This window comes from Acipenser ruthenus, chromosome 9 (genome assembly GCF_902713425.1).
Source record: "Acipenser ruthenus chromosome 9, fAciRut3.2 maternal haplotype, whole genome shotgun sequence".
Lineage (NCBI taxonomy): Eukaryota > Metazoa > Chordata > Actinopteri > Acipenseriformes > Acipenseridae > Acipenser > Acipenser ruthenus.
The window spans coordinates 39,309,928-39,454,106 of record NC_081197.1 but is presented as its reverse complement, the minus strand read 5'-3'; the positions used below and the strand labels follow the sequence as shown (position 1 = coordinate 39,454,106).

Genomic DNA, 144,179 nt, shown 5'->3' with positions numbered 1-144,179 from the left:
CAAACCCCATCAGGATATCTAATACATATATTTATGGAAAAAAAATGTATACCAGAATCTCGCTCTCATAATGGGGGGGTGGGGGTCGACTTTTACTTGAGCAAATACGTTAAACTAAGGCCTAAGCTTAGCTATCTCTCTAAACTGATAAAAGGAGAATCTATAGCAGTACAGAAGTAAGTTTTGTTTTATCTAAAATCTGATGATGTAAGCAAAGCAGAGACAGTATTAGGTATAACAGACAAAGAGAGTTTTTAATCTGTATCTAAGAAAGTTCACCACATGATGCCAGAAAATGCTACCCAAGGCTGACATGAATATAAAACAGCAAGGCATCCAAAATTGCAACAAAGAACTTTGATGATGAAGAATCTCCCATTGGTTCAACTACTGACCTGGAACAAAGCAGATTTTAATAGGGTCACTTCTCTCTTCACTCCTGAGGTTGCTGAAAATGCATGTGTACTCTATGTTATGGTTCTCTTCTTTTGAAAATGTCAGATTTTTTCCGTTAGTGGTCCCACGACACACCTGGTTCTCAAGGACTTCCCATCTGTATTGGTCACCCAGGCTCTCATCTCCCTCACAGAGTAGAGTGACATTAGAGTCGGTGACACTGCAGGTTACATTCGGTTTGGAAACAGGTCCTGTAGAGGAGTGGATTTTATATTATAATTATTTGTCAACAAATGACACTCAATCTTATATAACACTCTTTATTTTCATGAAATATATATATTTGATATGGGAACATAATTAAACTATTAAATAGATAATTGTGGCAATGTGCCCCGCCCCTGTGTGCATTTCTGTGTTATATGTTGCATGTGGTGTGTTAATGTTGGTGTATAGATATGGCTGTACGGGATATAAATGGGTGTGTGTAGCATGAGTTATTTAAAATGTATAATTGTATTTAGGTACGGGGATTGCACTTCACTTCACGTGCATTTAAAGTATTTAATAATATGCGAGCACGGGGTTGCGCAGAATTAGTTCACGTGCTGGGATTCAAGTGAATAATTAATTAGTAATTGAATCCCAGCACAACAGTATATATAGATGCACGTTTCACTCACTCAGGGTTGTGTGTTCATGGCGAAGGAACGGGAGAGAGTGAGGAGAGAATTAAAAAGAAGCAATTGCTACGTGGTACGTGTTTGTTTAGTGTTCGTCCCTGTTTGTTATTGTCTGTTCATTTTGTTTGTCTGTTTATTTTGGCCGCAAGTGCCGTGTCCTGTTTTCTGTTTAAACCTTTTATTTTACAATAAACTCACTGAGTGCAACAGCATCTCAGATTCACCACCAACTACCATCTGTCTGTGTACTCCTTTCTGGTCTGACGTAACCACTAAAGCCAGTTTGTCACACGTGTCATTACTCTCAGAAACCTCAGCCCTCAGCTACATCACCTCTCAGCTACATCACTTCTCAGCTACATTAGACAGACATTATACTGCAAGATTCAGATTCACTCAGTTTGTGCTAGATGGTCCTTCAGCTTCAACACAATTGGATAAGCAGTTTTCTAAAGTTTTTTTTACAGACAAACAGCCTCTATTTTACCCAATATACTGGTCCTTACAAAGCTGCATCACTGGAGGACTAATGCCCTTTCGGATATACAGCTATGGCCAATTATTCAATTAATCAGTATTCATGTAATCAAAGAAACTACCAAATGATATCGTAAAAGTCTACCGGAAGCCATAATAACAGCACAGTATTTCATGTTAGATTTTGAAATGTCAAATGTTTTAATTTGTCAGTTTTTCGTTAAGTATATGGAAATCTACAAAGCAGTATGTAATTCAATATGTTAACCCAACATTATTCAGCAGGTTTTATTTGACTTTATGAAGAAAAATGAGTTAATTCTACAGGGTGATGCAAAACATTTGGCCATAGCTGTATAACACTGGTGTTGATGTACAATATGTATTGGAAGGTTTACAACCAAGAGAAGATACCCACCTCCACTTTATTTACCTGTCTGAAAATGCATCCCAGGCAAGGGACAATAAGATGACTATGACCCCTGTGTAATAATAAGAGCCTGGGTGGAGGAATAATCAGTGAAAGCTTTGCATATAGTGTTCTATACCTCAAAACATGTTTCAAATATAAATGATATGTTGGTGCTATGGATCCTTATGCCCAAGACACCAGGGTACATTTATCATTTTACATTTAATTAAATAAACAAAACAAACAAATAAAAAAAAAAACTTACTGTACACTTTTAGTTTGAACTTATGGTCCTGCAGCTTGCCTCCAATCTGTAGTTCTGCTGTGTACAATCCATCCCGCCGATCTGTGATATTATTCATTTTCAGACACCCACTTATAATGTTTAATTCTGTTTCTTTCTTGAAACCACCATAATACGTTGTAACTTTAAATGAATCATATTCTGCAATTTTATTGTTGCCCAACTTCCATGTAATGTCTTCCAATTCACCACTGAAGGTTGGACATAAAACAATGTCTTCATTCTGTAAACCATCAATGTTTTTGGGTTCACCTAAAGCAAACAAAGAAATAAATAAATATATAAACAATCAAGCACGTGCTACATACAACCTGATGTGTTGTCTTGAACACCCTTTTGTAATGTGTTGATCAATTTAAATAAACTCATAATAAAGATTTTACCACCCAAGGAAATGCCACTTCTTTTCAGGGGTAATCGTGGATAACCACGGATACAATGCAGGCTGATTTGCCATTGATGTAAAATGCTCTAAAAAAAATACAGCTGTGGCTTATGACAGCAGGGTGTAGCTTGATCAATTCAACCTGTGAGGCGTTAACAGTTTCTCATATTTTATGATTATGAATACTTAAGCGCTCCGGGTAAAAGTAAGCATAGTGTGGAACCATTTAACTAATACAAATACCGTAAACTACGGACAGTAAAAAAGAAAAAAGAAAAAAAATGACATGATCCCAATAAAAGGAAATACACATTTTAGTGCATCAACAAACTTAAGTACAATTGTCCCAGGTTTGGAACTGCACTGGAATAAAACAAGCGATGAAATACACTTTCATACATTTAGAAAGAAAGTATGAAAGAAATCTCACTAATAGCTTATTGTAACATGGTCAACGGATGATTTTATGTTGTTTAAATTATTGAGAACAGACATTTTTGCTGCTTACTATTAAAATGTATTTGACCAAAAAATGTGTGTGTGAGTACCAGTATATGTGTATATATATGCTGGCTCTTTGAGCTAATATATATATATATATATATATATATATATATATATATATATATATATATATATATATATATATATATATATAAAACCTTCCACGCTCTAATTTCACTGCAAATGTGTTGTACACATGTCCCTCTCTCATATATAAAAGTATGATGTAATTTTACTGTAGCTTTTTTTACTTACACTAAGTCAAATATCAACCCTATGGTTGTTACATGCTATTTATGCAGAATTGCACCTACAGTAGTACAGAAACCTTCCATTAGACCTCAATAATTTCCCTGCAGACATGTCCACATGTCCATCTCTCATATATCACAGTATTATTTGCTATTGCTTCTTGAAAATAAATAAAAACAAACACACGATAATAATTTGCTCAAATAAGCCAACTTCCCTATATATACACTGCTGAGCAAAAGTCTTCGACACATTCAGGAGTTACAATGTATATCAATGTTGTGTTTTCTGCTGTTGTGGCAGCTTTGACTGTTGTTAATGCAGCTTGGTTTGGTGGGGGAGGCCAGGCTTGTTGTTTAGCAGTCTTTGGTTCGCGTTGATCAGGGTCTTCAAGAAACATGCAAAAATGTCTAAGACTTTTTCACAGCAGTATATATAGATAGATAGATACATAGATAGATAAGTACATACAGTTATAGTCTAAAGTTTACATACCCCAATGGATATTTATAATTTCTTGAAACTTCTCGAAAACAAAGAATATTAGTAAAATCTTGTGTAGCAAATGTTTTGTGTTTGTGGATGAAGAGAAAAAGTTACAAGAAATTCAAAAGTATTCATCCCCTTTGATGCTATGATAGTATTATCTACAAGGTGCTAGACATATCTCTAAGAAAGAAGGTTCTTTCACCAAGAACAAGTAGAGGAACTGTGAGGAAGGTTAATAACAATCAGAGATTGACTGCCAAAGATACTCAAAGTGAATTGGCTGCAAGTGTGACTGGGGTTTCCATTTCAACCATTGGTCGCGTATTGCATGGTGAAGGTCTCAATGGTCGCAGGCCAAGGAAAAAGCCACTATTAGGAAATCCGGACAGCCGAATCCGAATCCTACATCCGCCCAAAAAACACATCAATTTTGATACATCCCTCCAATGTCTGCAGTTCTTCTTTAAATAAGATACGAATCCGGTAATGAACGTAACTGTTGTATTTAATAACAAGAACACGTTTGATGAACTCTGTCGCAGCTCTCGACTCCCTAAATTAATGGTTGTGCACCCACTAAACACACAGAGCTGCTGAATGCAAAAATACCCCAGTATGTAACAGCACATTCCCATCACACATTTCATGGAGTAAAGTTATGCAGTGAACCTGTGATATATAGTAACGGCAAACTGTTGTAGACTTTTGTACTTTGTTGCTTTGTCTGTGAAACGTGTTCTGGAGATCATACTGAGATTAAAAAAGAAACAAAATCGCTGCACAGAAATATATATATATATATATATTTGTAACTTTACAACTATCAGATGTGCAAGACGTTGTTGAACAATACGCTTTAGTAAATTAAATTGTACGTTACTGTCATGTGCCAATACAAGCGGAACCATTTGGTAACTGCTGTGTTTTATTAAAATAATTTTTAAACAGTTTCGCAGCCTATTTGATATGTTACACACTCGGTGCATTTAAATCAACGTGGGTTTTATTTCGCAGGGCGATCATTCAGGTCTCTCATCGCGGTAATTCTTTTCCTCATAGCTCTCAGATAGGGTTGTCAACAGGCTCCAGAATCTCGGGACACTTTAAGGCAGATCAGTTTTTTTTTTTTTAAACTCACCTCTCTAAACTGCAATGTTTATGACATGTAAAGTGAGTGTGAAATGATTCAGCAGTTCAGTAAATGTATTTAATTGTTTAACTGTGGTGGCGATTCTATCCGGAGAGCCTCGTAACAACAATTAAGCATATTGCTTCAACTTGCGCTCACCTGCACTCTTTCGTTTAACCTTGTGGCAGCAGGTAAAATTTCTATTTGTTTAATATTTCTTGCTTCACACAGTCCCGCCCAGTCAGAGACTCAGAAATCCTCTGATTGATGGAAACGATCTTCGCAGGCAGGTGTGTGCTTTTGGTAACGATTAAGTAAAACAATTCAATTAATTTTGCGACAGTTTGCATAATTCACACTCACGTTACTGAATACATTACAGTTTAGAGAGGTGAGTTACAAAACCTGACCTGCCTTAAAGTGATCCGAGATTCTGAACCCTGTTGGCAACCCTAGTCTCAGATCAGGTGACACAGGTTGAAAGTCATTAAAGAAAATAGTGGGTTATGGCAAAGATGCAGCTCTCCTTTCTTGTAAAGGTAAAGTAAACGGTTCTGTATTTTGACGTTTCTTTTGGGGGAGGCGGTAAATTGTGTAAGTTTCAAACTGAAATCTTATTCGGGGATATTTCCATTCGGTAACAAAAGTACTACTAACTAAAAGGACCAAACCTATAGATTGTGCGCGTCCCTTGTTAGTAGCTGCCAGTCTGTTTTCCATTCCATTCCTTCAGTTTTCTTGACAGTTTTTGTAGATTCAGTATTCGGCCGAATCTTTTGAGATGGATTCGGTGCATCCCTAGCATAAACAGCAACCCCGGTGAAGTTAGGTTGATATTGAGCTTACTGTAAAAAAATTAAAAAATTTAAAAAAAACTGTGTAACAGGGTCAAGAATGCCCTGTTCAAATTTATTTTACACTTGTATGTCACTTTTTATCAAATGTATTTTATTGACTTGATTAGTGCACGTTTTGTGTTGTCTGACACTTTTTGATAATTGATTTGTATCACGTTATGTTGGCTTCTCCACCCACTTCCCTATGTTTGCCCTGTTGAGCACCTAGTAATTGAATTATTGATCAATTTACGCACCTGAATATAAACAGCACATGTTTTTACAAACGGGATGGTCATCCTGGGGTTTGTATGTCTGTGCAGGAACGCAGTGTTTGGCGCGGGGGACGACGAGAGATGGAAACTGACCGGTAGGCTAAATGGAGCATCCCGACAATAAGTATTGGGCTGATGGTATGCCGGTGTTGAATAATGAGAGCGAACGGCCCGAGTGTTTTAGCCTATTTGGTAGTCGATTGGAGTTTAAGAAGTGCACAGAATAGGCTATATTGCGATGCTGGTTTCTCTCTCGATCTCTCTCTCTGTGTCCCCTCCCCTGCACGGACATTGTGTGTCTGGTGTTGCTATCGGAAGTTTACAATAAACAAACGTCTGCTAAATGTATCGGTGTGACTTTCTTGGCGACCTTGTTCCTACATTTTTAAATCTGTTATCTGAATTAAAAGAACCTAAAGGATCTTTAATTTGTTAGGTGCCTTATCGCACTGAACTGGCATAGTCACTACATTAATATTTTTACATTCAACACTTGCTGCATCTTGTAATATTTTAGAATTAAAGGCAGGTTTGTGGTGCGTTTGTAGGCTTCCGTGACCTTGCAGGTGTTACATACGGTAAAATTATTTAACACTTTGATATGAGAGAGGGCCATGTGTACAACACATCTGCAGTTAAATTAGGGCGGTCCGATGGAAGTTTTATTATATGTATACTGGTACGCGCGCGCACACACGTTTTTGGTCAAATACATTTTAATAGTAAGCAGCAAAAATGTCTGATCTCAATAATTTAAACATAGAATCGTCCTTTGACGGTGTTTACAATATGCTATTAGTGAGATTTCTTTCACTTATTAAATATTATGATGTTCATTTCTTTTTGAAAATCTGTGTATTTCATCGCTCGTTTTATTCTAGTCAAGTTCTAAATCTCGAGTGAATAATTTCACTGCTTGAAACAGGGAAACTATACACGTTAAGGTCTGTTAAATTTGCAGACGACACAACCATAGGAGGAGCGGCAAACACTGTTGCAGCAGCAGCAAAGGTCATTCAAAATGATCTAGACAGCATTCAGAACTGGGCAGACACATGGCAAATGGCATTTAATAGAGAAAAGTGTAACGTATTGCACGCAGGCAATAAAAATGTGCGTTATAAATATCATATGGGAGATGTGGGGAAGCTATAAAAAAGGCCAACAAGATGCTTGGATATATTGTGAGAAGTGTTGAAATTAAATCAAGGGAAGTAATGTTAAAACTTTACAATGCATTAGTAAGACCTCACCTAGAATATTGTGTTCAGTTCTGGTCACCTCGTTACAAAAAGGATATTGCTGCTCTAGAAAGAGTGCAAAGAAGAGCGACCAGAATTATCCTGGGTTTAAAAGGCATGTCATATGCAGACAGGCTAAAAGAATTGAATCTATTCAGTCTTGAACAAAGAAGACTACGTGGTGATCTGATTAAAGCATTCAAAATCCTAAAAGGTATAGACAATGTCGTCCCAGGGGACTTTTTTGACCTGAAAAAAGAAACAAGGACCAGGGGTCACAAATGGAGATTAGATAAATGGGCATTCAGAACAGAAAATAGAAGGCACCTTTTTTACACAGAGAATTGTGAGGGTATGGAACCAACTCCCCAGTAATGTTGTTGAAGCTGACACCCTGGGATCCTTCAAGAAGCTGCTTGATGAGATTCTGGGATCAATAAGCTACTAACAACCAAATGAGCAAGATGGGCTCCTCTCGTTTGTAAACTTTCTTATGTTCTTATGATTGCGAGATAAGTGTCTGATAGCTTGACCAGCATTTCAGAACTGGCTGATGGCTTGACTGCAGTGTTTAGATTTATTTGCATGTGATTATTTTAAAAACAAAACTTTAGTGAAAACAAATCACAAAATGAGTTAAGGTCATTCGTTTACGTAATGATTGATATTTGGATTAAAAGGAACGAAGGTATTTTAAGTTTAATATATTTGGGATTCCTATTCTACACAACTACCAGGGATCTAGATTTTCAGGAAGTATGTAGGGGCCAGTGTGCAGCTCGCTGAACAACGCCCTGGTAATAGGAAATCAGGAACAAAGAAATAAGAATATATAAACGAGAATTGTGATAGTAAGCAGCAGGAATGTTTTCAGTTCTTTTAGAGTTGATATATTTCTGAAGAAAATAAATACAGTTATAATTGTTCTAGTTACCGTAATAAACATTTTTTGTTTCTTATCAACATTTATTAAAGTTCATTTCACCGCTCGCTATAGTGTAGTGTAGATCTCTGAGTGAAGGCTTTCCGCTTGAAACAGGAAAGCTATCCAATGGGCCTAGAGGTGTCTGATATAGTTTGAGCGTAGTTCAAAGTGCAAATCTACTGCCAGTTAAAGGCCCTAAAAAGACTGCTGCCACAGTAATTTAACATCAGAGCAGAAGAGAAATGTGCCGCTACTGCAGCTGCGAAATCGGCTGAAAAGAAAACTCCTTACACTGGTGCCTTATTGGAATTATTATGACATATTTTACGACTAGATATTACCATACTGTCACAACTAACCTATATTTATTCGTACATTTGCCAGTCGCTTTAAGAATAGTAGTAATTAATTGCGACTCCGGTTAACTTTATTGTAAATTAGGCCATGCCTAAAGCTTCCGTCTTCTTCCTCTCCAAAACACCCGTTTGAGGTCTATTTTAATGGCACGGTGAAGAAGAGTATAACTAGAGATTCGAATGTTTACGATTACACAAAAAGTGTAACAACAGGTTGTCTTAATTTGTAAACAGTAAAGATACGTCAGTACAGTAGAAAAATATCAACTTACCTGTTATGTGCTGCGACAGTAGCATGCAAAGGCTGACATGTAATACGGATCTTATTAGCATTTTTGTATTTTTATTCCTATAAACATTTATATTTTATGGCACTGTAGACGATTACTTATTGCTGTTCACTTTATCTGGCGAGGGCAGAAGGGGAGGAAGTGATATCAAAATGGTCGATAGAAAGTGAAAATGAAACTTAAAGCACTGTCTTTGCGTGTTATTGGTTGTTATTGTATATTAGTATATTTTAGTTTTAGACAATACATTCAAAATATAAAACCCAGATCTTATTTCCTAAATTAATACATTAAAAATAGCTACAATATCACATCCTACATAATAGACTGCCATCTACTGTTTTATTTATTTTATTTATTTTATTTTTAGTTATAGTGCCCACTTGCGACCAATAAATAAGAAGCATGTTTCTTTTATCAAACTCCTGCGTAGTATTTTTAAAGTGGGAGTACTGTGTGTGAGTTACTGTGTTTAGATCGTGGCTAATCATTAGTTTGTCCAATAAAAGCTATCACATATCCTTCTTTGTTTTTTGTTTTTTCATGTATTAATTGTAACAGAGCCGGCGCCGAAGAGCAGGGTGATAGAGGGGGCGTGGCCCTGCTGAACTCCTGTAAATAGTTGCCATTGGTTGTTTTGCGTGTCTGTGTATAACTGCATGAATGCATTACTGTACAGTACTTTGTTTATGATTTGGTGTCTGCCTATCTTCAACCAGGTCTGCAAAAGCAATGTAAAAATAGCGCTGTGGTCTGGTTGGTAGAGACATGTACTGAGTGACGTACTGAAAGGTCTTTCTCAATATCTTCAAGATATAAAAGTTAGTGTGTTTCTTTTAGTATTTCTAACACTAGTAAGTGTACAGTTATAGATGACATACTGACAGACTGCCTTTACGCTAAAAAAAAAAAAAAAGTCAGTACATTTATATGGGGATATAAGAAAGTAAGTCTTAAAATTAGTGAACTATCCTAATAGTGGAGGTATATTCCCAATCCCTAATGGTATTATTTATCTTATCAATTTAGGCCTCTTAGAGATTGGTTTGTAAAATCAAGCAATCCCCCAACTTGGGTTAAAATTGCTGAAAATATTGCCTCCCATATAGTTTACAAGACTTATTGTCACATGGCCTTCCCCTCCACCTGCTCTGAAGAATAACTTAATTTTTACATTTGCACACAACATTTTCAAAAGACCAGCCCTTCTTTTAAAGCACATTAAAATAATTTATTTCAGTTCAGGACTCTGGAATAACCCAAACATTTTGTACAATAAGAAACATTTTATTTAACCTCACTTGGATTAATGCACAAGTCAATAAGGTGGGCGATTTGTTTGAAGAAAGTGTATTCCCTGCTTTGAGATCTAAAGTATTGATGTTATATTCCTATTGGAGAAACTCAAATTTACAACCATATCAAAAAAATCTTTTGCCAACCTAATCCCTCAGCTTTGCTGTCCTAATCTGACTACACTGGAGATGTTTTATTAAATCCATTGAATTCCCATGGTTTTGTATCAAAGTTAAATTATGTAAAGAGAATTTGTCATACAGTAATTTTAGTTGAAAGTCAAAGTGGGAGATCGAGTTACAAACTCCAATAATTGCATCGTCCTGGAATAATATCAATAGCAATATTGCATTTTCTTCACCCAATTCCAAATTAAGATCCATTCAGTATGAAATTATAAATAGAATTTATTATACTCTGTTAGATTATTAAAATGCGTTTTGAAACAGGATGACAAGTGCTGGAGATGTGACTGTGGTAAAGGACATTATTTCCTTATGTTTTGGAGTTGTAGTAAGCTACATGATTACTGGACCACAATATTTAGGCATGTTTCTAATAGTTTACAAATACATACCCTCTGCAACCCTTTAGTTGCAATCTTAGGAGACATATTTACTCTTCAAGTTAGTAAACCACAGTCTAAATTACTAAGTTTACTCTACTCCTCATAGCTAATAGAAATGAGACTAACTTCCTGGAAGGATACTGAACCCCCAGTTTTGGCACTTCGGAAGAACTCTATACTGGACTGGACTCTATACTGGTTATTAACTTGGAAAAAGTGAGCTCTGGTTTTTTAGATCCGGACTCAGAATTTACTGAAATATCATTATTTGTTTATTTAGCAGACACCTTTATCCAAGGCAACTTACAGAGACTAGGGTGTGTGAACTATGCATCAGCTGGAGAGTCACTTACAACTACGTCTCACCCGAAAGACAGAGCACAAGGAGGTTAAGTGACTTGCTCAGGATCACACAATGAGACAGTGGCTGAGGGGGGATTTGAACCGGGGAACTAAATTATCAATATACTGTACCTATATGTATTTATATATGAGCTACACAAAGTTATTGTATCCTTTTACTGCGGCCACTTTTCCCTTGTTCCAACTTATTTTATACCAGGAGCATATTGGAGTTAAATATGCATCTGTTGACTGTGAGATTTGTGAAACATTGTAATATATTTTAATATGTATTGATTACATGCAGGCAGATGAACTGAAAAATGTATTATTAGATTGTATAGTAAAAAGCAATAAAATATGAATTATATAAAACAAAACAAAAAACCTCTGTACAGCGGCCTCCACTATATCACACACCAGTATATGCATGCCGGATGGGGGATATTAATCTTTGCTTTGGTAAACATATCCTTGTAACACCACTAAATTTTTTGGCTTTGTCAATGAACATCACCATTTCAATTTTCAACATTTTTATATCTGAATAATATTAACAAGAACCATTTTCAACATTTATCTTAGCTACAACCACTTTAATGACTTATAAGAATGTGGGTTATTAAGAATACTATACGTCCCAAATACATCTAATCCTAGTAGTCACATATATTAATTCCATTTATTATATAATAATATTGTATTGGCAGGGAGACAAATTAGCCCTGCATAAAAGTAGATTTTAAAGTGTATAGCTAAATTTTTTGTAGTTGTTGGTGTGGAAAAGTAATTTCCTCTTAAGCCACTAGAGAGAGTGCTGACTTTGTGAGTAAACATCACCATTACAAGGCTTGATATTATAACCATAAAGACAACTTTGAACAGCTTTTTGTCTGATAAACTGAAGTGACTCATAACTGTGCAGCAGATAAAAACTATATGCATCCATCGGCATGGGTTAGGAATCTTGCTTGACTGGCTGACAAAGTTGACGGGTGCTAGTAAGAAAACTGAAGTCCCAGTTCAAAGACGTAAAAAGGTAGCCTACCTGTTGAGCAATCTGTGAGAGACTTTGGAAACTACATTTCTATTCTACATCTGTTTTATCAGACAGGGCAGTTCTTTATGCAGTGAAGCTGTTTTTTAAAAGTAGTGAGAAGTTGTTTCTTGTTGAAAGAAATGCACAGTCCTTTTCTTCAGATATTAGCTTGGTTTATTCAATATATACAGGTTTAATTTCAGAAACAAAAAAGAGCGCTCAAAGCAAAACAGTACAGATCACACTTTCATATGCAAACTGCATGGTGCAAAACTTAAGTCAAGGAAAAAACTAAGACGGCTATCCAATCAAAAAGATAAAGATCCAGATGAAATTGAGGAGTCAATAAACCAAAATAATTTTTGGGAAACCTGGAACAACAACCTAAAATCAACAAAAACTGAAGCATTGGCCATCCAAAACATTTTGAAAACCTTTACAAAAAAATACAAAACTCAAAATTCCATTTCCGAAAAACTAAAACATTTAGAATCTAGTAGTAAGGACAATCAGAACCCCCTAGACACCCCAATCACGGCGGAATGATAAACTCAAGGCTCTCAAATCAAGAAAAGCAAGTGGCCCTGACAAATCAAAACAATGTTATAAAGATTATGGTTGTTCAAACAAAGGTTGAGCCACCTAATGACTTACCTGCAGCTTCCAGCGTTTTGATGCAGACCCTTTCGTTTCCCCAGGAACTCCCACTTCCAATACACAGATTTTCAGATACGGATCCATGGTAATTTTCGATGTAATTGTTCAGACACTTACAATGCTAAATATTTTACACATCCACATTCCGCTCGTAAATATACTATACAAAGTTTTATCAATTGTAACACAACTCATGTAGTATACATGCTTAACTGTCCTTGTGGCCTTATGGACTATGTGGACTATGTATAGTCCAAACTAAAATGAACTTGAAAATCCATATAGCAGAGCATAAAGCAGCTATACGGAAGGACTATGCAATCGCAAGACACTGTAAAGCTTTTAACCATGGTTCTGCATCAAGCTTCAGGTTTATAGGGCTCGAGAAAGTTTCTAAGCCAGTCGGTTTATTTACATGTATAAAAGATTGCTCAGCATACCTAGTAATCAGAGGAAACCCATGAAGCACAACCAACATACTAACCACATTTCAGATATCTAAAATATATGTTGGATCACTTAGGCTGCTTGAAATGTATGTCATTGTTTAAAGCGAGTTGAACTGTTCTTTATAATATAGTTAGTTATGCATCCTGAGCCAAGGGCGATAATGAAAGTCAAGGTCAACTACCACACAGTAGAGCCTTCATCGAGAGGCCACTATTGCTATTAGAAAACAATTTGTTCTCAATGGAACAGAGCAGGATCAGTTTCCTCATCAGATCAACATATGGTGTTCTCCCATCATCACAGAACGTAAACCTCTGGGTGGGTGAGGATCCCTCATGTCCTTTGTGTTCATCACCTGCAACATTAAGGCACATTTTGACATGATGTAACGTGGGTCTTAGCCAAGTACTGTTTACTTGGCGCCATGACCAGGTGCTGCGATGTTTGGCCTTAGCATTGGAAGACAAGCGTAACATGACCAATAAGTTGCCACCAGTTCCATCAAAGTATTACACACAAAAGACAATATTCCTCCATCCAGGAGAGCAACCACCAAGAAAAGGTGTTAAAACCAATCCTGGCCCAGGACAACTGGATACTGCTAGAGACTGGAAAATGCTGGCAGATGTTGGTCAACAGCTTATTTTTCCACCGGAGATTGCCACCACTAACCTTCGACCAGATATTGTCTTGTGGTCTGGATCAGCACGCCTTCTTCATCTGGTAGAGTTAACAGCGCCATGGGAGGATGCTGTAGATGAGGCGTATGAGAGGAAGAAACTGCGGTATGCTCAACTAGCCACTGAAGTGGAACAGCGAGGATGGAGAGTCCGGGTTTACCCAGTGGAAGTGGGTTGTCGAGGATTTGTGGCACAATTTACAACCCGGCTTCTCAGAGATGTCGGGTTCAGTGGTCAAGAGTTGCGTCGCACAGTGAAGAACTTATCTGAAGCAGCAGAAAGGAGCAGCAACTGGCTGTGGTTGAGACAGAAAGATTCTGGCTGGGGATCTCAAGCACAATAGAAAGAAAGCAATGCTGATGTACGGGTAAGTAAGCTGGGCTGAGTTGAGTGGGGGACAGAGGGTGTCGAGGGCTAGTTGACCAAACACACAGGATGGAAGGTGCCCACTTGAAGACCCCAGAGATGTACCTTACTTAGCTCAATCCAGACGGTTGTCATGCTGATGCACTGGGGAGACAGCACTGTGGTTGATCCCTGGTGCCAGCATCGCAGCCATTGTGTGTGCTGATGCACAGGGGAGGCAAAATAAGCTGATCCCTGGAGCCAGCATTACACTTCAGCCATCAACACCAGGCAGAAGGGTATTTACATCATCAGATGGAAAGAAACGCAAATGGATGGAGATGCAGATGGATCACATTAGTTTACTATAAAGCTATGTCTTAGTCTGTGCTTATCTTGGTGAGAGCCGAGTTCAAATCAGCATGAAGTTTTAACATCTACTCTCATGTAATGGAAATCATTTTTAAAGCAACACTTTAAAACCTACATTATCCTTGAATTTGTAGTGATTTCGTCAGGGTCCCCTTCCACTCAGGGGGTGCATACCATTACATAAATTCACATCTACTGTTCATTGAATTGCACCCTCTATATGTATTTATTGTTTTTACTTATAAGCATATACCACAAGATGTCGGTATAATGCAGGGAATAAATCAGATGACAAAACACTGAGTTCACAAAAAAGTGAATGCTCGGAGAACCAGTAACTGAAGTCTATTAGAAACTCAAGTCTGCATTAGTCACCCACAGTTATCATCTACAGCAAAATGCAATGGTTTCAGTTGTTAAAGACACTGAGGATTACACTGGTTTCATATCATAGTTCTTGCCAATGAATGACTGTATCTTTGCATAGCTTTCTTGGGATGTTACATTTAGGTAAGGTCCATTTTGAGACATTCTGTAAACGATTCTACATGAGTAGAATCTGCTCAATAAGTGGTGGATATTGTCATGAGTGGTATATGAACTCAATGGGAGTTGCCCAGATGTACCATTTTCACATATATAAACAATGTAACATGGATGAGCCAGATACAGATACAGAACTGGTTGGAAACTAACCAAATCCAGAAAGTGGTCATCTCATAAGTGGTCTGATTTTGAAATGGGGAGTTGTTAAATACTTGCTTTGTAATAGCACACAGTTTTATCATTTTAAATAGATGTACATAGAGGCTATCTGTCTTCTGTCCTACCATCTATCTGTATGACACACTTCTGTATATCTGGAGAACCTCCAGGTGATGAATGTCACACACTCTTACAGAAAAAAGATATCTTGTATAAAAAAGATTTCATATTTTCATAATTACTGAATTAGTTTGTTAGAATTCTACAAGAACCGGGCAAGAGATTTGAAAAATGTTAATGGATGCACGTGAGTCCAATAGGATTTTTGACATAGGTGCTAAATACTTTGGTGTGTATATTACATATTACATTCAAAGACTAAAACAGTGTTTTAACAGACAAGCATAATCTTAAAATGTAAAAATATCTACAGTGGCTCTCAAAAGTATTCACCCTCCTTGGACTTTTCCACATTTTTTTGTGTTACAACATGGAATCCAAATGGATTTAATTAGGAGTTTATGCCACTGATCAACACAAAAAAGTCCATCATGTCAAAGTGAAAAATAAAATCTACAAATTGTTCTAAATTAATTACAAATACAAAATAGAAAATAATTGAGTGCATAAGTATTCACCCCCTTGAGTCAATATTTGGTAGAGGCACCTTTGGCAGCAATTACAGCCATGAGTCTATTTGGATAAGTCTCTACCAGCTTTGCACATCTGGACACTGCAATTTGTAGTCTTTCCCGCCTAGACTACTGCAACTCCCTCCTGGCTGGCCTCCCTGCATCCGCCACCCGTCCGCTCCAGCTCATCCAGAACTCTGCTGCCCGCCTGGTGTTCTCTCTGCCTCGCTTCGCCACGCTACTCCACTACTCCGCTCGCTCCACTGGCTCCCGATCACCGCTCGCATCCAGTTCAAGACTCTTGTACTAGCCTACAGATGCCTTGACCAGACTGCACCCAGCTACCTCCAGACCCTCATCTTTCCCTACACCCCCACTCGACCTCTCCGCTCCGCCTGCACTAGAAGACTAGCTCTACCTCCCCTACGCTCCCCTGCCTCCAGAGCCCGCTCCTTCTCCACCCTTGCTCCGCAGTGGTGGAATGACCTTCCTACAGATGTCAGGACTGCCCAGTCCCTGACCACATTCCGGCGCCTCCTTAAGAATCACCTCTTCAAACAGCACCTGTAGAACTCCTCTGTTTGTATCCTGGGACACTATCACCCTTCATTTAAATGTGCTTTATTTTGCTCTTATCTGCCCCCTATTTTACTGCATTTAATCCTGTACTTCAGAATACTGTAATCTGCCAAGTGTTTAACCTGTAGTATTTTGTATTTAATCATATCCTGATGTAACTATCACTATTTAATCATATCCTGATGTAACTATCACTATTATCTGCTGTATTATTGAATTGTGGTTTGTCATACTTGAACAAAAGTTATTGTATTTCTTGCTCTTATTGTATTACTTGTATTGTAACACTTGAAATGTATTTGCTTACGATTGTAAGTCGCCCTGGATAAGGGCGTCTGCTAAGAAATAAATAATAATAATAATAATAATGTCCTGATGATGTAGCCTCTCAACTGAGCCGCATACAGAACTGATGTTTTTTTTTTTTTTCAGCATCAAAACAGTAGGAAATTGCAGTGAATTTAATGAACATGTTTTATGTTATGTGTTACTGGTTTACAGTGTAGAAAGTATGTATATATGTATACAGAACAGTTACTTTAAACCACCCTCCCCACTCCACCCCCAGGAAATGCATTCTCGTTTGCCACTTCTCTACTCAATACTGTTCTCTATTCGCTTCAAACAGATTCAGCAACAGTGTAATGCCAGAGCAATGGCTTTCAAAGAAACTACTTTTACTCTGCTTCTCGTTTTTGTTCAGTTTGTTTCCTATTCTGGTAAGTATTTAAACTTGTATTTGCTATTGAAATATGAAACTTCAAATGGCTGCTTTGTAAAGAAATATATAAACATTTGTATACAATCATTACATATGATTTGCAAAATATGAGCAAATTCGAGTAATATACATGATTTTTTAAAGTTGAAGTTTAATAGAATGTTAATTGGTTGTCTGAGAGTGATGGAGACGAATATAATATTAGTGGGTACACACTGTATAGGAAAGACAGGCAGGACAGAAGAGGTGAAGGGGTAGCGCTATACATAAATAGTCTTGAAGCCCAGGTGTTAAATCTGGACAAAGAAAACAACGCCGAATCAATATGGGTCAGAATAATGGACAAAAATTCAAAGGACATAATAATAGGAGCATGCTATAGACCGCCAAATTCAGATGCAGAGCAAAATAATCTGTTATACAATGACATTAGAAATGCGTGTAGAAAAGAAGAAGCCATACTGAGGGGGGATTTCAACTTCCCCCGTATAAAATGGGAGAAACCGGTGGGGAGCACGACGGACAAAATTGAAATGGTGGAAATGACAAATGACTGCTTCCTAACACAATTTGTCAAGGCACCAACTAGGGGGGAGGCATGCCTTGATTTAGTCTTTTCAAATAATGAAGATAGAATAACTAAAACAGAGGTCAGAGAGCCATTGGCAAACTCAGACCACAACATGGTCTCATTTGAAGTATTTTTTAAAACCCCAAAAGTAATGACTAAAGCTAAGGTATACACATTTTAGAAAAGCAAACTATGAAGGTATGAAACAGAGACTAACAGAAGTAGATTGGAGTTAAATAGAGAAAACATCCACAGAAAAAGGATGGCTGTTTTTTTAAAAATGTAGTACTAGAGGCACAAATCAATTACATCCCAAAAGTAGACACATCTAAATCTAAAACAAAATGGCCAAAATGGTTTAATAGATCAATTTAAAAAAATATTCAGTGAAAAAAGGCACTTTACAGAGCGTTTAAAAGGGACCAAAAACAAAGAACATAGAAAGAGTACTTGGAACTGAAAACACAAGTAAAAAAGGAAGTTAGAAAGGCCAAGAGAGAGATAGAAATCAATACTGCTAAGGGGGCTAAAACCAATTCCAAAATGTTTTTCCAATATTATAACAGCAAGAGAACATTCAAAGAGGAGGTTAAATGTCTAAGAGACACAAATGGCAAAATCATAGATGAAGAAAAAAAATTAGCAAATATATTAAATGATTACTTTTCACAGGTTTTTACAAAGGAGGACACGGACACATGCCCCACATGTCGACCTGTTCCTATCCAATTTTAAATAACTTTAGCATAACAGAGGCAGAATTGTTAAAGGGACTAGGAGCTTTTAAAATAAACAAATCCCCTGGGTCGGATGAGATGCTCCCAATAGTACTAAAAGAAATAAAATAAGTTATTTACAAACCGCTAACCAAGATCATGCAACAGTCTCTTGACACAGGGGTTGTACTGATAGACTGGAAAATAGCAAACGTATTACCGATCCACAAAAAAGGAGACAAAACCGAACCAGGTAACTACAGACCAATAAGCCTGACTTCTATTATATGTAAACTTATGGAAACTATAATAAGTTCTAAAATGGAAAATTACCTATATGGTAACAATATCCTGGGAGACAGTCAGCATGGTTTTAGGAAAGGGAGATCGTGTCTAACTAACCTGCTTGACTTTTTTTTGAGGATGCAACATTGACAATGGATAATTGCAAAGCATACGACATGGTTTATTTAGATTTCCAGAAAGCTTTTGACAAAGTCCCGCATAAAAGATTAATTCTCAAACTTAACGCAGTAGGGATTCAAGGAAATGCATGCACGTGGATTAGGGATTGGTTAACATGTAGAAAACAGAAAGTACTGATTAGAGGAGAAACCTCAAAATGGAGCACAGGGATCAGTATTAGGTCCTCTGCTATTCCAAATCTACATTAATGATTTAGATTCTGGTATAGTAAGCAAACTTGTTAAATTTGCAGACAACACAAAAATAGGAGGAGTGGCAAACACTGTTGCAGCAGCAAAGGTCATTCAAAATGATCTAGACAGCATTCAGAACTGGGCAGACACATGGCAAATGAAATTTAATAGAGAAAAGTATAAAGTATTGCATGCAGGCAATAAAAATGTGCATTATAAATATCATATGGGAGATACTGAAATTGAAGAAGGGAACTATGAAAAAGACCTAGGAGTTTATGTTGACTCAGAAATGTCTTCATCTAGACAATGTGGGGAAGCTATAGAAAAGGCCAACAAGATGCTCGGATATATTGTGAGAAGTGCTGAATTTAAATCAAGGGAAGTAATGTTAAAACTGTACAATGCATTAGTAAGACCTCACCTAGATTATTGTGTTCAGTTCTGGTCACCTCATTACAAAAAGGATATTGCTGCTCTAGAAAGAGTGCAAAGACTATGACTATGCAGCGATCTGATTCAAACATTCAAAATCTTAAGGTAGACGATGTCGACCCAGGGGACTTTTTTGACCTGAAAAAAGAAACAAGGACCAGGGGTCACAAATGGAGATTAGATAAAGGGGCATTCGGAACATATTTTAATTTTACACAGAGAATTGTGAGGGTTTGGAACCAACTCACCAGTAATGTTGTTGAAGCTGACACTCTGGGATCCTTCAAGAAGCTGCTTGATGAGATTCTGGGATCAATAAGCTACTAACAACCAAACGAGCAAGATGGGCTGAATGGCCCCCTCTCGTTTGTAAACTTTCTTATGTTCTTACGTTCATTAGATATGATTCCATTTTTTATCGCGTTTATTTTGTATTGTTTTTACCCTATACAGCTGGTTTCACAGACACTCATTACCACTAGCCTTGGATTATCTTTTTAATTATTTTAATTTTAATTCTTTTAATTCTCCAAATGTATTTTTTGTTTAATGTGGGCACAACACATGCACCAATTGTGGTGTAATAAATGTAGTGGGTAAAGCTTTATTTGATCAGATCATACAGTAATTCTAATATTTATAGTCATTTTGAATAATGTAACTATCATTCATAACTAGAAAATCTCAATTGTGCTGAATTAGAAAAATAAAAGAAACAAAGCAAGTTTAAAGACAAACTACATCGAAGACACTGAAATGTTTGTCATTGAATTTAGGAAGCTTCTTTTGGTATGTCTACAATGTATTTGGGTTATCCTGATTAATCTCCACGATCAGGTCCAGCTAAAAATTATTAAAAAATAGAATTATTACTGGGGGGTCTTTGACACACCCAACCTCACACTGAAACAAAAGCAACTCTCATTAATCTTCACATAAACAGAGATGCATTTTTTCCTAAATATTCACAGTTCGCATAAAAATGATATGAATATATGCGGAAAAGGTCTTGTGACAGATTGACGAGTGGTGACGTCGGGCCAGAAGCAGGAACAGAACAAACAAACGCAGTACTGCAGGGCAAAAAGACGCGCTGTGCGTCGTTTATTTAAATAACAAAACGCAATAAAATACTTAAACAAAAACACAGAGCAAAAACAAAAGGTTAAACAAAAACAAATCACAAACACAAAAAAACAGCCAATACAGGTCAGGCTGGGCAAATGCCTTCACTGATCCTGTATATTTTTTATTTCACTTTTACACTCCTCTCTCGCTCCCGTTCCTCCTCTCGAACACCCACCCGGAACCGAGAGCGCTGCAGGTTTATATGCAGGGGACCATCTCCCGATTTAGCAACAAATGAATCACTTAATTTGGGAGATGGCCACCTCCTGCATGAGGTTTTTAATTATTCCTGGCAGAGGACGAGCACCCAACCTCGCCTCTGCCAGAACACATTTAAAATAAAAACAAAACAATAACATACGCCGCTTAGCCGTCATATATGTGTGCATATATATATATATATATATATATATATATATATATATATATATATATATATATATATATATATATACACACAGATAATAAAATCACAAATAAACAATAATACACTATCATAAATACGATAAATAAATCATAATACACAAATACAGAATAACCCAGGGGCGGAGGGGGAGACCCAGTTCTATAAATAAATAAACAATATATTTAAACAGCAGGGCTTTGCCCTGCTCAATTTTCACGTGTAGGGTTTTCTACCGCCCTGCTACAGGTCTCTTTCCATATATATATATATATTTTTATTTAGTTGTTGCCAATTGTTTTGATTATTTTCTCCGAATTTGGAATGGCCAATTATTATTTATTTATTTATTTATTTATTATAAATGTAGTCGTTGCCAATTATTTTGTATTATTTTCTCCCCAATTTGAAATGGCCAATTATTTTTAGCTACCACCCCTGCGCTGACTCGGGAGGACGAAGACAAACATGCTGTCCTCCGAAGCGTGTGCCGTCAGCTGACCGCTTTTTTTCCACACTGTGGACTCACCATACAGCCACCCAAGAGCTACAGCGTCGGAGGACAACGCAGCTCTCTGGCAGCTTACAGGCAAGCCCGCAGGCACCCGGCCAGACTACAGGAGTCGCTGGTGTGTGGTGAGCCGAGGACACCCTGGCCGACCTAAACCGTCCCCCGCCGAATGACGTTCGGCCAATTGTGCGCCGCCCCCTGGGAGCTCCCGTCCACGGTCGGCTGTGGAATAGCCTGGACTCGAACCAGCGATGTCCAGGCTATAGAACTTATCCTGCACTCCATGCAGAGAGCCTTTACCGGATGCGCCACACGGGGGCGCACATATATATCCTATAGTTTAATATATATATATATATATATATATATACACACATATCCATATACATATACACACACATATATATATATATATATATATATATATATATATATATATATATATATATATATATATATATATATTAAACTTAGTATATTAAAATAAACTGGAAACTAATTTAGCAGGATAATAATAATAGTAGTGTAATTTCAGACTGAACACTCCGTCAGGAATCTTGAGAGTTAATTTCCAGATGCATCCTTTTATTTTTTAGTTTTCTTTAGTTTTAGTTCTTTATTTATGATTTGCTGAATTGCTGTAATATGGTATGGAACATCCCAGTCTCATTTCCTGTCAGCTGGCTCAGCGTTAGTTCAGATCATTATCAGCATAGAATATGTTTTTGACTATGTTGATGTGCTCAATGCAGAAAGGAACAATAAGTGAGCAAAAAGGGAATTGGGGGTGGTAGAAGCAAGAAACATTAAACCTACACATTAATTGTGCTCTTTCTGGTTCTGTTTATAATCATACTAATACACTAAGAGATGTGGTGTTTCTTTATTAGGCTAGACAAATAATTATAATCTAAAAGTTGAAATAGTGTCACACAATAAAGCCAACATTAACAGATGGATATTTGTGCACCATTTCATTTTTTACAAAATTCTCTAATTTAACTACCCAGTGATGTTCTACTGTTTTTCCTCTTGCATCTTATTTGAATATGTTAATTGGCAGTATATATGACACAACTAAACTGCTGCTCATTTCGTTTTTGAATAATCTCATAATACAGCATTGGGTATCAGTTTTTATACCTATACTATAGAGCAAGTTATGAACTTTAAAAACAACATTTACACATTTATTTAGAAATGTTGTCCTTTGTTTTTTTTAAGACAAAAAAAAAAAAAACACTATATTATTCACGAATATGACGTCCTGATGGATCTTTGGCCCACACAACCCACACTAAAACATGATTGATTGTGATTTCACTAAAGACACAGTTCAGAGTAAATGCATAGGGATATTGGAGGCAGTGTATTAATTGAACAATTTTTTTTTTATGCAAAAAACGTACTCAACATGAAAGTTAACATAGCCTCAAACTAATATAATTTTAAATTCTATAATTTAACGAATAACGTATTCAATTACAATATGTTAAACATGCAAGTAAAATACTCTTTAAAAATGACAAATTATCTCTCTAATTCTCTGTGATGCACACTGTGACTGCTCTGAACTCTACTTTTAACAGCCTCACAGTTTTAATTGTAGTCTTTCTTTTTGCACAATACATTTTTGCTGGGACAATTTCACTTTCCACATGTTCATGATGTGATTGAATGAGATTTTTTTGTTATGTCCCATTTATGATAAGGTATTACAATCCAGCAGTTCTAAACAGCTGCCCTATGGCTTTTTTTTTAAAATGCAATTGGGAGGTATCCAATTGCATCCATATAACATGGGAGCTATACAAAGAAGAGCCTTACTCTTTCATATTGCTCTTAGATGAGTTTTCTCAACAATTATGAAGGAATCCATGCCACATGTGTCTGACTGAAAACATATTTTCTCTTTTTCTTCCATACGATACAGTATCAAAAAAGGAAATAACTGCATACTTGGGAAGCGAAGTTTACCTTCATCTGCAAAACATGAGTCTACTAAACAGTTATGATATTATTGAGTGGAAAAAAGTAGATACAAATAAACGTATCTGTATAATGAAAAAAAAAGCTTCATGTGAACATGATGTAAGCAAAAGTCTCAGCCAAAATGGAACTCTGACATTGAAGACGGTGACAAAAGATGATGCAGGACTATATTCACTAGAACTCTTCAAAGATGGAATGTCTCTTATTGAAGAGGAAACAAAGCTAAACATAGAGGGTACGTTGTTTCAATTGAGTGATAACTATATGCTGCATTAAGTGTGAGAGAGAGAGAGAGAGAGATGAACAGAATCACCACCTTCCTACCTGTTATGTTGCTATCAGTAGAAACATACCATTCATGTTGCTTAATAAATGCGTGTGTGTGTGTTGTTTTTCTTTTCAGTATGGGTACCTAAACTAACGATCACAGAGAATTGTGACAATGGAATTGTCCTTACCTGCAATGTGGAGAACAGTTATGTTGAGAAGTTTGACTGGACACTGAATGGTAAATCTCTGAGTCCTACCCAGGCACAATTCAGTGGGAACAACGAAAAGGTGACATTGAAGATGACATTTAAAACCAGTGACACGTTTGTCTGCATTGCTAGATCTGCAACTAAGAGTGTAGAAAGTGCGCCTAAAACACTTACATGTAAAGGTAAGTTGTATTAAATAAATTAATTCAGAAAACTACATTTACATGCATGCATGCAGTTCTGTGCTCCAAACTACATCATCTTTCGAGATTGTTCATACATGAGGTTAAGAATAAACTAAGAAATCCTGCAAGTGAAGGAAACTATTTAATGAGAATGAAGCTTGGTAAATACATTTTAAAGAATTGCGATGTGAGAATCCTATATATTAATCCTGAAATTAATCCTAAAAACTGAGAAATCCCATTACTTGATTTCTAGTGAGCTGCGTTCTTATTCCTGGATCAAGTTCTACTGGTTCAGTTCAGCGGTCATCTGCTTGGGGTCACATGCAAAAAAAGACGCAATCATGGGATTTGTTTTTGAATAAGCATTCACTGAACAGATTTAAGCAATTGATACCCCTTCAGCTTGATTGGGTAGGATTTAGTCATGCTTAATCATGAATATTTGTACCATCAATGGTTATACAATGCCAATCACTGTTTCATTAGCTAACATTAAGAACATTTTTAAAAGGTCAAGAAAATACACCTTGGATCGAGAATAAATCATATGTAGTGTACATGTTCATTAACAAAGTGATGCAGACGGAACAACTGACATCATAGAAATAGCTTAGCCACATGTATTTCTCCTCCGCTGAGCAGTATTTGAGTTATTGGTTACTTCTATTGAGGTTAGAGGAAACATTTGACCCATTGTTCTTGCATCTTTGCTTCCTTCTGCTTTTGAAAGCTGCCAGACTGATCAGTGGCCTACGCTTCTTTACGGCATTATGCAGTTGAGAAAGAGGCCTGTTGCTTAAATTAGTTTACTTTAATAAAGTATTCATGTGTAAACCAGTTACACTTACCAGGGATCGCCCATTAGATCAGGTAAATGGTTTCACTTTCAATCATTAATGTAGGAAAGGTCTCCGAGACAACTAATTCAATTAAGTCTTGTTTAGAGAAAGAAAGGATTCAAGATTCTCACCCACGGTATCTGGGATGGCCAAGACAGCACCCCAACAGGCAACTTTGGAATTATCTCAACAAGCTCTCTAAATGAGCCTCTATTTATAGTGATGTAACATTTGCCAAAATGATGTCACTAGTTGCTAGGTAGGTTGCTCTGTCAACACAGAATAAACTCTGTCTCACTTCATAATGACAGATAGAAAAACAACTTACATTTGTCTTAAGTAAGAGGACGTTAGTCTTGAGCTAGAAGCTACATCTTAACATTTTTCTGCAAATGTTAAGTTGTCAGCAAATATTACATTTGAACAAATATCAAGACTGTCAGATTGTTCATCTCTCTGAGAGTCACTGTATATTAAAGCGTATTTTGAGTGCTACTGATTTGAAATGTAATTGTATTTGTGTTACTTTATACAGGCCTAGCAACAGCCCCTTAACAATTAAGTGTTTGTTTTAAAAAGGTTAGACATCAGGCCCAATTAAATTAGACAGTAAAGCATTACGCTTTTTTACATTTCTGATGGGAGTTCATATGTTCCTGGAAGCAATGGAGCACCTAAATGCTAGTACTGCCAATCAGAATTGAGGGATCATTACACGGTCTTGATCAGTCATTATATAACACAGTAGCACAAGAACTACCGGACCAGTCTTTTTGGCGCATCATGTTTTTTAAATGCATTTTCTCCACTGGTTTGGCAGCTAGGCACCTGTGCTTTTTTTTTTTTTTTTTTAACTTTTCCTAAATATATATATATATATATATATATATATATATATATATATATATATATATATATATATATATATATATATATATATAAACATCTCAATCATCAATAGATCCAAGGTTGCAGAAACTTAGGGAGATATAATACGTTATACCTAGAACTACCGCAGCTGTCATTTTGACATAGTAAAAACAGTGGGTTTGGCTTAGTGCTGCTTAACTTGAGAGCTTCGCCATTTTTTGGAATAGATATCATATAGGAGACATTTTCAGACGTGATTTATCTATCAACAGTTGTAAAATACTTATTTTCTACTTAAAATGAATAGACCAATACAACGCAGGACTGCACAGCAAGTCTTAGGCATGGTTATATTGGGGAAAGAAAGAAAGAAAGAAAGAAAGAAAGAAAGAAAAGTTACTTAATAATAGTGTAGCAGACCAGCTATTGCAAGACTGGAGACAGAAATTACCGTTGAATAGCTAAGAGTCAAACTCAGGCACAAAACAAAAGGGTAAACAGAAAACACTTGTATAAAACAAACAAATCTCGGGCACTATTCTCTATTGCTCCACAGTATCGTAAGCTGTATGTCAAAAGTCGTCTCTGAGCTGCTAAAACCACTGTTTTATAGCCCAGCATTTGCAATCATAAGTCCCCTTCCAACACCACCCCAGTCTCGTGTCAGTGCTCTTGTTGTAACAGGTTTCCCTCACGTGTAACAAGCAGCTGCAAAAACTGTGTCACAGACAGGTGTGGAAAAAGCATTCAAACGTGTTACTTGAGTAAAAGTACTGTAACTTGGAAAAAATGTAATGAAGTAAAAGTCAAAGTATCCTTCTAGAAAACGACTTGAGTAAAAGTACAAAAGTATCATATTGTAGCGTGCACGGGGGAAGGCAGCAGCAGGACTGGTAGGTGACCTTAGCACACAGAGAGACATAAGCCCTATATGCTCCTTCCAAAGGAGCCGGCACTTTTGTACAGCGGTATTGGCGCTATGCTTTTAGTGCGAGAGGTCCCGGGTTCGCGCCCGCCCTCCGCCTGTGTGTGGATTGCCTCGCCCTGTGTGATGCGCCTGCCTGCGTTAACCGAGATCTCTACAATATCTTAGAAGTACTCAAGTATCAGAATTAAAAACTAACCGTCCTTAAATTCTACCCATAAAGAAACGTCCTGCAGACCTATGTATGCGCTTTTGATGTTATTTACCTTTTCCTGCTTGAGGGAAGAAAATCTCGGTTGTTGTACACACAAGCTGGAAAAAAAAAAAGTTAGCTACTGTAGGTCTGTTTAACATTTATCATTTTAATTTTTAAGTACAATTAAATACAATAATAATAATTATCATTCGGTTTAAATGGAGCATACATTCTTACCGCAAAACCCACATATAAGGCTATGTGCGTATTCAAGTTATGTTTTTTGAAAAAAGGTAACTTCTGTAGGAACCACTAACCCCAGAACTTACACTCATTATTGAAAATGTGTTTAAAACTGAATTAATAAGCATTACACAGACCACTGGGGCATTTGTTTCTCATTTTAACCAACTGTGACCCGTTGCTTACTACATGTCATGGGTTCATTGAATTCATAATAATCCACTCTTGAAATATATACAAAAAAGATTTTAACAGGTAAGCCTTCTCACAAATATTGTATTGTTGTACAAATTACAAAAACACTACATTTTGTAATTACATTTTAAATAGGCCAACATTTTTCATTTTACAATTAGTGGTTCCACTCTATCAACACAATCATGGGTGTAATTGCTGTGTTATTACAGTGTTACCAAAATAACAATACAGCAGTGTGGAGTAGTGGTTAGGGCTCTGAACCCGGAGGGTTGTGGGTTCAATCCCAGGTGGGGGACACTGCTGCTGTACCCTTGAGCAAGGTACTTTACCTAGATTGTTTCAGTATAAACCAAACTGTATAAATGGGTAATTGTATGTAAAAAAAATAATGTGATTGTAGGTGATATCTTGTAACAATTGTAAGTCACCCTGGATAAGGGCGTCTGCTAAGAAATAAATAATAATAAAAATAATAATAATAATAATACAATCTTAAAATACTAACACGTCAACCTACTGTATGACATCAGTATAGACTTCATTATGTCAGCCTGTCTGGGGGTGACTTTAGAGTTTGGAATTTAAGAAAGGATTTAACTTTGCATTTTCAAAACGAATTAACAGCATTTATTTGAAGCAGACATCAATTGGTTCCTGATTGGAGGCATAGCGGTAGAAGGACTCCTGGTGCTGGTCTTGTTTGTGGTGATTTGCTGTATCTGCCAGAAAAATAGACAGGGACAACAAAGTCTGGGTAATAATCTATTGTCCTCAACAACACATGACACAAGTGTTATATCAGATAAATGTTGCTTGTCCTTAAGATCACAACCAATTAGCTAAGAGATCTAAATATTTTTTTTTAATGTCATTTGCTTATGGCAGAAAGCTATTTGTTTGCAAAGCAATGAATAACAATAAAATAAGTACACTTCCTTTTAAATGTGCTACATTTCAAGCAACAAAAAACGATAGTGAAAATAAATTTAATACTGGATGCACTTGTAAGTAATATATTGAAAATGAAATAAATTATATCAGAATATTGTCAAAGCTTAGACTTCTCAAGGGAATAAGTTTAAGTAAAACAGAATAATACAGGTGAATGCAAGAGAGCTAGAACAGACAGCGCTTTGACAGGCAGCTGTGGCAGAGTGGGAAGATTTTCTTTCCTGGTTTCAAGGCAAATGACAAGTGGTGTTTACTCTCTAAATGAATTGGTTGTGGTCTCATTTTTTTTAGTGTGCTCTAAAAATCAACTTCCAACCAGAACATTTAGGTTAGATTATTGGCTTTTGTGAGGTGTCCGGTTTCATTATTTCCAAGTCAAATTTAAAAAACCTAAATAAACAGTTATGTTTACTGCCTGCAGATCAGTTGTCGTTCAGTGTGATAAAGTGACACCTCTAAACACAGTGTAACAGATATGTACCAAATGGAATCAAATTCAGCAACAAAAAAAGTTTCAACTGCGTAAGGATTTGACCATTTATACCGACAAGAAACATATTGAATGCAACTTACTGGTGATGAATGTACAGCACCTAGAGCAACATAGTAATATTTTACACCTGTACATTTGAAAAAGTGCACTGTACTGTAAAAAAAGATAACTTTCCCTGATTATCAAGGCGCACACTGTATCAGCATTTGCAATGATCAATCTTTTCCATATTACACAAAACATTTCATTTATAGAACCTCCAAAAAACATCCAATTTCCCTAATGCTACCAAAAAGTAAAATTCAATTGATTATCAATCAATCAATCTTTATTTTGTATAGCTCCTTTCATAGTGGACCACCATCACAAAGCGCTTTACAAGATGCAGTAACAACAAGAAAATCCATAATACTTAAAATACAGAGAAATGCATAATACATGATATCCAGTAAAAAAAGCATAATACATTATTCTTAATATCAAAGTTTGCTATGTTTATTTATTTTTTTACAATAGAATTAAAATGTGTGTATAAATTACTGGAAATTTAAAATGGAAACCTCAGTAGTTAAGATGATGACGATAGCAGCATGCATGTGAAATAGCAGATTTTATTACAGGGATTGCTCACAATAAATGATGGTGATCAGGTTTTTGCCATAACATAATGTTAAATGATATTTTCCATATTTGATCACAGGATATATATATATATATATATATATATATATATATATATATATATATATATATATATTATAAGCATAATTAAGTTACCCATTGTGTTTGGGTGTGTGGAAGTTGGTGGAGGTACATGATTTATTAATAATTAATATTTTCATTTACAATGATTATATCTAAACAGTAGTTACAGGGTGGTGATAACAGTCTTGGGAGTGTTAAAATCAAGGTTGTTTTTTAACTAGTGAGAGAGATGATTGTCTGGGGCATTTTGCCTTATGGGGCTCTGAAAGGGAAGTGAAAGCAACTCATTTGAACTCTTGATCCTACAACATCATGCCAATGAGCAGGGACTCATTAGGAGCTGTACATCTGTTTACACAAGCTGAAAACTCACTGGTGTGCCAAGATTTAATTTATTTATTTATTTTTAGATGAGGAGCTTCCAACTATGTCAACTATTCAGACTGAAGGAGAGACAAGATTGTAGCCACCCCAAGGTCGTATTCACAGCCAAGATCCCAGCCTCCACCAAAATCCCAACTGCCTGGGGATCAGATAATGTTGATGGAACCCGAGGAGGAACAGCCACCAACCAGACCAAGACCAAGGCAGAAAGCTCCCGGTCCAAATGTGCAATATTAAAAGGCAGATTTGCTATTAGGCGCTAAACATGTATGTATGGAAATTTAGGGTATTAGCGAACATGTAATTTTTATCACATGAAATAACTTAACAAAGGAGTGTCCATATATGACACAAATTTGGTCCTACCTAAATGTAGTCGATTTATGTTCAGATAACCCTTGGTGATCAAGGCCGTAGCCAGGAATGTAAAATCACTGAGGCACTCATGTATAGTAAGTTACAGTGTCTATTGGTGGCAAGCCCCCAAACCCCTACCTAAAATTACATCATAATAATATTCACAACCTGGGTCCTCTAAACTATTGTTAGAATTGTTCAAACTTGCATAAAGTGGGTCTGCTAAACTGCAGTTTACAAGCCACTTCCACTAGCGGGTTAGAATTGGAATATTAATAAGATGGGTTCGCTAAACTAAGGGCTACCAAGGTAATTTATTATTCTGTATTATTAGGCTGATATATACTTATTTTTAATTAACATTATTACTTTGCCTCACCTAGTAAAAGAGTTGCTAATAATCCTTGGATGTTTCGAAGCCATTCAAACACGTTTAACTAGCTATGGTGGTATGAACTGGGCCGTACAGTGTCGCTGTAGTCTGCAATGACAGTAAAGGATTTTGAAGAGCACAGAGGCTATAGATATCGGTGAGACTTTTAATGTACGCACACAACGATTAGATATGTCATCTTCCAGTGGTAGGTCATTTTTCTTTTGACTTTACTTGTATACAGCATAACCCATGACTTTGTTACAACTTTGCCACAATCTTGTCAAGCAAATTAAATAACTTTTAATTAAATTAAATGAAATTAAATTAAATTAAATAACTCTGTGTAGGAAAAAACATACTGTCCATTTGTAAAGGCAATATAGCTTTTGTTTATTAATTACAAAAATAAAAAATGTAATGGTTGCTATAACAAGAAATGTAAGAAGCAATACATTTAGGTAGCTTCAAATCACAAAATATTGACACTTTGCCTGCATATTGATAATGGACAGCAAACAGCTGAGCTTGTCTGATACTGCCATTCAGAAACAATGCAAATATGCTGTTAATTCGTTTTGAATGGTATCTGTAAAATTCTCATCAATATGCTGTTACACTTGAAGGAAGAGTTGGACTGCATTTTAGAATTTGATTTAAATGATGTCATTATATATATAATGTATATATATATATATATATATATATATGAGTAGAAATGTAAGCTTGTATTTTTCTCTTTTTTAAATATATATATATATATATATATATATATATATATATATATATATATATTTTTTTTTTTTTATTGAAGTATCAGTGTTTTATTCATACTGTAGCTCTGGTAGTATACAGTATATAGACACCCTAAAGGTATAGTGCCTTGTGTGAGTTACATGCCTATTTCTTTGGAAAATAATATAGATAATGTTCTTGTTGTGTTTTTTTTTTTCAAAGATAAATCATTTATCATGGTAAAATTAAACTATATGAGCTTTAGAGATTTATTTTATCTTCTTTTTCAACTTTGATGAAGAAGAGGTTTCATGTTTGGTTTATATCAAATAAAACAGGTCTGTGGTCAGTTTTTTCTTTATTGATTGCAACATTGCATGGATCTTAATCCTGCCACTCTAAAAACCATAAACCTGCTCATGCACGGACCTCATTACACATTACTTCTGTTGTACTTATTGATATTCTTATTGAATCATGCTTAGTGGGAAAATACCAACAGATAAAAATTGGTCAAGTCCCGCCCCCCATTATCAAAAAATGCACAAATAATGCTTTATAAATATAGAAAGATACAATAAGATGCTTGGCATGACTTTATTGTATACAGTATACTGGACACAATGCAACACAGGGTTAATATGCATTGTGGTATTGTGCAGTATTTAGAGTGATTGAATTGTCTGTTGCTGTTACACCCTAAAGATATAGGTCCCCAGTTCAAATCCCACCTCAGCCACTGACTCATTGTGAGACCCTGAGCAAGTCACTTAACCTCCTTGTGTTTCGTCTTTCGGGTGAGACGTAGTTGTAAGTAACTCTGCAGCTGATGTATAGTTCACACACCCTAGTCTCTGTAAGTCGCCTTGGATAAAGGCATCTGTTAAATAAACAAATAATAATTATAGGGAGGCTTAGTGGTGGTTAAAGAAAATGGCTTGATACCAGAGGTTCCCAGTTCAAATCCCGGCCCAGCCACTGACTCACTGTGTGTGACCCTGAGCAAGTCACTTAACCTCCTTGTGCTCCGTCCATCAGATGAGAAGTCAAACCGAGGTCCTATTGTAAGTGACTCTGCAGTAGCAGTTGTGATGCATTGTTCAACCTGAGTCTCTGTAAGTCGCTTTGGAGAAAGGTGTCTGCTAAATGACTAATTATTAAAAAAAGAAGAGTAGTGTTCCCAAGCCTAGGACCTAAATATTAAAAGTCACCCATAGCACTCAACCTAGTGCAAGGGACCAAACAGTGCTTGATAAGGTGAAAGTTAAATGGGGTGGCTGAGAGTCCTGAACCAGATTAAAGAAACACTTTTCTAAAACTACAGTTACCCTATTCGTCCCATGTACAGTCTCACACATCTAAACTTCATTCCAGTTTTCAATATGTGAGTAAATGTATTGCATGTGATAAGTGATTTGTTAAGAATGTATTATTAAGTCAACTGCTGCAGCAGCTGTTTGCAGCTGTTTTAATGAGAAGAGAAAAGATCATCAAATTACACTATCTAGGTTTTCTGAAATTAGGTTTTCATTTTTAATTAGGTGGTTTTATACAATCCTAGAAATTCTGACTCAGAAGAGTACAGAATATCCACACCATTTGCATGTTAAAAAAAATTACAAAGCGTGCTTAATGTATTATATAAACATAAGAACATTTCTAATTTGACATGCTGATTTACCACAGTGAACATTTATGAGGGTCATTCTCTTGCCCCACAAAGGGATAGAGCTGTAATGTAATGATTTAAACAGCTGCAGTATTTCAATACATCACCATCACCCCTTAAATAGGACCCAATGTATTTATTTTCAACACTTCAATAAACTGATTATACATTATACAGTCAAGACAGATTAATATCCCTCTCGTTAATGTCACTCTGCTTATCAGCATTAAATGTACAGTTTAATGACAATTATTCTTTTTCGTATACTGATAACATTTTACAATAAACACCTATAAAGCTCATATTCATACAATATATTTGAAAACAATATGTTTTTTTTTTTTAAATTGGTTGGTACGCAGCACATTTAAATATGTAATAATTTTTCAGGAAACATTTATTTAGATATGTTACATCTATTTAGACATTATATTGTTGTTTTATTGCTTTTAAAATCCATTCTCTGCCTTTACCAAAACACAAATGAATATTGTCCAGTTTACATGTGAAAATAATATAGACACATTCTGAATTCTTGATAAACACATGCATGTATTGCTCATTTCATGCCAAGCAACCCAACATGTTTGAGATCTTTTTCAACTTGAAAACAAACTGGGTTGTGTATTGTCAACAATGTCAGTTTATTTTGTGAAAGCTCTTGTGAATTATCCTCTTTAACTGAACCAGTTGGTTATACAATATGAACATAAGAAATATTAATATATGCATAAAGGAGACTTTGACAGCAGCTTTGATTGATGGTGTGGCAGAACTAGTAACACACCCGAATGAAAAAAGATGAGAATTTTTTTGTAGCATTTTTTGCACTTGCATTCACACCTCGGACACTTTAGCTCCTCTACCAGTTAGTAGCCTTGTAATGCACTTCAAACATTTAACAGTTTGTCAATTGCAAAGGGCACACATATTTTTCCAACACTTAAATACAAGATTTATAAAGTAATTAAGAAATTATTACCTACAGTATAAATATATCTAGAGTACATCGATGCTGTCTTGCATAAAGTCCAATCGTTTTGTTAATGTTTATTTCAGCTTTGTTTGCAAAAGTATTTTTGAAACTTTAATTGTCATCAACTTATCAAATTTATTTCACAGTATACAGTGTGACAGTGCAGCAGCCTAAGAGAGTCCCTTCCATAGTGGATTCAAAGTGGAGCCGTTTCCTAATTTTTAACAGGAATGCATTCTATATATATATATATATATATATATATATATATATATATATATATATACTGTAATGGAAAATGTATACACTACACTTATTATTGACTTAGTTTCATTAGGTTCATTAGGAACAACTACAGTAGTCCATTATCGTTCATGAAGTACCCACTATATATAATGAGGTGCATTTTATGCTTTATTATTCTTTTGAAATCCATATCACTCTTCACTCTATTTGACATATTTGAACACACTGGTACCTTCGGATGAGACCGAGGTCCTATTGTAAGTGACTCTGCTGCAGCAGTTGTGAAGTCTCTGTAAGTCACTTTGGATAAAAGTGTCTGCTAAATGACTAAAGAAGAAGAAGAAGAAGGAGAAGAAGAAGAGTTTTGTTTTTAGCTACTAATAATTACCAACATTGTATGCATAATATGTAAAAGTTTCAGTGTGAGTAAGTGGCTTCTTTCAGATCAATTTACAACTGCACATTACCAAAGATTATTATCTTTTTTACTTCATGTGTCTTCTCTGTTCAGCTGCTAATAGTTATAATATCCAACTGGAAGTGATAAAGTGTTCCGATGAACGTTTACGAGTGACCTTGCACCACATTAAATGGTACAGGCCTCACAATTCTCTGGATGCCACACAATAAGGTGTGTCTTCATGTCCCCCCTCCCAAGAATGGATGTCTGCATGTGCTGTGCATGCTTCTGTGCACTGTTTTCACATGTTAACACCCCCTGTGCTATGTAGGGGCGTTTGCTTTTCCTGCACATTTGAATTATCCAGCAGAAGTCAAAAGGGCAGAAGAAACACAAAAGATAAACACAAACAACTAAATGTAAAATACATTTCTGACACGTGAAGTCTTTCACCCCTTTCCCTTGGACCTGGTTGGTACATGCCGACATTCGGCTTTGGATTTGGTTTAAACTGAAGTAACAGGTTTCTTGGACAAGTCCAGGAGTGGTGGGAATTTCGAAACGAGGTAACCATTTTTTTTCTCTTTTTTTGTTTTATTTAAACTAAAGCTTATTGCATTATTATGATGTAGTTTAAGTTGTATTTATACCACATTGTATTAATGCTATGCATTTTTTTTAATATAACATGCTAATGAAGCAATAGGGTCAACATTACACGAAACCTTGAAATAATGTTTATACTGTACTAAAAATATTTAAATGATTTGTATTCTTGTTGTACTGTGATAATGTGATGAGATTTGAAAGAGTTTGAATGCTTTAAATACACTTTGATGTGCTGAGTGTGACTGCTTAAAAACACAAAGTCCACATAATGAATGAGTCCCTCTCTGAAATGAGAGAAATTGGGTCCGTATTATTTGGGAAGATTTTTTAGCTGTTAAAAAAAGAGCAGGCATTACGCCTACAGGAAAAAAGGAACTTTCAAAAACCAAGATTGTTCTGTTGAATCTTTAAGCCCATGGATCTCTAACCTCCTGTTCAAAAGATTAGCCATTGAAATGGTCATGGTATAATTTAAAGCATGTGTTTGTGTTTGGACAGTGAATACCATGCCACAGTTACAACAGCATTCTTTTCAAAAAGAAAATCAAATGTCAAGTAAATTAAAAAAAAAACATGTGCAGCTTCCAAAGTAAAATGGTCTTTTTATTCCAAGGTTGTTACAGGCACATTGTGTTTTTTTCTAATTCACAAAGAGGGTTTGGTGGCATTTTAATTTCAGCATTGTGACTTCAGTGATGACAACACCTTTTTCTCATCTGCATACACTTTAGCTCATTCATATCACAATTTGAAGACAGTAAATGGTTTATATAGGCAAGACATTTGAACACATTGGTATTTGTGTTTGTACTGTTCTTTGACTTCTAATATGGGTTGTATGTGTGTTATGGTCACACTTCTGCATTTTTCTGTTTTGGGAATATTACATTTTCTGTTCACAGATTATGATTGCAGTAAAAAAAAAACATACAAACAATTTTCAATTTTTACATAGACATGTATTTTATTTTTAAGTTAGTGGCATGAAAGCAATAACACACAACAGGGTGTTCAAATATGGTCCAATAGTCTTAGGGTGCATGGACTTATTTTCAAGATAATACGGTATTACCAGGGCGATCTGGAAAATAATGCTGGTTTTTATACATAATACCACACCATTCAAACAAATGCCTGATGACACCAGAAGAGAGCGGACTGCACTTGACTGACCCCTAGTGGAGCTAAAATCCATAACACCTTATAACTCAACATGTATGTTAAAACTGCAAACAGTACTGGTGGAATTGAAATACTACCAGAATAACATGATTACGCTGTCCTTATTAAAGTTTGAAAAGGTTATAGTATTGTTTAATGGAGTCCCATTATAAACTGATGAAGAAATGTATAGCATAGTTAATCAAATGAAGAATATCAAATCTTACCACTATTGCTTTGAATAACAACAAAAATCAATTTCAGCAATTTTAAACAAAAGCGATGAACTGTGGGCTGACAAGAATATGACATTTTGAAGTTTTCACATGCCAAGAGTTAAACCTGGTTAAAAAAAACAAACAAACACACATTCCAGTAAAGTTAACAAAAAAAGACACTTTAAAACTATACAGATCAGGGGTCTCAAACTCAGTACCTGGAGGGCCACAGTGTCTTCTGGCTTTCGTTCCACCCGAGCTCCCAGTTACTTAATTGGTCTAATTATTTGATTAATTGGACACATTTAACACTTCTCTCCAGGCCTCAAAATGTTTTATAGGTCGTGTACCTTGAATCAAGTACATTTTTAAAATCATTAACGGTAAAAGACCTTGAGAACATATTAAACACGTCCAATTGAATAATTAGATCAATTAAGTTAATTGAGATGTTAAGTTGGGATGAAAACCAGAAGACCCTGCGGCCCTCGAGGTCTGGAGTTTGACACCCATGATGCTGATGAACTTCAAAGTCATTTAAGAGTTGTTTAAAAACATATAGACCTCAAGGTCTTTACTCTAAAATTAATAACAAACAAAACAGTTAGTTAACATAAATCTTAGTTTAAATTCTAAAGACTGTCAAAAAGCAAGGCCTGCAAACAGACATTTCTTTAACCTAGTGTAGGACCACAAACCATGTTTTAAAATGAAGATACATGTTGAGATGTGTAACCTGTGCAGTGAATAGATGTACATGACATGGGAAATGTATCACTGTAAGATGTTCATGAACAACTAACTTGATTTACAAGTCAAAATGGTGTTTAGAATTCTGTGAACTGGGCCCACAGAATTTAAACTAAGATTTATGTTAACTAACTATTGTTTGATATATATATATAATTTCTCATATCAAATTAAACCAGACTGAAACTGAAAGCAAGATAAAAAAGAGAACTGTTGTTGACCTGATATCTTATAAAGACTTCCAAGATGAAAGGGATCCTGATAACATTTCACAGTCAAATAAAAATGAAGCCTTTATCATGTCACCTTTTAGGTTACAGTCTAAGGTGGTTCCTTTTCAGATTCTGAATGCAGAGCAATGTTTGCCCACAATATCTAGTGCCCAGGTTTCTACTTGCCAGGACTTCAACCAGGATACTTTAATTCTACCCGGTTTCCTCTGTACTTGAAGTGAAGGAAACACAGCTTAAGTTGATGTGTACTGCAGCTGCCTCATCAATTAGAAATCTGAAGCTGGCTCTCTGTGTGACTTACTTTTAGGGACTGATTTTCAAAGCTTGGAAACAGAAAGTGAATATATTATCCTTTCTTAATTTGGAAACCATTCAAATGCCTGTAGTTTGCAAAACAATTGAACATGCATTTACTATATGAATCATAACAATACAGATAGTTCACATAATTTAGCAAAGACATGAAAGTACATGTGCATGGGGTAATCAAAACCGTGCAAATATGTAACTAAACAGCAGCCATATAACTAATGTTTCAAGTGTCAAATAAGGAATCAGATCCCTCTTTTCATTACTGATGATATAATGAAAAAGTTCAAACACAGAACTTACTGACTTAATTAACTCTCTTTGACCAGCAAATGAGGTCATTGTACCACAGTGAAACTAGGTTTGTCAAATCAGGACCGGATTAGCTATTACAAACAGCTTTAATCAAACTTTAAGCAACTTGTTGATACCTCCAATCATACAAGAAATCTTCTGTTCCTTGAGCTTATCTTTTTATTTGCAACAGGTATCATTGTCTTAATAGTACCCAACCCTGCAAAGCTCCAGCTTTATAAAGTGTGCTGTGTGTGGAGGAGATACAGCAAAGTATTGCTGATTTCGGAGACTACAGTATGAAGATGTACGGGAATAAGGTTGACCTGATGTTTGCAGGTATTTTCTTCATGACATTTTGTGGTAAGTTACTGCTATCAACACAATCAATTAGTTTGACCTTTATAAGTTGCATCACATGTATATATTAGTTTATTTGGTGAAAGGTATTGCTGGCAGTTTTGAGATGTCCATTTAATTGCTTAACAATGTACAGTAAACAACACAATGCATCAGTTTAGGGTGTTATTTTGTGCAAAGGCAAATGCATTTTCTTCTGATAACTGTATAAATTTTGTAAGAAACAGTTTAGTATGTTGCAGTGAGTTTTCTGAGTAGTTTCTTGCAGAACAACGCTGAAGAAATGTAACATGCAATATTTTGGAGCAGCATAGGAAAAAATTAAAATAATGCATTTGAAAGTAAAATCCAGGGAAAGAAACAAGTTCATGTAAAAGTTGTGTGGGGGATACATTCTTCCATTCTCTGTGCGAGGACTCAGTCAAAGAGAAGCTCAGTCAATTATCTGAGAGAGGGCTATACTTTGTTATAATACACATAATTTTGAACTGTAAACATTTTATTGAATTTAAGAAACAATATGGTGCAAACTGGACATAGTGAAGCAGATGTTAAAGAGTAAGTATCGGGGTTCTGAAAAATATAGCGTTGCACGTCCCCAACTGTTTAAATGACGTACCATAATTTTTCTTTGCACTGATAACACCCTGACAACTTTTTACACTTATAACTTTAAAGTCTGTTTTAAAGCTTTTTTTTTTTTTAAATGTCCGCTCTAGTGCACTAATAGTGTAAGGATTATTGCCTACATTGTCAAACAGGTAACACAGCAATAATGATCCGTGAAGTGGTACACTGTTCCTACAGTGATTTAGAGGACAGATCTCAAACCCCAGTGCACTAGAGCGCCCATTTTGAAAAAAACTTTGAAACTGATTTTAAGGTTGTGTGTAAAAAGTTCTCAATGAAAAGAAAAATTACAGGAATGTTATTTAAACAGTTGTAGCATCACGTGAGGATGTATAACATTATATTTTTCGGAACCCCACTAATTAATCTTTAATCTGCACCACTGGGTTTAGTTATTGCTAATAGGATTTCCCTATACCAGGTAGCTTTGATCCAAATTGGGAGGAGACTCCTGGAGCTATAGACTGGCATGAGTTAAAAGTCTAAGAATTGGCAAGTACAATACAAGCCCTCTTCACAGACACAGCACATATGATTCAATATTGTGTTTTTCAGGTGTGCACTTTGGGCAGCGGGTGGTAGAAACACAGAGAGGCCCTCTTTTCCGCGCACAAGGCTCTCATGTTACTCTGTCATGTAAAGTGAGAGGCTATGAAGGCACTCCAAAACAGAACTTCCATTGGTCCATTTATCGGCCTGCTTCCCCCAGCGTGGAGATCCATATTGTGAGCACAGCAGACCCTCACTTCACATACGCTCTCTATCGGCACAGAGTGAGAATGCAAGACATTTACATCGAGAGAACCAGCACAGACTCAGTGCTCTTGCACATAACCAAACTACAAGTGCACGACCAAGGAGAATACGAGTGCTACACTCCCAATACAGATTCTGTCTACTATGGAGCCTACAGTGACAAGACAATCCTCACAGGTACGCTGCTGAAATCAAGCCAGATTTTTCCTTGCATTGTTCCTTGTTTTCCATTGGATTTTGTTTATTTGTTTTAAAGCTGTAGTGTACTCCAGGAAGGTTCATTTTCACGCTTTGTTGGTGTCAGATGAATTGTTAAGAATGCTTGCGGCTACTACCCTTGCCACTCTGTCACTATGTGAATTGATTTGGCATGATTCTGTGACTACCTGCTAGAGGTCATAGTTCTGGTATTAGTTTAATACACACTGTCTGTTCTGTAATACTTTTACAGTATACATTTCACTGAACTATATGGTATTTTTCCATGCCATAAATAACATAGTATTTTCAGCTTGCTATGACAACATTGTAAATACTGTTCTGCTGTAGTCTGCATTCTGCTTTGGTATAAAATGAGCAATTTATAGTACAGTATAGCCAAGCAAGATAAATCACAGTGAAGTATGGAAAAACAACACGGTAAAGCACTGTAAACCAATACCAAAGTATGGGAAATGCATGGTGCATGTCAGCATTCCTGTGCATTTACCAAAGTGAGCTTTTTATATAGAGATGATCTTGTTTTCCATGCTGAATTTCCCATTGTTTGCCATAGTTATGCAGCAAACTGATCTAAACAAACTAACTTATGATCCTGCCATTTTTTATTCTGCTCACCAGCTTATGTGATGACAGAATACTGGGGCCATACACCAGCTGCCTGGCACATATTTCATCTACTGTAGCTCTGTCCCAACCCACATTCCAACAGACACAGGGATATGATCACTGACTGAGCCCAGAGATGAATATACATAAAAACCTAGTGTCTCAATAGCAGCCATAACCTCTTAGGATGACAGACAGTCAAGCTAAAGAATAATGAGATCATAAACTTCCAGTGATCCGGGTGCCTCAGTTTAAACAGCCTGACACAGCTGCCATACAGCTGTTCAACATAGAAACAGAGCATAATTGTGATTAAGAATGTATGGGATATTAAATCTCAGTACTCTTAGTTGGCATCTTAAATATTTGAAAACATATGAACAAACATGAAGAAATAAATGCAGTAGTAAAGGCCCTCTTTGATGCAGAAGTCCTCTTCCTGTTTCTGTGTTGGCTTTACAGTGCAATATGTCTGTAGACGAGACATTTATTTTCAACTCAGCAAATACATTGTAGCCTTCTTCCCCCCTTTAACCTCAGCGATCGACTGCAGCCAATGTATGAGATCCAAGTCCCAGCATCAATGTAAGAGGCCCATTGCAAACAAGCACCTTTACCACTATGCAAAAGAACCAGGCTGGTCTGCATTCGTGGTTACAGAGCTTTTAACCTCATCTCATCTCATCGACACGGGGCACTGGCCATTACAGCAGCACCTCTAATGGTGTTGCCTTCCTTACATTATAGGGTAATAACTATGTATTATGTTCCGTATTATGAACGTTTAAATACTGCACACAAATACACACATTTAGATTGGTAATCAGATGGCTCTGTCTGTTTATTTAGTCATTCCAGATACACTTCAGGCCCGAATCTCAGCTCTATCAATTCGGAGAGTTGAGGGAGAGTCCCTCAGTCTGTCCTGTGATGTGTCCAAGCGAACCTCCCAGCACACGCACCTGTCCATCTCCTGGTTCCTGCAGACAGGAGGGGAGACCCTGGAGATCGTCACTCTCACAAGAGAATTCATCCTGCAGGCTGGAACGGCTTTTCACCACAGACTTGAATCAGGGCACCTCCGCCTGGACAGAAGTGGTCTGACAACATACCTGCTGACCATCTTCCAGCTGCAACATTCAGACCAGGGCGAGATTTACTGTGAGGCAACTGAGTGGATCCAGGATCCGGATGAGTCCTGGTATCCCCTGCTAATAAAACGGACAGAAAGCACAAAGGTCACTGTGGAGCAGAGACCGCCAACAGCAGATGTCCGAGAGTCAGGTAAATGTATAGTATTGCATTTTCTTTGATTTAATTGCCTACTTCTCTGCATGTTATTAAAATAAAAAAGTGTATAAATGACTGTGATAGTTGGCGCACAAATAAAGAAATACTGTAGCACCGGCCAAAAACACTATAGTTTTCTAAAATATTCTATAGTATGTATTGCAGTATGTTATAGGAAGCTATAGTGTTTTTCGATGGCGTATAATATTCTTAATTATTATTTTCTTTTTCCAAACCACATTACCAAAACAGTTACTATTGATATGAAATATAACACATTTTACAATAAACATCTGTCATGTCAGTTAGCCTATTAGTATTAAGTGTCTATACTGTTTTTTTTGTTGTTGTTCTAATTTTCTTTAGCCTACTTTTGAACCTGTTTGTAATCTCAATTGTTCCACGTTGTTTTCTCTAGAGTACACCACTGATTCGTCAGTCCCCGAAAAAACATTCCAGCCCCTGCATGCACATGGTAAGTCTTTTATAAATATGGTAGGGCAGCAGTGTTGAGTAGTGGTTAGGACTCTGGACTCTTGACCGGAGGGTTGTGGGTTCAATCCCAGATGGGGGACACTGCTGCTGTACCCTTGAGCAAGGTACTTTACCTAGATTGCTCCAGTAAAAACCCAACTGTATAAATGGGTAATTGTATATAAAAAATAATGTAATTGTATGTAAAAATAACGTGATATTTTTTTTAACAATTGTAAGTCACTCTGGATAAGGGTGTCTGCTAAAAAAATTAATAATAATAATAATAAACAGGGTTACAACTGGTCCCTTAATGCTAGGTCTTCAATCAGATGTTTCACCCATATCTTATTACATTTTTGTCTTTAATAAACGTACAAAAACAGGATTTCATGAAGCGTCGATTTGATATTAGAATTTTTGGATATTCTTACTGTGATTTGTTTAAAAAAAATAAAAGAAAAAAAATAATCGGTGCAATTAATATTGTGCATTTTTTCTACACATTTTAATTTTTTTTTTTTTTGCAGGTATTGTTCTTCAAGCTAGCAGTCTTTGTTCAGATGTTATATCTGTAGCAAGTTCTTGGGCCTACTATATCTTGGTCATCCTGTTCTTTGTTATCTAATACAAGCAGAAACCTGACGAAGGCAACTGGCAAAAAAAACTAACACTGTGTGCAGCAATCTCACATACATGGATTTAAATAAGACATTCAGTGGAGAGTTTGTTTGTTGTCACAGGATGTGTCCAAGTAATGTTTAGGTTTATAAGATACTACATTAATGTTCATGGAGTAGTGTAGTTATTCCACCCTCACGAGTGGAGAATGGAATAAACGCAGACCTCTGTGAACTTTCATGGAGTATTTTCATTTTCTAGCAAGTACAATGTTTAAAAAAGTGTGCCATATTTTCAAAGCGTTACTTACAGTCTTAATTAACTCCTATTTTTTAAAGGAAAAAAAAAATCACGAGAAATAAACACCTTGAGAGTGCTTCAGAGAACTTGAAATATATAACTTTGTTGTTTGGTTCTAGTTTTGTAAGATTAACAGACATTTGACCTCTTTCAAAAAATAGGACTTACTTAAAGACTTGAGACTTTATGTTTAAATGTAAATAAACAGTTGAATTCAAACTCTGCATCTGCTTAGCTTGGCAGTGTGTTTTGGAATAGTGTGATTCTGTTGTTAATTTTGAATGAATGCAAGGAAGAATGACAAATGAGACCCGGTGAAAAGCATTGAATACAGTAAGCGTTGAATACTAAAAAAGTTATTCAATGTTAACCCCCCAAATATGACATTAAAAAATATGGAACCATAGGATAGCAAAGCTACTATTTTGTGATTATGTGCCTACATTGCTAACTCCGTTTCCCGTTATCCTGTGGTTACAGTTTTTGTTCAATGTATGTCCACCTGGATATTTTCCAACTCATTTGCACTCCTTCCATAAGCAAGCCTTGTGTTTAGACAATGTGTTACTAAACCACTAGCGGTTCTCTATTATGTGCATGATACGCTTGGCTTTCCCTCAAGCTGTTGACAAAATAGTATGGCCCTGATGAGGACGAACATAAGCTCTAAGTTATATGATAACAAAACGTTCACTGATGCCATGTGTAACCCGAAAACATCCAGAAGGTTTAAAACTTTTCTTGTAAGAATAATTTTGTGCAGGTTGTGTTTGTACTCATTCATTACAATTTTTTTTTTTTTTTTTTATTTTTATATATGTATAATTTTTGTATTAAAACTTTTTGAATTGCAGTTTTGTTGCATCTTGCTGCCCTCTTGGGTGTGTGGGCATTGCCTCAACTTGTAAATAAAATGAAAAAATCAAAAGACTGCTTCCTTGCTTTTTTGTTTGTTTATTCACATGAAACAATCATCTGCCTCCTCCATTTAGAGATTGTTTATTTATTATCCCTGAAGTACTTTTGTATACTCAGTAAATACCACCCACTTTATTGGCAAGGATTACTCAGGGTAATTGCAGGAATATAAATTAATGTGCATTGAAGCACATCAGAAAATCATAAAGTTTCCCTACAATTCTATATGGCCGACCAAACAATTACACATACTCACAAAACACATGGAATAATACTTACATGATCATTTTTGTGTTCCTCCTTGCAAAAACAGGCCATTCAGAAAACATTTGAATGAGAGCTTCTCTTTGACTGAGTCCTCTCACACGTTTGTTTTTGGTTTTTGTAAATCACAAATCAATGTATCCACCTTTAATGAGCTCATACAGCATCAAGGTAATATATATATATATATATATATATATATATATATATATATATATATATATATATATATATATATATATATATAGTTATACAGTGCTGTGTTTTTTGTCAAGTACATTCTGTTCTTTTTAATTCTCTATTAAATATATTTATTGACCTTAAAATACAGTTGTATTATGTTCCCTCATTCCTGTTGACTACCTAGCTCAGCCTTTTATCCTTTTGGATCTATTTTTGCTCAGCAGTCTATTTCTGTTTGTCTATAATTATTATTATTTATTAATGATAATGATAGTGATAATCTGAGCCTTAAAACATAAGTGATGATTAATGGAAAAGTTCTTTAAAAAGAGCATAAAATGTGTATGTTCTTTGTACAGTAAACTAGATCTGCACATTGACAAATCCATTATATAAGTTACACAAGAGAAAAAAAAAACTTAGTACTGGACATCTGCTCCCACTGCTATGGGAGGTGAAAGTAAAAAAATTAAATAATGAATGACAATTCATTAAATGTTAAATTTAAGCAAGTATCACATATTGAATGTTAAGTTTTTTGACAGGACGGCACGATTTCTTTGTGATGTGTATAATCAGTTATAGTTTGTTTTCATAAAAACGTCTTTGACATGCGCAGCTAAAACAAGCTTTAAATAATTAATGCTTAATGTATTAACTATGCGACCTACCTGTTCATAAACGATTGTGCCGATTTCAAAGTAGCCTATTTTTAATATATTTTTGGTATTTCAAAACTTGAAAGTTGAAAGTAAATGATCACGAAAGTTTTCACGAATGTTGTTGCTCTGTGGCTTGTGCTGTTACGCGTGGAATAAACACGAGTCGTGTAAATGACATTAAAAATTCATAATTGTTTACAGATACCGTATTTGTTTATATATTTATTTTATATACAGTACACACACAAGATTGGGATTGACAGTGTCAAACACAGGGGATACCAAATTAGACAGCTAACAACATCTTAGTCTATGGCGGTATTATTTGGTATCCCCTGTGCATTTCAGACAGTGGGGCTCCTAGAAATGTCAAACTTCCACAGTGTCTACCTGTGCCCCATTATCACACATTATTGTTTACCGTATTTCAGTTTGAAAATCAAAGCCTCTCATTGGCTGAACAGGTGAATCGGTAACAAGGAGGAACACCAATCTCTCCGATGTGGAAGGTGTGGGGGGAATGGGCGGGGCCGATGGGATTGATTGACAGTTTGCAAGTGCATGCATGAATGGATAAAAAGCACATTGAATGAAAAAGTGCGCACCGAATGGATAAAAGGCACATTGAATGGATAAAGCGCACATCGAATGGATAAAAGACACATTGAATGTATAAAGCTCATATTTAATGTTTGATGCTAGTTTTTAACGTTCGACTGTTGCATTTAACATTCGATAGTAGTATTTAACATTCAATACTTGCATTTAATATTCAATGTTGAATTTATTTGATGTTAAAATTTAACATTTGATACATGAATTTAATATTTAATGCTAGTATTTACTATTTGATGCTAAAATTCAATATGTGATACTTGTTTAAATTTAACATTTAATGAATTGTCATTTAATATTTAATTTTTGTTACTTTCACCTCCCATACACTGCATTCTGCAACGAGCAATACCATACCTACAGTGTGCCATCAATAAAATAAATTGCTATGTGCTCTCATTGCCTTTCCTTTTTGTGACGCACCCTGGGTCATTAAATTCATTTTAGAAGACAGTTCTGTCCACCCCACGCAATGTTTATTATGAGACTGAATGGTTTGACAGTGCATTAAATTAGAGGTCTGCGTCCAGAGAGTCTCAATTACTCTTCCTCATGTCTAAAGACATTCCTGTCTGTGCTTGTGCTCATACAGAGTCATGTAACATATGGACAGCAGAGGGCACTGCTGCTTAGACTAACAGCTTCCAAATGTGTTTGGCTGCAGTCTGTTATATTCATCACATTTGTACATATTATATATTATCTCATGTATTTTCATAAGTTATACATAAATAAATAAATAAATAAATGTGGATTACTCTGTGTATAATGTATATTATTATATATGTATATTGTTTTAACTTTGATAACTTTGGCAATAGAGCTTTTATCCAGGCCAAAAATCACCAGCTGAACTTATGATCTAAAAATAACCCCTCAGAAAGTTTGTTGACTTAGCAAACACTAAAAGCTTTGGCACATGCCACCAGCCACCTCTTGCAACCTCCATAACAGTATTTATTATCTTAAGACCTCTGCTGCTAGCCATAAATTGCATGGGTTGTCGGCTACAATTTAAATGATCACCCTTTCTGTCAATGACTGTTGTGCATGACCATATAAATACTGCCCACTGTCTATATAGCACTGCAAATATTGCCATATGTCAACATTTTGTTAAACACCCACATCTGGCTAATTATGTTCAGATATATGGAAATGCCACATTGTTGAGGCAATAATTACAATGATTACTTTAGAGATGCTACATGTTTGTAATTGAGAAACCATACTGTTTTTTGGCAGTTCAATAGAATGTGCTTTTTTATTAAAGACTTACAGAGCAGGTTCTCAACTGTGTGTATGCACGGCTTTGGTCAGGATGTGACTGACACTGATTACCACACCGTTGTTACGTGACTCACAGTGTCAATAAACATGCACAGGCCTGAGTAACAGTATGGTATTTGGTTATGTAAGATAAGCACTGTTTCCCACCGCTAACATAATTTTCACACATTCCCTTATGTACTAATACATCAATAAACAGTAGGCTGAGTCATTATGAGTATTATTAATAAAAAAAATAATTTCAATTTCTCTGCCTTCCTGTTTTACAAAGTAATGTTGGACAGGGCAGGCCAGGAATAATTTTATTATTATTATTATTATTATTATTATTATTATTATTTTCTCCCAATTTAGAATAGCCAATTATTTTTTTTAGGCTCAGCTACCACCCCTGCGCTGACTCGGGAGCGGCAAAGACGAACACACGCTGTCTTCCGAAGCTTGTGCCGTCAGTTGACCGCTCCTTTTCACACTGCAGACCCACCATGCAGCCACCTCATAGCTACAGCGTCGGAGGACAACGCAGCTCTGGGCACCTTACAGGCAAGCCCGCAGGTGCCCGGCCAGACTACAGGGGTCGCTGGTGCGTGGTGAGCCGAGGACACCCTGGCCGACCTAAGGCCTCACACCCCCGGGTGGCGCCCCTTGGGAGCTCCCGTCCACGGTCGGCAGCGGAACAGCCTGGAGCTATAGGATGCATCCTGCACTCCACGCGGAGCGCCTTTACCAGATGCGCCACTCGGGAGCCCCGAGGACACCTTTTCTTGACCCAACTTGTAAGTGTAAACAAACATTCAGTGATTTTAACCACAGTTGTAAAACTACTATATCAGATTCACTGATATAAGTAACGCAATGCAGATGGTTGTTTATCATAAAGAAGCCAAATGATGGTGATGCCTTTTTTATTTTGCATTTACTATAGTACAGTTCTAAGTCTTGTTAAAGTTTGTGAAAAACACAGGGCTTTACAAATTAGACCATTTCTGTGTTTTTTAGGCCCCAAACAGCCAGGTGCTCTTGCATTCTGCTGAGCTGGTAAATGCATTAAGAGTTGTTTTCCCTATTTCTCTACAGTGAGAATATTGTTGGTTTGCATTAGTTTAAAGCAGCTACTTTAATTGTATTTCTTGTGAAGACGAGTTCATTTAAATCACATTCCTGAAAAGTGCCTTTCTCGTAACACCTCTGTTTTCTAACAGTGACTGGTTACAGTGCAGGATTCAGCTTTCAGTAAGTATGTGACACTTGTTGAACACGTTTTCAGTGATGTGGTCATTCATACTCGCAGCGAGAAAAAAATTGGATGGCCAACATAAAAAAAAAGGTTTGGTCTACAATTGCTATTATTTGTTGTTTATTAATAACCTTGATAATTAATGTATTATTAAGAATCATTTATATAAATACAATGGCATCATAAGTTAAGACTTGTGCCTAAAGGTGCTTTGACATTGTCACCACTTTCAGTAATCTCCTTATATTTACAGTAAAATATTTATAACATCTCTTTGATCACTATTACCACTGTGAAAGGAAATAAAATGTTTTATCTATAACAACCTCTATGAGGCATGCTTGGCTGGTACTGTGATATCTTAAAATAGTTTGGTTTTAATAGCTTCTCCCTTGGCTGCCCTCCAGCAGGTCACCTTGGTAACAATATTTTTCATTTTAGCATGGCCTTTCATTAGAGCTGAATATGAATAAAAAGCCATCATTATACAGTTATACGCACCTTGTACATGACAGCAAGAATCATTATTCAACATGAAACAATTTAACACAGAGAAATTTGAGTAATTTGTTAAAAAAAAAAAGTATTATCACCCTGTTACATTCCATAAGGATCACTATGCATTCGTGAGATAAAAAAAAAAAAACAGTTTGGAAGATTAGCAGTCAAGTTATTGTGTAAGAAGGAGCTCCAGAGTGGCGCATCCAGTAAAGGTGCTCCACGTGGAGTGCAGGATGCACCCTATAGTCTGGACGTCGCGAGTTCGAGTCCAGGCTATTCCTTTGCCGATCGAGGACAGGAGCTCCCAGGGGGCGGCGCTCAATTGGCCGAGCGCCGCCCGGGGGGAGGGAGGGCTAGGTCGGCCAGGTTGTCCTCGGCTCACCGCGCAGGTAGTCTGGCCGGGCGCCCTGCGGGTTTGCCTGTAAGCTGACCAGGGCTGCGTTGTCCTCCGACGCTGTAGCTCTGGGCTGCATGGTGAGTCTGCAGTGTGTAAAAAAGTGATCAGCTGATGGCACACACTTCGGAGGACAGCGTGTGCTCGTCTTCACCGCTCCCGAGTCAGCGCAGGGGTGATAGCGGTTGGCTGAGCCTAAAAAAATTATTGGACATTACTAAATTGGGGAGAAAACAATACAAATAATTGATGACCACTAAATTTATTTAAAAAAAAAAAAAAAAAAAGAAAAAGTTATTGTGTAACATTGTTATATTGTCATATTTGTTGCCATCGGCAGCAAACCAAGATAAAACCAGTCTCAATTGGGACACTGTTAGCCCTAGTTAGCATTGCAATCTGGGTAAATGCAATCCTTCCAATGATCTCAAATGTGCCTGTAAGCATGTAAGAGGAACACTGTAATTTATGCAAGAGTAATACACACAGGTAATCCTTTGTGTAATGTCTCGTTAAAGACAGGATAGCAGACTACACATTGAACCAGATGCTGCCCCATTTTTGGAGTGTGATGTGATTTCAGTTTTACAGACTGGTTTCATGGTGCAGATGGAAACGTTGTATTAAGGCCTCCAGTTCTTTAAAGGGCAGCCTCCCCCATGGTCCCAATCATTTCCACTGCATTGTCTAATGCTAAACACAGCTCACACTTAGACACTACATACTCTACTTGGTGGACAGCGTATGTCTTACATTAGAACACCTGTTCTTCAAAGAACTTGACTGACTGACAACATGTCTAAGTACCTTGCATTGTAGAGGCAGACTGTACAGCAGGTTTATCTTTATTGGTCAACATTATGAAAGGAACTGGCTGAGGCAAACAGCCTCAAAATAATGTGTCAATTATGAATGGGTTATTTTGTTATTGAGAGCAAATTATACTTTGCAAAAAAAGGAAGAGTTTCCAAGTACTAATTGTTGTACCAGTACTCCTCTACAACTGGTAGCACATTCCTACATCAGTGTATTTTTAATACATTTCAGCTAACTCTATTAAAAGAAATCATAACCATCAATGTTCTAAAACTATGTGTCCATTTTATCAATTGCTTCCTAACAGTGGCATGGAAGTTATTACAGTGTATGAGGAACCACTTATTTTGTGAATGTTTAACATTGCCACCTGGTATTCATCCAGTGACCACAGGTAGTAGGCATTGTTTGTGGGCTGTCAAACTTTTCTGATGGTTTTTATTTAAGTATTGTCATGCTGTAGTTTCATACGTGTTGCTTTAATCCTCCTCAATTCACTCCAAATGGATATTTTATACCATCTATATTTTCCTAAGATTTATGTTCTGTATAATTTATTCATTATTTGCCAGGCTTACTAACTGTTCTAAAAAGAACACCCAAACCTGATTGTGAGGTGTGGTGGAGAAGCCAAGGCTTTAGTGCACAATGCTTCAGCTATGGGCTTCAGCGCACAGTGCAGTGCTAAAATGGTGACATATTTGCCCTGTGGCAAAAGATAAGCAAATTATTAAAATCAGAAGGACAATAGAACACTTGTAATGATTTGAGGAGTTTGGAATTTCCCATACATTTCCCAAACATTCCGAATATATATATATATATAGACACACACACACACACACACACACACACACACACACATTTTTCGCCTCCTTTAAAGAACTGTGGAATGTGCTTTGACAAATCTCATTCTGTCAGACAGCTCTCTGCCACAAAACAAAGCTTGGTAGGGGTATTGTGTCACCATGGCAACTGCAGGAACACCACCCCCCCTCCCCCACTCCAGGGGCTAGTGCCATCTCCTTGATAAAGAACATACCACCATTTTCTCTGCAACTCATATACCAGTCCATGAAATTCTAATCCCACTGTAAAATGTTTTGGAGGCAGTTAAATTGAATGTCCGCTAATTTTTATTCCAGACAAATTTCAGTCACGAAATGTACCGTTTATTCTTGGGTTTTTACAACTGACAGAGCTTTACCAAATGTGGTGGAACAGGCAGACAGGTAATCCAAGTTCCATCTCCATGTCATCTAGGTAAAGTAATACCAATGGAAGCCAAAAAGGACAACAATCTTATAAAAATAAAATATTATGTTTGGTCATGAGAAAGAGTAAGGGTTTGGGAATCAAGTATTATTATTATTATTATTATTATTATTATTATTATTATTATTATTATTATTATGATTTAGTAAAATATTAAATGCAATGGTGTCTGTTTACTACTTTAGTTGATTTGCTTTTAAGAGTGACACAACTTAAAACCAGCATGAATAAACTTGCAGCAGTAGGATATTTCTTTAAGCCTGTTGGTAGTTTGTATAACAAAGCAAATCCAAAATTACAAAATAGGGGATTACCTTTTTTTTTTTTGCAAATGTTTTTTTTTTTTTTTGTTCTAAACCAGAAACTCCTACGGTTACTGGAAACTTACAGATATTTAAAGCAGATGTTTTTTGTTTGTTTGTTTCTTTTAAGAATGGGACATTAGGCAGACCTTTTGAAGCCAGCAGTACATTCCATTTGAAATATAATTTCAACTACAGTATATATGCTGAGAGTGCATCATCTGTGATTAGTCATAATGACCACTGGAGCCCCCTAAGTGTACTTGGGTATTAAGGCCTGTCTGTTAATTGGCTTTTCAGAAAGATAAGAAGGTGCTAAGTGTGTAAGTTTCTTTTTCTGAACAATTGCATTCTGATTTAAAACACTGGTTATACCACCGGAGAGACATTTTATTTTGAAAATATTTGTAATAAAGAAATGATAACTGTTTGTTCCCCCTTCCCCCATTTCAAAGCCCCTTTAAAAATAAAAGAAAAAGAAAAGTATAGTTTTTAATAGTTTATAAAAATGACTAAAGATAGTTTATTATGTAACCAAATAATTAACATCATTCCCATTAATAAGATATTTGTTAATAGTTAAACTCGACCCTTAAGTCTAACCTCTTGTCGGCATTATTTTGTATTTTTGCTTAAACATGCTGGTATGCCCGTAGACCTTACAGTTTACATTAGTCATATATTTGATCGTTTCCATGTTAACTTTTTTCATCTAAGTGGAATTTCCTATCAGACTGATCCGTCTTGTTTTGGGCTGGTCATCTGCACCACTCTAATCAAGAACCTTGGGTTGTGTCGTCTTTTCTACGTCAGTGTGTCCTACCTGCAGTAACTATCTGCGAAGGAAGAGGAGGAGAACGGGTTTTTTTCAACTAAGCAAAAAAGGAATACCAGCGACTTCCGCACTCGCTTCAGTCCTCTGATCCAAAATGGAATAAAGGAATGATAATGACTTTAGAAACATCTGCCAACAAAACAATATAGTACAGTACTGTACAACACTGCAACTCACTGAAGGAATTGTTTATAAAAAGTTTATTTTTAGTATAGAAAGTTTTTAAATCAGCCTGATTGTAATTTGAAACCAAAACGCTGCATTGTCACCTACAGGGTCCTGGGAAACGCTCGGTGATTTTTTTTTTCAAAGACAAGAAAGAGAAGAGAAACTTGACAACATGGAACACTTTTTCGACAGCTTTTTTGTCCTATCTACAATTTTTGGTGAGTTTTTTTTTTTTTTTTTTTTTTTAAATCCAGTACAATACTTCTGAATATTCCAGTGTATTTATAGTTCATGTATATATGTATATGTGTGTGTATATATATATATATATATATATATATATATATATGTGTGTGTGTGTGTGTGTGTGTGTGTGTGTGTAATGTTAGTAACCTACGGCTCTAGACTTTAGCTACTTCTGTATTATGCTGAAAAAATGTATTCGTTTTGCTGGAAAGTCCCAATCAAATGCAAAATCTTTCTTGTCTCTGAAGTGATCGTTTGGTACAGTCGTCTACTGTATGTTGACCAACAAACACAAATGCATGTCACATGATGTCAGATCTTCTAAAGATTTGAAGTACAATTTGCTGCCCCCCAAAAAACGTGTTTGTTTACTCCGGTTTTGTGTGAGGTTTGTAAACCAGAATACCGGCAGCGAACGAGACAGCGAGCACAGATACTCTGAGACTACAACTAGATTCAAGTTGTATATGCACATATTAAACACCAATCGCCATTTACTAAAATTTGAATAGTTTAAACAACAGAGATATGTCCATTGAGCGCTATTATAACAATTTTGGTGAAACTGGAAGTAATTTAACACAGTACTAGGAACACAACTAGATAACTGGATCTGATTTTTTGGGACTGGGTTTGCAGCATTAACAAGATTTTAAAGAGAACTGAAACAGCACAGTATATGTGTGTGTAATATACACAGCATGTTATGCGGAGCACAATATGACAAAATTCAAAATTGCGGGAAATATACCACGTTAATCATTTATAAAGGGTCGCGAGCCAGTTAAGAAATATAGGGGTAGTTGGTAAACTATAAGGCATGTACAACATTAATAATGGGAAACAGAAGCTGACAATCTGTAGAAGATATTTCATGGAAAGGAGTTCAGTATTCCTTTTACTGTACCAGCTGTTTCTGCGAATGTATGACATTTCACAAGCCTGCAGTACAGTGCACCTGAGGCTGTAGCGTTATGATGTGTCACGAATTATGTTTGTACTTGAAGTAGGTGTTATCCAGAGGGACTTTCCAAATTAAAATGTTTGTGTTGGCTATTGTCTGTGGACAATGTATCAGACAATGTTAGATCACTATTTCGATACATTTTAATATATATATATTGACTATTTACAGTAACAGAGTAATTATACAATGGATTGCTCCTTTGATGTTGGTATGAATAAACGTTCCACCACGCTTTATAGTTACTTATAAAATATGTTAATCTGGGACATTAACACATATATCAATTTTATTGTATGATGGTTTGTGTGTGTGCATATTTATTTAGCAGATGCCTTTATCCACGGTGACTTAGAGACTAGGGTGTGTGCACTATGCATCAGTTGCAGTCACTTACAATAGTCTCACCCGAAAGATGGAGCACAAGGGGGTTAAGTGACTTGTTCAAGGCCACAGTGAGTCAGTGGCTGAGAGCCGGGATTTGTACCAGGGACCTCCTGGTTACAAGCCCTTTTCTTTGACCACTGGACCCTCTCCCTGTATACAAATAAAAAAACAAAACTACCCCCCCCCCATATTGTTTAAGATAATTGAATGCTGTACTGTCACGTATGTGTTTGACTTGGTTCAATAAAGAGTATGCATGTTCAACTGTAATATAAAGCTGCTGCCATTGCAAGTTATTGCACAAGGACAAAGCTATAACAGAACACATTTTGGCCTTTTCTCATTTAATGTAACACAGTAACAAAATCCTGAATACGTATTGTCCCAGCTATTGCAAGGATTCTCCCGCCAAGCAGCTCTATTGACAGGTGCTTGTTGGAGGCACACAAACCCACAGACAAATGCTGGTGCGTGGGAGGATTTGGAGGAACAAAACACTTCAGGCTGGAGGATAATGGGGGGTTTTGTGTGGGAATTTGTGAGGAGATTCCAGTTAATTGTTAAGTGAGTGAAAACTGGAGAACAGTCTTAAGGGCAAGGCATCTTGGAGATATACCAGGGGGACCAAAGCGGCCTGTTAATTCCTGTTTAAGGCCTTCAATGTTTGTTGAAACTCCCAAGTGCTAATTGGAAACTGTTGGTTGTAACAACATAACTTGTTTTTGGCATTTATGCTAATTGGCACTTTAAGTTGTTTCATTGATGGGTTTAAATACATAGTGTTGCACTTGCAGTGCTTTAGGAAACCAAGGAGGACATTTATTCCACACTGAACAAGATAAAGTAGCCCACCCTGCCATGGGCTCTAAGTGGATAGATTTTCTACCCAGAGGAGTAGAGTATAAAGCTGTGGGATGCACCATCTTTAGTTTGTTTGGGCAGTGCCCTGCTGTTGGAGCCTACATTAGGCTGTGTTTGATTACAATGGTTTGAAAATATCACATTCAAAGAGCAGAAAAGTAGATTTTGCAAAGGGTAAACAATTTGTTTGAGATTAAAAGAACCCTCCCCACCCCCTCTCCTAGAGGCTCCAGTGCTGTGAAGTGCAGCTGCCTTGGAGGCAAGTAGCAGATACTTTTTATGGATGTGTGACATTTTCTGCCTGACATGTCCAAGTGGACAGGCTACGGACTCTCCTGTATTTAAATAGAGAAATGGCTAACCTTTACCAATGCGGTTTTGCTACATGCCATTTTATTTTGTAATTATTTATTCATTTAGGGACTATGTGTTTTGACCATAACTTCGTTCATTCAAAAACTGCAAGGTAAAACTTAGTTTCTTGTATGTATACCTTATTTATTTATATATTTTTGGCAGAACTGGAAATATTCTAAACCGATTCTAAGACTAAATCAGACCCCTCCAAACATACTTAGTTAAACCTTGTAATGTGTTGCTCAGAATCTCAAAATACAAATACCCTGCCACATGGTTCAGTGAAACTAAAACAACAAAGTGGATTCAGTAAAACACCATCTCCCCCTACTGCTGCTGCACAGCACAGTCCGATGTATTAACATCTTACTGTATCTGGTCTGTTTTTTATTTCAGATATTTTAAATGCTTTTTTCCCTCAACTGGTATCCATTGAGGCAATACAGATCTTTATTAACTATATGTAAAATAAAAATGTATTTCCTCCTTTTATCAAAGTTCCCTATTACACATTCTGACTTCCCCAATCTCAAAATTCTCATCAATTCCAAGCCTCTCACATCCCTTCCTGTCACCTTACACCATCTGTTAATATAAGTCTTCTGTTCACTCCCACGCCTGCAAGGTGTGTCACCAAGAACTGTTGCTACCAGGATTCTAGATTTTTGCTTAGTATAATTGTTTTAAGTGGGTTCAAGGATGTCACAATGGTTTAAAACAAGGTAGCGTATATTTTGACACCTAAAAGATAACTGCTTATCCAATTGTCATTCATATGTATTAGAAGCAGAATCTACCAATGTAAGGAGGCACCTTTCTCTCTTTGCTTACATACTTATTTCACCCTTACACTTTTTCATATTTATAGAGAACCACTTATCCCATTGTGATAGTACTATGTAATGCCATTCTTAACCACAGATGAGAATATTAGAATGCTACATGTATGGAGATTTTGGTGATCTGATTTGTGGATAATTACTGTCTAGCTCTAATTTTGTATTAACAGCTATGGTGGAGTATGTGTGTTAACAGACATGTTAAGTGCATGTTGTTAAGTCCTCACTGTAATTAAATGCTATAAATCACTTTCATAAATGATCGCTTGGAATTCTCTTTAGTGACAAAACAGTGAATGAAGAAACTGACTCTATAAAAGGGTAATACTATTTTTATATTCCTTCAGAATCACCTGTTCCAATCTTAGAAAGAGACTACACTCCTGCCTGGATGGTTTAGTTCTGCATGGTTGTTCTTCATTTCAGTGAGGTTGCATAATGTCTCGGGGACTGTATCTTATCCAGATAAATAAATAAATAAATATATCATCTTTGTGACTCTTACAAGAAACATTACCAATACCTTTTTCCCCCTCAGCTCTTTGTCTTGGACGGATAGTAAAGGTCCCTGCTGGTCCCTTGATCCGAGTGGAAGGTAGGGACATTGTCATCCCCTGCAATGTCAGTCACTTTGACGGTCCCCCCGAGCAGGATTTCGACTGGGAGCTGACCCAGGACTCAGGCTCTAAAATGCAGGTGGTCAGCACGCTTGACTCTTCCTTCACTGATAAGTCTTACGAAGGCAGAGTGAACAGTGGAGAGATTGCTGTGGAACGAACCAGTGCCAGCTCTGTAGTTCTCAAGATTAAACATGTGAAATTAACCGACAGTGGGAAATACAAGTGCCTCACTCCCAGCACAGACGCCTCAATTAGTGGAAACTATGACGCGGAAGTCGAACTAAGAGGTAGGTTAACAATTTACTTATGACTTACAGTATCTTTCCTAGGAATGCTTGCCAATTCACAGAGACACAATGGGAGTCGTGTCTGAGTAGTCTTCCGTATTTGTTTTTGTCTGGCTGAGACAGTAAACTGAAAATGGCGTAATCAGTTTCTGGTAGATGCACCAGGGTATAAAAGTTGGCCACAGGGAATAACGGGTGCCTTACTGACTATTTACTGACTATTTAAAAAAAAAAAAAAAAAAAAAAAAAAAGTGGTATCTTTTATACAGACTACAAAATAAATGTACGTTTTTACATGACTATAAACAAAGGCCATTTTAAAATGTAATTAACTCAATACAGAGGCACAAGTTCTGTGTTTTTTTTTAAGATGCCAGGAACTCCCTTTTGGGTGTTCCAGGAACATTCTTAAAGTTATCATGTAAAATCTTTCAGCAAAACAGGATTGGATTTACAATGCAAAAATATTAGATTTGGTCTACTCTTTATAAAAACACATAACATTTGAATAAAAGCTTTCCAGCGCATTTTGAGTGACTTTAATTGAAGGGATTTTTTGTTTGTTTTTCTGTATCTGATTCAGAGCTGGAATTACCAAATAAACACTGTGTTGACAGCATTATTTGAACTTGTGACCTACTGGCCCCAGGACAAATATCACTTGAACCCCTGCTAGATCATAACAAAAAAATACAAAAATAGAAATTATTCCTTTGTTCTTTTTTCTTTTTTTTCTGTAACAGTTATTTCAGACAGCCTGAAAGTAGCAGCACCACAATCTAGAAGTAAAACAGGAAGTATAACAGAAGGCAGCTCCTTTGACCTGCGTTGCACAGCCTCACAAGATTCCGTGGAAGGCACCCGTCTCTCGGTCACCTGGGAGGTGAGAAGAGGTGCCGCTTCTGAGAAGATCCTCTCCCTCAATCCAGATGGAGGGGTTATGGCTGGAAGTGACTACAGCCAGCGATACCAGGCCGGAGGTGTGCGCTTGGAGCTGCTGGGCAACGGGGTATACCGCCTGGTGGTCTCGCAAGCTCTGCCTACAGATGAAGGCACCTATGTCTGCGTGGCCGGCCAATGGGTGAAAGACGAGAGTGGTGCCTGGAAAAATATCCTGGAGAAGAGCACGGACGTGGGAGAGGTTAAAGTGACGCCCATTGGTGAGTGACACAGAGAAAAGGTTTCAAGCTTTGTGGTAGAAACAACTTTTTATGATTCTGATCAGTAATGCCACTAACACATGTGTACTGCGAATACTTAAACCAATATGAGAGAGAAGTCTACAAAGGAAGAGGAAAAAAAATAACTCATTTTTTTTTTTCTTTTGCCACTAGTGTTTGAATGGCTCATTTAAAATATCTAGGATATTTGCTTCAGCTGTCATTTATGGCTATGTAACCCTTCAGCTATACTTTGTTTCCCTGGTAAGTTCAGTTTGGGGTTGTTGATAAGATGTAATACAATGGCGTGGTCAAGCTAAGCACTTTGATTGACCGAGACCCATTTACAGTACTAATCCCATCAAGACCACACAAGTTCTTTGCCCAACTCAATATCTATTTTATAAGAGCTATGAACCAGGCAGCATGGATTTTTGTCTACCAGTAATATGCACACTTCCACAACAACCACACTCCAGGGTTCGACATTAACCATGGCCCGGGGCTGGTAGAGATCGCAGTTTGGCCGGTAGTTATGAAGCACTATATATATATATATATATATATATATATATATATATATATATATATATATATATTAGTGCACATGGCTTCCGTTTCATGAATCCAGGAAAATGAGCCAGTGTGCCAAAAAGCTGAAAACCCATTTACAAACCATTTTTTAAAAACATAACTACAAACTAATCCTAACTTTCCCGCTGCACGTCATATTTGTTGTACAGTCAGTATCTGAGAGTACGTACCGAAGTGCTGTTTGATGGTACTTGTTCCCGCGACATGGCAAATCTTTTACAAATCAGGTTTTCTACAACTAAGCAACCAATAAGCCAAAAGGAAAGCGGTGAAATCAATAAATCATAAAGAAAGTAATTATGAAAAAAAATGACGGTGAACATTTAGAGTGGAGGCTTCATGAGGCTTCATTATGACAGTGAAAAAAAAAAGTAACGCTCTGCCTTGTTTGGCATCAGTTTCCCAGACTTGCAGATAAAACAGCAGCTTTATTTGTTGTGAATTCCAGTCTCGCAGTAAGATGACCCGATGGATACCCAGATACGTGATCGAATTGTCTAACTTTTTGATTTGGGATCCGATGTATTCAGGTCAAAAATGTCATTCACAGTCTTTCCAGGACTATCTGATATCACTCAGCAAGATTGGTGCTGACTTGGGAGAGGATACAAGCGACAACGCTCTGAGAAGGAGTGTTATTATTTTGTATTATGAGTTATTAGGATTAGGGATGGGAATTTTGAATAGTTTCCTATTTGAATACACAGGGTGCACCATTTTTGTGTATTTGATTACCCAAACTCTGGTCCCTTACACTACCAAGAATAAAAGGCAAATACGTGTGTACAAGCAGACAGCATAACAGTGTAAGCCAGTAAAGTTTAGCTGGGTTCACAAAGTGTACAAACAATGTCCAAGACGAGATTTCAATACCCTATTTCCTTAGGCACAAGTTTTTCCTTTTGTTTACTGAATTAAAATACAGAACTCAATGAGCAGCAACGTCACAGCGCGTAGCTCTTCCAATTAAAGCAACAGTAGCATAATATTGCGCAAACCACCAAATAATAATTTTTGCTGTAGTGCATTCAGAATAAAATAATACCTATCATATAGCAACCTAAATATTCTACATCTGTTTAATTCTAACAAATAATATTTATAAAATAATCTTTATAGTGTCAATATTGCAGCCTGGCCAAAACAATAGAAAATACAATACAATAGTTTAACATTACTAATTACAACTAGCCATCAAGTACTGACATCAGATGAATCCAAGTCAAGTTACTTTGTTTATTCAATAACTTGTAAATAATTCAAAACAAGGCCACCCGGTTGTACTTTCCATAGTCAGTGCAAATGTTGACGTTACTCCATCTATTCACAGAAAGTCAACAGTAGATGTTTTACATTGAACTGCAGTCCAGAGTTAAAAAATAACTCCTTTCCAACTCCAAGTATCTTGCCTTTTCTTATCAGTCACTGCGTTGTCTTTATATTCATCATAACGTTAAATTACCTTTCTAATTTCAATGTTACCCAAGTTTGGATTACTTCTTTTATCACTTGCTATATACATTATTTTATTTCAGTTCACACATTCAAAGTTCGCTGGTGCCATGCTCCCAGAAGCTGTTTCACGACTGGCTAGCAACAGCTGCAGAAGCTGCTGTGTACAGTCATTACAGCAGAACTCATGCAGGGATCTGTTAATATTAGCTAAAAACAAGGCAATAAAATTGGTAACAATTTCAAACAGAATACGATTACTGTAGAATGTTGCTATTACTAGCATTGCATAATTAATTAGGGTCCTTACGTTTAATATGCAAATAACAACAGGGTTAAGACTGATATAACACTTGTAAGCATCAGCATTAAAAAAAAAAAATGACACGTTTGCTTCTACTAGTAGCTAATGTATAAGTTTTTTTTTGTGTGTGTGTACTCGAATATGTAATATGCTATTCGAATAGTTTTATTTTTTTATTTTTGTGTATTCGACTCCACTGACCCATCCCTAATTAGGATTATTATAATTCAGTTTTAGCGTTGCTGTGACCATATGGTAACAGCTTGGTTGCGGGTTTGCTTGTGAAAAAATCTGTATCATTTGTACACATCCATTTTCAAATCTTGAATTCAAATGTGACATGTGTGCATGTTAAATAGCTGAAGTAACATATATTGAAGGCTTTGTTTAGCCACTTTCTTTTGAGACGTGGGCTCTCTTTGGTTACCATACACAGTTAGAAACATACTGAAAATAAAAACCATCATGAAAAAATATATAAATATACTGGGCCAGATAAAATTGCATCCGGGCCAGTAAAAACTAGCTCAGTGGCCCAAGGGGCCAGTAGTTAAAAATCTCAACGTAGAGCCCTGCACTCCCCACCAGTGTTACTGCTTCAGTAAGGTGATTCACAGATGCACCTGCATGCTTTGCTCAGTTATCTCTTCCTTGCTTTGTTGCTCTTGAAACCTCAAGTTGCAGTGAAAGTAGATTGTAATCGGGAGGGGAGCAGGTACCCTTTAGTTTATAGTTCTGATCAAGTTACAGCTTTTATCTGCAACTTCAGGTTTGGTTTGGTGAAAGTCAGACATTGAGCGCGAGTTAAACCATCAGACTTTATGCGCAAACTCACAGGTCTTCCACATACAACACATTTTTAATTTTAAAGGCTTAGGAATGAGAGACAGTAACACGACAGGAAATAATTAACACAGAGCTTCAATATCTGGGTGACGGCTCTCCTGTCTCTTGTGACATCGGAGAATCAGATATACAATTCAGTGGTAGAGCATTCTTCTACTGGCTGCACAGGAGGTATCCTCATTGTCATTCTATGTTTGTGGAATTAAGTACAGTGGTGCAAGCTGTTGCAAATGTGCTGGTTATAGTCTAACTCATGAACATTAATATCATGATAATGTGAAGGGATATCTATTAGTATTAAAACAAACTTAATTTTTATATTCTTGAAAATTGAGGCAAAGGAAGCCATTAAAGTGACATTATTTTGTGTAACTTCTGAAACAGGGTGAAATAGGTGGAGTGGAGTTTGAGTTTGATTTACACACACACAAAAAAAAAGAAATCATAAATAATATTAAAAGATGGTACAATAGCTGTTTTATGACCCTGTTGAAAACATTTGCTTTTAAGTGTATATATATATATATATATTTTAAGCGATAATCTATTTTGAGCACAGATATTCTGCTGAATAAATGTTTGACGTTCATCATAGAGTTCTAGGAAAAATCTAGTAGAACAGAAAAGACCAGTAAACTAATCTAATATACTTTGTGTCTCTGTGTCCAGTTTTATACAGTTTTTAGTACAAGACACTGAAACTATTTAATTAGTTATCCTAGGGTAGTGCATCTATTAAATTATTTGGTGCTGAAACGGTTAATTCATTATACACATAGAAACATTAGTTCAAGTCATTTTGAATAGAGCCTATTGGTATTGGAAAGACCAAGCCAACCTTCCAAATGTCTGTTATTAAATTGAGTACTGTAATTTTCCAGTTACAGCATGCAATTAACTTTGAAACTAATGAGGTTTTAACAATGCATTGAAAGGACATATCAAATGACTGTCTTTTGAAGAAGAGTAAATTTGTGATCAAGTAACTTGACATTTATTTTTTTTATTAAAATATCTGAAAGAATCTAACTGGGTCAGAACAACAAAAATAAATAGAGAACTGATGATAACATTTGAAGATATTTTAATTGAACTTTGTCAGTTAACAAAATTGCTTGGGAATACAAGGGTCTTTAGTTTAACACTGCAGTCTTGGACTTAGCTTGTTTTTTTTGTTGTTGTTTCAGCGCCATCCTTAATGGTTTCAGTTGGAGGAGGCAATGTTACCTTAAATGCAGACTCGACACTTGAATTAACCTGCACTGTTGCAACAGCAAACAGTGACGCCATCCGCATGGAGGTCACATGGTATGTCAGCCCTACTCCCGGCGCAGACCAGGGTAGCTCACGATTGCTGGTGCACATGGACCGTGACTCGGTGGTGAATGGATCAGACGCCGTCACTGTCAGCCGTGTAAGTGCTGACACCACCCGACTGGTGTTCCGAGAAGTTGAAAAGACAGACACAGGGTATTACTTCTGCAAGGTGGTCGGGTGGATGCCACAGTCTGGCGGGACGTGGTACAAAGCAGCGGAGAAGACCTCGACATCTGTCCGCGTGACAGTTACTTCGTTAGGTAAGTTGCTGTGTTTTCTTGTCTGTTTTATCCACTGTATTCATCTGTTCCTGGGACTTCGTTGGCCAATGTTTATTAAAGTTAATGATGAGATTACGTTTATATGGCGGTGGTTGCAAGGAGGTTGTTTACTGTATATTAAACAGTATTTTTGTCAAAGGCACATTATTATTATTATTATTATTATTATTATTATTATTATTATTATTTATTTCTTAGCAGACGCCCTTATCCAGGGCGACTTACAATTGTTACAAGATATCACATTATTTTTACATACAATTACCCATTTATACAGTTGGGTTTTTGCTGGAGCAATTTAGGTAAAGTACCTTGCTCAAGGGTACAGCAGCAGTGTCCCCTACCAGGGATTGAACCCACAACCCTCCGGTCAAGAGTCCAGAGCCCTAACCACTACTCCACACTGCTGCCCATTATCCTGCTGGCACGTCTCTGAAGACCAAAACATCAAAGCATGCCTGGTACCTCTGGGCAGGGTGTTCCAGAGAGATTGTGTATCTCTAAAAGGGAAGTCCTCCCATTGTAACAATAGGCTTGTTTATACACTAGAACGTATCATATACGATCCTGTGAGACACAATACCCTCTGATGGAATCTGAGCAAGGGATATTTTATTATGGGTCTTAATTAAACAGTAAATTCAGCTCTGAGCAGGACAGAATGGATTCAGTTGCAGATAAAAAAAAAATAGATGGTGCATTTGGGAATTCACTTTCACTTTTTACATGCTGTCACTTCACTTAAAACAAACTGCCCAGTTTAACCAATTTCAATAAAAGAAAGCAAGGGATTTAATATAATTGCTGTACTGTTAAAAATCTGAAAGAAGATTTTTTTCTTCTACATATAAAGCCAGTTTGTGTTTGTGTGCGTGCTTTGCTTGTCAATAATCTTCATTGTATAGGATATGTGCAGTACCGTACATTTGTGTTTTACACACACTGCTGCTCCTGAATGAGCTGTGTTTACTTTGATGGACAGATCTAAGTGTAACATTACTTTTACCAATCTGGTTCAGGTTGCTTCCCGCAGACTGATTTTCTAAATGCACCTCTTGACATGATGAGAGCCATGCTACAGTACACACAGACAAAGCCTGGGTTTGAACGGTTAAGCCACATCAAAAAAGAGAGAGAATACTACAAGAGAAGAAAACAGAGAGCTTATACAAGCCAATGCAGCTGTCAGTCGGAGGAAATGAAAGGCCTGGGTACAGTTCCATCACAATGCAGTTTAGGTATTTGACAATGAAGAGCAGTGCCCTGCCCAATGCATTTCCTTCATTTCGGGTAAATAACCACAAAACCACCATATTGGTGAAGTATGCAATACTTTACTGCTAATGTTCATTAGTCAAGCCTGCTTTCTATCAAGGAAGCACAATTATTTTCTCTATGTTCACCATTAACTGTGGCTGGACCATTACTGATTTAAGTTATTTTGATTGCCTGTGAGACGTTTCTTATTTAGAAAGTGATTCACTGTTATTTTTGGGTAGCCATTCAAATCCCTGAGCTCTGCCAGGATCAGAGTTCAGCTTTTTATTTCCCCCTTACACTTGTTAATGTGTTGCAGTACCTTCCTGTACACTTTGTAGTTTTAAACTATTATAATTAGCGCTTGTACTAACCAGCCTGCAAGTTTTGGCAGAAATTACAGTAGCTGTGATTATGTATCATTATAATATCTGTGAATACTATAGTCTTCTTGGCTACTAAACTTGTCCCGACCAAATGCGTTTCATGCTCTGTGCTCCCCTGCAAGTATGTTTGGTGTGTGTTGTATAACCTCCCTGGAAGTGGTGTTGTTTATGATGGAGTGAATGTAATGAATTTAGCCGTATGGTTCCAGCCTTTTGGCTTGGTTTTAGGGAATTTTTAATTAGGTGTGTGCTATTTAATGTCCTAGCTTGTAAAGCAGGGTCACCAGTTCAAACACCACCCCCTGCGTTATTTAATTACAGCAGGGAGGGTTTGAAAGACAACACAAACAAAACTGTAGTCTGAAACTGTAGAATACACCTACTGAAAATGAATGTTTCCATTACAGTATTAGCCTTACAGACTGTACACAAATAAAAAAAAAATACTGGAAAAAAAAGGGAATCAAAACCTAAGGATTGTTGACTGGGAGCAAGAATGCAGATGAATGTGTTATAGTCTGTTTTTGTGGTTAAGCAGAGGTGTGGTCTGGTGGTTGAATGGATTTGGGATTGAAGATTGAAACCCAGTTTTGACTCACTTTGACCTAGACTCTAGAGGAAGCCACTTGATCTTACGATTCAACTGTGGTTAAGTCTAGATAATTGACAGTGTTTATACAGGGGTGCATTTTTATATAATATCTGAAGTATATATGCAAAATCACATGGCAACACAATGTACAATCGTATGGTAACTGTCAGGCTGGATTAGGAATTTACTGCTGTGGTGGTGGATGATTTTATTTTTATTTTTTATTTTTTATTATTATTATTATTATTATTATTATTATTATTATTATTATTATTATTATTATTATACATTTCCCAATTGATTAACCATTTAAATTATATTGAAGAAACATCCATTGTTGCATTTAATGAAAAATACATGTTGTACTGTAGCTGTAAATACACTTCAAACTGATTTGGCTCAGACTATACAAATGCATTATAAACAGAGTAGGTCAATTGTCTCAAATTAAAGACAAATACAAATACTCAACTTTACAAGAATGTATCAGAAACTAAGTTGTTTTTTTTCTTGAAATGCAGGGGTTCTCATTTGCTGTTTTACCTCACTTGGCTGTCAGCAATGATGCCGAGTCCAGTGCCTTCCAGCATCTTGCATCCTAAGTTGTGATCTTACAGTGACAAACCCAATTCATAAGTGTCTTTACATTTCCATCTGCTTCATCAAAAATAACTCTGTCTCATAGCTTCTTGGTGTTTCAAAAAATTGCAAAGAGCTGCCACTTTGGGAAATGCAAATTACAATTTTTGACAGTTCTACAGTTTGTGAGAAGGCATTATGCAGGTTATCTACTGACAGGAAGAAAAGCTAAGAGGAAGAATTACATGGCGTGGAAGATTAAAAGCTTTGTTAAAACACATGGAATTGCACATTATGGGCTGTGCTCTCATATTTCTGTGCCTGGTTTTAAAGAATAGGAATGAGAACAATGGAGCACTTCAAACAATGGCTTCCTGCCCCAAGGGGGAATAGACCCTGTCTATTCGGACATACTTTTACAAACTTGCACATTAATAATGGGCCAGTCAACATGCAGTTAATTCCAATGTCTGTTGCCAGGGTATTTTTCTAATAAGATTTACCACAGGGATTGGTTTAATTGTTATCTAAGAACTACCTGGCTTGACAAAGGACTCTAATCATGTATTAATAAATTTCAAATGGTAAGTTGAGAGATACGTAAATGTATGCCTGTGTACAGCCTTTTTTGTCATTTGTATGACGAAGCAATTCCCATGGAATTCTATCATCTATTTTTAAATAATTTAGCCCTTTTTGTATGCCGCGTGGCTTATTGTTTGCAGCATATGCTGTACATTTGTGAGCCCTTTTTTTTTCAATGTAAAAGGAAATGTATGGATTATTTTAGAAACTGAGTTCACACGGTTAAGCTTCCTGGAGAGATCTGGTCATTGTCTTCTCATACTGACTGGGAATTTGTTTTAAGTTTATGTTTTATCCATAAGCAAACCGTGATTTGCAACTAAATGAAGATTTTATTTTGATGGCCATGAAATTTGTACATTGATCATTAAACATCTGGCAAGTTGGTGTTGGGCTCTTGATTAAATCTGTACTGCAAAAGGTCTGCTATCGGAACCCTTCATTCTTGTAACTGACATTAACCACAACAGGCAGACAAAACAAACCGCTTGAGAAGGATCACGGAGTACAGTGTGTGTGGTTTGAAGGGTGAAATGATAATGGGTGGAGTACACTGCTGATGTTCTGTAGACTGTTTTGTAATATAAAGTACAAACACGTGGCAGGATTCCATTACAACAGCTTGTGTTTCAGTATATACCACACTTGTCATGAATGATCTAGAAGGTCATTGTGTCAAATTCTCACTGGCTGGAGAGTCAGCCAAGATGCATGCATTTTGACAACACCCCCATAATAAGGCTTTCAATGTGTGTTGGATTACGCATTAAATTGGTTCCCTGCTTTGGGAATCCTAAAGCCTCTTATTGTAGGTCAGCATTGATTAAGCGTTTTAGTCATCTTTCCCCTAAAAGTTTCACATCCTGACCCTCAAGTACCGAAAAGGGACTTGTTTGGAAAGATCATGAAAAGCTTGGGAATTCAGCCCTCACCCTGTGTGATCAATGAATCAATTTTAGCTCTGAAGAATGCAAATGGGGAAACTGATTTATAGCATCTTCACAAACAGATTTACCACAGTGTTCTTGCAAAAGACAACTACACCCATATAAGAACATCTATATTTGAATGATTTGGTTATTTGCTTATAATTAACAGTAAATTCAGTAATCTGAATAGTAGATGAGACCCACTAAATGTTAAACTATCGCAAAAGAAAGCATTTGTCGTACATCTTGTATGTAGACTAGCATGGAACATTCTACTTTTATTAAGATTAATAAACTTGCTGTACAATCACAGTTGTGTAATGGGACAGTGTACACAATATCAATAATGATTTTTATAATCTCTCTTCCCCAGAACCTACCTACAGTGTTCTCCTTAGCGCCCCAACCACTCCACATTTCTCAGATGACCCAACAGAGCTGGAGTGTAAAGTGACAGATGTTCAGAATGCAAATGGTACCCGCATGACTGTTTCCTGGCACTACAGGAAACCCACACCCGCTGACCTGCCAGTCAGTGACGACCTGATCGCCACAATGGACCAGAACTGGGACCTACAGGCTGGGGAAAAGTACAAGGAGCGGGTGGGGAAGGGACACATTGTTCTCACCAAGCTGGACCCAGCCGTTTTTAAACTTCAAGTCCTGCACACCCGAGACACTGACAGGGGAGAGTATTTCTGTACTGTATCAGCATGGGCCCAAACAAAAGATCACAGCTGGGTAAAGACAAACGATGTCTCGTCCACAATTCTCCCAGTATCCTGGGAGCAGGAAGGTATGTGTCTTGAGTAATTTTTTACCTATTTTGTGTTTTAATGCTTTTATAATTATTAATCAACTACAGTTTGATATTATTTAAGGACAACCTTTGTATCCATACTGTATTTTACAGAGTACTGCACATCAAAGACATTTAGGAACGCTGTATCACTTAAAATCAGTGCATTACATGGTTTTATATCAGGTGGAAATGTTAAATTAAAATTAGCTACACTATTTAATTATTCTTATATAAGGCAAATCCTATATGATACTAAAAGCTTCTTATTGAAAAACAGCATATATATTTCAGTTTGTCTGTTTTAGTCTCTCTTTTTTCTTTCTACATTGTTATTTTTAAAACCATGGCCAGATAATTGTAAGTTCATTTTCAGCCCTTAAAACAATGCAGTTACTGCACTGTACTTAATTCAGCCATGTTTCCTAGACAATACCTAGAAAGACTGGGGCAAATTAATTTTAGTTTAAGTAAAACTTTTTTTTTTTTGAGAAACATTGTAGAGATTTAGGAAAATAACACCACTCAAAACAACACAACACTGCTGTCACAGTCAACTGAAGATAAAAATGCAGCCCAGTTGAATTGCCATTTTCACTATGATCCTATAACAATTTAGGCATCTTCTGGTTGTCTTTCTTTGTAGTTATTGGTCACTAAAGGAGTAAGATAGGGGTGCCAAGTAAGGAAACAGTGCTTACTCTGCAGTTGCTTGGTAAATGGAATAAGCTTTATTCAAGGGTTATGCAAAGTTTATGGTTCCAGCTGCATATTCTGTGTCCTTCATGACATTTGGGTTTGTCAGCACTCAGTGGAGCCTTAGTTACCATAAACCAGAGGCTATAGTTCATTCACTCCAGCCAGTCTTGCTACTTTCTTTATGTTGTAGATAAAATGTGACTATGTACAGAAAGGCAGACAGGCAGTATTCATGTATATGTATGGAGAATACTGTGTATTCTTGTTCAAGGAAATCTGGTTTAATTGTAGGACTCTACTGTTTTAACCGGAGGTATGCTATTTGACCTTTTGCTGGCTTTCAGTATATTTGTGTAACCTCCTCAGCCTGTGCTGTAAATCAGTTAGCAAAGGACAACTTTTACCAGATAAGAGTTCTGGCATTTACAGTACAGCCCAAAGGGTTGTTACATATACTTTTATTTAGGATGTTAAACAGAGCTTTTTTAGAAATATCATTAATATAACACTTTAGAAATATGATTCAATCAAGTCCGATATATACAGATTGCAAAGTGTAACCATTTAATTGACCTGCTCCTACAACAACAACTTTTTTTTTTTTCTGGACCAGCCAGTGAAATAATGGTTTAGGCATTTAAACTAACTCTAAAAAGATTCCTTGCATGATCAGCAACTGGAATCGTAAACATTGGATTTATTTCAACCAAAGAATTCTATCATAACTATATAACTATTTTGCAGGAAAGCAATATTTTATTCAGATGTGTAATTTAGAATAATAAGTTGTGGTAACAGCAAGCTTGGGTATGTTGTGCTATTTATTTATTTTTTAAAGCCAAAGTTTGACACGTCTAGCAGATGTTTGGTTCACATTGGTGTAATTCAACAGAAACCATGTTACTTTTTACATTTTTTTTTCATTGAGAATGGTAACCTAGTAAGAGGATGGGGTTGTATTTTTCTACAGGAAATGTGAAAGACAAAATCACTGTCATATTATCCATTGCCTAATCAGTAAAAAGGGAATGGTTTATTTAGTATCCTCTTACAAGCGGATTCAGGAAACAAGTTAATCTCTGTAGTAAGCGCCATACAGAGTGGTTTTACTTGACCTGTTTAAGGATGGACAAGAGAGAGCGATGAAACTTGTCAGGTAGTAAGAGAAGACACTGGGTAAACAAGACAGTGAGGCAGAAACCTTGCATCATAGGGGGCTCTGTCGTGTAGCTCAGTCAGACCACACTCTAGACCTAAAAGGTTCCAGTGCTCTGTGCTGCATGTCCATGGCATATCTACAAACTGATCAAGTGGCTTTGAACTACACTGAATGTTTTATGCTATTAATGCAAAGACTGTCGTTGCCAAAGAGGAGTTTTACATGTGTTGAGAAGCCATTAGATGTATTTTAGTTGCAGCCTGGTTGAAATATTTGTATCTGTTCTTTATTTGTCGACTTTAGATCCAAGTCTCACAGTTGTTGCTACGCCTCTTAAAGCTGTTTTTTCTGGGGGAGACCCCTTTGAGATGGCTTGCAAGGTTACTGGCAAGAAACTAAAGAATCCAAAGTACTCCGTGCTCATTAATGTGGAGGAGCCTTCCAGCAGGAAGATCAGGAAGATCATGTCTATGAGTCAGGACTCGGTGACTCGTCTGGAGGAGTGGAACGAAAAGGATCGCCTGGACAACGTAGTCCTGGAGAAATCCAGTGCGGACGAGTTCCGCTTTAGAATGTATTTAACTCAGATCTCAGATGCTGGGTACTACTACTGTGAGGTCACAGCCTGGACGCCTGATGCCGGGAACACATGGAGTGAGGCCACCAGGGGTATTTCAAACAAGGTGAAGATCGACTTTGAAAATACAGGTAATAAAAAAAACATTCCTCTTTTCATTTCATTGTTTAATATTAACAGGCCAGAAATAGGGAAGCTGAATACCTTTCAACAACCTGTTACTCTCACACAGCAGTGTCTCATGTTTCACAAGGACCTGAGGCGATTACACATTTACATAGTAAAGACACTTCTTGAACCATTAATAAAAGTGGCTTGAATCATAAGTAGCACACAAGCATTGAGTAGTGCACCACGATGCAGGCTGTGTCTTTCCTAGAACCACAATGACAGGGCCCTGTTCAAAAATCTTCTACTCCTGCTCTATTTAAGAAATTATATTATTCATGAAATCAGACTGTGGGGGTTGGGGTGGGGGTTTTCACGATATTCAGGAAACTGTTAGACTTTTCAGAAAGCCAACAAGGGTTTTTCAAAACTTCCATCTGTGGTGTTAGAAAGAGGCTCTCAAAAAAGTGTTACGACAGTCAATGGATTATACGGTAATCCGTTGTGTATCCGCCGGTCACATATCTGCCATAACCGTTTATCCGCCATGATCAAGCTCTTCAGCAACGTCACTCACGTGTACTGCTCTAATGCAAAATGGCTACAGGAAAGCAAAAACGAGTTGTGCCTACATTGAAATTTAGTTTCTTTCATAAACCTGTGCATTTTGCTACTGTATAAATTACCTGACACTAATGTAAGTGTATACAGCACTGTGGCAGGGCAGGAGCCCTGTGCATGGAGGGGTTTTTGTGTAAATGTATATTGTAAATAGTGTGTGTTTATTGTAATTAATGAATGAAGTACGTGATGCTCGTGGGAGAGCCTGCCTGATGCTTGATTAACAGGTGTGGCATCTAATCAGCAGGTAGGTGTATTCCAGCGGTGTGTCGGGTATAAAAAGATTCAATTTATTCACCTCGGGGCTGCTGCAAAACCAAAGCCAACTGGGCTAAAGAAGCTAAAATTTGTGTGCATGCGTGACAGTGAGTGAGAGAGAACCAGGGTTGGATACCAAAGAGTGAGTAAGCAAGTCAAAACCGCCAACAGCCGGGCAAGTAGCCATAGTTCTTTTATTATTGAACAGAGAATATTAGTTCAGAGATTGTAGGTCCCGCCAAAGTTTTCTGGCGTGTTGTATGTACTCCGTGCACTACCATTGCTGGTAGTGTCACGTGAGCTGTTCAGTGTGTTGATATGTAAATAAATCCTATTTGCCTGCGGGGCATATCAACTTCAACCTCCGTCTTGATCTCCTGCCTGTCACTCAGCAGCGAATGCACGCACCCACACGGCAGATGGCTACCCTGTCACGAGTATTAATACCCTGTATCTTTCTAAACAAGGGATTTAGGTGAGCTCCCTAATAAAAAAATTGAATCGCAAAACAATAATTGTGTGAATATAGTAATTGTTACAAATGTGTATAATGGTATTAAAACAGGATTCATTTATCCAACTTTTTACATATCCGCCCTTGCTCTGGTCCCACCGTAAGCGGATATCCAACGGACTGCTGTACTTGCGAAATGAGATACTATGCAGAACAAACTGGTGCAAATTTAGCACAGTGGTAAATGCTGTGAATATGGTCTCACGACTGGTAACAGTTACTGTATTCTGCCTTAATAACTTGTGTGCTGCAAAACAGAACCTCCTGCACAGCACTTTAAATCTAGTTGCTGGGAAAAAAATAAAGAAATAAATTACAAAAGACATTTTAGTCTTTGACAATGGAACTGGAAGTGCGCCCTCACTAAGCTGAGTTATTGAGAGCTTTGCTACTATTGATGAAATGGTCCCCAGACTCTCCCAGGACTAGTTCAGCAAGTTCTTACAAAGAGCCTGCTGTATAACGTTTTAGATGCAGTATCTTATCTGAGAAGCCTTTTGTTTCCAACATGCTCCTTCTTGTTTCAGACACATCTGTGAGAAGCCAAGATGAAGTGACTATTTAACAGCAGGTTCAAACAAGGATTTCTTGAGAGCTGATTCTTTGGCTGTCCTTGACAGTATGCAGTTCACATGAATGATAGGCTAAAGAGCATTTGTCTGGACTAAATGGAAACGCTTCTTGGTTCCCTGTCAAAATCAGCTTTAGGTTAGCGAACAGGGTGTGGACCTTTTTAAAAACAGTTTCTTTGTAATTGTCTCTGATTCATCTATACTATATTGCTGCAGGGATGCTTTTATGTCATGAACTGCAGTGTGAACAGAAAGTGAAATAAATCATGTTGCTTCACAAATCCGTTCTCGCAAAAGAAAACAATAAGTGGTGTAAAAGAAACCCTTAATCTTCCGGACAAATTGATTATTTTTTTTTTTTAATTCTTTATGCTAATTTTACGTTTTGTCAAAGGGTACACAAATGCAGGCTACAGCAAAAGTACAACATGTATAAGCTATGTCTCACAAGGCAAAAAATAAAAAAGTAAAATGTACTCTATTATGGATCCTGGTTTTCAGATTATAATTTTGATAAACAAAATGTGGTAAAGGCTTTCTTGGATTCAACCCTGCCAATAAAGCTCTACAGCTAAGGCCAAAAGTTTTGCATCACCAAGAATTTTAAGATTAAGACATTTAAAAAAAAAAAAAAAAACTATATGAACATAATTTTGATTTTATATTTAACATCACGAAATCTAAGAAACTACTAAATGATATTGCAAAAGTCTGCAAGAAGCTATAATGGTAGTACAGTATTTCATATTAGATTTCAAAATGTCAATTTTGAAATTTGTCAGTTTTTCATTGAGTATATGGAAAATTACAAAGCGTATGTAATTCAATGTGTTAACATAACATTATTCAGCAGGTTTCATTCGACTTTATGAAGCAACACTTGTTAATTCTATAGGGCGATGCAAAACTTTTGTCCATAGAGGTACCGACTAATTGGAAATTTTAGATTTGCATTTATGTGTTTTGAACAGAGGCACAACACACACAAATATCCCCACTCCTGATTCTTTTCCACTCTAGGTCCAGCGTTCAACGTGTCCCTTCATTCAGACAAACTGACGGTATACCCTGGGCAGACTGTGAAAATCGAGTGTGTCATCACTGTTCAAGGGGCAGCGGCTGGTACAGGTACATTCCAGTGGTGTGATATCCATATTGTTTGTTGGGTATTTTAAAGTTCAGTCTCTCGATCTCTAGATTTCCATACTGTTGTTGCTCCCAGACAGAATGCACTGCAGAATACACTCACGGGTAACAGGCTCCCAGACAGAGGGCCCTCCAGAATACACTCCCGGGTAACCGAATGGGACCAGAGCCTTCTCTTGCACTGTTAATAGCACATCTGTTATAAATAATGGTTAATAATTAACTTACAGTTTATCTGCAATAAGAAAATAAGTATCAGTTCAGATTGTATCTCCCCAAATGCTTTAAGACAGACTTTGAACTGTTAATTGTATCACTGCATTACATGTAATTCATTGTATACAGTCTTAGATCTGTTATATTTTTTCTTGTACTGTACTAGTTAAGCTAAATAACCAAACCCAGATTTTTGTTGTTCTATAAAGCTGTAACAGTGGTGTACTCTAGTCCCTGCTACCCTTACCTAATAACTTCTGCAAAAGATACCTTGGCGATTTGCCATCAGGAAACACTAAGCTTCCCAATCTGAAATTCAGTTATATACACAATTACATCAATTACTTTTCATACCGTGGTATTTTTGTGTTTAACTGATACTGCAAATATAGCTGGCCAAGGTAACTTAAAGTGGAATTTGATCAGTGAGTAATGCATGTAGAACTTTTTTCTGCAAGATGTATGGATTAGTGGTATTCTTATTTTGCCCTTTGTAATGACTGGTAGTAGCAGATACAATTTTTCACCTTTAATGAACGATGGTATATAGAATCCATGTTGGGTTAAATCTCCCCATCGATTTATTCTGGTAGTTTCAACTACATCCAAATACATATCTATTTATTTTTGTTGCTGCTGTTCTTAATAATACTTATGAAAGTAGCTACAAGGCTGGTGTGTCAACTTTAAAACCTGTTTTTGTTGTAAACATTTAGTCTTACTTAACCAGTTAATTGTTAAATTGCAAGGCTAGCAGCATACTGTCTAATTAGGAACATGGTTGAGGAAAACAGCTGCAGTTTGTCTGCACACTTGAAGGATGAGGTCATTACACTGGAAGAGAGGAAATGGGGGTGGGGGGGGTATCATTTGGTAGTGGAGAAATATAGAATTGTAGTGGTGATGCCTCAGGATCATATGATAAAGTATGTAACCGACTGGGCTCCATGTGGTGACGTTTGACCAGCTATTGATAATTTTAGCACACAACTGCCATTTACACAAAATGAACACATGCAGACATTCAACATCACAGGAGCCACCCAGTCCACAATTACATTCCCCAATACATACATATTTGGTGCATATTTATTTATTGATTTATGTATGTATGTATGTATGTACCGTATGTATTTATCATGTAGTATTACTCTCAAAGCTTGCTTAAAAACTTTCACTGTATTCACCTCTGTTGGTTCTATTGTGGAGGCAGGCTTTTTTTTTTCTTATCTCTCTGGAGGCTCATTTTTTAGCTCATCCAAAAATAAATTACTCTGCCAAGACAAGTGGTCTAATTTTAAATGATGTATATGGCAATGGTAATAGCATCAATTGGTGTTTAATGTTTTAGCCAGTTTTCTTTTTTTTTTTTTTTTTAAACTTGAGAATTTGTTTTCTAAAGACAGCCTGTCTCTGTGCTTTAAGCTCTTGTAAGAACGGCAGACGAATGACATCAGCTCCTGGAAATGCAAGCCATGCGTTGTCAATGGGATATAAAGAAAGTGATTGTCCTGCTACATGTCTCTAGTCTAACCACACAAAAGCTTCTCATAATTACGAATGAGTTGCTTGCTTACTAAATGTGGAATTGTGTCAATACTATAGAGTAGATCCCTACAAACATAAATTGAGAAAAGGGTGCAGTGCCTGGTGATGCCAAGGCATTCAGTATTACATGCTGTGCAGAGGCTTGTTTAAGCTTGTACATTTAGAAAGCTTTATTCCAGCTAAAAGCCTCTGTTGTAAGACTTCCTTTGGTTCAGGCAGAAACAATTACACTAAGAAAATGTGCTTTTATGAGATGACACAGAAGTTACTTTTCTTTTATAAGGATTGGATAGAAAAATTCTTACTCCATGGTATACACAGTACATCATCACTTCAGGGGACTGAGCTGATTCTGATACTCCTGCTTTGTTGTGGACAAAGAAAATTGGTCACAAGTTCTTTATAAAGGCCACCACTAAGAACAGGGGTGGCCAAAGTTGCCCCTTTCACTCCTGGTATTTGTTCCAACCCTGTTCTGAATTGTTTAATGGAACCAATTATACCTGCATTCAGACCCTGAAGTAGTTAATTATCTCATTTTACCTGTTAAACCTGGAGTGCAATGGCCCTCCAGGTCCGTGATTGGACACACTTGACCTAAAAGCATAAAATAAACTCCAAGCCTATAGATTTCATATGTGCTACAGTAAATCTAAACTATACCATAAGATAGATTCTAAACCAACCTCCAGTGTACATTCATCCCTTCACATCGCCCAGAATCTATGGGCCATATTTTCAAAGTGTTTCCTCCATTCTTTAATTCATCCCTGTTTTGTTTTTTTTACAAAGGAGAAAATAAATCATGTTAATGTTAGAAAATGAAAAACAAATCCCCTTGAATTTAAGAGAACTTGAAATACATAACTTTTGGTTCTAGTTTTGTAAAATTAACAGGTCTTTTACTTCTCAAAAATAGGAGTTAATTTAAAGAATGGAAATATAGCCCTGTAGCATATCTCTTCAGCTGGGCTTCGAGGTTAAATATGCTATAAAGTTTACGGACCAGGCGCAGCCTCGAGATGTACTTGTGTATTGTCAGAACATGACAGAAACAACAACTGGACGACAGGTCTAGTTATCTACTCTTCACTAGCAGGCTGCATGGCAGAGCACTCTACCAGAGCTGATGTGCCATTTTAGTATATTATTTCTAGCATTCTTGTATAGTATGTGACCAAAAGCACATACTAAAAAGTAATTTTAAGTTGCTTGGGATTGCATTAGACTATTGCTGCAGAGCATAAGTGGTATCCCCATAACCAGGATTGTGTTGTAAGCTGAAGTGTCTGTATATCCTATGATACAGTGCAGAGTGAATGTGCCTTTTTCACAAAGAATGCTGCTTCTTATTGGTGTGGTTGTCAGTTTTTGTTCTTAATTTCTATCCTGCCTAAATGGCAAACTAAATGACTTGCTGAAATATCTATAAATTTGAATTTTGTCAACACTTTTCTGAATGGAATTAAACTCTCCAAATCGCTTTGCCTGTCTAGACAGAAAAAGTGCTATGAGCCATAGTTTCTGTTTCTCACACTCCAGCACAAGCACATAATTACCTTACTGGCTGAAACTGGAGTTATTATTTGATGCGCTGCTGGATCAGAAACCAAACTTCAGTAAATTTGAGATTGATTCATCAAATGTTAACAGTAATAGCTATAACTCCGCTAATATTTTCTATTGTTTGAGTGTTCTGGGTTTCCAATTAATTTGTCAGGAGATTCTCTTTGACAAATTAATAACAATGCTTTAGTGCCCTGAGGGATAATCTCACACAGCAGCAGCCCAGAATCCACCCATGCACTCTTGTTAATTATGGATGACATTAAAATATGCTACTGTGCTTCAGACACACCAGTAGAGATTTAGCAGGACTCGAGGCCAGCAGATCTGGTTATGTGTTAATAAGTTTCACTGTGAGGAAGCCCTGGAGAGTGAGAATACTTTTCAGGTTATATTAAGCATATTGGGGACTGAAAACACTTGCAACCTCATTAAAATGGCCTGTCATAGGCAAGGCACGTTATTCTCCATTTGTACCGATTTTGGCTGAAAAAATTTCACAAAAGCTATAGGCCAATATTTTTTTGCTCCACTCAGGCATGTGTGAATTCTGATTTACACCAAGAACGTCCACTACATTCGGTAGATGCATTGGTATAATATATGGGTATGTCTGTTTAATATTCTGAACTTGTCTATACTTGAGCAGCATTACACGGTTTGTATTCACATAAGTAGTAAAGGAGAGCTACTTTATTGTCCAAAATTATTACCCCTATATTTACCTGAAAAATTGGGAAATTAATTATTTTCACAATTTCTTTCAATTTTTTTCATTTTTGATGTAAAAATAAATAAATAAATACACCAGTGTAAAGTATTGAAGATTTTCTGCATGCTTGATATTTAATCAACATTAAAAAGCCCCTGATGTACAGTAATCATTTAAAATGTGACTGCTGTTTCCTAAGTATGTTTAATTGACTGTTCCACATCTTTCTGTTTCCTGTCACCAATTGACTCTCTTCCTGTTACATACTCGTGGTTGATCACGTTGGTCCCATAATTCCACTCGGGAATCAGTTTTCAAGTCAATCTATGCAGATTGCACAAAGTAGCTTTCTAATATTTTTTATTCTATTTTGTTTTTTAAATCAATGTTATGGATTCTTTAAAAAATCACAACCAGTACAACTGAGTAGTTGACATTTAAGATGACAAACATTTTTAAGTTAAACATGAAAACCGTTTGTGTAAACAGTTGTTTAAATATGTCCAGTGAAAATGAATTCATGTTTTTCACACAGGATATTAGGGTTAGGGTTGGAGGGTTGGATGGTTAGGGGGGCGGAGGGTTAGGGTTGGGCGCGGGGCTTCTGTCTTTGTGTTATCAGAACCTCATCATTTACAGGCACTAAGACTAGCATCAAAGGTTTTTATGTTGTTGTTTTTAAGACTAACACTGAGTATTGGCAACGTCTAAGTAAGAACATCAAACTCAACCACAGCTGTCAAGATCCTTTGATCGCTTCAACATTCTTTCACTGTGAATTAAAACAACCCCACAGCTGCTTTGAGGGGCAGGATGTTGAGGAATGCATACATACATTATAAAGTGGCAAATACCATTTGGAAAATATATTACACTCACAATATCAGGTGTTAAAACAAAAATGAAACGCGCTATAAATGGTTCTGAAAAAATAAGAATGTCATTGTGAATTATTATCCTGTGCTGTGGATGCATACTGTTTCATTTTAGGTTTTACAGCATTTCTGGAGAAACAGTCACTTATCTTGTAGTCATATAAATGAAATTGGAGATTGGTGGTCCATCATCATAGTAGGGAGCTCAGTAACAGACTGTGTAAAAGGTTGTGGGCATTGAGCTTTCTTATTAGAGTCCTGGAAATACGATTAACAACTGTGTAGGAGCTGTACAGTTCCGATTCATGCCAAAATGATTAAGGGATTTTAAAACGTATCCTATCCACCTCCCTATTTATTTTTCTTGTATACAGCTGTTGTTTTTTCCCTTATTACTTGGAATTAATATCTATCTTGTAGGTGTTATGAACTTTGAACTTTGAACTTTGAAGGTCACTAGGGTCAGTACTCTTGCTCAAGTGCCACTGTATCTTAAAGACTTGATAAAGTTGGCACATTTAAGGTATTTGTCCTTGCAAACCTGCAGAACATAGATTTCAAAAACCAAACTGTATTTTGGTTGATGTGTTGTATTATAAATTAAATGAGGACAAAACTGCATTTACAGTTTTGAAATGGTGTGTGTGTCGCACAGTCAGTACAACATAACCATTTTTTTAAATAAATATTTAATAGTGCCATGTGCTGTGTACAGAAAAGCCTTGCACCCTTTGACCCCAGTGTTTCAAGTGTTATGGTGTTTGAAAGTCACCCAGGTCACATTGCTGAGGGGCGTAAAAATTGTGACAAGAATGCAGCATGCTTGTGAAGTTCAGTGGTCATGGGGTTGCTGTCAGTCTTGATAACTGGGAACTTGAAAAACAAAACACACAGTTGACCCAGGAGCAGCATTCTACGGGCTGAGACGGTACTCTTCAAAGCAGATTATGTTGACTGAGAAGTCTAATGGTGGTGGACAAGATAAGGCAGAATTGTCTGCAAAAAAAAAAGCCATTTGTTGATAAGCTTCCAGCAGCATGTTGCTCTAATATCTCTCCTACTGCTCTCTTGGGAACTGTCAGGGCTAGAAAAAAAAAGATAGTGGTTTGGATTCAGTGAGAGTTTCATTATTACACATTCCAGTGGAAGATGTTGTCAGGATTCCAACAAAGACTCTGAACTATTTAACTCATACAAGATAAGGTGAGCCAGCCAGTACTCTTAATTTATTACTGGTACTTGTAAATAAACCTCAATAAACAGAATATTAGCAATTATTTTGTGATGGTTTTAAATGGTTTTGTGAATCTTGTTATACTTTTTTCGATACCATAGTTCTGTCATTTATGTTTTAGTGTTATTCTCATGGTTTAATAGTTGGCTTATGGTGTGGAAGTAAATTATATACATTTTTTGATGGAACAATGCAAAACTATAGGTGTCGTAGGAAATAAGTTGATCGCGCAAGCGCAGTAACTCAAAAGTAGGCAAAAAGTAAGGCGGGGCAACTGTTTGATTGATTAAGGGGAGGTTCACTGCATGGCTTTTTATTTTATCTGACCGTTTTATTTGCAAGACTGTATGTTGGTGTGTGTTCGTGCCACTGTGTTTTCATATGAACTTTAAAATGTGTGATCGACGACTCTTTATATGGTCAATTGTTTTAAACCCCAGTCTTTTTATGTTTCTATTACATCATTGTCAATCAGATGTAGTTTATGTGTGATCGCGGAGATTTATGTATATATTAAATGATTTTACACTTCAAAATCAGAATTTAAAATGTTTCAGTAATATAATCTAAAGACATGCTGCATCCATAATTATTAGTATGACGGGGTCGTATTTTGACATTTTAATATTATTATTGCTTAACTTTACTACAGTTTAGATGTGGCAAAACGTAGGCCTACCACTGCCAGTTAAAAAAAAAAAAATAATGTGTGTATATATATATATATAGTACATTGTTTTGTCTGCATGTCTGGCGCATTAACATTTATTGTTACACATACAATTGTTTATTTAAAAAAGGTTCTAGGTTCTAATAGGTCTAATAGGTTCTAATACTCAATACTTCAAATCGTAACACTCGGAGAGATATGTACAAGTGAGCAGTTTATAGAAAACAGTGTTCATGAGGTAAACAACATCTGGTTAACCTCAGATATTTTAGGTGAGACCTCTAACTAACTGGTCTCAAATGCTCATGAGGAACCAGACTCCTTATCAAACACTGCATGTCCTATTATGGAAGGGTTACATAGAGAGGATGTTACCTTAAATAGACCATGGGTGACAGCTAGGAAAAGCCATAGAACACCTAAAAATAAACAACCGGGGGGTATTGTATTATCCAACAAATATCAAGTCTTAAGTACCGAAAAATTAGACAATATAGAAAGCAATGTGGATGTTTTATTGGTAGGTGACTCTATAATTCGCTATGTTGATCGTGATTTCACTCGTAAAGATCCATTGAACAGGTCTGTAACCTGCCTTCCAGGAGCAAACATTCAGGACATTGATATTAGAATACACAAACTGGTAAATGGTTCCAATAAAACACAAAAGGGGCCGGTAGTAATTGTGCATGTAGGTACTAATGACATAAAAGATAGAAAATCAGTTGAAACAAAGACTAAATCTCTAACTAAGAAACTGAAAGCGCTAAATTACAAATCCATTCTTTCTGGACTACTGCCTGTTTTTGGCAGAGGTGATGAACAATATAGTAGAATTTCATCAATAAATAATTGGTTAGCTGGGTGGTGTTTTCAAGAACAGATAGGATACATTAACAACTGGGACTATTTAAAAAAAAAAAAAAAAAAAAAAAACCTGTGTCGTAAAGATGGGCTTCATTTGAACAATACTGGGGCAAGTAGGCTCGCTGCACATTTTGAAAACTACCTAAAAGATTTTTTAATAAAAATCAAGGAAGGGCAAGGTACTAGTGAGAAACATTATTCAGCAAAGACAATCCCAATTAATTCATCTCCAGAAAACCTAAAAAAAGCTTACCCCATTGAAGTTGTGTCGGCTTCTCATATCACAGTATTACCTTTTAATAGACCCTGTGGAGTTTGTTATAATAACCTTATAAATATCCCAATTATTACTGGCCAAATAAAACTACATCAGTCTAATAATCTTCACTTGACATTATTTAATCTTGGCTCACTGTCCAATAAAGCACCTTTAATTCATGATTTTATTGTATATCAAAAGCTTGATATGTTGTCTCTCACCGAAGCCTGGCTTGGGGTAGATGATAATGTCTCATTGATTGAGGCTTCCCCTCCAGACTACTCCTTTATCCATCAGGAATATACCAGTGGGAAAGGAGGTGGACTTGCTACAATTTATAACTCTGATCTTCATATTAAACAAGGAACTATGGATGATTATTCATCGTTTGAATTACTTCATTATGTAAAATGGATGATAATATCTGTGTACATTGGTATTGTATATCGTGCACCAAAGCCACATGCTTCATTTTTATCTGAATTTGGTGATTTTCTGTCTTTCCTATCTTCCAACTATGATAGAATTCAAATACTCAATACATTTGTTTAATTTACTCGACTCTTTAGACTCGTAATCATGGACACACGTTAGATTTAGTAATTTCTCACAGCCTAAACGCTATGGACTTTAAAATTACCGATCTTACCATTTCAGAACATTTTGTTGTTATTGTTTAGGTTAATGTGCCAGTACTTACAAATAAAGTGATACACACTTTTACAACTCAGGAACTAAACCCATCAGCTACTTTAAAGTTTTCAGAGGCACTTGGCTCTTTATTACCTTTGCACTCTGAAACTATGGATGAGCTTGTTGATAATTATAATATCTTTCTATTTAGTACCCTTGATGCTATTGCTCCAGCTAAGGTTCGAAATGTTTCGCTTAAAAAATACTCGCCATGGTTTAATGATGCCACTCGAAAACTTAAACGGGGTGGTCCAAAATTAGAATGCAAATGGAGAGGTACTAAACTACATGTGAATGATCTTATATGGAAGGACCATCAAGTAAAGTATAGAGAGGCTTTGGTAGTAGCCAGATCAACATACTACTCAAACTTAATTGAAATGAAAAAAGATAATCCTAGATATCTTTATTCTATTCTGAACTAGTTAATCCTCTGTGTAATCCTTCTGCTGCCACAGTCTCTTGCAACGACTTCATTGACTATTTCCATAGTAAAATTATAAACATCAGAAATCAAATTTCACAGATATCTTGGGTGATGAAAGACTTAACCCCAGTAGAACCTACCAGACCTATTCTGGTTACTTTTCATTCCTTCTCTCCAGTGACTTTAATAGGTTTAAATGATATAGCCATGCATATTTAACCTGCTGCCTGTATTCTTGATCCGATTCCAACTAAATTATTAAAATAAATATTTTGTTCTCTTAATACCTATATTCTTAATTTTATTAATGGTTCACTTTCTTCTGGGCTAGTTCCATCGGCTCTTAAGGTAGCTGTCATAAAGCCAGTGATCAAGAAACATAACTTGGATCCAACAATTCTATCTAATTGTAGGCCTATTTCAAACCTTCCTTTTCTTGCAAAGATATTAGAAAGGATAGTTGCAAATCAACTGCATCAATTTTTGACACAAAACAACCTCTATGAAAAATTTCAGTCTGATTTTCGCCATGCACATAGTACTGAGACAGCTCTTGTTAGAGTATTAAATGATTTATTAATTGGCACTGACAGGTTATCAGTTTTCATTTTCTTTTGATACAGTGGATCACTCTATCTTAATCAATCGTCTGCAAAATTTTGTGGTGTATCTGGAGTTGTTTTATCCTGGTTTAAGTCTTAGCTTTCCGATAGGTCTCAATTTGTTTTAATTGGGAATGAAAAATCTGCATTGTCTGAATTAGTTTGTGGTGTTCCACAGGGCTCTATTTTAGGTCCTTTATTATTTTCCATTTATATGCTCCCTCTGGGTGATATTATAAGCAAACATGGAGTACATTTCCATTTTTATGCAAATAACACCCAGCTGTATTTGTCTCTAAAACCTGGTGATGCCTCTTTTGGGACCAATCTCGTCTTACTGACATTAAGGGCTGGATGTCTCAAAATTTCTTAATGTTAAATGCAGAAAAAAACTGAGGTTTTGTTAGTGGGTTCATAAAACCAGCTAGATAAGCCTTGAACCAGGATAAAACAATAATTTGGCCTGGATTTAAGTAGACTACCTTCTCAACCTGTACTAGAAATGATAAATTTAGGTGTGATCTTCAACCCTACTCTTTTATTTGAGAAATATATAAAAAAAGATTCCTGCTGGAAAAACCAATCCTCAGAGTTGGGGAACATTGTCAGAGCAGAAGGAAGCAAGTGATGATCTGGGGGTGCTTCAGCAAGGCTGGAATCGGGCAGCTTTGGCATGAATCAAGCCAAGTACAAGGTTGTCCTGGAAGAAAACTTGCTTCCTTCTGCTCTGACAATGTTCCCCAACTCTGAGGATTGGTTTTTCCAGCAGGACAGTGCTCCAGGCCACACAGTCAGGTCAATCAAGGTGTGGATGGAGGACCACCAGATCAAGACCCTGTCATGGCCAGCCCAATCTCCAGACCTGAACCCAATTGAAAACCTCTGGAATGTGATCAAGAGGAAGATGGATGGTCACAAGCCATCAAACAAAGCCGAGCTGCTTGAATTTTTGCGCTAGGAGTGGCATAAAGTCACCCAACATCAATGTGAAAGACTGGTGGAGAGCATGCCAAGACGCATGAAAGCTGTGCTTGAAAATCAGGGTTATTCCACCAAATATTGATTTCTGAACTCTTCCTAAGTTAAAACATTAGTATTGTGTTGTTTAAAAATGAATATGAACTTATATTCTTTGCATTATTCGAGGTCTGACAACACTGCATCTTTTTTGTTATTTTGACCAGTTGTCATTTTCTGCAAATAAATGCTCTAAATGACAATATTTTTATTTGGAATTTGGGAGAAATGTTGTCAGTAGTTTATAGAATAAAACAAAAATGTTCATTTTACCCAAACACCTACCTATAAATAGTAAAACCAGAGAAACTGATAATTTTGCAGTGGTCTCTCAATTTTTTCCAGAGCTGTATAATCTCTACATCTCACTGAAAGACTAGTACATGTTGTTGTATCCTCCAGAATTTATCATTGTAATGCGTTATTTTCTGGCATCCCAAATGTTTATTGTCTCGTTTTCAACTGGTTCAAAATGCTGCTGCTCGAATCAGGACTAAAACCAGAAAAATAGAACATCTCACCCCAGTGCTGGCTTCTTTAGCGGTAACTCTTAAATGTGTGTTTTCTATTTTAAATACATTACACTATTCAGTTCAATTCAGTTCACATGGCTTAGTTTGACATAATAGACCCTATTCATGAAACTTCAGTGTGGGGGAAGCATATAGTATCTAATTGTCATAAACTATTTGAGATGCCAACTTCATATTTTTAGTGTAGTAGAATTGACTAGCAAGATCTAACTGCACCTTTCACTTTGACATGTAACCTAAGAATATTGACCTATTGGGGTGTGTGTGTGTGTGTATGTGTGTGTGTGTGTGGTACACAGCTGTATTCCATGAAACTCAAGGTCAAGTTGGATCTTTGGTACACTGCTGTATTCTATGATTTCTCAGTCGGGTTCCAAAATTAGCTGTTTCCCTTCCACATTGTTTTAACCTATATCGGTGATATAGACCACACACTTCTGCATTTTGTAGTTGGCACACAGCTATTTTCCATGATTTAATTTTTCAGTGAACTGCTTCACTGACACATTGTTTGAACTGAATACTGGTGCTAAATCAAACTCTTTACAATTTGTAGGTGTTTAATAACTATTCTATCAGATATGCAATTCCTTTGACATAATACCACTGGGGATACTTTATTTTTGTTCTCAGATACATTTAGTTCGAGTTTATTCCTGTGTTTTAACACCATCAAGTTTACAAACAAATATGGTTTCAAGAGTATGGCTCAGCGAGTCATGAGTTAGAAAGATGTAATGTGTATCTCTTCTTCTAGCTGGCTGTGTTGGAAAGTGCATGTAGGAGCATTTCATTGCAACCTGAGAATAGTACTGACTCATGTGCTAGGTGTGGAGCTGAGGTAATGAAATATGTTGGGGTTCATACTAACTAACTTGGAAAGAGCTTGAGATGACCTTTACTAACTGTTCTGGAACGTCTCCAACCTGCGTATGTTGTAACTTTTTTTTTTTTTTTTTTTTTTTTTTGGCGTCTTCCAAGGTTGTCGTCTTGTTAAGTGAAACCTTCACCACAGCTTTGAATCCCATTAAAATAACATCAGACTTATCCATCATTTTAATTAATATTGTACCATTTTTTATGACAACCAATTTTTTTTTTTTTTTTTAATAGCCACTTAATTGCAGTGTTCGTTTTTGTTTCTTCAGTTTTATCAAGCTGGAAAAAAAAAAAAATGGTATAGGAGACTGTGCGGTCCAGTGGTTAAAGAAACGGGCTTGTAACCAGGAGGTCTCTGGTTCAAATCCCAGCTCAGCCACTGACTCATTGTGTGACCCTGAGCAAGTCACTTAACCTCCTTGTGCTCAGTCTTTCGGGTCGGACGTTGTAAGGACTCTGCAGCTGATGCATAGTTCACACACCCTAGTCTCGTATCTTGTAAAGCGTTTTGTGATGGTGGTCCACTATGAAAGGCGCTATATAAAAATAAAGATTATTATTATTAAACAACACATGCTATTTAAATATTGCTAGAATGCTCTGTTCAAAGGTTGTGCTAAAGTCTCTAGATCTGCATAGTCTGGCATACAAGGAAGACTATTTACAACATTAACTAATATGTTTTACTTACAGATGACATTTCCTATGATGTGAAATGGTCAGTGAGCACAGAGGACAAATCGGTCTTCCTCGTTTCAATGGACCGATGGGGTGTGAGGACGCTGACTCCACGCAATGGCACCAGCGATTGCAGTCTGGAGAGGATCAAACCCAGGACGTACCGCCTGAGTATTCACAACACCAAGGACACTGATCGCGGGAGCTATCACTGCTCCGTGACGCCCTGGCTCAAAACCTCCGATGGAGCCTGGCAGAAATCGCTGGAGATCCAGTCTGAGCCTGTTCACTTAAAAGTGGACTTTGCAAGTAAGCGAACCAACAGTGCAATAACATGTAATGTTTTAAAAGACATATGTAAATTTGAATGTTTGCTTTGAATCACTTCATATGTTATTTGTAGGTGTCCTTATGACTTTGTATTAGCGGTGCTACCTCTTGGATTACTGTGTGGCTGGTGGCACTAGTTGCTGCTGACACAGTTCATGATCAAGAACGAGCGCTTTATATTGGTTTCATACTCTGTAATATTATGGGAATCTCTTGGTCAAGTTTGATCATGTTTATCATACACACAGTCATAGTGACTGTTTTCAGGGATAAATACACCTTGCATGCTAAATGTGTTGGTGACTTTGACATTGACCTGTGACCTAATATGCCTGTCTGATTTTGAGGTCATATGACTTTTGTTGTTTGGGTATAAACTGTCCACTTTTGAGTTATCTTAATTGTTTGGTGCACAGCTGTATGCATTTCTCAATTCGGTTCCATAGCCCCTGTTGTCCAGTAAAATAAAATAACCATTTCAATGCCACATTGTTTGAACTTCTGGCCATCTCAATGTCTTTACTGTTGCTACATTACAGGTGAGTGTCAAGTAGAAATTAACCGTGTCATTGACACATTGTTATAACTTCTGAAGTAAAATGGATATGCGAAATAGATCTCTGTCTTAGATTTTACAAACCATTATTTCTGATATGAGATGTGTTTCTGTTTTCAGTGTTGGAATCCCTGAAGTACCCCTTGCTGTTTGGAGCTACTGCTGCACTTTGTGTTGGGCTCCTGGCCATGCTGATTGGTTACATTGGTGCTCGATTCTGCTGTAAGAACGCTTTGCAAGATGACATGAGGGGTAACCGGCGGTTAGTGTCCATGGAAATGGACTGAGCAGGAGAGAAAGAAGCCAAGAACTGGACAATCCGCACAGAGCCCTAGCACCCATCTAAACAAAGTGACGCCTTTAAACTGTAACCCTTTTCTCCAAGACTCTGATGCAGAAAAAAAGGCTCCTGCAAATACATGTTCCATTGCTGTTGCAGAACTAGAAAGAGACGATATTCCAGTCCTTGTGTGCTGCTTTGCTGACAGCTACAGAAATGCAGATTGAATTAAAGCTGGTCATCAGCCTTCTAATTGCCTGCTGCTCTGCGGCTTTATTAAGGGGGGAAAGAGAACCACTTCTTGATTAAAAGAGACTTCTACCTATGAATGAATGTTGCACAAGACTCAGGAACTGTTTCGATGGGAGTTTTGGAACACCTTCCCTCATTCGAAACTGACTAAAATTACATTTTGTATCCAAAAGATTTATGAGGTTTAGTTGGAAACACAAGATATCTTGTTTCTGGCTCCCCGTATCGATCTCACAAAGATATTGATACCTACCAAAGGGTATGGATTTGACTTTGGTTACAGTATTTCCAGTCTTTTAGATTGTAACAAAATTGTTCATCAGGAGATAATGCAAAAGCATGACTATGAATGTTGAAGAATATTGTATCAAACGCCTGCTGTTGCAATGCTGTACAAAGTGTGACCTTTAGAAAGAAAAATACTGAAGACTATTATTCCTGCAGTCTGATCTCCACAGTAAAACATTTTCTTTGTGTTGATATTTGGAATTATGTGCTGAGAATGGACCCAAAACAGATATTTTAATAAGATTCTACTTTTTAAGAGTGAAGAAATGTATTTTTTTTTACAAGCCTTTCTCTCTGTTTCAAAGACTCACTGGTGCAACTAAATAGTTACTGTTTTAAACGTTGTGCCTTAGTGAAGCAGTTTTTAAATGAAAAAAAATGATTTGGCACAAAGATGTTAACTTTTACTTTCTGGTTTTAGCATGGCTTTTTCATTTGAAGAAACATGCTGGTGTGTTTCGCATCTGCAGGTGGATATATTGATGACTGGGATTGAGTGCAGTTGTTTCAGAGTGGTTATTCATTTTGGACTATAGGCCAGTTGATTAAAATATAAAAATTTTAATAAAAATATAGCAGAAGATTAGGTAGCTGAGTAGCAATGGCTCAAGTCAAACTGAAGTTATATTTATTATTTTTTTTTTGTTGAGTGTTGTGTTCAGATTACTAGGTTATTACTGAACAAAAAGCTTAATTCTAAAATGAACATCTGGTCAATAGCATTAGTGAAAAGCCATCTGGATATTCAAGCAATAAGTATGTAACTGCATGTTAATTTTGTATTGAGAAAGACATGCCTTTATATTGCCATCTGACCATGTAAAATTAGGGGGTAAAGAAGGAAAACATATAAGCTTTAGAAACAAATTCATCCATTGATTTGATTTTTACAAATATTTTGTTTTATTTAAGGAGCTTACTTTTTTTTTTTTTTGTTGTCTTCGGATTTATTAAACAGGATAAGATTCTTCCTATTCTTAACTTGTGAACTTGGGTGTGAGTGGGGTTCCAAAATGTGCATTTTTTAGGTACTGGAGATAAAATGTGTCGATTGTAGAGGCAAGCTGTGACAATGCAGAATCTCTCCAAACTTGGCCTCCTCAGTTAAGGCCTTCTAAGATCCACCCTCACTGCTGTGCCAGGTTTCTGTTACACCCAGCTGACTTCAGTATTACTCTTTGTTTGTTGTGAGCGGAACCTGTCAAATGTGGTGTTGATTATAGACCTGGGTCTGAGCTATGAGCTGGATTTCCTTTCATACCCTCCCAATGGGACAAACCACAAAGCCACCCATTTACCTTTTACTTATTTTACACGTATGTGTTTTTTTTCATTCTTTTAACGAAAAGCTTGGTTGGGGGGGGGGGGGGGTTGCCCAGGTGCTCGTCCTGGCCCTGGCCCTGAATGTGATGTAAATTATGTTTTTGTTTTCAGAACTATCTTTTAATGCTAGTGTTTAAAAAGGATACACTGTGATTTTTCTGAGCTTATGTGTGTTTCTTTATTCTTTTAAATGAACATTAGGTATTAATCTGCTACTTGGTATAGTTCAATTTTAAACCTGTGACTGTACATTTAGAGGACAAGTTAGGTTCAAACAAAAACTTGACAAACAAACAAAACCATGTTGAACTGGACTGGTGAATAAGTATACACAGCCTGCATAAGAGTCCTAGCCAGTGGAAATAAATGCATTGGTACTTTACCCTTCAACTGTATGCACGTTGATTGATTCGTATCATCAGTTGATTAAACCCAGAGATGTAACTTTTCACTTTTTTTTTGTTTCAAGATTCATCTGTTGGTCTCCTTTACAGGGGTCTCTTGTGGAGACTCTGGCTCAGGGGTTAAACATGGGCCTTAGGAATCCCTGTGACTGTGTCATGATGATGTATGTGTGCTGGAAATCAAACCAAATGCAAATAAAATAAACTTGTTTTTTTTCCCCCCTTCTAATAGCTTCTTGTTTTCTGTCGTACATCCCCCAAATTGAAAGGAATTTAAAAATGTTCATTGCTAACAATGATATGACCTCACTCTGATCCTGGAGCTGCGATCTCCCAGAACCAATAAAGTTTCTAGAGCACCAAACTTGTAACTGTGCATTAAATGCCATCCACTCATTCATGTTTTACAGTATGCCAAAAGAATAGTAGTGGACATCATTGTAGTAGTTTATAGACATACATAATACACATAATCTATCCAGAATATAAGAAGAATGTCAAAATAGACTATATATATATATATATATATATATATATATATATATATATATATATATATATATATATATATATATAATATATTTTAGCTCAAAGAGCCAGCTGCCCAACGTTTCGATATGTTGTATATATCTTTCTCAAGGGAGCCTGTGTTTGAATCAAAACACTGGAGGTATTTATAGGTTTTTGACAGCATGACAACTACTTGTTATTGTTTACATTCAAATCCATGATGTATTCTTACATGATGTAATGGTGTTCTATATATTGTGACATCATTTTTACTTCTATCTTTGAATCTGTATTAATTCGAATTAATACTACTTTATATAAACTTATATTTTTATTATATCATGCATATATTCTGAAAAAAATGGCACTGTCCTATAAAGGGTTATGTGTGCCTGTGGCAATGATTTGGAATGGCAACATCACATTTTGAATATTGATATAGAAGAGTTTTGTTTTCTGTTTTTTTCAAATTGGGACTGTTGCTTTCAAAGTGGCTTAAATGTATTTTCCTATCCTAGGGAATGTAAATATTTCCAGCCACAGATCAAACCCCAAGTTTTCAGGTAATGCATTTTGTGCAGAACTGATACATTTCCAGGGAACTTTAAGTAAAACCATCAGATCGAACATGATGTTTCATGCTTTTAATCTCTCTGTATCCATTTGTGTTAAGATGTGTTTTTGTTACTAATCCTTAAGACTCGTTTAGATGGATTTTTTTTTTTTTTTAAATGTGTTTTTAAGGAAAATGTACTTACATTTTCATAAGTGTAATATAGTGTAAAGTTAAGAAGTAAAATATAAAGTTAGGTATACACAACATTCAATTTGTCATTTCACTTACAGATCTACTATTGCAGATTTATATTTACTGGTACTTTCCAAGATTAAAATATCTACCAAGTCCTCATTCTCTCACAATTCAGCTCGGTGTCCTACAGTCCTTCTAATTTTATAGAGAGAAGAGTACAACATGGCTTGCTCTGTGTAAGACTGTGAAAGTGGAAACTGCACATATGAAACTGTGTATCCCTGACTAAACATGTACCGTATTTACTCAGATTTAAGTCGCACTTTTGTGGCCAAAATAAAAGTTCAAATTTGGGGGGAGTGACTTGGATTCAAGGTTTTTAGTTAGTGTACCAATTTACATTTGCACATGTCAATTATTTTGGTGCGCTTGAACAAGACCAGCTGTACACAGTACTGCCCACTACAGATATTACTCTCGGTACAGTACCGGTATATTAAAATGGCTGCACAGCGAACATTTTGTAATGCAGATTTTAAAAGAAAAGTAATTTTGTTTGCGAAGAAAAGAGAAACTGCGGCATCTGAGATGTGTCAGAAGATGGAGACGCAATCAAAAGGCTATGTAATTCTATAATATTACCAGTATAGTACTTGTTGAAATGATTAACGTGGGTCTGGCTTCAAAATGAACAATCATGCATTTATATATCTTTCTTTCTCTATCTGGGAGAGCACAAGAAACAGTAACACTAAGGTAATGATGGATTCTCCATCGCACTCTGATTCTCTGTTACTCACTGTTATTATGGTCTGTGTCTGGTTTAACTATGGGAACCCCACTAGTGTAAACTCCAAAGTCCTAACTCAAACCTAAAATTAACTACACATTTCTGTCTTGCACTAATTTTGTTTGCGAACATGACAGAGTCACGTTGGCCAAATTAAACCGTTAATTTAACCGCTAATTATTGTGTTTCTTTTCATTAAGAGTTAAATGTGACTTGCATTCAGGGTCTTTTTACAAACTAGAGCCCTGTGAGTAACAGGTAAAAGTGAGTTGTTTTTTGGCAATTGCTTTTCTTTTTTTTTTTTTTTGTTTCAATTTCTGGTACAAAGTGAGACCAAGTAGTTTGCTGCAAGAGCAGACTTATTCTTTGCTGCATACATGTCACTCAAACTGCATTCACATGAGCATTCCAGAATAATGGTATTATTATTATTATTATTATTATTATTATTATTATTATTATTATTGTGGAATGTTCTTTAAAAATAAATGGGGATTATATTATAGGAACTGAATTATAATTAAAGTTTTGAGAATGATGCATGTGATCCTTCATTTGATCTTAAAGTCATTTAGGTAACTTGACTGAAGGCCAACATCTGTAATACAGCAACCGTTGTGCCATTCAGCAAAATTAATTTGCGACTAGGGCACTAAATAGTCACTAGTGGAAATCTGATGCTATATTTTAAACAGTAGTACATTAAGAAGTTCAAGGCTATATTTTTATTATTTCAATATATTTATAACTTAGGATAAAAACCCACTTAGATGGAACATCTCATTTACAGTTGTGTTTTTGGAGTAATTACTTTCCAGTTAGTTTTTACACACTTTACTGTACATCTGCAATGTGCATGACGCATACTTTTAATCATATCCTAGTTTGACGTGGTAGTGGTAGGAGAGTGATCTGACATATTTTCTTCTATTGTTCTGAAGAATATTGTTTCAGTACACCCTAGAGTGCTGGTACGCGGTATGCAGTTTTTTCATTACTGAAGTCTGGAATGGCACAGCAAAATCAACATTGCTTAGGTAAATATTTAACTAGCTGGACCAAACTACAGCAAGCAGATTGGAAAGGGGAAAACCAAGAAAGAAAGAACAGCCATTTATCTAACACTGTACTTGGTAAGGGCTGCTTATTGATACTATTTCTTATTTAAGTCTGACTAGAATCAGAACTACTTTAGCTCTACTGTGAATACATCCGTCCTGGAGTCGGCTCACACTGGGGCACGGCAGGAGCAGCCCCAGAAAACTGAAACCATACAGATGTAAAAAATATATACTGCTGAAAAGTTCAAATATTTGTCATCATAGCTCATTTGCAATACTTTATTCATTTTATATCTTTAGTTATGAGGGTTATATCTCTGGCTCATTTCAGATTTGGTTTAATTCATAGTGCGAATGATACTTATTCTGTGTGTGGTCCGAATAGTATTACAATGTATTTTATTGAGGCCTGCCACTCTTGGGATTCCCGTGGTGTGAGATCAAAGGGCTTATCTTCGTAAAGGTATTCATTTATTGTATCATCCCCATATCTGAGGAGTGGTAAGGGAATTTAGAATTACACAATTAACATTAGACTAATTGTCCATTTATTTATAATATTATTTCCCATTCAATGTGATTCTGTATATTTTTCTCAACGCAATAGTCTTGTGCTGAACTCACATGCCAGAACTCCAGACAAGTGTAATAAACACCTCTGCAATGGAGCTGTGAAGTGACGCTTGAGTGATGTTATTACACAAGCCAGTCAATGTGGTATATCAGTATAACACTTGTGGCACTTTAATATCCTACTTCCAAACTAAAAAGATGTGTGTGTTTTAAAGAAAAAACAGGCAAGGCAGCAGTGCAATAAATGGTAAGTCACATTTTTTTGAAGAAAAAAATGTTTGAAGGTCTCGACATTCTGCTATTATAATTTGTTTTATTAGTCTGACAAAGTATCATAAATCCTGCTTATAGGAGTGTAACACTTTTACACTTGAAACTTCAGTTCTGTACCTACTATTTATTCAATTGTATTTTAATGCACACTTGAATCAGGTGTAAAATATAACCCCATATTGAACAAATTCCTGTGGGTTACAATGTTAAAAGAAAACGTATTTTCTAAAATAGATTTTTTTTTTTTTTTTTGTGTATGTTGTAGTGTTATTATGGCCCAATTAGTAAGTTTCTATTTTGCTAAAAGAATATGGATAGAAAGCACTGTATCAAAAGGCACCATGACAACTGACCCTGATAGAAACAGTTACTCAGTAAACTTCTGTAATCTGTATTACGCCTCCTTTATGATTAAGTTATTATAAGGTTGCTACCTGTCTGTTTTTTAACCAGCATGGCTGGTTTTTGTACTGCCATACCTGTTGCTGGTGAAAAGATTGAATGTGATGCTTTTTTTACTTGGAACAAACAGTTAAGCACACGGTGGCTGTTTGTGTGTGTGTGTGTGTGTGTGTGTGTGTGTGTGTGTGTGTGTGTGTGTGTGTGTGTGTGTGTGTGTCTTGGAGGTGGCAATCCTAATTTATGATGCTACCTTAAGACCAAAATGTAACAGTGATTCAAGTTGTGACCTTGTTGTTCTGTTATGCTAAAATTTAGCAGCAACGTCTTGTGTTACCTCAGTAGGAGATGTTGGCTGGGATTTCAATTAAGGTCAGCTGTGCCTCACCCACTGGTTACAGTATTTCAAAACCAGGCTGCTCAGTGAAGTTTTTACACTGTAGAAGATAGGAAACGTGTAAAGGTAAGTATATGCGGTGAATATCAACATTTTTAAGTAATGACCAAAACAATACAGATGGGTGTCCTAGCAGTGCACTATATGACTTAATCCTCGACAAGCTTCATGGAGATAGTTTAAAAAGCGGCAAATGCAGCCAAGATGTAATCATTCATAAAAACATAAAATATGAAAAGATAGGGTTAATAATATATGTTGTTTGAATTATAATACTGTACAAAAACTTATAATATTTAGGATCAGTTTGCTTACAAATAATATTGTGTATGTTGGATATAACTTTGAATTGGTATTGGAGTCTGTGCTAGGCTGTGATGTTTTGGCTGAGCTACATTTAGTCCTGTAATGGTTGAAGCAAATCAGTCACAGAATAAAGTGTTTGTTTCTGCAGCTTGGTTCTATTGTAGTATTTATTGTTGTTGTTTTCTGTAGTATTTAAGTGTACAACCCCCCCCCCCCAAAAAAAAAACCTAGCTATTTCTGTATAGTTAAATCTCAAACTGATATGACCAAAGAGAGGACAGAATGAATGTGTTTCTTTAAATCGTTCAGTTTTACAAATTAAACTATGTACTTTCTACTTACCAGCAGTCAAATCGGAAAGCTGTACGTTTTATTGCCAGTTTCCATGGTAACGTGCCAACGTATCGTGGCCTTTTGGTTGTCCTTTATGTTTACTGGCCTCTCAACTTGAGAGCTGGAGATTGCGGAAGCAGCTGTACTGCTCCTGCTCTTTCTTTTCCTTCACTTCAGATTTAAGCTTAAGTGATGTCAACAGCAGGATTTAAGTACCATAATTTTGGCAGGTGAGGATCCTGCTCTGGTTTGCAGTTATATCTAAAGATATCCAAAGACCAGATCACTTTTTTTAAAAATAAGATCTGCCTCCACATGACTGGTTAATTTCCTTAGAGGCCAAAAAAAGAACTTGGCAGTTGCCATGTGTCATGTGTGTGACGATGTAGTGCACTTTATTATTGTTTGTCTGTGTGTATTATCTTTTTGTTTCACTTATGATTTGTGTCATTTATTATTTTGCTCTTTAGATTTAGTGGGGTTTTTTTAAAGCACTGCACGTTTGCTGTTTGTATATTTTTATTGTTTTGTATCTTTTTTTGATTTGCACATCCTTGTTTGTATTGTTAAAAAGAGACACTACCAGCATTAACACGGACCCGGAATTACTGCAGGGCGAGAGCGGATAATTTCTCTTGTAGGTAATTCTTTGAATTGTATACAGCTGAAACTCGGTGCAGCTGACCAGTAAAAATGCACCCTCAAATTTAAAAGAGGACGGACCTTTGAAAACAAGGAAGCAGTGGACGCTGATGGTGAGTACGGGACCCAAGAGGGAGAATACCTGTGTGCAGAAAGAATCACGAGAGTTCTAGAGGAGGCCGCTGCGACTGGCATGCTGCGGTGCAGCTAGAAAGGGAGGCTCGAGAGCCAGGACCCGGAGTGAACGAGATGCCCGGGCCGAGACCGGTAGTAAAGGCGAGTTGCTGTTGTCTGAGGGAGTTGGTCGGGTTATCCACCGCTCCCTTGCAAAACTTAAGTTTATTCATATTTTAATTCTTCTTTGCCTGATTGCTGGTTTACATTTTCTCCCTGTCGGGATTACCATTGATTAGTTAGTGTCCCTGCTGGTTATCTGTTTCCTTGTTGTTTCTTTTATTTTGCTGCTAGTTACCATTGTGCTGCTAAATAAAAACCACCGCACCCAAGAAGTCTGCTGGGTTGGAGAAACCTGCTGTGATTGGAGAATTGAGCCAAGACACGTGGGGCTGGAGTGAAACGATCGGGACTTGGAGTGGTATATTGCTGCAGGGATTCAGTGGCCTGGACTGCAGTGGACAGAAACAAACTTTGGAGAGTTTGGACTTTTTTTGTACTTTTTATTTTTATTTTTTTGCTACATTTGTGTGCTAGTTTTTGTGCTGCTGATCAGCTTTATTAAAGCTTTTAACTGCTATCCCCTGTCGTGCCTTCATTTGGTTGGAAACTGCTGCTGCTCCCCAGATTTATAGATCCTATCCTTTAAAACATTTTCAGAAATTATTTTCTAAATGTTGCTTTATTAGTTGTGACCTGGCTTTCTTTATTTTGTGTAATTGGTATATTGGGCGCATCAGCCAGGTGACATCCACCTTTTCTTGGTGCATGTTGGCAGGATCTGAGATAAGCAATAGAAAGTTATACAACCATGGAGGCAGCAGGAGGAGCAAATGCAAATAGGCTAGTCATGATGGTGCCGTTTTTTATGGGGGACCCATGGATTACTAAATTTAAAGGTACAGATTCAGAGTATAAGTTAAGATTAAGTTGATTTTGTTATGGGGGATGCCAAACGTGAGATTTTAATTTTGGTTAGACAGAATAAACGAACCGTAGAACAAATATTCGATCATTTAGATGAACAGTTTGGGGAAAAAAAACGCCTGGCTTTGCTCTGTGCCCTATTTTTTTTTTTAACTGCCAGCAAGAAGCTAACGAAACTATCAGGTCTTTTATTTTACATTTGAGTGAATTATTCCACAGATTGGAACAACGGGAGGCACACAGCCTACAAGACAAGGACATCCTGCTTAGAGATCAGTTCATTATAGTCGCCCTGGATAAGGGCGTCTGCTAAGAAATAAATAATAATAATAAATAATAATAATTATGGGTATGAAGGATAGCAACCTACGGCGTGAACGTCACACTAAGCTATGTCGGGGCGACGACTTGACGTTTACAGCAGCCAAACGGGAGGCGGTTCTTTATGAGGAAGACTGTCAGCCAGAGCTGGGTGGAGGATCCTCTTGCCATGTGCTCTTATGGGAGATATGAGAGAGGCTGTTATTCAAGAAGTAAAGAAACAAATGTCAGAGCTGAGTAAAGGGTCATTGAAAGAGTTACGGAATGAAGTGACTGATATGCGTGTGACAGGCGGACCCCCTGCTGCACGAGGTGATTGTGGACTGGCACCCCCACCTCCTTGGAGAATGAGTTCAACTCACCAGGCTGTGGACCACTGGGACTCCAGAGGACAACCCATTTGTTGTCGCTGTAACGAAGTAGGATATATTGAGAGACGATGCCCAAGAACGGCTTACCTACCCCAGGAACCTTTAAACTAGCAAGACCTGCTGCTATTGGGCAAGCGGCAGGTTGTATTGACACTCGTCCCAAGGTACTAGTACAGGCTGTGGTTGGAGATTGTCCCATGGTTGGAGTTATTGTGAATGGAGTTATGGTACAATGCCTTCTGGATACAGGTTTGTAAGTCACAATGTTCACTGAAAGTCTGTATAATCAGTATTTTGCAAAGGTTGGTGCAGGGCATACTGAAGATGCTTCTTGGTTACGCTTGAATGCTGCCAATGGGCTTCAGGTTCCTTGTGTAGGGTATGCCATGATGGATTTTAAGGTAGGAGGGGTAAAGATACCTGATCAAAGGGTTGTTATTGTTAAGGACCAGTGCTTGAATTCCCAAAGGGCACTGCTAGGTGCTTGTTGGGAGGGGTTGTTTCAACAAGGCAAGATTACGTTTCTCTCTTCACAGCGAAACCCTGTCACGTGGCAAGCTTGGGCTAAAGCATTTTCAACCTACCAATGGACAGCTCAACATCTGGGAGGCGATGGGTTCATGGGATTTGTACGGCCCGCCTATCGACAAGCTATAGAAGTACCAGCTGGTGGTGAGATGTTGGTCTGGGTTCGGGTCCCGAATGAGACGGCAAGGAAGTCATATTGTTGTATGATTAAACCAATTGAAGAACAGAGCTCACTAGGTGCAGCTAGGACTGTGGGTGTTGTTGATCAAGGGCGTATTCTAATGAGGGTACAAAACCTTAATAGTTACCCCGTTCAGCTACAGAGGTATCAGAAACTGGCTGCGCCCTTCTTTGTAGACCCTGCTGACATTGAGGGAGAAAAAGAACTGTGTTTGACCCCTACTAGATCTGGTGTTATTGAGGTAGATGTCCGTTCCGTCCAGGAGAAGCGAACAGAAGCTGAGGTGGAGCCCTCCTTTCAGATGCCCAAAGCAGCCGGCCTGGATGCTGCCCAACAACAGTTAGATACACTGTTGGGTAAGTGGACGTCTGTCTTTGCAGCCCATGAAGAGGACTACAGCCAGAAGGTGCTGTCCACCATCGCATCCCAACCAGTGATACAGCGCCAATCCAAGAGAGGTATCAACCTGTTCCCCCAGTGCTGTATAAGGAGATGAAGCTGCTCTTACAGGGGATGTTGAATTCTGGGGTGATTCGGAACAGTAGCAGTCCTTGGGCTGCCTCTGTCGTATTGGTAAGGAAGAAAGATGGGTTGTTGCGCTTTTGTGTTGACTACCACAAGTTAAATGAGGTAACTCATAAGGAAGCCTACCCTCTCCCGCATATTGAAGAGTCGTTAACCAGCTTAACAAAAGCTGAGTGGTTTTCGACTCTTGACCTGGCCAGTGGTTACTGGCAGGTTGAAGTAGATCCCCAGGATAGGGAGAAGACAGCCTTTACCACCCCTTTTGGCTTGTAGGAATTTGACAGAATGCCATTCGGCCTGTGCAGCTTTTCAAAGGCTAATGCAACACTGTTTGGGATATAGTGTTAGAATCCCTGTTGATCTACCTTGAGAATGTGATTGTTTATTCAGCTGATTTTTCATCCCATCTGAAGGACCTGGATGCAATTTTTGAGAGGCTGAGTCAATATGGGCTGAAGCTGTGCCCAGACAAGTGCAAGTTCTTCCAGCTGGAAATATAATATCTGGGTCTTATCGTGGGCCGTCAAGGAGTCTCCCCTAATCCAAACAAAGTTTCTGCTGTATGAGAATGACCAACTCCTAAAACAGTTAAGCAAGTATGCTCCTTTCTTGGGTTCGCTGGATATTATCGGTGGTTTATACCTGGCTTTGCAGCCATTACCAACCCAATTACTAACCTTTTGACAGGTGTGGCGAACTCCAAGTCGGGGACTGGAAAGGAACCAGTACATTGGATTGAACAATGCAAGGCTGCCTTCCAACTGTTAAAAACTGCTTTACTAGAAGCCGCAGTATTAACTTTTGCAGACTTCTCCCTTTTGGTGTGTATACAGATGCCAGTAAGAGCGGGCTGGGTGCTGTGCTAGCCCAGCGGCAAGATGGAGGGGAAAGGGTTGTGGCTTACGCTAGATGGAGCTTACACCCAACTGAAAGGAATGATGCCAACTATAGTTCTTTCAAGTTGGAACTACTTGCTTTAAAATGGTCTGTTTCAGAGAAATGTAAGGATTATTTGTTAGGTGCCAAATTAACGGTATACACTGACAGTAACCCTTTGACCCATTTGTGCACTGCTAACCTGGGAGCTGTAGAACAAAGATGGGCAGCACAACTAGCCAACTTCCAATTTGACATTCTGTACAGACCAAGGGAAATATAATGTCAATGCAGATGTACTTTCCAGGTTGCCAGGAGACCTCCTAGAGGGGCCTGACCTGGAAGTAATGGACAGAGATGCTGTGGAAGTGCCTACGTTCCAGACCATGAACTCTGTTGTGGTGCAAGCTTGCTGCAATGGGGTTTTTCTCCTACTCATGTGGAGCGCAAGCAAGGGACCTCTGAGCTGAGAAGAGCTCTACATCAGTGGGACAGGTTAGGATATCGTGACGAGGTATTGTGCCGTCGACGTTTGGATCCGAACACGCATGAAGTCTGTCACCAAGTGTTTGCACCAAAAACTGAACAAAAAGGCATCTGGGACACTTATCATGGGCAAGCAGGACACTTGGGCATTGAAAAAAACTATTTTTGTAATTCAGAATTGTTTTTATTGGCTCTTGTTAGAACAAGATGTGAAAGGCTGGCATTCTACCAGGCCCCCGCTGTGTACTGCAAAAGACTAAACCTAACAGAAAGGCCCCTATGGTCCCAATACAGGTCACTGCCCCACTGGGAGTTGTGGCTTTTGACTGTTTATCTTTGGGTAGGCCTGGAGATGCATATCAAAATATTTGAGTATATTTTTATTCCGACCACTTTTTAATCTCTACCCTCAGAAAATGCTGCTCTGTCCATGGATGTACTATGTCTAACTGCTCTTGTGAAGCACTTCCTCTGCAGGACTCCTGAAGGAACAAAGTTCTCCCTGTGAACTTACCGTGACAGCACCAGTCGATTTACCAGTGAGGGGGAAAAAAAAGCTTGCTGCCCTTCACTCCTTTCTTTACTTTCAAGCCCTCATAGATGCCCAGTGAACTTATCCATAACTTCAAAACACTCCATCAAAAATACAAGTGAAAAACTAATAAGAAACAAAGCGGTTGGTTCCATCAACCTACAATGTTGTTTACTGTAATTTCACAGAGCTGAACAATCACCTTGGATTTCATCAGCCACCTATCAGTGGTTATCCCAAGTTAACAATCTTGGGCGAGTCTCTGTTACTGTAAAATGCTCTAAAGAAATCCAATTTTAGTTCAGTCAGCAATGATTTAAGAACAAATGTCATTAATTGGTATCTTTTTAGCAGTGCTTTATTTGCCATTCCGTTATTGAGTAATAACAGAATGGCTGACCTCCTTAAAAAATAATGGGAGGGTAGTGTATGATTCTTATATAATTAAACAATATCACACACATGTGTACTAGATAACTGAAAAATTTACTAAGACAAGGTTATTTGTCTTGCAGGGATGCTTGCTGCAGAAGTAATTAACACTACTATAATATGAATGTTATTGTTTTTTTTGTACTGGATTGTATTAAGCGTCTTTAAACTGTTCTAACTTTAATGCTCAGGGGGCATGTATCGTAGGATAACGTAAAGTTTTTTTGGCTGTGGGGAATCCTAACTAATCTGCAATGCTGGAAATAGAAAGCAACTTGTTTTACAGTCCATTATTAAACAGTTAAACTTGATGCAGTAGGCATTACCTGCTGGGAAAATTACTGTGGAGATTATGTTTAAGATCCCAGAGTCTGTAGGGTGTCTTCTTCACAGAATTATAATTTTTTTCTTTAAATACAAGAAGAACATAAGAAAGTTTACAAACGAGAGGAGGCCATTCGGCCCATCTTGCTCGTTTGGTCGTTAGTAGCTTATTGATCCCAGAGTCCATTCAAGCAGCTTCTTGAAGGCTCCCAGGGTGTCAGCTTCAACATCATTACTGGGGAGTTGGTTCCAAACTCCCACAATTCTCTGTGTAAAAAAAGTGCTGCTTTATCAAATCTCCATTTGTGACCCTTGGTCCTTGTTTCTTTTTTCAGGTCAAAAAAGTCCCCTGGGTCAACATTGTCAATACGTTTTAGAATTTTGAATGCTTGAATCAGATCACCGCGTAGTCTTCTTTGTTCAAGACTGAATAGATTCAATTCTTTTAGTCTGTCTGCATATGACATGCCTTTTAAACCCGGGATAATTCTGTTCGCTCTTCTTTGCACTCCTTCTAGAGCAGCAATATCCTTTTTGTAACAAGGTGACCAGAACTGAACACAATATTCTAGATGAGGTCTTACTAATGCATTGTATGTGTTTTAACATTACTTCCCTTGATTTAAATTCAACAATTTTCACAATATATCCGAGCCTTTTGTTGGCCTTTCTTATAGCTTCCCCACATTGTCTAGATGAAGACATTTCTGAGTCAACTCCTAGATCTTTTTCATAGATTCCTACTTATTTCAGCAGCTCCCATATGGTATTTACACTTTTCTCTATTAAATGTCATTTGCCATGTGTATGCCCAGTTCTGAATGCTGTCTAGATCATTTTGAATGGACTTTGCTGCTGCAATGGTGTTTGCCACTCCTCCTATTTTTCTGTTGTCTGCAAATTTAACAAGTCTGCTTACTATACCAGAATCTAAGTCATTAATGTAGATAAGGAAGAGCAGAGGACCTAATACTGATCCCTGTGGTACTCCACTGGTTACCTCGCTCCATTTTGAGGTTTCTCCTCTAATCAGTACTTTCTGTTTTCTACTTGTTAACCACTCCCTTATCCATGTGCATGCATTTCCTTGAATCCCTACTGCGTTCAGTTTGAGAATTAATCTTTTATGCAGGACTTTGTCAAAAGCTTACTGGAAGTCTAATATATAGACCATAGAGCACACAGGGTAAAAGGTATTAAACAATGTGTAAATAATCATATAGTAGATACATTATAATTAGGGCTTCTGTTTTTCTGTTTTTATTAATTGTATTTTTTGGTGCTTATTTTTAGCTATTATCGAGTTTTATGTAAACCGTTTTTTTCTGGACTTTTGTTTTTGATATACTGTATGAAATTAGTGTTTTCGGTTACTTTCCAAAATGCTTGAGCATTTATTTTCTGTCAAAATATGTATAGTAGTAACTCGACAGTACTTGTACACTTAAATTGTACCTTAAGTTGTACCTATGGTCACAGGCACATTCTTCTGGGGTTTTTGTGTATAGGCATTTTTGTACATTTTGCCACAATTATGTTTTAAATCCTCTGTATCTTAACTGTAATACAGCTTTAAATCCTGCTAACAAGCCTCAATTCCTGATTGTAATCTCGTTTTAAATCTTGCAAGCGGAGCCTCCAATAGAAATGTAGGAATGTGCTGTCACTCAGTAGTTGGGGCGGATTTAAAGTATTCAGAACGAATCAATGACAGATACAAGTCAGGAAGGCGGGACATTGCCCAGCAGCACTGGGAAATGTATTTATTATTATTTTTGTAGTAGGTTTTATTTTTTAATGGGAAAAGGGTAAAGTCAACGTGAATTGATTAACAATTTCCACAGTTTTTTCCAGTGTTTATTGGCTATCCATGGATTTCAGTTTTTTTGTATCGGGTGTTTTATCAGGTTTTATCAGTTAAAAACAAAAATCAGAAGCCCTAATTATAATGCAGATTTCTACGTTTCGGGTCTGGTTAAGAGGACAAAATACACTGAAACCTAAAAGATTCGTTCTTTCAGTTGATAGTACTAGCTACTGTGTTTGAAGTTTGGAAAATGTCCCATTTTCTCTTTAGTAAAGCCTGAGGTGTTTTCTTTGATATTTGAAATACAACTCTTAACTAATGAGAACCTCAGTTGCTTTAATCCCCGGTTATCACAACCTTACAATCTACTATTTTATGCACTCACCACATTTTAATATTGAGCAGGCTGCAGCTGTATTTTAGTAGAATATTAAAATATCAAGTGCTGTTTGGATAAAACACATGCTCTTCAATGGAACTAAAAAGCTCTATGCAAGGTTCTAAACTGTACAACCTTGTCCTCTAGGGATTCAAACCAAGTTTCCAAGTCAACATTTGTTATGTACTACAGGTGATATTTCTGCCAAATAGATCAAATCTGAGAAGAAGTCAAGGTTTGTCATACTTGCAAGGGAGATGGTTGTCTACAAGTACACTTGATGTGTCCTCTTAAGTTATAACTTTTTCAAGGTCCTGGATTTTAATGAAAAATGTAATTATTTATGCTCTGACAAACAAACAAATCAGCAAGTCGGCTTGGCAACAGGCTGCTGTCAATAGGACATTTGTTTATCCAAACTGTTGTGTTGTTGCAGGACAACACATTTTGAAATCCCACTGAAAGCCTTATCACATAATATACAATAAACACCCAAACGTCTGATATTTAAAGTGATGCCAATTCACAGTAGTTCCTGGGAGGAACTGACACAAAAAACAGTTCTCTCACTGCTTAGCAAAAGATGAAAAGTACTCACTGACTATTGCAGAATGATATATCTGAAAAACAGTTCACTAATACTATCCATATACATACAGTACTTTGTAACACACCAAACAATTAGACATGTCCTACTGCTAGCTGGTAAAAACAACCTGTTATGAAAATACACCCAATTGATTGCATTCAGTGTTTTTAAAGGTTACAGAAGCTCCATAAAGTTTCTTAACAGCTTCAGTAGAAAAAAGCTTGAATCCATTGCAGAAAACCAACAGCTCTCCCAAAGCCGCACCCATTTTTAATGATGGAAAAACAGTATGTTTCCTAGGTAACCAAGGCAGTTGCTAGGAACATGCCTTGAGTCCCTCCTAGTGGGAGTTAAGTTCTGGTAATACTTTATTTGCATAAATAATTACTATACATAATGAATATGCAGTTACTCATGAAGTTCAGCACAAGGGGTGCTTGTGTGTATCCACCATTAGTCTGCATGTAACTAATATTTAGTTACATATTTCCACTTCAATGAGGTACTTATTCTGTCACTCAAAATGAAGTGTTACCTCCGATTCTATATTCTGTGACCTGTTATTAATATTTAGCAGTAGTGTATGTAAGCTTCATGTCAATGATTTAATCTACCAAACACTCCTAAACTGTATGTTTGTAATACATTTGTATACTTGTCTTTCTCAGCTGAAATAAAACGTATTTGTCATATATGAAAATGCTATGGGTCCATGAGTGGCTCACCTGATAAAGAGGCGTGTATACAGTCAGGGGAGCACAGGGTGTATACAGTCAGTTGACTTGGTTGTAGGATCGAGGACGTTGCTTGACCTTCGGTTCTCATGTAAACTGTTACCTGGCTTCCCAGTTAAAATTAAAGAATTGATAAATGACTGAAACCTACAAATTAACTTTAGTTAAGTATGTGTACACGTTATTATTATTATTATTATTATTATTATTATTATTATTATTATTATTATTATTATTATTATTTATTTCTTAGCAGACACCCTTATCCAGGGCGACTTACAATTGTTACAAGTAATCACATTATTTTTACATACAATTACCCATTTATACAGTTGGGTTTTTACTGGAGCAATCTAGGTAAAGTACCTTTATGTTTATAGCACATAAATACTAAAGCACATTAGATCTTCATTAGCAAGGTAAAATGTGACAAAACAAGTTTTTTCACTTCACATTGTCACCATGGAAATGAGCTAGGTAGCAAAAACAGTCAAAAACAATCATAGTACTGTGTCCATAAATGTATGCCCATTCTTGTTTAAATTGCAATAAAAATGATAGAACAAAAGGAACAAAAAACAGTACGGGACCAATAGGAAGATAAGTATTTTTTCTTTTTTTTAATACACAATGAATTTAATTAAATACAACATAATTACAGATAATTGCTGAAGGCTAGACTGAAGGCGGGGGAGGTGTGCTTGTCACATTGCATTCACACTTTGATCTGCATGAGAAAAGGTTTTAAAAGGCTGAGTGAGTTTCACTTCTCCGGTGCAGAATGGAAACTTTTTACTTCTCTCTATGTTGGTCGTGCTGGAAAAAAGAGGGGGAAATTCTACCTGGCCTGGCTTCAAAACATGGTAAAGTTGAGAATGTTCTATAAAACTAAACAGCTGAATAACTGTTGACGATTGTATGATTTAGTATCTCTATGCAGGAAGTTATTATAAAATTTTATATCGTCTCGTATTACATGGAGTCAGTCTAAAATAGAGCTACAGATTATTGTAACTTCTATAAACAGGAATATGTGAGTGACCAAAGGATTTAATCAATGAGATTATTATTTGTTTATTTAGCAGACGCCTTTATCCAAGGCGACTTACAGAGACTAGGGTGTGTGAACTATGCTTCAGCTGCAGAGTCACTTACAATTACGTCTCACCCACAAGACGGAGCACAAGGAGGTTAAGTGACTTGCTCAGGGTCACACAATGAGTCAGTGGCTGAGGTGGGATTTGAACCGGGGACCGCCTGGTTACAAGCCCGTTCTTTAACCACTGGACCACACAGCCTCCTTATATGGCCTTTACTGTAAGAAGGCAGTTGTATTATAGACACTCAAATACAAAACAAACGTAATGATTTTTGTGTAATATAATAAACTAAAGAATGCTTTCTTTATGAACATTCATTTTCAAAAACAATAATGTATTTTATTCACAAAAAAGGGCTAGAGATGAAGAGCTCTTTGTTGTAGTTTTGCTTGTTAAAAGTAGCAAGACATTCAAAATGTACAAAAAGCAGTTTAGCTTAAGTAGTTTATTTAATAAGGATTTTCTTTTGCACATAACCCTATAGCATGTTTAATTTTTACAGATACACAATAGATTTTGGGTACAAAGCAATAACACTGATAAACATAACTGGGGGTATTATAGCATATCATTGAATCTTTTAGCTGCTATAAGTATAAGGGCACCATTGTTAAAATGTAATTGTAAGGTATGTAATAAATACATTTAATAAATAAATACTAGTCCTTACATTATATATATATATATATATATATATATATATATATATATACACACACAGGTAGTGGACAAAGAAATGGAAACACTTGGGTAAATGAGGGACGCAAAGTATATTGAAAGCAAGGGCTTCCACACAGGTGTGGATCATGCGTTAGTTAAGCAAATAACATCCCAGCATGCTTAGGGTCATGTATAAAAATGCTAGACAGGCCTGGTTGCCTATAATTATGGCTAGCATGGCTGCAAGAGGAGACCTCAGTGACTTTGAAAGAGGGGTGATTGTTGGGGCACGTTTGGCAGGAGCTTCAGTGACCAAGACAGCTCAACTTGCTGATGTTTCACGAGCAACGGTGTCTAAGGTGATGTCGGCATGGAACTCCGAGGGAAAGACATCATCAGCAAAGGACAACAGTGGGCGGAAGCGCATACTCCAGGATCGTGATATCTGTGCATTAATTCGAAGTGCAAGGCAAAACAGGCGAGCAACTGCCGATCAATTGACTGCAAATTTCAACCTGGGGCACGAGCAGCCAGTTTCATCAAAAATGGTCCGCCGAGAACTCCACAGAGCGGGATACCATAGTGGCCCAACGCCCTATTAAGTGACTTTACATTGGTGTTTCCATTTCTTTGTCCACTACCTATATATATATATATATATATATATATATATATATATATATATATATATATATATATATATATATATATATATATATATAAATGTAAGTACATGTGCAGCTTTTTGAAAATTCAGTATGGTGTATTATAATTTTAATGGTAATACTTATTTTTTTCACCAGATGGTGCTAATTGTACAAGGTAGGATTTAGACATGATTTACAGTGCCTATAGAAAGTCTACACTCCCTTTAAAAATGCTCACCTTTTGCTGCCTTATAGCCTGGAATTAAAAGGCATTACAATATTTTTTTTTCCATTTATCTACACATCCTACCCCACAACTTCCAAGTGATAAAAATATTCTAGAAATTTGTAGGAAATTAATTCAAAATAAAAACTGAAATAGCTTGGTTGGATAAGTGTCCAACCTCCTTGTAATAGCAGTCCTAAATTAGCTCAGGTGTAACCAATCGCCTTCAAAATCACACACCAAGTTAAGTTACATGATTTCAGGAAAAATTCAGCAGTTTATGTAGGTTCCCTCTACTGAGTAGTGCTTTTCAAAGCAAAGACTCAACCATGAGCACCAAGGCGCTTTCAAAAGAACTCTGGGACAAAGTTGTTGAAAGGCACAGATCAGGGGATGGGTATAAAAAATATCAAAGGCCTTGAATATCCCTTGGAGCACAGTCAAGACAATTATTAAGAAGTGGAAGGTGTATGGCACCACCAAGACCCTGCCTAGATCAGGCTGTCCCTCCAAACTGAATGACCGAGCAAGAAGGAGACTGATCAGAGAGGCTACCAAGAGGCCAATGGCAAACTTTGCAAGAGCTACAGGCTTTTATGGCCAAGACTGGTCAAAGTGTGCATGTGACAACAATATCCCAAGCACTCCACAAATCTGGCCTGTATGGTAGGGTGGCAAGAAGGAAGCCATTACTCAAGAAAGCCCACCTTGAATCCTGTTTGAAGTATGCAAAAAAACACTCAGCAGATTCTTTAACCATGTGGCAAAACGTTTTGTGGTCTGATGAAACTAAAATTGAACTTTTTGGCCTAATTGCAAAGCATTATGTTTGACGCAAACCCAACACAGCACATCACCCAAAGAACACCATCCCTACTGTGAAGCATGGTGGTGGCAACATCATGTTATGGGGATGTTTCTCATCGGCAGGGACTGGGGCACTTGTCAGGATAGAAGGGAAAATGAATGGAGCAAAGTATAGAGAAGTCCTTGAGGAAAACCTGCTGCCCTCTGCAAGAAAGCTGAAACTGGGACGGAAGTTCACCTTTCAGCATGACCATGACCCAAAGCACACAGCCAAAGCTACACTGGAGTGGCTAAGGAACAAAAAGGTACATGTCCTTGAGTCCCAGTGCCCCGACCTAAATCCAATCGAAAATTTGTGGCATGACTTGAAGATTGGTGTCCATCAATGCTCCCCAAGGAACTTGACAGAGCTTGAAGTTTTGTAAAGAAAATTGGTCAAATATTGCCAAATCTAGGTGTGCAAAGTTGGTAGAGACCTATCCCAACAGACTCACCGCTGTAAGGTGCTTCCAACAAGTATTAACTCGGGGGGTGGAGACTTTATGATGTTTCAGTTTTGTATTTTTAATATATAATATTTTTCTCAATAAAAACTTTTTTCCCCTTAACATTGTGGAGTATGGTGTGTAGATATGTGGAAAAAAATCCTCATTTAATGCATGAAACTCTGAGGCACTGACACAACAAAATGTGAAAAAAGTTCAAGGAGGTGTAGACTTTCTGTAGGCACTGTACATCTTTAGGTTGTTATACAGACTTGCCCTCATTGAATGTTTAGAGCTGAATTGTTTAAATTTATTGGGATGCAGTGCAAAAAGCACTCAAGGTGATGACAAGGTACAGTAGAAATGTAAAGAAATGTATAATAATAATAATAATAATAATACTTTTTCAAACCTGGATTTAAACCTGCTAATCATATTGGGTCTCTAGTGTGCACTTTTGTTTTGCAATCTTTGAACTGGAACAAAAAGGAAGCAGTGGGCTTTAATCGTTCAATCTCAAGTTACCCAGTTTCAAGACAATCAGAAAGTTATCATGTTGATAATACAAAACAAACACTTTATGAATAGGTGAAGTGGGTGTAGATCAGGGCCAGCTCTGTCATTATGTCTTATTATGTCAAGGCAACAATTTCCCTATGGGGAAAGAAAAGCATTAGATAGCATGGGTTACCTAATATCATTTTAACAAGGGCACACACTGCTGAATTAGGGGATTAGCCAGCAGAGAATGTAGGGCAATTTATTGCCTTTCCAGTCTTAAAAGCCTTAACAGGTAGATTTTAGGCAGTGGTGGTAGATTTTAGGCAGTGGTGTGTGGTAAAATGGGAAAGAGAATAAAACAAGAAAAACTGGCTGGCTGTGAACACAGCCCACATTCTGTCTGTTCTCCATTGCAAACCATGCATCTGCTTACTGTCAGTTACTGATTTGCTGCAATGGAAAACCACACTGTCATTTCCTCTTGCAGCTAAAAGACACTGGTCTGTCTCACAAGTTGGTGTGAAGTGTAGACACTTTGAGGTGTCAGGATGGTACGGTTCAATATCGCCATGAATCATCAGAGAACCTCTCTGCTGTGTTTCCTTACTTTCCTTCTGCTCTGGGGTAAGTCCTAGCCCTTTGTTTTTAAGTTAGACTATCTTATTGGATTGGTATCCACTAAGCGTAAGCGCACGTCGAAAGACATTTTTTACACCACACTGTTCTACTCATATATCAAAAGCCAATAAATCGGTACAGAAAATATCACAGCTTAGATGACAGACTGCAATTCTAGTAGCGATTTTAGATGTATAACACCAATATTGTAACTTCCATTTGACATGATTGCCATACTGCAAATACAATGTATCTATGCTAGTTTTGTACCAAGTGAATTACCTTTTACATCTATTTACCTGAAGCTATTATTCTTTTTTTTACTATGAGGTGAATCAATCCACTTGTTTGGTTTGACATTGTACTTTCATTTGCTGCCTTTTATTGGACTAACTAAACAATAATTAATCACAAGCTTTCATCTGAAGAAGAGACCTTTGAGGTCTTGAAAGCTTGTGATTAATAATTGTTTAGTTATTCCAATAAAAGGTATTGCATCTCCTTCTCAGGTCCTTTTGTCATTAGAACAGATAACCAATGGAGATCGCTCTAGTTTTTTAAACAGTCTAATCCTAAAAGCATTTTGCAGTGTTGTGTCTTTGCTAGGTGAACCTTTGATAAAAAATATAGAGATATTGATCAACTCTTCATTGGTTATATTGAAATAGACCAAATTAATATGGTAACAAAAATATTGTTTGCAAGGATTTTTTTTAGTGTAAAATCACTATTGGATTTGCCTGCAGTCTATCTTTCTTTTTTGATATTATCAGTATGCTTTTGCAATATTTCCTTAAATACCAACTAGGCAGTCTACTAGCACTGTTCTTGGATATGGATGTTTTAACGTTCATCACTTGTCTCTCAGTGTCTCTATAGTTTTGGACCTCAATACATGGATGCTAGATTTCTTAGATTAAATCTAGATACCTTTATTTTGGTTCAAAAAGATAATATGGGAACTGTCCTCGTTAACACACAAATAATCAAGTCATATGATTCACAATATTAGTGATTTGCTGATTTTCACACATACCGGTTTGTAAGAAGGATTATTTAGCAGGTTTTTCTCTGATTTCCAAGTTTTGAGCTATGTTTTGTTTTAACAGATTACTCTGCTAGCCAGAGAACAGTCCAAATACAACAAGGACGGCTTTACAGAGCAAAGGGCTATCCAGTGATCGTATCGTGTAATGTGAGTGGATATGAAACAAACACACAACAGGAGTTTGAGTTCTCTTTCTTCAGCCCTGACAATCCACAACAAGAAATAAACATAATCAGCACAAAGGACACCAACTTTGCCTATGCTAAATATGGAGGAAGAGTTAGGCAAAACGACATTTTCATTGACAGACGCTCCAAAGACTCAGTTTTGCTCCACATCAGAAAACTAGTAGACGGCGATACAGGAGAGTATGAATGTCATACTCCAAACACAGATTCAAAATATTTTGGAACCTACAATGACAAAATGAACCTTACAGGTAGGACAGTAACTTTCTACAGTATTCGTAATACCCAAAATGATCTTGTCCCATTGACAGATAACTTGTTTAGTTTTCTATGATTCTTCTTGTGTCTTCTAAACCTGCTTTCCGTTTAGGAATAAGTGTATGACGTCTCATTTTGTCAAACTCATATATTGGTTGAAGGAAGGGTTTACTACCGGAATTATTAATAATAATAATAATAATAATAATAATAATAATAATATATATATATATATATATATATATACTGTATGTATATATATATATATATATATATATATATATATATATATATATATATATATATATATATATATATGCAGTTTATCTTATTTAAAGCAATAGTTTTAGTCTGAGGCCATTCTTTCTTACGGGTTCCAGACATTTATTTCAATCATAATCTTAAACCCATAGTTGTTGCTTCTGTTAATTACTATTTTATTTCTAGGATATTAGACAACAGGTTGCCTTCTAAAACAATATTTGCATGTTAATCTGCTGCTGATGTCTTTGGCAATTTTGCGATATGCATCATATACAGTGTCTGCAACTCCAGTAAGAACACTGTTTTGGCAGGATTCTTTGCCTCTCATTCATTCCTGCCTCTGAATGTAGGGCTGTACTCCAGGGATAGCATTGGAGAGTCGACCTCATAAACTGGTAGTTGACTAATCACACACTTCAAATTCAAAGCAGCAGCAGCAGCACCATAGTATATGGCTGTCTGAATTAAACCATTGTGACGTGTGATTTCAGATGGATGGAATCGCAGTTGCGGTTGCAATCCATTACATAATAATGACATTTTGGAACATTCATAGTTTAAAAAAAATCCAAGCAGCAGACATTATGTATATTAAAGTGGTGAAATAAATAGTCGTTCTACCCCTACTGTGCACAACAGGTTATCTGTATATGACAATGTAAAGGGCTATCCTGTAACAGTGTTGGTAACTTTCTTTACAGATCATATACAGTATAACATATTCATTACTGAGGAATTGTTCTAAATTACAGTGCAATTATGTAGTCATTATAGTCCAATATGTACATAGTTATCATAACATTGCTTGTAATTCTCATTGAATTCACAGTGTGGTCTAATGTAGTTATGCTGCTGCTGCATGGTAATATATGTGCATGTACCCTGAAACAGAAGGCTTAATTACACAGTTACACTGAGCACTAAGCTGTTACCAAGTTATACTAAAATAATAGTTACGTTAATAAAACTTTATTTATGTGCCCACTAACTGATAGTGTTGTTTTTTATTAATAAGCACGGTCAAAGAGATCCATACATCACTACTACATCTCTGACTATATGTAACATTCATTATCCAATTTGAGGAATGCTAAAAATATCTAGAAGTATGGCTCAGTTATCTTTTTTAATGTGATTTTTGTATTATTATTATGCATATACAATTAAACAGGTACTATATTTTTTGAGGAATTTGACCTTATACAGTGTTAATAATCCAGTCTATCTTTTTGCAGTCATTGAAGACACACTTGAAGCAACACTGGGTAAAGAGACTCTTAATAAATTTGAAGGGGACCCTCTGCAGTTGAAATGTGAGGTATCAAAACAAACCCTCCAGCACACACACATATCAGTGACCTGGTACCTTAATAAAACACCGGATCTGAGAGTTCCAATCATCTCACTGATGAGAGATTTTGTCTTGAACCCTGGAAGTGAATACAGAGCCAGGTATGAAGCAGGACACATCGGATTGGATAAGATCGGGGAGACAACCTACAGGCTGAGTATCTCCCAGCTGCAGCAATCAGACCAGGGGCAGATCTACTGTGAAGCCGGCGAGTGGATCCAAGATCCGGACAGATCCTGGTACCAAATTGCTTCAAAAACAACAGCAGCCACTACTGTTAATGTTCAGAGTGTGGGTGAGTTTATTTTTTTATATATATATATATATTTATACTGTATGTTATATATTCATCGGACTGGAGCAAGGGCTGAGTGGAGGAAGAACCTCATGAATTGAAATAGGAGAGAAGTGCTTGGAAGTGAGGGTGTTTTACCTGAAGTAAACACTTTGAAAATATGGCTCAATAAGTCTTAAGGACTCAGATGGTAATGCTACTGGCTTGGTGTTGGCCAAGTGTATTATTCAAGCAAATTGCTTATTAGATGTTGGTTAGCATTTTAAATTGCCAAAGACTAGTATACACTAGGTGATTTGAAAATGTAGAAATAATGTAATTTCAAATGAAATAATATGTATTATTCTGTTCCAGGGAAAGATTTCAATACACAGATTGTGACAAACCAAGGACCACTTACAGAAGGAGACACTTTAGAGATAAGATGCACAGTGGAAGCCCAAAATATTCCAGACCGCTACTTCTCAGTGGTTTGGTTAAGAAACAATGAGAAAATGGCCAGCTTCGGACCCACTGGTGTACTGGACATTGGGGATAGCTACACAACCAGAGAGAGCAATAGGCAGGTGAAAGTCGTCAAAAAAAGCAACAGCGACTACTTATTTATAGCCTACCATGTCAGCAAAGAGGACAGTGGAACATATCAATGCAGAGTTACTGAAATGGAGAAAGGATCAGGTGAAAATTTCATAAGCAAGACACCAAAATCCTCATCTGAAGTAGTGCTTGATATCCGCTCTTTACGTAAGTATTGCATGACTCCTTTTCACGAAGTGATAAACAATCAATAATTGAAATCAATAGTTTGTCCTGACCTTCTTAAGGTGTTTGTGATAGCCATGGAAATGTCTGAATATATTCGTCACAACAACAAGTTACACAAGACTAAGAATAAATAATAAAAAATGGGGCCTTTTTTATTATTTTAAAACTTTTGAGGTGTATGTAATTGTGTTTACCTATGACAATGATGATGATGATAATAATGATAATGATAATGATAGTGATAATGATGATGCATGAAAAGGACACATAGTGGCAACTGTAGCAAACCTCCCTTAAGGTACTTTTTCGTGTTTCGTTATAAACTGCTGAAAACTGATGAAGTTGCTACTAATTTTTTTTTCCGGTTATTGTTTGCGATATTAAAAAAAAACAAGGAGATTAGAGAGGGTTAAAAAAAAATCATAACCATAATAAATGACATCCTCAGGGTGTTATAATGCATTGTTTGTGTTAATCCAGCACATCAAAGCATATTATGCCTGTCTTAGGTCACATAATAATTTACCTTTTAGGGTAAAACTACTGTACCATGACATACAGTAATTGCTATTACTTCACAATGGAGAATCGGTCTGATTATATCCCAAATATGGGCCCTATTCACCAAAACAAAAACTAAAAAGTGTTATTCAAACAGTATTTATACTTTTTTTCAATAAATGAAATACTATTTTATATTCATTATCCTTTATGATAAGGGCACTATATATCTTATCTCTTGTCAATACAGTATATGCTGGATTGTACGCAGCGGTCAATCTTCAAATCATAGTTTTTTGCCTGTTAAAATGATGTTGTTTGGTTATTGGCAGTTGTTTTAAGAACTCTGTTTTGAAGAGTTATTAAAACCGTGCTTTAAAGAAGATATTGTATTTGTAACCCTTTCTAAAACAGCATGTCTCTGAATCTTTTTTTTCAAAATGAAACTCTAAATAAATGTAAAAATGAAGTGTTGGGCAAGTGAAAATCTCTCTGCCTTAATATCTGTTTTAGTGCTAGACTGTAATATAAATTGTGGTTTTGTGGTTCCATAAAGCGTGTCAGGCTATGTGGAGGAGGTAGAAGCAGAGATAAACAGAGCTTGAGCCCCGATTTCTATTAAACCATTTTGGCCATTTTGTTTTAGATTTAGATTTGTCTACTTTTGGGATGTAATTGTTTTGCACATCTAGTACTACATTTCTAAAAAACAGCCATCCTTTTTCTGTGGATGTTTTCTCTATTTTACTCCAATCTACTTCTGTTAGTCTCTGTTTCATACCTTCATAGTTTGCTTTTCTAAAATTGTAAACCTTAGCTTTAGTCATTACTTTGGGGGTTTAAAAAATACTTCAAATGAGACCATGTTGTGGTCTGAGTTTGCTAATGGCTCTCTGACCTCTGTTTTAGTTATTCTGTCTTCATTATTTGAAAAGACTAAATCAAGACATGCCTCCCCTCTAGTCTGTGCCTTGACAAATTGCGTTAGGAAACAGTCATTTGTCATTTCCACCATTTCAATTTCGTCCGTCGTACGTCCGTCGTAGCAATCCCATTAAGTCATCTAACTCCTTTTTTGTCTTCCAATCTTCCCTTGGGAGGTAAAGAAGCTGAAAATGGCAGTATCCGGTTTAGTATTGCATCTGTTGCTATGCATTCTGATTTGCATATCAACTGCATGCTGTTGTATATCAGATACATAAAAGTGGATAAAAGAATATTTTTTGGGTCTACTCAATTGTCTACTCAACCTATGTGTGTAGATATTTAGATATTTAAAATAGAGGCCCTTAGAGTACCAAGGTTAGGAATTTCAAACTTGCGCATGTGAGTCTCTTCAGTGAATTATTTTGGTGTGAAGAAATCATGCAAAGTTTTTAGCTTTGTGTTGCGTGTGCTTCGCTGTGTTTGATCTTGGAGTGTGAATAAAGTTTACTTTAGGTGGCAGTACAAATCTGTTTGTCTGATTTCCAAAAGAAGTCTATGCTAGAAAATATACAATTTAATTGTTCACGGGCCCCAAATTAGCCATTTCAAGGTTACAAAGGCTGTAAATTAGCTATTTAAAGATTACAAAGAAGCTGCATGGAAAAAAAAAACATGCTAAGGACCAAAAGTTATAATGCAAATGAGGGGTAAGCCTTTGTTATTTTAATAATAATAATAATAATAATAATAATAATAATAATAATAATAATAATAATAATAATAATAATAATAATAATAATACATTATAGGTTATAACTCCTTTAAAGCAGGCGTCTCAAACCCTGGTCCTGGACAGCCCCATATCCTCAGGTTTTATAGGTGTCTATGTCATCAACGACTAAAGATCTGGAGCACATGTTAATCTTGACTAATTAGCCAATAATTGCTGCAATTAAGTAACTGAGGGCTCAGTTGAAACGAAAACCAGAAGACCCTGTAGCTCTCCAGGACCACGGTTGGAGACCCCTGCTTTAATTCAATACTGAACACCGGTGCATATTTGTCATTTAACCAAAAATGAAATAAATATGAACGGAGGAACACAAAGGGCCTGAGCTGAGAAGAATAATTTAGCAGGCAGTAAATAAATTCATACAATAAACTTTGAAACAATATTTGTTTGGAGTGAGTTATGCTATTGATAACCTTTCCAAAACCAAAATTGCTCATAGACCAAAGAAACCAAAGTATAAAAGGTTAAGATGCAAATTATAGTATTGTGATCACCAATTGAAAAATAACTGTTTTTTCTTCACACAGCGAGCAACTTAAGTGTTGTTGTTTCAAGTAACACAGTTGATATTACTGAAGGAGATTCTCTTCATTTTGACTGCAAGGTGACTGGTTCACAAGGGCATCTCTCAGTCACCTGGCGACTCAGCCAGGGTCATGATATCATTACCCTGAACCAGATTGGTGTGCTACAGCCTGGCAGCTCATACCAGGAGCGCATTAGGAGTGGAGACATCCGCGTGGACAGAGTAAGCCAGGAGCTATTCACCCTGGAGATTTCCAACTCCCTGGCTTCAGACCAGGGCACATACATGTGCGTTGTGACAGAGTGTACTATCGAGGCCAATGGCAAATGGAAGCAAGAGGAAAGCAAGTTCCACGAAGTTGCTGTTACAATAAACTTGCTAAGTAAGAGAAATACAAACTTGAAATCATACCCATATCCAAATATGAAATGTAGGACAACCATGTAATAGCTCTTAACAGTGCATTATTTTACTTTGCCTGCCTTTTAGACATCCTTGATGGCCCTTTACTTCTCCTCTGCCACGCTTTGTGCCCCCAGATTTCCCATTAAAAACAGTGTTATTTATTTATTTATTTTCATAAAATGGCAGATACTAAAATATATCTAAAAGCCATTAAGACAATAATAGATTTAACATGACAAGATGAAAAATCCACTCTTTCTCTAATGAGCTTGGTTGTGACATAAATTTACATAAAAAAAATGTGCATTTGCCCTGAGGTGCAAGGGAAATACATTGTGTATCATCCTTAGTGAAGCTTCTTTTTCATCTTTCATAAACTAGCTGGGATACTGCTACTAAAACAGTGTAAAAGTCAGTCAAAGTAACAGAAATCACTGCTAACTGGGAGAAATAATGCAAATTAACATGCTCTTTAAAGTGTAACATCCACACAGAATTTATTAATAAATATGTGTTTGCATTTAACCAACCAAATATATAGTATGTAATATATGTATATGTACAGTATTAAAATCACAGGTCCATTATATAATAATACTTTCAAAGGTCTTTAGTCCTGTAAATCTATAGTATGATATTGTTACAAAATGAGATATTGTACTGAAGAAACTTTTAAATATATTACTTGTGTTATATTATTTTTTTCAATATCCAACCACAGAATGATTTTGAACTAATATTACAGTTTTTTGGTTTTTTTTCTTATTCCTTAGCCCTGGAATGTATTATTTAAAATGCTCACTCGATGTAACCACTGAAGTTTGCAGTGCTGTTTGATTTATTTTAAGCATGCTTGAAGACACTTTGCATTTGATTAACAACTTTATATAACCTTTCACACAGATTGTCAGTGTTTGACAACTGAAGGTGTATTAGGTCATTTATGTTTCAATTCCAGTTGGTTCCAGTTGGTTGGAGAAGAACATTGACAAATATGTTGACTGAGAGTTGACCAACAAAATGATAGAGAATCGCTATAATGCTTTACTAAAAAGTAGTGATGTGATTTTTTTTTTTTTTTTTAAAAAGGACATATAGTAAACATAGTAACTGTGTTGTCATTCAGCATCGTATAAAGGGCTGAATAAAGAGCAAATGTCCCGCCCAGTCCTTATGCATTTTGCAAATATTTCGTGGTTTATACAGGGCAGCAAATTCCTTAACCCCAGTCATTCTCCATTTATTTATTTTTATTCCATTTTTTTCAGGGTCAGTCCTAACTGCAGAGCTGAAGAGTCGCACAATAAATGTCAAAGACACTGAAACTATAACTCTGCAATGCAAAGTCAAAGGACCCAAGGTTCCACTAACCATTACCTGGACATTCATGGCCAAGGGGTCACAAGCAGAGAACATAGTGGTGATCCACTATGATGGTAAAATCACCTGGGGGGAAAAAACCAGTAACTTTAAATTCAAAACCATAGTGGAGAAGACAGAAAGTGACTCTAATTTAAAAATCACCAGGGCCAGCTCAACAGAGATGGGAAAATATCAATGTGTGGCAGAGGCGTGGATAAATGAAGTACAGTTGGCAAATGTTTATTCCAATGAATTAGAAGTGATTGTCAGTAAACCAGGTATGATACAAAAGGTTTAACCCTAAAAAACATGTTACATTTTCCAATCCAGAGTGCTGGTGGAGTATGCATTTGTTTTCATTAGTTAATTGAATGTTAACATTAGTTTGAAACTTGTTTAGATGCACACTATGGAGAGCCAAGAACAATGTGGTAGAATCCTTTTGCAAAGCTGTAGACAGTTGTTGAGGATTTGGGAGAAAACTATTTCCTAGAAAAATGTATTTTCTTTATTCTATTATGATTTATATGATATGTGTTTTCATTGATCCACAAGATACTATATATGTGTCAGTTTACAATTGGTCAATTTTTCTCTAAAGCATGACAGGAAGCTTGAAGTTTAAACTGCGTCTATAAATTGCACCCCCTCTGTGGCATTAAACTGTGTTTTTCTATTCCATGCTGCCTCACTGTTATCTGTAGCAGCTGGATATCTGTGAAACTTTGAAGTAAAATGTTAAACGAGATATGAATTATAAACCATCAAGGAGAGGAAATGCTTGATGTTAGGTCATAAATATAACGCTACTAAAATGCTGTAGAATAATTTTAACCATTAAACACAATTACTCCTTTTTTCATTTTTAGTCAGCAAGCTGTCCATCTCCAGTGAGCCTATGACTATTAAAAGTAAAGTGAATGCTAATGTGGAGATAGAATGTAAGATTACAGCCAGTACCTATCAGGACTCCCAGTTTGAAGTGTCCTGGTATGCCAGTAAGTATGACGAGGAGCTCAGCAATAAAACAATTCTGAAAACCGACCGCAACAACATCCTAATGCCAGAAGAACTGATGAATTCACACGAGATGAAGAATAAATACCAAAGCAAGAGGTGCTCCAGAAGTTCCTACAAGCTGAGCATTCTGCAGACTGATCTTACTGACTCTGGAAAATACTACTGTGTTGTAGAAGAGTGGTTGCAGGATGCCAACAACATCTGGTACTCTCTGGACAAAAAGAGCGTTGAAATAGAAGTCGACATTGCATCTATAGGTATGTTTCTTGCTTTGTGCACACTGTTTTTTCATTGATTTACCTTCTCAAAAAAAGAACAATCATCAATTAAAATGAAAAGCTTAAAGAAATATAACACACCAAGGTCCATTTCCATTTTGCAAAGCTACATTGTTTTCTGAAAGGACCCCTTTCATCAGACTTTCACCAGAGAAGTATTTTTCACTTTGGAACGATTTAAATCTTCAAAATTGTAAATGGTATAGATGGTATAGATGAAGTTAACCCTAAAGACACTACTTCAAAAGTAGCACAGAGAGATGAACAAGAGGGCATAAGAGCAAGCTGAGTAAAAGTAAGTTTAGAACAGAAGGTATAAATGAGTTATAAATGCATGGAATAGCCTACCAAGTGAAGTAGTGGGTTCTAAAACACTCGCAACCTTTAAAAAACATCTAGATTATGTGCTTTTAAATAAGTTCCCCCCAGTAGGGTAGAATGGTGTGCTAACAAGGGACATGCCTGGCAGTTTCCAAAAGAGGAAGTAAATGAAGAGGAAGACAAAGCTTTTGTTGTTGTTTTATTAAATGTATTATATTTTCCATGGCTTCCCTTTTTCAAAAATTGAATTTGTTCCTGTTTTTGTATTTTCAGTGATGACAAAGTGTAGTTTAATTTTTTTTTTACTAGAAAAAAAAAACAGCCTGATAAAAAATAATATAATAACCTACTCGTCAAATATTATGACACAATAAATCATATCTAATTATGCAAGGGATAACACATGACAGGGTGCGTGTTGTGCTTCAATAACCCATGCCTCATGCTTTTTGAGGCTTATGTCCTCGTGCTTTTACCCACCTAGGCTGCAGATCTGGGCTACAGCAGTCAAGCCACAAACACTGGAGTGTGTTATCGTGGTCATAACATGTCCCAGTAACAATTCTTTACCCATTACAAAATGCCTACCTGTAGGTCACATGGTAAATGGGATGTGTTGCATTATCTTTGTGACAATGCCACAGGTCATGGACTAGACTGAGGACCTGATGTCTTCTTTGAAACATATCATCTTTGCCTAACAACATTGTGGACAAATACTCTACAATGCTTAATGAAAGCCTTCCGTTAATATATATATACTCAGTTGTAAGTGTTAAAAGGCAGTTATCCCTTAATCCTACTGGCATCCTTATCCATATAATTACAGGAATACAATGTTAGACTGACCAAATGGATAGCAGCAAAATCCTTAGCATGTTATAATGTATTTTAATAAAATAATAAACCATAAAATAAGTATGACAAGGTAGATATTACACCGCATTGATAACATCTTAATCTTGTGACACTGATTACAACCCTCCTCTTCCCACAGAAAATAAGTTACAAGTCTCAAAAACCAACGCCACTATGATAGTCCATGAAAACAAGGAATTTGAGGTTAACTGCACCTTCAGCAGTGAAGTTCAGTCAGCTTCTCAGTTCTCTGTTACTTGGTATTATCAGAATTCCAGTTATACCAAGAAACCCCTTCTGAAACTTAAGCACAATTCTATGTTTGAATTTCTGGGAGGAGACAAAGAACTGATGAAGAGAATGCAGTTCTACAGTCCTTCTGTTGGGACTTACAGTTTGGTGATACAGAAGGCTGATGTTGGTGACAGTGGCATTTACTCATGCCAGGTAGATGAGTGGATAATGAACTCCAAGAATCAATTGCATTTCCAATCTAGTGATGTATCGGGCTTCACTAATGTTGAAATACATTATCCAGGTAAGGTGCCTCTTTTCTTATTTTTTTCTGTATCTGCGCATTCGGGTTTCTTTTTTTCCTGTTCCCAAACTAATAATAATAGGAATGATCACAATTCCACTGGGTGCTACAGGCTAACATCATGTTCTAAAATATCTTTTTTTTATAACTGGTTCTACCCAAATATGTATTTCCATTGGAAATGCATATCTCTGTTATCATCTACCATATTATTTTTTTATAGAGAGAAAATAGAAAAATATACACGGTCCAAGATTTTCCTACCTATTGCAACAGGCAGGGTCTTCTGGGTTTCCTGTAGGATTAAAGGAGATGAAAAAGTCCTATCATTGGTATTGCTCTGTTTCAGATTTACTGGTATTGATACTAAATCCAGATCAGAGATGGGCATTTCTAAAGTAATAACACATTTGTTTAGAACCAACAATCATTGAGTGACTTCAGTCTCCTATTATATTAAATTAACCATTTATCATACCAAATATTTAACAAAGCCAATTTAATAATGCTACCAAAGATTTAAATGACACTAAATAAGATTTCTCCATAATAACAAGACATGGTCCACAAGTAACCAGTTTTATATAAAAATTATACATTTAATCAATTGGTTCATAATAACAACATTCTAACTTCAACAACAGAATGTTAACTATGGATGTTGTGTAGTATGTTTGCATGCAGGCAGATCTAATAATCTGTTAACATAAACCTTATTTAGGATAAACCCTGTCAATAATGGCCTTGGGGCTCCCGAGTGGCGCATCCAGTAAAAGCGCTCGCTAGAGTGCAGGATGTGCTCTATAGCCTGGACTCGGTTCGGTTCGAGTCCAGGCTATTCCACAGCCGACCGTGGACAGGGGCGGCGCTCAATTGGCCGAGCGTCGTCCGGGGGAGGGAGGGTTAGGTCGGTCAGGGTGTCCTCAGCTCACCGCGCACCAGCGACCCCTGTAGTCTGGCCGGGCGCCTGCGGGCTTGCCTGTAAGATGCCCAGAGCTGCGTTGTCCTCCGACGCTGTAGCTCTGAGGCGGCTGCACGGTGAGTCTGCAGAGTGTAAAGAAGCGGGCGGCTGACGGCACACGCTTCGGAGGACAGCGTGTGTCCATCTTCGTCCCTCCCGAGTCAGCGCAGGGGTGGTAGCGGTGAGCTGAGCCTAAAAATAATTGGGCATTTCAAATTGGGGAGAAAATAATAAAAACTGATTGGCAACGACTAAATTAAAAAAAAAAAAAAAAAAAAAATTGGCCTTGCATGTTGTTGCATTGTATTTTATCTTTATTATGGAATTGTACACAATTATTTGTCACTTAACCTGGAGTTTACGTAAAGTAGATGTGTAGGATTGCATGATACTAACCTTACAATTATATTTTTATTCATCCAGAGAAGAAACTGCATGTGCATAAAAGTGATGTAAGCATCTCCTTAGTGGAGAAGCAGGGTAGCTTTAAACTGAAGTGCAGCATTGACTCCATCTCAAGCAGAGAGTCCACGTTTGAGGTAACCTGGTGGAAGAGGACTGAGCAAGGAGAGAACCAGGCCATTTTTATAGCACAGCGCAATTCTACATTACGTTTCCTAAATGGGACCAAGAGCATCTTACTGTTCGAAAGACCCACTGCCAAGCTGTATACCCTAACTGTGCAAAGGGCAGAAGTTACGGACAGTGGGAGCTATTACTGCCGCGTGAAGGAGTTGCTGCTCTCCCCAAGAAACCAGTGGCATGAAATTGCAGCAGATACTTCTGGAACTTCAACAGTTGACATTAAGCAAGAAGGTAGATAAACTACTTAATAATCTTATTTAGGAAAACAGGAACTGCTGCTAATAGGGGGTTACGGCTTTTCATGTTTACATAAGGCAATGAAAAGCGTGATAATTTATATATAATGTATGACTCCAGTCTGTTATTTACTCCAGTGTTTTTAAAGGAGAAGAGTACCTTAATGTTACAAAACTAAAGCCAAAGAAATAAATAATATGCTATGATTCAGGTCTGTTTCTCTTTGTGTTACATGGGAATAAAGCTTACAACCTGAATTGGCCACTGCACAACTTATGTAAAATACAGTATAACATAGCCCCTGTATAACAAGTGTGGTTTATAATGAGACCTGACTCCCTGAGATGAAAGACAATGAAAGGCTGATTAACTTATGATGGCCAAACAAGTCTATGTGTGAAGTAGGACAGATAAGTACGAGCTACCCTGCTTTGCAATTTAATTCATTTTAAAAAATGGGCACTAACTTGCTTTGCGCCTGCCTTTGAATGTTTCATGCACTCAACACTGCAAATACATAAGTACTGTAGCTAAGTACAGTCCATTTCAGATACACTTGATATTCTTGCTGTCTAAAATATGATCAACTCTGATAAAATAGTGAACTATTTTCCACTCTAGGTGGTGAAAACTAGGTGTGAAATGTAACACTGACAGTTGGGTAGCATTAAAACATAAATAACATAAATACCCGCTGATTGTATGAATATATCCAAAAATATGTATTACAAACATATTTCTTAAAAAAAAAAAAAAAAAGTTATTGAACAGTTTTACTAAAACCTTTGAACACAAACTCCCCTGTTCTGTTGAAATGGTTCAGTCAAGTTGCACAAAAGAAGATGGATATCCTCAAAGCAACTGTCATAACCATGTTTACTACTCCTGTTCCTTTGTTTATGGATATTCGTTACAGAAGTACTGAAGCACAGGCAGACTTATGTTCTTTCAGTTTATTTATTTATTTGTTTGTTTGTTTTGGGATTGTGATTTAACTGCATCTGTTAGTTTGTAAGAAACCCATTTTACAAAATCTCAAATGATCGAAATGCATACTTAAGATATGAAAGCTATAAAACGAAGGCAAGTAGATTCGATATTATCTTTGGGAGAAGCACTGTTTGCAACGGCTATATCGGACTCTTTCTCCTGTCAGCAGAGACCAGAAAACAAGATTACAGATTTCTGTATTCGAGTGTTAACGAGATATTCATGTGTTAGCAAAGATAGGCAAACACAATTAGCTTGTGATGGATACTTTTTAAAAGCACTGTCAGTAGCTATAGATAGTTTCTATTCTGTTTAGAATGGTCTGTAATATTGTTTCTCAGAATAAACAGCTGGTGCATGTCTAAATACAGTCAAACCCACATATTATCACTCCTGTTAATGTCACCCTTCACTTAATAGCACCATATTGAAATGTCAGAATATAAAATGGGAGTCAATAGGACACGCTCCCGATCAATCACTTTGGTTATTATCACAGTCTTGTTAAAATGACTCACTTTAAGCACATGTGATCACACTGATCCCCACCCTAGTCAGAAGAAGAAGAAGAAGAAGAAGAAGAAGAAGAAGAAGAAGAAGAAGAAGAAGATTAGATTGAGTACATGTAGTTGAGTTGCTGTACACTATTGAAATGTTTAGAATATGAAGTACGATATAGCATACAGAGCGCTGCAGCTCTCTTATTATTATTAGGCTTTGTGCATGTACAGAATTGAAAAGACATTTTAACAGTCAGCACAATAATCAGAGCAATACCAAGTTGTGAGAAAAAAAGTCCACACCGCTGTGACTTAATGCTTAACTGTTAACTTGTGTGACTTTGAATCCCTGCAGCACCTGACTCTCTTTTTAAATTCTTTTGTTTTCCAGAGCACAGCATCTTCTCTACAGTCTGCACCTCACAGTCTCTGTTCAGCTTTGTCTTCATCTACCCCTTCATCGTTATTGTGCTTCTGATAATGGTCATGTTATATTTATATTACAAGTTATGGAAAGCGGAGGGCACTCACAAGTCATGCAAGGAAAATGGCCCATCTCTCTGGCCAGAAAGGGATCCACTTAAATATTTCAAGGAGATAGATGCCCAAGATGAAAATCCAAACGGTGGTGATGTAGAAATGAACAGTGGCACGCGAGAATTAACTAACTTCCTCAGCTTTGATTCGGAAAGGAGTAACAATTCACAAAAAGTGTCCTAAAAAACATGCATCAAGTTATTGCAGTATTTGTTTCTGATATACAGCACATGAAGACTACACAAGGGACTGATACGTTTAGAAAAAAAGAGAGAAAAGAAAAAAGAAAAAGAACTTGGATAGTATACTGCATTGTTATCTTTGAATTGATCCCTAACTTTATATGTTTACAGCTGGTTTCACAGGCCCTGATGAGCTCAAACCTTGGATTACTTTACCTAAATTTACATTGGCTAGTCAACAATTAGTGCAAACCGGGGTCTGTGAAACTAGTCGTAAATTATTAAATATTCAATATACCAAAAAGTGTATTGGTCTTTCGACATACTTCCCTTTTCTTTTATACAAGTGAATTGTATTTGTATATTTAATAGCGCCAAAGCCTTAAGTCAAAAATAGATTTAAAAAAAGCTTTTGGGTCATCTTAAGTGTGTCACTGTATTTATATTACCTTATCAGAGCAAATACTGTTAATTACTTCCTGTCAGAAACTCCAAACAAGCTTTTGTATGTTTTCAATGAAGGGGAATTTTACAAGTTTAATATACAATATACTGTATATTAATAAATGGTGGTTTGTGTCAAAATGTGCTTCTTATGTACATGGTTTAACGGTACTTAACTTTTCAAGATAGATCATCAGATAGATTTCATATTGAGGCCTTTTAAAACTGTTGTTTTGTTCCTTTTGATAACTTTTTGAAGTACTTTTCATTTATATTTTTATAAAATGTCTTTTTTTTAATTTTAATTAATTTAGTAGTAGGCCAATTGTGTGCCACCCCCTGGGAGCTCCCATCCACTCCGGTAAACCAGATGCCCTGATTGTGTAATGAATGTAAACCCCATGACATTGTTTATCAACATGTCATTTTAGCTTAAAATTATTTGAATCATTCTTGTGATAACTTGCACCATATTGTTTCACTAGTTTACATTGTAGGTTCTTTATATATATATTAGCCAGTTTTTAATTAATATTATTTTGATTAAAACTTTTATCATTGCTCATGCTTTAATATAAAAACTTTTATGTTTTGTATTTTTTGTAATATGCCATTTTTTTCTCTTAATAAAGTCAGGTGTTTTTTCCCTGTAATATACTTGCACTTCCACTTTTTTAATTTTGTTTTAAGATGACTAGAAAAATGTAATTGAGGTGAATTGTCTTGTTTTGAAGCACGTCCTGGATATTAAGCAATTATGACAAAACATACCCCACCTCTTGCCTTGCAATACATTTGCATTCAGTAGGTTTAAGCTGTGGTTAAATGAGCCGTTTGTTTAGACTGTGAAATAAACTGCACAACATTTCTAACATTTCCAACAGATGGGGTTTCAAGATGCAGCTTACATTCATACCAATTTTCCATCTTCATAATTGTTTAATACATCTGGTAAGCAAGCCTTAACTAGTACCAACTGTTCTAATTACAAACTAGATGTACAGTAAATAAATGACTAGAGCTAGAGTGAAATGGAAAGATTGTTAGTGTGAAACATTTAAAATGATCTTACTGTGCAGCAGGGTTAACCTCACGTCACTTCCAATGCAAGCTAGATTGCTTTAATTATTCAATATCTTTGAAGACTTGTCAATTAAACAGGAAAGTTTTAAGAAAACATTAGTGTGCATATTTGCATTATTTTTTTTTCCTGACATTTAAATTGGAACGTGGTGTGCGGGTTACTGTGGGTTAGACAAGTAGAAGGAGAAGCTTGCATTAGAACTTCCTTTTCTTAACATGTTATCTTGAATATTTCTCAAAACCATGGTGACAGGGCAAAACTGCAAGTCAACAATTAAAAAAAGGATAACATGTCATGGGTTGTGGTTGGCAGACTAGACAAGAGTGTGCTAGAGACAGATTTTATAATAGATTAATTGCCTAAAACGTCAACGTTATTTTTACGATTGTTCTTGCAGCAGTAGGGGGCAATAACTGTGTCTGTACAACACTGATTATTGAAATAATAATAATAATAATAATAATAATAATAATAATAATAATAATAATAATAATAATAATAATCTTCAGTCAAGTACGTTCTTCTTTTAACCCTAGTTAAACCTACGATTGTACAATGAGTTATAAAGCCATTGCTATTTCATGCAATCATGTTTAATATATGAATTGTTTCTGACCAGCAGAATTAAACATGTGCCCCTTTCAGTATGTGTTGAAAGAAGCAATTATTAGAGCAGGCCAATCTCAGACAGTCCTTTCAAAAAATAGACATATAAAAGCAACTGTAAACTTCAATATCCAAACAGTTCATATTTAAAATTAAAAGTATCTGGTTGATTAAACAATTAACATATCGAAAATTATTGGTAAAGTTTTTTGTCCTGAAAATAATTAATAGATCATACATGGATTTCATATATATATATTGTGATGATGTGTATGTACCAGACAGTAATTTGGAGGCTTTAGGACCATGGGGGGTAGCCACACACTTTGTTGAAACAAATGTAACAAGTGATTAATTATATAATTAATCGGCAAATGCTGATCAGATGGAAGTGATCAGGTCGGGGTTAAAAAGGGTTTCAGTTTGTGTGTTTGGGGAAGAGGGTTGAAGTGGTGAAACAAGCGTGTTGGACAAAAGGTTTTTCTGGTAACAAAATAAAGGTACGGGTATCCTTGACAACGAAGTTCTGGACGGTGATTTGGCTGAGGTGGTTCTTGGAATTAGTTTAAACAGGGGAACAGGCTTACCCTGCCCTGCATTAGTTAACCTTTCTGTTAATCAGTTTAGTTAGCGCCTGAAGAAAGGCTAGGTTTTGTTTTTGTGTGTTTATTTTTGTTTGAAATAACAGTTTGCTAAATAAACGTACGCCACGGCGTTTAAAGAGCACTACCCTTGTTTCATGTATAATTAAAGTGACAGACAGCTGTTGGAAAGAACAAAGTACTTCACATTATATATATATATATATATATATTCCTTTGTGACAACATATAATTCTGTGTTAAAAACTGTTTTTCTTTCAAATTTAATTTTTTATGAGTTGTTGTTTAGGAGAAGTGGGTTTTGCAAGATGCTGTCTTGTGCATTTGAAACCTGCTACCACAGCCATTTCCTGAACAGATACAAATAGAAATGTACATTGCTCATGAAACCCACGCGTATCAAACCAGATGCCACTGCAGAGTTAGTTGCTCATTTAGAATGTCATGCTGGCTACCTTATTCTGAGGTCTTCTTGAAATCTAACCCAGTTACCCAGAGAACAGATTGGCTTGGTTAAAAAGAATCGGTTTTAGCGGCCCAAGGCTGAAACCTGTTTCAACCATACCAATACTGAGAATAAAACGTAAAGTAAGCCTGGTATCTCAGCCACTGAACAGTATATAGTGAAAATACAGATGGACTTCATAAAAGTTTGTTATGAACAAAAACAATTAGAGTTAGATTTGGTAAGTTGCATACATAAAATAAAGTAGTATATAATTGAGTTGAGTATGGGTTATATCAACACCTCTAGAATGTAAACTGATAGTTCACTTCTTCCAGTGCCTATATTCCCTCTTAGTTCATAACCCTTCAGTACAACTAACTGAGATGCACATTTGCATGGGACTAATAATAAGAATATGTATTCTTATTATGAGTCCAATGCAAATATGTGTCTCAGTTACAGTTTATAACAGGGATTGTACATGGTTTGTACTTAGCAAAATCCCACAGGTACCAGAAACAAGCTTTTCCCTTCAGGGAGCCCGGGTGGGGGCCTTAGGGAGGTTTAATCACCTTAGACCTACCGGAAAGGAATAATTCTGGATTGTGGTCACTTGTCTGGCGAGTGTCTAGGCCTACAAATTGCACATCTAAAAACATCAAATACTTTATCACAGAGCCCCAGTTACCAAATTACTGAAGCAATTACCAAAGGCAACTACCAGACTCTAGTAGTTGATGAAAAAAGTAATTGTCCTTTTTAATGCAAATTAATTAAGTACACAGCAGAGAAAATGCGGTGCCTCTCTGTGCACAAATTAACTATATTCACTCCTCCTGGGACTCAAGAACTTCACCTACTACAGTTGCCAAATATATTAGCAATATTTTTCATTATTCTACTGTTTCAATTATGAAATATCCTACTGTATACGGCTATTTAACCTTTTATCAGCATTGTAAAAACATGTTTACAATAGTGTTCTTTAATGGGGGTAGCAATGGTATGTAAAAGGGTATAAAAGCAATTACCTGCCATTTTTGTTACAATGTGCATGAATTAAAAATAGTTTCATTTAACCGAATAGTTGTGCACTTTTTATTCAGAATAAGCACTTCATATGTGCTGGTGTCACTCCTCCTCCCATTGACACGCATTGATTTGAGGTTGCTGTGTTTCATTGGATAATCGCAATCAGGGGTTCATATTCAGCTGGCCATTTTCAGCGATCCCCGGAACTGGAACGTTGTGAAGGAGGGGAAATATGTAAATATGATTTGCACACTCCACACCGCTCTAAAGTGCCGATGTGAAAACGCTATATTTTATATGATGGCTTTTATATTTGAGAATTGCCTTGCCAATTAAGTCTGAATATTTATATTCAGTACATTATATTGATGCTATAGAGGTGTCTTTTGTATTAATTGAGACAGTTACCAGTAATTCCAAAACTATCGAACTGGGTATTTTATATTTTGCACATTTGTCTACAATAATATACATATTTCGTATCTGACATAGTCTGGCTATAAATCTTAAGCAGTTTGGGTAATGTAGAGCACTTTGCTCCTGTAACATACTTAATAGAAAGAATGACTCACATAATTGTCATGTTTCTTTTACTGTGCTAATTATTTGTTTTAATCTAAAAAGGTGTTCTCAACAACCCTCCCCCACAATGTTCTAAGTCATACCGTGGACCACATGCATTACTTCAGGTCACGCCACAGGATACAGCCAACACTCCTTTAAACAGACAGAAACGAGCACTGCAATGTCAGCAGATAATAAGTATTAGATAAACAACATTCTTTGATTATATATATATATATATATATATATATATATATATATATATATATATATATATATATAAGCAAAACACTGATGATTGATAGCTGAGTCATACATTCTATGCTTCACTATACCATATTTTTAAAATGATATACCACTGTAAATTTAAAAGGGGTAAGTGGTCTAAACAAATGTCCCACCCCTGTCACTATACCTTTATTGATCTGTCACCAATACTTGTTGAATTCATATATATTTTCTTATTTATTTTCTTTACATTTTTTATTGGAAAAAGGCCATATGAGCTATAATGAGCTCATTTACAACAGCGTCCAACAGCAAATTACAAAAACACACAGAAAACACATTTAAAACTATACACCTCATACACATATGCAGGGCTTCTTCAGATAGTGGTTCTTCACATAATTAATAATTGGAATTAATTATGAATTGCACAATTACAGTTGTAATTGCGTCCGGGTCTGAGATATATACACACAATCGTTTCTACATTGGAAATGTTAATCTGGATAACAAGCACTGCTGCTTGTTTATTGCCTGTTATGCAGCATTCTGTTGTCTTGGATAATTCTGTGTGTTGTGTGTGATGGTGTGGGAATCAGTTGCAGTTGTGGAGTGTGGGCCGCATGTAGCCTGTTAGATTTCCCCTCAGGGAAAGCAGAGGTAGTATCTGATCCCAATTATTTTTAAAATTGCTGGAAGCTGGAGTCGTTAACGAAGCAGCTCAGTGTTTTGATTACTTTGTGTTTGTTGCCTAACCTTCATTGTTGATGTTTAATGTCAAACAAAATAAAATATATCTCAGTATTACCCATAATTACTGAAGTTATAGTCTAAATAATATATCAAATAAACAAAACCCTTCAAATACAAGTGAAAACGTGCCTGTGCTGTAGTGTAATGTTTACGTGAGGCTCTACATAGAGCTCCGGTGCAGTTATTCAATCAATAAAGGTTTCATTGAGACTTGCAAAATAAAAGCCATAGTGATCAATAATCCATTAATTGTCCCATTTCTATATTGTAGCTTAGAAATTTAGGTGAGACACGTGTCTACTTGACTTTGGGCCATAGTCACAAAATGTTCTAGATTGTTTTCAGGAATATTTTGTAAAGACTCCTTAAAACAGTCCATAAAGCTTTGTGAATATGGCCCATTGTGGAGTTGAATTCAATAAATGTAATCAGAGCTGAGGAGTATGTCAGACCTCTCTTCTACTCCCTCAAGTTTAAGATATTGTCACATTTTAATGGTTTCTCTTTCAAACCTACAGGTCAAATCTAACCATATTTGATAAATTGCTTCATTTGTGGTGGTATATTTTTATTTTTGTTACAAGGCATGTTTAAAATGCCCTTGAATACTACTTTTCCATTGGCTGTAAAGATTAATATTCATTTTGTGATTGCCACGTGCTGTTTTTATTCTGACAATTAAAATGAGGCAGCGCCGTTTCATAGTTTGTTGACATGTTTATTTTTTAAGTAAAAAAAACACTTTATTATGCAATGTCATCTCAACTCTTCTGTGAATTGCTCCACGGAATATAGGCCTGCAGAGCTGAAAGAGTGGAAAGACAGCAGGAGGTGTCATAGCACCGGGGGCATTTCAACAGTAACTCATAAAACCTCATAAAGACTAATTTCAAGTGCTGAAACTAATCTTAATAAAATAAAATTAATACCGCAATTACCAGAATAAGCTTCATGCTTAAAAATATTTACGACAACATCAGTTAACACATGTAGCATACATAATTCGATTACAAGAAGCAGGACAGTGGGGTGTTCTTCAGGATGTGGATGGCTTTATACAGGTAGAACATTCCAAATGAAGAATCACTTGCAAAACTTGAGCTGTAGGCATACTGACCATGAAAGTTAAATGGAGTAGAATACCATATGTCAAAGTTATTGTCTTTTATGGTATTAAGGCAAATTGAATTTGTGATTTAAGTTCAGTTTGTTTTTTGTGTGGTTGAAAAGCTTTCTGTAGAATTGACTTCAAAAGGTCATCCTGGTAGTTACTGCATTTGCTTCAATCAAACAGCTCCCTCTGGTGGTGTCAAGACGAAGTTAATAGAGCCATGCAGACTGCCTGTTAAATAAAAGGCAACAAAGGCTGCCACTTAATAAACAGTAAATACATACAGTAAATGTGGCATTATACATAAGATGTAACACCCTGTTCATAGTAGTAAATACACAGTGCCGCGACCCATACGGTTTTTAAAATAATTGCTATAAGAAGGTTGTCACAATGATGTAAATGAAAGGTTATAGGTGTTTTTTTTGTAAATAAAGAATACAAACAATGTAAACCACAATAAAAGGGGCCTCCTTGTGTTCATTTGTTTGCATTATGTTTTGCTTCCTTGAGCTAGACCTTACCTATGGTATTCATACCCACAACGCTGCTGCAGGAGGATATCTGTTTATTCCACAGAGTAACAGAGTGGCCTGAAAGCTTTAAGAGTGTGCCAGCAGCTCAAACTCCTGACAGTACATGGCTTCTGATGAAGTGTAGAGAAGCAATGGAAGAACATAGCAGACAATCGACCAGGAATCATGTTTTAATATGACATTGAACATGATTGCAGTTGTGCTCATTTGTTAGATCGCAAGCGCATTCAGCCAGGGCCCGGGTGTGTGTTTGTATGGGCAATATGGGTGTACGGTACAGTATCTATATTGTTTAAGTAGAAAATATTATTTTAGCAGGTTTAGCACATCAAGTCAACAGTGGTACATGGAAACAACTGTGTGGTGGTCACAATGACTCTATAATGAACATTAATATAAAATAGAGTGCCGATAAGGTCTTTGGTTATAACGTATTGGTAATGCTGTCACCGGGAGGGCTGACTCTATGCAAACATCCCCTTTATGAGTTGAGTTCCTTCATTATTAAGTCGCACCTGTTATTCTCAGCCCTACACTGACAGGGAATTAACCACTCCTATACTGGAAATGTTTTCTAACATTTGCCAGCTCATTTTCAGTATCCTCTATCTCCAACAGAGGTCTCAATTGACTTGTACAGTAAGTGTCAAACCGCCTGGAAGCTCCTGTCCCACTGTGGTCCTCAGGTTTGCACTGCACAGCGGCTCCCCCCATGGTAGAAGCATGTAACCCCTTGTGGCAATGTACCACGCCCCTGTGTGCATTTGTGTGTTTTATGCTGTATGTTGCGTGTGTTGATGTTGGTGTATTGTAGTTGGTACACGGGATATAATGTGGGTAATGAGCATGAGTATTTAAAATGTATAATTGTATTTAGGCACAGGGATTGCACTTCACTTCATGTGCATATAAAGTACTTTATATGTGAGCACGGAGTTTTCACAGATTAGTTCACATGCTGGGATTCAAGTGAATAATTGATTGGCAATTGAATCCCAGCACAATTGTATATATAGATGCACGTTTTACTCACTCAGTGTTGTGTGTTCAGGGCGAAGGAACGGGAGAGTGAGGAGAAAAATAATAATAGTGAGCAATTGCTACGTGGTGCTGGAGGACCAGCATGGTACATGTTTGTTTAGTGTTCGTCCCTGTTTGTTAGTGTTTGTTTGTTTTGTTTGTCTGTTTATTTTGGCTGCAAATAAACCGGCGCAAGCAAGTGCATTTACCATATCATCCATCCTGTCTGTGTTATTCATTTCCTGGTTCTGACGTCACCACTCAGCCAGCCTTGTGACACCCCTCTGCGGTTCCTTGTGATACCCAGGTATCACAAGGAACCGCAGCAAAACAGCACATGAAGATAAAAGTATCACCTTGGGCTCAACATACAACCTAAAGTTATATATGGACAGAACTTTTGGATTTGTGGATATCTGGGGTCAGTTGCCATGGAGGCAGGAAAGTACACACCTAACAGTAAACACATAAATAACAATAGATCCAAATAACAAAAATCCAAATAATGCCTAATCCTTCACGCCCCTGCGTAGACTAGCTAGTTAGCATTTGCTGACTGTGCTGATATCATGTTTAGTCTGATACAAGAAGCCATGCAATGCAAGGGTAATATATTTTTCTACATCAGCATCTCTCCCCCAATTAACCAGTAACCATACATTTCTGATTCATTCTAGTTGTGGGCCGTGCCCCAAACTATATTTTCCAGCTATGAAGTTTCTGATGAATTAACTACTGTGGTTATGACTGAAACGACTGTCAGCTGGTTTCACAGACTCTGATTAGCACATAACTAGTGTACTATGAGGTAATCCATACAAGCTGGAATATGTCACACACTTTTTCTGGCTGTTTTGGCTTGATAAACAGTGTACTGGACCATTCACTTCATCATATGGTAGGAACAGCTCAGATTCATCGTATAACTTGAGTTGTGTAATGACAGGTGTTTTTTTCAGTCATACATGATGTGTTAAATGTATTCTAATACCCTGAGGGTCCACTTCATAAAATCAATATTTAGAGGAGATAACTGCATTGCTGCTTCTACTTTTTTCATTGTTGTAGTGGCTGAATCTGACAACTGGGCTTCTCTGAAAAAAACAAAAGTTTTCAATGGTTTCATTTGCATCTGTTAAGCTCCTATTAATTGGAGGGGCCTTCTCTTTAAAATATTAATGGACCAGGATTTGACAATCTGCTGTTGGCTACATAATATTGTTTTTTTGTTTTTTTGTTTGTTTGTTTGTTTGTGTTTCAGTTTTAAAAGATTGCCCGCCTAAAATGCATTTAGATATATAATCTGAAACTCAAACATTCCTTCATTAGGAAAATGAATTGGCCAAAAGTTTTGCATCACCTATAATTTTAGGATTGAGACATAATAAAAAATAAAAAAAATAAACCATATGAACATAATTTAGATATTTTATTTAACATCATGTCATCAAAGAAACTACCAAATGATATTGCAAAAGTCTAGTGGAAGCCATAATAGTAGTACAGTATTTCATATTAGATTTAAAAATGTCACATTTAAAAATGTCACATATGGAAAATTGCGAAGCGGTATGTAATTCAATATGTTAACGTAACATTATTCAGCAGGTTTCATTCGATGTTATGAAGCAAAATTAGATAATTCTATAGGATGATGCAAAACCTTTGGCCATAGCTGTACATATAGCATGCAAAAATATTTACACCTTAAGTACATTGTAATAACTGTGCATAATAACCTTGTAATTATGTGTAAGTGCACATGTATTTACTAAGTAACTACTATGTAAATACACAGTAATTCGAGACACTTAATGTAAAGTGTTACCAGGGGGTCTTTAGTTTTGAATAGCTGCTGTCACCATGTGGGATTCTAGAATAATAATATGGGTAAATATATATAGGTTATGTGGATTATTATTTTTTTTTGGTTTTGAGGGAAACTAAGTCATCTTGTGCTGTTGGTGCAAGCAAAGCTGAGCATGGCTGCTCAGACTTTGAAATGACACATTTTATGATGAGACACTTTACACACAATGTAATACTCTAATAGATATAAGCATGTGCCTAGGGCCTGAACTCACGTTTTTTTGTTTTTTTTCTACATATAGATTTGCGTCTAAACTGGTTTATACTGTGGGACATGGGTAGGAGAGTTGTTTTAACCGATGTTTACCTGTTTCATGGTCCTGAATTTCTTGTTGTTGTTGTTGTTGTTGTTTTAATGCTGAAACTCCGGAAGCCCTAAATATAATGCACCAAAATAAATAAAATAAAGTTTCTTCATAAGGAGCCATAAGTGTTATATATGGTATGTTTGCATCAAAGACAAAAAAAATCAATTCTCAGTTCTTGTGCATTATATTTTGCTATTAAACTCTTTCATGGATTGACAATGTTCTGTGAAAATGTGTTGCATTAACTAAAATAAACACTTTTAAAACTGCCAAATTCCCATTGGGCTTATTTTATTTTAGATTCTATTGATTTGTGTATGTATTACTACACAGGACAGCCACTATAGCCATGTTACCTTTATTAAAAATGTGCAGGGATGAATCTACCAATTAATCAACTAATGCCAAAAAATTATTATTATTTATTTCTTAGCAGACACCCTTATCCAGGGCGACTTACAATTGTTACAAGATATCACATTATTTTTACATACAATGACATTAATTTTTTTACACATTATTTTTACATACAATTACCCATTTATACAGTTGGGTTTTTACTGGAGCAATCTCGGTAAAGTACCTTGCTCAAGGGTACAGCAGCAGTGTCCCCCACCTGGGATTGAACCCACGACCCTCCGGTCAAGAGTCCAGAGCCCCGGGGGCTCCCGAGTGGCGCATCCAGTAAAGGCGCTCCTCGCAGGATGTGCTCTATAGCCTGGAGATCGCTGGTTCGAATCCAGGCTATGTCACAGCTGACCGTGACCGAGAGTTCCTAGGGGGCGGCGCACAATTGGCTGAGCGCTGCCCGGGTAGGGAGGGCTTAGGTCGGCAGGGGAATCCACGGCTCACCGCGCATCAGCGACCCCTGTGGCCGATAGGGCGCCTGTGGCTCTGCAGCGGAGCTGCCAGATCTGTGTTGTCCTCCGGCACTATAGGTCTGGTAGCATTGCTGTGGATCTGCAGTGCGAAAAATGACGGCTTGGAAGGAGCCCGTTTCGGAGGACGCGTGTTCCAGCCTCCGTTTCCTGAGTCGCAGGGGGGGTTGCGAGCGGTGAGCCGGGGATACAGATAATAATTGGGCATGCTAAATTGGGGTGAAAACCGGGGTAAAAATAATTGGCGACGACTAAATTTATAAAAAAAAAAAAAAAAAAAGTCCAGAGTCCAGAGCCCTAACCACTACTCCACACTGCTGCCCTATAAATTAACCAATTAACCAATCAAAAATTTTAATCGAGTGACAGTCCTATATATATATACAGTAGTTTGCAGAAGTATTCACCCCCTGCAAAGTTTTCATTTTTTGTTGGCACCTGAGTGTACTCCACGACACTTTCAAATTAGACTTTACATGTAGAATCTACACAGAAACTACTCCACATTGATAAAGTAAAAAAATGCATATAGCATACAAATAAGACTTACAGAGATAAACAGATTCATCTCAGTTGCATGAGTATTCAACCCCTTTGCTACTGCAGCCCTAAATCAGCTCACATAGTGATCCAACAAAGCAACCGTGAAGACCAAGGAGCTTTCGAAACAAGTCAGGGATAAAGTGGTAGAGAGGCACAGAGCAGAAGAAGGGTACAAGAACATTTCAAAGGCGCTGATTATCCCTCTCAGCACAGTGAAGTCCATCATTAAGAAGTGGAAGATGCATTATACCACCCAGAAAATACCCAGATCAGGTCGCCCTCACAAACTGAGCAGCCGGGCAAGCAGGAAACTGGTTTGGGATGTCACTCTGAAGCCAACAATGACCTTGAGAGATCTGCAAAGTTCTGTGTCTGAGATGGGAGTCAGTGTTCACACATCAACAATAAGCCGGTCCCTACACAAAGCTGGCCTGTATGGACAGTTGGCAAGAAAGAAGCCATTACTCAAAAAGACTCATCTTAAAGCACATATGGAGTTTGCGAAAAAGCATGTGGATGATACTGCAGACATGTGGAAAAAGGTTTTGTGGTCAGACAAGACAAAAATGTAACTTTTCGGTCTAAATTCCAAGCGTTACGTCTGGTGCAAGCCCAACACTGCACATCACCCAGTCAACACCATCCCAACTGTTAGGCATGGTGGTGGCAGCATCATGTTACAGGGATGCTTCTCTTCAGCAGGGACTGGGACGCTTGTTAGGATAGAGGGGAGAATGGATGGTGCAAAGTACAGGTGAATCCTTGAGGAAAACCTGTTTGAGTCAGCCAAGACTCTGAAACTGGGGAGGAAATTCACATTTCAGCAGGACAATGACCCGAAGCACAAAGCCAAAGCCACACTAGAGTGGTTGAACAAGAAGAGAATTAATGTTCTTGAGTGGCCCAGTCAAAGTCCTGACTTGAATCCAATCAAAAATGTATGGCAAGACTTGAAGATTGCAGTCCATCGACGATCCCCAACAAACCTATCAGAACTGGAGCAATTTTCCCGTAAAGAATGGGCAAAAACGTCACCATCCTAGTAGAGACCTATCCAAAACGACTCATAACAGTAATTGCTGCAAAAGGTGCTTCTACCAAGTATTGACTTTTGCTAACATTTAACCTCCTCCTCATATAACAGTGTTCAGTTTAACCACTGCAGCTTTGAATAAAAAAAAGTTAGTTTGAAAAACTGTGCATGACATTAGGATGACATCTGCTCACAAGATAAGTTGTAGAGCAATTATGACATCTGTAGAATTATGTGATTTATATTGACACTTGAATATTCATAAAGCTGTTGACTTAATTAACAGAAAGTTAGAACAAATTCCAAACTTTCATTAATTTACATGACACTGGGGAGAACACTTAAACAAAACCAGTCTTTACAATAACTCACACATTAAAGCTTTTTGAATTGGACCCACTGACACAGAAATGCCCCCAGCAGAAGGTTTGAAATAGTTCCCAGATATGAGTTAATGTTCCTTCAATTTTTCAAATGAACGAAATACCTGGCAGCTACTTCAGGGGGAATTTATCTGTAATGAAATGTGTTTCAGTGTTGTGATGCATGCATATATGGTAATGCATATATCTCATGGACACGCGCTGCACTCAGAATACATTATATTGACTTTATTATTTACATACTGGAATAGATTTCTTAATAGATGTCATTATCACATTAGCCACACATGGTTGAAAAAGCTATAATTTGAAACGATACAGGCTATGGGTCGAGTGCTTTAATTTCTGGGTGTGAGTAACCTGGTTACCCATACACACCTCAATGAGTCATGTGGAAGCCTCACTCAAGTGAGAAACTGAATTGCCACTCCCATGCTTCAGTGATTTCATTGCCCTTAAATTGGTATCATTCCTTTTTCTCTGCTCACTGGAAGTCTAGTCCACTGCTCTTTCAAGAGAAAATATGGGTCCTGTTTTGAAGCAAATTGCAAATGATCTGAGAGGAATAAAACATTTGTAACTGTGGTCCCTTATGAGCCCGAAACATAAATCAGAATCAATTACAAATCCCGGGTTTCTGGCCTTGGAATTCATATTTTAATTATATTTACCTACATTTGTTTTTATAGAATTTGCCAACTCCAATTGCTGCTGAGAACCTAACAGCAAGACTTCAGTCTTACCTGAATTTAACTGCAAAAAAATTTGGGCCATCCAGCTTTCCTCCTCCGACAGACATGCAATTAGGGTGGAGACAGCCGATATATCGCCAGGTTTTACAGAGATGTAAAGCTGTGTGTCATCAGCATAACAGTGAAAATGTACATGGTGTTTATGGATAAGCAAACCCAATGGTAGCATGTATAAGGAGAATAGTAAGGGGCCAAGAATGGAGCCTATCCATAAGATATGACCTAAGCCAGTCTAAAACAGTTCCTGATAGCACTATCTAACTTTCAAGGCAAAATAGCATGATCAATGGTATCAAACATGTTGACCTATATCCATCTTTGACCAGAGCTTAGGGTGACCAGATTTTCAACGCTTAAAACCAGGCTACATTGTTAAATAATTGATGACTAATTCAACTGCTTATTTAAATAGTCCTCTCGCTCAGTATTATTATTATTTTTATTGTTTTTATGCAGTTAGCTAATTTCAGTACACTGCCAGGTGTATCATTTGTGGCTAATTAGTTTAACTTGTCATATTGTGTTATATATGTTTTGCTACTTTTATGTGGAATTTATTATACAGGAAGTATTATTATTATTATTATTATTATTATTATTATTATTATTATTATTATTTCTGTCTATCGACGTTAAAAATACAATTACATTTTAGCATTTTTCTTGGGCTAAATCCTGCCAGAACTGAACAGCTACAAAATTACCAGTTTACACATAATTGTAGATTCATACTTAATATAAACTAAATGAAAATGCATGGCGCATTGAGGAATAAGCATTTATGTCTGTGTTGCTCACTTTATAAAAATAAAGTGCTTGGTTACCCCAGTACATTTTTTTTATTTTGTTTTCACTGCAGGTGCGATAAGCTACGTTATAGGAAGTGGTTGTTTACGTGTCGCACTACTGGAAGTGGCTGAAAACCTGAACATTTTAAAGATTTTGAGAAAAATTTCAGGACACTGGGACCTTTAATGAAAAACCGGGACTTGTGGTCACCGTACCTGAGCTAGATTGGAACCCAAGCCTCCAGAGGTGAAAGGCACATGAGACTTGTGAATTAGCTTACCACACCTCCTAGCTTCCTAATCCTCAACTGTTTGGTGCCTGATTATGTCTTGTTTTTCACTTGTATTTCTTCTTCAGCCACTAAATAAGTTATCTGATCCCCTTTAATCTAGCTGATTTTCTCTCATTGTGCACCCACTACAGCATTTATGAAATCTCTGTTTTCTGCTTAAATAAAAAAAACAAAAAAATTACATATTTTATTTTCGTTTTCTGCAGGTTGTGTCTCTGATGAGGATTACAGAGGCGTTGTATGGATGGAGCGTGGAGGATGAAATGGCCTTTCATGCAAACATATGAAACCCATGTAAAATGACAAAAGCCAGCAGTAAACTCAGTGGACTCAGTTTTCAATGATATGTCTGAACACATGCCCATCAGGATGCTGTGCATTCATTCCTTCGAAGATCAAACCCAGTGAGTTCAAAACAGACGTTACAAGAGAACTATATATTCCTTGGGGGTGCAACGGAGAAAATGTATGCGAAAAAATATGTTTTTTTTTATTTTTTTATTGGAGGGTAGGGTGTAGCCATATCAAAACCACCATGAAAATCTTCAATGGTTTGAAAAAAGAAAGGGATTTGATGAGTTTGGATGAATGGCCAAGTCAAAGTCCAGACCTGAATCCAATCGAGAATCTGTGGAAAGAACTGAAAACTGCTGTTCACAAATGCTCTCCATCCAACCTCACTGAGCTCGAGCTGTTTTGCAAGGAGGAATGGGCAAAAATTTCAGTCTCTCGATGTGCAAAACTGATAGAGACATACCCCAAGCGACTTACAGCTGTAATCGCAGCAAAAGGTGGCGCTACAAAGTATTAACTTAAGGGGGCTGAATAATTTTGCACGCCCAATTTTTCAGTTTTTTATTTGTTAAAAAAGTTTGAAATATCCAATAAATTTCGTTCCACTTCATGATTGTGTCCCACTTGTTGTTGATTCTTCACAAAAAATTACAGTTTCATATCTTTATGTTTGAAGCCTGAAATGTGGCAAAAGGTCGCAAAGTTCAAGGGGGCCGAATACTTTCGCAAGGCACTGTAAGTGCAAAACCGCTCTGCTTCAGGGCTTTGTTAAATGAAAGTTGCTCTTTCTTGTTCTTGAAGTGCTAACAATGGCTTTAAAATACATTTTCTTGCCTTGAACAATACTACCACTAGTCCCCCTTTCTCCTGTAAAATATATTTTGTTTTTGAGTTTGTATCTAATATTTCAATTTGGTATAACTCCAGTGGTCTAATCAGATCATGTGACTTACAGCAAGGATATCGGGATGCAGTAATATATCTATAGCTTTGTAATTGAAATATTAAATATATACTGTATTTATATAAGTGAAGAAACAAAAGATTATTGGCATAAAAAAAGAGGACCAGTAAAATAAATATAAATTTATAGTATTGGTTAGCATTTCTTTCATAGAAGTGAAGGTAGGGGAGCTTTGCTTAATTTATGCTAGCAAAGTAACATTATATTGTAAAGAAATTACACACAGCACTTAATATTAGAAGCTATCAGTATTCAAACTGGCACAACTACTAAAACTTAATAATAATAATAATAATAATAATAATAATAATAATAATAATAATAATAATAATAATAATAATCTTTGTAAAGTGTAAAAACAATTGCACAGTATTTGTAATTTTAAAATATTTTTTTCCACCAGCTGCCTCTGGTGGAAAAACAGTTGGAAGAGTAACTATTATAAACACACATTCTCGAAAATGCATTTGTAGGCAAAATGTGTTTGGCAGTCATAGTTAAACGAAAGAAAACATGTACCTGTTATGTGTTCTTTATATAACTGAATATGCTTAGGGATTTGTGAGTTGTGTGTCTTGTATATTTTCTTGTTGAATGGATTTGAGTTAAAGCCACAGAAAACCCCCAGAATACTGATATTGTCAGTTGAAGTAGATGTAGTGGTAATTGTTCCCACATTGATTTGGGTGCACAAGGTTCAAGGAAGCATTGTCTGTACACAGTTTTAATCTATCGGCGAAACTGCAGACATATATCAGATATAATCTACATCAAAGCAACGAGAGACTGAGGCGAAATCGATTAATACCGTAAAAGATTAATCAAATTCACCTCCAATGGACTGACAAGGTTTTTTAATTGTTATTATTAGTATGTCTCTCATCACAGCCACTGTTGTACTGTACATTATA

General features: G+C 36.8%; 5 protein-coding genes and 1 long non-coding RNA gene across 9 annotated transcripts in view; 4 read left to right on the top strand and 2 right to left on the bottom strand.

Moving 5' to 3' along the window:
• Positions 1-9,237, bottom strand: part of LOC117406129 (basic salivary proline-rich protein 2-like) — a 30,442-nt gene extending 21,205 nt beyond the window's left edge. Inside the window, exons 1-3 of the mRNA XM_059029967.1 lie at positions 8,937-9,237; positions 2,234-2,524; positions 396-647 (exon numbers count right to left, since the gene is read on the bottom strand). Of these exons, the coding sequence (XP_058885950.1) occupies positions 396-647; positions 2,234-2,524; positions 8,937-8,997 (604 nt within the window). The 5' untranslated portion in view covers positions 8,998-9,237. The remainder of the gene's footprint in view (positions 1-395; positions 648-2,233; positions 2,525-8,936) is intronic.
• LOC117972858 (uncharacterized) lies at positions 6,187-31,611 on the top strand. Its single transcript, XM_059029968.1, has 5 exons — positions 6,187-6,237; positions 23,697-23,990; positions 24,159-24,416; positions 28,331-28,447; positions 30,253-31,611. Exons 2-5 carry the CDS (start codon positions 23,756-23,758, stop codon positions 30,306-30,308), a joined length of 666 nt encoding a protein of 221 aa, XP_058885951.1. The 5' UTR covers positions 6,187-6,237; positions 23,697-23,755; the 3' UTR covers positions 30,309-31,611.
• A 3,689-nt stretch (positions 31,612-35,300) lies between these two features.
• On the top strand, positions 35,301-44,733 carry LOC117405932 (immunoglobulin superfamily member 3-like). The gene is made up of 6 exons (XM_034009471.3): positions 35,301-35,548; positions 38,750-38,919; positions 40,102-40,479; positions 41,980-42,414; positions 42,839-42,895; positions 43,425-44,733. The coding sequence occupies exons 2-6, from the start codon at positions 38,856-38,858 to the stop codon at positions 43,520-43,522; spliced, it is 1,032 nt and encodes a 343-aa protein (XP_033865362.2). The 5' UTR covers positions 35,301-35,548; positions 38,750-38,855; the 3' UTR covers positions 43,523-44,733.
• Positions 44,734-53,002: 8,269 nt separating this feature from the next.
• On the top strand, positions 53,003-91,009 carry LOC117405931 (prostaglandin F2 receptor negative regulator-like). The gene is made up of 9 exons (XM_034009470.3): positions 53,003-53,493; positions 57,468-57,836; positions 58,580-58,996; positions 63,380-63,769; positions 68,492-68,914; positions 71,079-71,483; positions 74,446-74,553; positions 87,363-87,656; positions 88,354-91,009. Exons 1-9 carry the CDS (start codon positions 53,448-53,450, stop codon positions 88,518-88,520), a joined length of 2,619 nt encoding a protein of 872 aa, XP_033865361.1. The 5' UTR covers positions 53,003-53,447; the 3' UTR covers positions 88,521-91,009.
• Positions 80,508-96,487, bottom strand: LOC117405934 (uncharacterized). The gene is made up of 3 exons (XR_004544914.2): positions 96,183-96,487; positions 95,475-95,574; positions 80,508-80,572 (listed from the first exon to the last, which is right to left on the bottom strand). It is a non-coding gene; the product is annotated as an uncharacterized LOC117405934 (long non-coding RNA).
• LOC117405929 (immunoglobulin superfamily member 3-like) lies at positions 95,528-127,832 on the top strand. Of its 4 annotated transcripts, none has more exons than XM_034923782.2 (11): positions 95,528-95,600; positions 110,915-111,051; positions 112,155-112,532; positions 114,039-114,449; positions 114,804-115,193; positions 117,963-118,343; positions 119,635-120,006; positions 120,598-121,005; positions 122,345-122,743; positions 124,128-124,520; positions 126,408-127,832. In XM_034923782.2, the coding sequence occupies exons 2-11, from the start codon at positions 110,976-110,978 to the stop codon at positions 126,734-126,736; spliced, it is 3,537 nt and encodes a 1,178-aa protein (XP_034779673.2). In that variant the 5' UTR covers positions 95,528-95,600; positions 110,915-110,975; the 3' UTR covers positions 126,737-127,832. The 4 variants fall into 4 exon arrangements, with proteins under 4 accessions (XP_034779673.2, XP_034779677.2, XP_034779672.2 ...); XM_034923781.2 differs by lacking the exon at positions 95,528-95,600 and adding an exon at positions 106,353-106,864; XM_034923786.2 differs by lacking the exons at positions 95,528-95,600; positions 126,408-127,832 and adding an exon at positions 106,344-106,864 and having other exon boundaries at positions 124,228-124,395.
• Positions 127,833-144,179: the final 16,347 nt, after the last annotated feature.

Coding starts and splice junctions, on each gene's coding strand:
- LOC117972858 (XM_059029968.1), top strand. CDS start 23,756: ATGAGTCTACTAAACAGTTATGATATTATTGAGTGGAAAAAAGTAGAT. Junction 23,991..24,158: donor AACAAAGCTAAACATAGAGG/GTACGTTGTTTC, acceptor TTTTCTTTTCAG/TATGGGTACCTAAACTAACG. Junction 24,417..28,330: donor TAAAACACTTACATGTAAAG/GTAAGTTGTATT, acceptor ATTTATTTGAAG/CAGACATCAATTGGTTCCTG.
- LOC117405931 (XM_034009470.3), top strand. CDS start 53,448: ATGGAACACTTTTTCGACAGCTTTTTTGTCCTATCTACAATTTTTG. Junction 53,494..57,467: donor TGTCCTATCTACAATTTTTG/GTGAGTTTTTTT, acceptor TTTCCCCCTCAG/CTCTTTGTCTTGGACGGATA. Junction 63,770..68,491: donor CGTGACAGTTACTTCGTTAG/GTAAGTTGCTGT, acceptor TCTCTTCCCCAG/AACCTACCTACAGTGTTCTC.
- LOC117405929 (XM_034923782.2), top strand. CDS start 110,976: ATGGTACGGTTCAATATCGCCATGAATCATCAGAGAACCTCTCTGCTG. Junction 112,533..114,038: donor TGACAAAATGAACCTTACAG/GTAGGACAGTAA, acceptor ATCTTTTTGCAG/TCATTGAAGACACACTTGAA. Junction 114,450..114,803: donor TGTTAATGTTCAGAGTGTGG/GTGAGTTTATTT, acceptor ATTCTGTTCCAG/GGAAAGATTTCAATACACAG.
- LOC117405932 (XM_034009471.3), top strand. CDS start 38,856: ATGAAGATGTACGGGAATAAGGTTGACCTGATGTTTGCAGGTATTTTC. Junction 38,920..40,101: donor TTTCTTCATGACATTTTGTG/GTAAGTTACTGC, acceptor TGTGTTTTTCAG/GTGTGCACTTTGGGCAGCGG. Junction 40,480..41,979: donor TGACAAGACAATCCTCACAG/GTACGCTGCTGA, acceptor CTGTTTATTTAG/TCATTCCAGATACACTTCAG.